General features: G+C 42.4%; 1 protein-coding gene across 2 annotated transcripts; it reads left to right on the top strand.

The window, feature by feature from the left end:
• The first annotated feature begins 52,350 nt into the window (after positions 1–52,350).
• Positions 52,351–111,029, top strand: IGF2 (insulin like growth factor 2). 2 transcript variants are annotated; one of them, XM_073604704.1, is made up of 4 exons: positions 52,351–52,566; positions 86,175–86,352; positions 103,606–103,772; positions 104,592–111,029. In XM_073604704.1, exons 1-4 carry the CDS (start codon positions 52,504–52,506, stop codon positions 104,820–104,822), a joined length of 639 nt encoding a protein of 212 aa, XP_073460805.1. In that variant the 5' UTR covers positions 52,351–52,503; the 3' UTR covers positions 104,823–111,029. The 2 variants fall into 2 exon arrangements, with proteins under 2 accessions (XP_073460805.1, XP_073460806.1); XM_073604705.1 differs by having other exon boundaries at positions 86,175–86,337.
• The last annotated feature ends 33,150 nt before the right edge of the window (positions 111,030–144,179 follow it).

A 144,179-nucleotide genomic window follows, 5' to 3' on the forward strand; every position in this document is an offset into this window, starting at 1 on the left:
AGGCATCTCCAGAATGGCAGCTTGGACTTGCCACCTCCAGAAGACAATGTGGAAGGACTCCCATTCATCTTCATTGCAGATGAAGCCTTTGCTCTGGGGGACCAACTTATGCGGCCATTCCCTATGAGGACCCTCACCCTGGACCAGAGGGTCTTTAATTACCGGCTGGCCAGAGCCAGAAGAGTGGTGGAAAACACGTTTGGAATCATGGCCAGCCGGTTCCGCCTCTTTCTTACACCCATACACATGGCGGAGTACAAACTGAATCATATTATCCTGGCATGCTGTGTTCTACACAACTTTTTATGGCAACATTCTGCCAACCATGCTGGCTCAGTTGGGCCTGAGGCCGGAATTCAAAATGAACCAACCCTGACGGCGCTTGAAAGTGGCCGTCCTGGCTTGCCTTCCCTGAGTGCCCGTGATGTCCGGCTAAGATACCTTGATTTCTTTGTGGGTAGGGGGGCTATCAATATGCCAGACAATGTGTGAAACCTTATCAAATAAAAAAAAAACGTTAAGCAAATCTTTGGTGACATTTACTGCTTGTGTTTGTTTTAGCTGACCCTGGACAGAAATGTGGTGAGTCCTGAAAATGGCGTTATTGTGTAACCTTATACAAAGCATTGTTGGGTGTTATTTACTAAAGGCAAAGACACTTTGCACTCCAAGTGCACTTGAAACTGCACTTGGAGTGCAAAGTGGATTTGCCCTTAGGAAATAACCCACATTGTCACTGAAAACACCAATTAGAGCACAACAAAAGTGTTGTAGCGTTGAAACAATAATCCATACATTCTTGATTAACAATCTTTTTAATACTTGCACAATCACATAAGCATTTAGAAAAGGTTTTTTTTAAAAAAACCAACACGTTTGTTGTATAACAATTTTTGGGGTCACATTAGAAAAAGTAGAAATGTCCATTTAAGATAAAACAGGCATGTTTAAAACCAACAAGAAAGACACAAATCTTGAACTAACAAAGTTCACATTTGGTATAACTTGAAGGCAATATCAGACATGAGTATTTAGGAACTGTGTTTGATATTGCTTTCAGATGGGGTGAAGTCACCCCCGGAAAAGCCAAATTTTGAAGATGCACACAAATACCTGAATGTCAACATGTGCTAGCTGCCATCATGGGGGATCAAGGGACGTGTTTTGGGGGAGCCACCCCTTCCTCACAGCTACTTTATTATTGAGGAAGGGGTTGCACCCCCAAAACGCGTCCATTGATCTCCCGTGATGGCAGATAGCACATGTTGACACACTGTGTGCATCCTCAAAATTTGGCTTTTCTCCAATTAGACAAAAAATGTTCAAATTGTAGCACGCCATAAAAGAAAGGGCTTTGGAGGGGTTTTAAACTCTCCCCAAAACATCAATGATGTTCTTATTTTTTGAAGAACATCATTGATGCTTTTCTTGATGTTTTCCAAGTCCCTATTACACCCCATGATCTCCCAATCAGGATCTGTGCACTTTCCGAGGTGAAATGCCCTGGATCCACAACATCACGATCACCTAAAAAGATAGAAACCAAAAAAAAAACATGTATTATAAATATGCAGGCATCCATCTCTTACCTGAGCCTGTGGTCGCAGACACTCACCTGTTGTGGTGCCAATTTCCACCACGTCTTCCTCCTCCTGATCTTCTTGTCTTTGGGGGATTTCCCCTTCTTCCAGAGGTGGGGGGTCTCTGGTCTCCTCGGATGAGGGGTGTCCTCCGAGTCTTTTCTCCCCTATGTAATAAAAAAATGGTATACTTAGCACACAGACATTTGATGGCAGAACTATAAATATGAAACATGGAAGTGGGGTACAATTGTCTGTTTTGGCAGAGTTCCAAGATGTAGAATTTTTAGTGGCCTTTGTCAAGCTTCAATACTTTACCTGTTTAGTACAAGCTTCACAGATGGAGACACCCCTATAGTATACACTGGAGCACCTGTGTGGGCCCCCTAATAAAAAGGGTGTTCTTGTGTCCCACACTAGTGCTCCAGCGTCCAGATGTCTAAACAGCTGCTGAGTGTCCTCTCCTTACACAGAATCTAGTTTGCATTTCATTCTAGTACCAAACCCATCTACACAACCAAATTATTTTCAGACAAGTAGGCCCTAAAAAATGTGGTCAAATGCATATGGCCAAAACAATGGCGTTTTATAGGCCGAAAGAAAAATGTTTGATACGAACGAATAATGTGCCCATGAGCATGAAAATTGACATTTTGAACTGGATAACAGTTTTAAGAAAAGCACATGGAGCAGCACGAATGTAAGAAACATAAAAAAAAATAGGAACACAGGACAACTACTTACTTTTTTGCAGCACTCTCCGGATCTTTCTGTACTGCTCGTGTTCTCGTAATTTCAGGTCCGACCACCGCTTCCTGAGCTGATCTTTCGATCGTCGTACCCCGAAATTCCCGTGCAGACTCTTGACCACTTTCGGCATGATCTTGGCCTTTCTGACATTGGGGTTGGGGTAAGGTCCATACTTCCCGTCATAGTCGGCCCTCTTCAGGATGTCGACCATCTCCAACATCTCCCCAAAGGACATATTTGATGCCTTAAATCTTCTCCTTCTGGATCCAGACGTTTCCGCCTCTGGGCTTTCCTCCCCCTCCTCCTCGTTGCTATAATTAGCACGCACCTGCTGTGTCTCCGCCATGTGCTCTTCCCCCACTGCGCCGAACGAAAAGGGGCGGGGCATAGACTAGAAAGAACGTCAGGGGCGGGCAGAGTTACACGCATGCGCAATGTGTATAAAGCATGACACGCGTGCGTAGTACGTACGATCTGTGAGCGGAGGAAGGAGTATCGGAGGCGCCGATCGTGATAACGAAGGTAAGATCTAAACTTGGGCCTATACTGCTTCTAGATAGAGGCCTATATAGTAACAAGATTAGGAGAGTTTTGCCTGACTTTAGGGTTTGTCTCGTGTTGTGTTTTGCAGATAAAATGGATGGCTTCAATCACCACAACTTACTCCCCCTGTTCATAGACAAGTACAGGGAGCTGCCCTGTCTGTGGCAGGTGAAACATCCACATTACATTAATAAACAAAAGAGGCAGGCAGCGCTGGAGAAACTGCTGAAGTTGGTGACGCTGGTGGTCCCCACAGCAACCATCCCCTATTTAACCACTTCAATACCAAGGACATCATATGACGTCCTGGGCTTTGAGCAGGTATATCTGAATGATGCCTGTAGTTACAGACATCATTCAGATATTGCCGGTTTCAGCCGGCGAATCTCTACACCATAGGAATGATCATAGCGGCCATTCCACCGCTTGATCGTTCCTATGGGAGGCGAGAGGGGAAGTCCCCCCCCTCCTGCCGCCCTCCGGTGCCTGCTCCGACTCACCGTTACGATCGGTGAGGCGGAGAGTAGATCCGCCGGCGCCGGATGTAGATCATAGAGATTTCCGGCGGACCAGATGGTCCCCGGAGTCTCTATGATAGTCGGAGGCCGGGCGCGATGTTATGACGTCACGCCCAGCCTCTCCATTCAAAAAAACGGCGCCGCTTCGGCTTGGAAGCGGCAATCGTTTTATTTTATTTTTTTAATTTCAGGCTTCCCAGCCTAGTGGTGAGATATGGGGTCTTATTGACCCCATATCTCACAATTAAGAGCACCTGACATGTCATATTGCTATTACAAGGGATGTTTACATTCCTTGTAATAGGAATAAAAGTGATCCATTTTTTTTTTTTTTCAAAAAAGTGTCAAATAAAAAAAATAAAATATAATTAACAATAAAAAAAAAAAAAAGTTTTTTAAAGCGCCGCTGTCCCAGAAGCGAACGCATACGTAAGTCCCGCCCACATATGAAAACGGTGTTCAAACCATACATGTGAGGTATCGCCGCGAACGTTGGAGCGAGAGCAATAATTCTGGCCCTAGACCTCCTCTGTAACTCAAAACATGTAACCAGTAAAAAAATTTCAAGCGTCGCCTATGCGGATTTTTAAGTACCGAACATTGGCGCCATTCCACGAGCGTGTGCAATTTTGAAGCGTGACATGTTAGGTATCTATTTACTCGGTGTAACTTCATCTTTCACAAAATGCAAAAACATTGGGCTAACTTTACTGTTTTGTTTTTTTTAAACACAAAACAGTTTTTTTCCCCAAAAAAACGCGTTCGAAAAATTCCTGCGCAAATACTGTGTGAGATAAAAAGTTGCAACAACCGCCATTGTATTCTCTAGGGTCTTTGCTAAAAAAACATATATAATGTTTGGGGGTTCTATGTAATTTTCTAGCAAAAAAATTATGATTTTTACATTACGTGTCAGAATTGGCCCGGTATTGAAGAGGTTAAAAAACAAAATTGGTGGCCTGAGGAGCACTTATCTTAGGGAGTGCAAGAAGGTCACAGATTCCCAGAGATCCAGAGCTGCAGCAGATGACATTTATGTCCCCAGGCTGTGGTACTATGAGAGACTGCGATTTCTGTCAGACCACACTGAAGTCAGGGAATCCCTCTCAACCCTTCCTTCCACTCTTCCTTCCACCCCAGCTGAGGCTTCCGATGTCCAACCTGGGACTTCCAGCCAGGAAGAAGTGGAGGAGCCCAGATGAAGCCAGGCATAGCATTGTTCTACAGATTTCTGGTCAATAAATAAATTATGTTTACTAGATGTTATTATTGATCACTAATTGCTGATTTAATAAAGTGTTTTACATATCAATAGACAGTAGTGGGCAAAAATAATTGGGACAAGAATGAAAAATGCTGGGCTCAGAAGGATAGTCTGTTATATTTGTTAACATTCAATTTGCAACAGTCATGAGATGAAAATTGTGTGTGATTTATGAATCAAAAACTCAAACTATGTACCTTTTTTATACACAGGAAGACCTCAGCCAGGACGAGGCTCTGGAATGTGGCACACAGGAGGAGGCTGTGGAATGTGGCAGCCAGGAGGAGGCGGGAGTTAGTGGCAGCCAGGAGGAGGCGGAGCTTAGTGGCAGCCAGGAGAAGCCTGGGACCAGTCGAAGCCTGACCGAATCGCAGGTCCCTCCTCTCCGCCTTCCATACAAAAGACCCAGGAAGGGGAGTCACGTTCAGGATTCAGCGCTCAGGCTCATTCAGGAGGCTTCTGCATCCCGCAGAGCCTTATCCACTCCTGAAGAGGCCTTTGCCTGCATGGCTGCCACCAAACTGAAGGGCATGCAGGAGGGTCAACACCTCATGTGTGAGAAACTTATTTATAAAGTCCTAACTAAGGGGGTGAGTGGCGAAATCACACCCAATACCAACGTGATTGAGTTGGACCATCCTCCTCCTCCTCCTGACAACTCCACCACCAGAGCCACAGCATGGAAGGAAGCGTGGAAGGAGGACCAGAGAGTGATGGCCCTGGGTTCAGTCTGGTCTGGCAAAAGATGAAGCCTCTTGTAGTACCACAGCCTGGGGACACAGATGTCATCTGCTGCTTTCCAGATCTCTGAGACTTCTGGACCAGACTGCACTCCCTTAGATATGGACTCCTCAGGCCACCAATTTTGCTTGAAAATAATTGATGTGTTCCCTGGGGGTCTAAGGCTACACCAATTTCAGCTGTTTCTCCAGTGTTGCCTCCCTCTTTGCTTGGTTGTGAGCCCTTAATAAAGGAATTTTTGGCTCAATTATACTCGCCTATGTGTGTTTTCCTTAAAAAAAAACAGTTTGTTGGTGAGGAGGCAGGTACATTTCAAAAATACAATGTGAAATTAACAAGGGACACCAACACCAAACAATCTCCTTGAGATTAAATAATACAAGATAATAATGGTGTTGTGGTAACTTGACACACAAAACACATGCAAAAATATTCTGGATTAAAAAGTAAAAAAAAATTAAAAAAAAAAACAAACAACAAAAAAATTGGTCATATGTGACAAATCAAAATATATTGAGGGAATCCCGATAAATAATAAAGAAATAAGTTTGTGAGAAGTCTGTGTGAATATGAGCAGCAAAACTACTTCATTCTTCTCACATTATAAAGAAGAAGAGAGTGCGCTGTCTTAAACCATTTTTTACATTGCAGCGTGATGAAAGTGCTGTATCCATTTCGAACGCTAATTTTACCAGACCGAGCCCTTCCGTCTTCTTCCAATTTCTTCTGAGCATGCGTGGCACTTTGTGCGTCAGAACTGGCCACACACGGTCGGAATTGATGTGATCGGATTTTGTTGTCGGAAAATTTTATAGCCTGCTCTCAAACTTTGTGTGTCGGAAATTCCGATGGAAAATGTCCGATGCAGCCCACACACGGTCGGAAATGTCCAACAACACGCTCTGATCGGACATTTTCCATTGGAAAATCCGACCGTGTGTACGGGGCATAAGACTGGTATGCCATTAATGTGCGTGTAACGGCAGGTGTCCCAATACTTTTGGTAATATAGTGTATGTATACAAGAACTCAGCCTATTGTCAGTGTCCATACATAAAAAGGAGGTGACCCAAAGGCAAATTATCTTGAGGGTAAAATGTATCCAAAGGGAGGTTTATTGCCTTTTAGATAGTTGGCATTAAAAAACACCTGTCCTCACTGAAAGATTTCCCCTCTATATCTATTCTTGTTACAACTCACTTTCAGTGAAAATGGTTACTAGGCCAATTTTCCCAACAGGGGCAAAGACAACAATAAAAAAAAAAAAAACCTAGGTGTGCAAAAAGCAGAATGTTAATAGTCCAAATTAAATTTTATTCAGAATCTTGTGTCATAAAAAGCCAATGTGTTTCAGTCGTTCGACTGGCTGCCTAACTGGCATCTGGAGCAATCATAATAATTATCCTTTGGAACCCCCTAATTTTATCAGTCCAGTACACGCTTTGTTTAACAGTACTAAACTCTGATGATGAGGACTATACAGTATGAACTCACAAAAGAAATTGTATTCTTAATAAAAAATAAATAAACCTGGACATCATACATTCTGCATTTAAACCATTCCACCTTGCTCACCTAGTCCCTATTCCCTAAGAGCCAACCTTCGACCACCACTCCTGGGAGACCTGCCTAAGATAATCATTACACTGGTTAAAACCTGATCTTCTACAGAAGAAAACAACATTCCTTACTCATTCTATCCCAAACTAATAAATAAATTATATATATATATATTTTGTGACAGAGTGAGACCCTGTCACTGTGAAAATGGAGGAGAATGTGACACAGGATTCGCATTAAGGGTTAATGTGAAGTTCCGGACTATCATTTCTGAGCAGAGAAAGCTGTGTTTTTGTTTTTCTCCAGATTCTGTAGTTCTGGATCAGAACTTTCATTCCTGTGTCCGGGCTTTACCAGGTGCCTGCAACCTGTCTGAGTACACAGGTGTTCAGGATTGTTAAATACTCAGGTCTACAGATAGCTCAGGTCTCCCATTTTGGAGACAGCTCCCAGTGTGGGAGACAGAATCTCTTACACAGGGGTCACAGGTGCCCCAGCCAGCAACCAGGAGGTCTCATCCATTGGTCAGAGGTGGCTCAGCCAGGGGCCAGGAGGACTCATTTCAGGGGTTAGAGAAACCCCTGCCAGGAGACAGGAGGTCTCATCCAGGGACCATAGCTGAGGTGCCCCAGTCAGGGGACAGAAGGTCTCACCGAGATCAACCAACCGAGCGTTGGGGGGCAGCGTTTGGTTTGTTTGCCGCCCAAACAAAAGTGATCTGGTAGTGCTGGACAACACAGTCGTAGGGACTGGCAAGAAGAGCAGTGGCGCTGCCAACCAGTGAGCTAGTTGGCTCAGTATTTTTGTTTATTCATATTGATGTGGAATAACACCTGTGTGAGCAACTGATGTCTATGTGAACTTTCCATTTTATTTAATAAAAGTGGGCTGCCACGCACTAAAATACAGTTTCGACTAGTGCAATTCATTGAAAAAGAACCTGGCACACGAGTATAATCTCTGCAATACTACAATATATATAATTTTAGGAAATCTCTGATGTTGAGGAGTTCCATCAGAAACAAGCACTGGTTAACTCTTACATTGCCCGAGATACTGGATCAATTCCATTGCTACAAAAAAAATATACAGTGCATGCCCACTCTGATATTGTAGAAATCATTACAGAACCCCATCTACTGGAAATAGACAGCGTTTGTTTTTTTGTTTTTTATAAATTCCTGAACATGTCATTTCAGAGTACTGACGTAGACATCACAGTGGAGTCTTGCACAGGCAATCCTTATTACAGACAAGATCCTGACAGGTGAAGATTACATAGCTCACCACCTTACATCATCTACATCACTGAACATGACACAAAGCTATCAGTTTAACATTGTTTTATGCTTGAAAAACAAGCAAATACTTCAATACATTTTCCTAATGCCTGCGCATCTTGAAAGATGATACATCTTATCTTTTTTTTTTTTTTTTTTTTTATATAGCAATGTCGAAGGCCACTATACACGCCTATATGGCAATAAGTGAACCTACCCACACATATGTTTATAGCTGGCAGTGAGACTATGAGCTTTATGGTCCTTTTTCTAGCCAAGGCAGTAAAATACCAGACAGGTAGCAACCCTAGAACTATGTATCTGTGCACCTTGGTTCCCAGATATGCCCACCTTCCTCAATTTAAGAAATGTTTTTTGTGTGCAAAAAGAAAAATGTCAATTATTGCACTGGCAACTCAGATGCACACTGTCTGCATCAGGATCTGTGCACCCGTCCCTGAATACCCGTCAAAATCGGAGCTTCAGGTGAGCTGCTTCATCTCAACTGACAAAAACAGGATGACTGCGTGCAACTCAGCACTGCTCAGAACAGATAAACAGCTTTCCATGCTGTATGGGCCAATGCACCCGTGTAAATGAGCCCTACATAACCTTTCTTCTGAACTCACTGCTGCTTTTCAGGAAATGTTTAACAACATTAACTCTGCAATTTCTTAACCTGAACTTTTGAACGAACAGATAAAACAAAACGATTCCCACATTGCTTTTCATAGAAATACAATCTACTCAGCATTTTTTACTTTTATTACTGTGCAGATTTTGTATTCCTACAGAGGTGAGGTTTGCACTTTAAATTTGTATTCCTAAGTGTCCAGTTTTTTTAATGCAAGTTTAAAAATATTGCATAATTACTTTAGTAAAAGCAATAAAAAAACAGATAATAAAAGCAGCCCATTACAGGCAGGAACTTGCAGTCCCTTAACAATAGCACACGTGGAGTGACACAGCATGTAACTTTGCCCTCTGCTTTGTGGTCACTGATCCCAGCACCACCTCTTCGGGCCCTGCCAGCCCACCTGGCTGCAGCTGCCTCTTTCCCCAGCCCTCCTGGCTGACTCTCACACCAGTCCACTAGTTTGACTCTTTACTAGCCCACCCGGATGACCCTCAGAAGATCTCTCAGGGGAAGGACTGAAGTCCACTGCTGTCTTCAAGGGAGACTGGCTACATGTGGCAGTCTACCCCCTTTGTTGGTCCCCACCAGTGTTGAACTACTCACTCTGTCCTCCCGTGCCTCCAGGAAAGAGTCCTTCATTGTGTCTTTGTCAGGATCTCCCCAGCACCCGAGCCCTGGCCCAAGGCAGATCACCCCCTTCCCCAGACTAGAGGGTACCCCTTATGGCCACTGATAGCCTCCTCAACACTGCATCTCCATCTTCCACCTGACTGCCCCTGCTGCCATGGCCCATGTCTATTTATGAGGTTGTCTCAGTCCCCTGCCAGCCCACTACTGGGGATTGGCTGAGTCCTCATAGATATGCATGGCAGCTCCTCCTAACCCCTGCCCTCTAATTCTAGAAGATTCTCCAACCTTCCAGACCAGGGGGAGGCACCAGAGGGCTGCCAGGACGAGTCACCCAGCCCTGACCTCTAAAAACCCTGACAATCTATCTATCTATCTATCTATCTATCTATCTATCTATCTATCTATCTATCTATCTATCTATCTTAGGCCAAGCATAGTCTAAAATAAGAAAGAATTAGCAAGTGCTCTTATACAAATAATTAATAGGGCAATAACATTACTTTGAGAGATATGGTTAACCACTTGATTACTGGGCACTTAAACCCCCCTCCTGTCCAGACCAATTTTCAGCTTTCAGTGCTGATGAACTTTGAATGACAATTGCGCGGTCATGCTACACTGTACCCAAATGAAATTTTTATAATTTTTTTCCCACAAATAAAGCTTTCTTTTGGTGGTATTTGATCACCTCTGCGGTTTTTATTTTTTGTTAATAAAAATTTAAAAAGACCAAATTTTTTAAAATGTGTTTTTTTTTATTTTTTTATATTTTGTTATAAAATTTTGCAAACAGATAATTTTTCTCCTTCATTGATGTACACTGATGACGCGGCACTGATGGGCACCGATAGGTGGCAGTGATGGGCACTGATGGGTGGCAGTTATAGACAGCACTGCTAGGTGGCACTGATTGGCACCACTGGTGGGCAATGATAGGTGGCACGTGTGGGCACTAATAGGTGGCATTCATGGGCATTGGTGGGCACTGGCAGGTGGCAATGGCAGGTGGCACTGGCAGGGGGTACTGGTGGGCACAGATGAGGCATAATTGCCTCTTCGGGACCAATGTCCCTTGCACATAAGCCGGTGATCGGCTTTTTTTTCTCCTCACGCTGTCAGCGTGGGGAGAAAAAAAGAAAAAAAGTATTACCGAGCTTTTGTTTACATCATGTGATCGGGACCGGCCCCTTATTCGGATCTGTGATCACCCGAGTCTCAATGACTCGGTGATCACAGGACACGCGGGGTGCGTGCAAAGGGGAGGCCGGAAATTCAGGTCCGCACTGTGGCCGTCATTCGGCTATAGCGCGGACATCAAGTGGTTAAATACCTGCAGTATTCTGAGTAACAGTAATTACAGAACTGAACTGCATTTACCTAGCGGTAACAATATATAAAGACAATCCTAAATTGCTATAACCCCCCCCCCCCCCCCATTTTGTCACACTGGCCAGTGACTGATGAAAAAAAAACAAACAAAAAAAAAAAAAAAAAAAAAACACATTGTCCGGCAAAGTTGGGACCCTTGAAGAAAGCACAACAGTTTCTAGCAGGCAACAGATTAACAAACAGTCATTGTAATCCAATGGAGCATGGGATTTTTCCATTGTTCCACAGCAGTTATTAGCTAAAGTCTGGGTTACACCCACATACTGTATAATATATATATATATATATATATATATATATATATATATATATATAGTGCGAGATTAGCTCGTGGGATCACCTTTTCTGGAAATTAAGGTCAGCGTGCAGTCAGTTTCTTTAAAATCTGGCGGGTTGCCAACTTTAATTAGAAGAGGTTTGCAAACAAACAAAACAATAGTAAAAAAACAATATTAAAGCAAAACAATAATAAAACAAATCCTTGCCGTCCGGCGTTAAACTATACAACAGACTTCCTCTCTATACGGTGTGGGGCTGGTCCCTGACACCCACAAAGCATGTGGTAAAGCAAACCTTCTTTTTAAGTTCAAACAGAGCTCTCTCTGAGATTCCCTTCTGATTCTCAGGCCAGGGCTATACTGTGCTCTCTTCCTGCTCATTTAAAGTCAACCTGAGCGTGGATTCAAGTGGACCACAACATCTGGACCGGAACCAAGCCTGCCACAGAGGCTGGAAAAACCCGGGCCGGATTTTCGGTTCAGTCTCTGACAACAGAACGCATGCGAGGTATAATATACCGATTATCCATTACCTCACCTCGCATACGGTCACAATATATATAATCAGTATATATTATATTTATGTCAAAAAGTTTGGGAATTTAACGTGCATCCTCACAGGGTGACACTGTGGACACACTAGTAACAATATGCCAATGTCCTGATATTGAATGGAAAAGATTTTTTGGAATTGCGAAAATGGACTTTATAGGCACACACATAAGGTAAAAAATATTCGAAATTTGAATTGGATAAAGTTAAAATTGTGATTGACAAAAATAAAAAGAAAACACATCATAATAATACATGACCCCAGGGACTCAAATAACACCTCCAAATATTATATTCTAATCCAATTCGATGTAATTAGAAATAACCAGTAGCAGCATCCAAAAGGAATAAGGTGCATGGAGTAGTTGAGTCACAATGTGAGGTCACAGAGATATTTTTTTCGCTCTACATATTATGCGCACAGTTGCGCTTCTTCAGGTACTTGCAGATCTAATGAACATGTAAAAAAACATCAAATAAGTATAGCATAATATCCAATACAAAAAACAAAAACAATATAAATAGAGAAATGGTCATTTCAATGGCATCTAGCAGGAAAGGAGCCCAAATCCAGTGACCACCGGGGGGGGCACGGAGCAAAAAGGGGACACAACCCCATATACAAAAAATAAATTACCGTATTTATTGGCGTATAACACGCACTTTTCCCCCCTGAAAATAGGGGAAAAATGGGGGGGGGGTGTGTTATACGCCGACAGCGTATCTCGGAGGGGAAGGAGGGAGATGAGTGCCGCTGGAAATCACTGAGCCGTCATCTCCACTCGGCTCAGTGCTCGGCTCAGCGCTCGGCTCGCACCAAGATGACATCTGTACACAAGGCAGCAGGAGCTGACGGCTTCTTGCTGGATTGCGGTGGAACAGCTGAGAGGCAAGTCACACCAAAATGCTTGCAACACTTAATGGGCATTCATAAGGAATTCATTGGGGTCAGTTAAGAGCAGAATAACAATAGAAGGCTGCAGATGGGCACAGATCAGGCTGCACTAAAGCTGCAGATGGGCACAGATTAGGCTGCATTGAGGTTGCAGATGGGCACTAATCAGGCTGCATTGATGCTCACTCACCATTATTTTGCTTAAAAGTGGTTTATTTAAAAAAAAAGTTTTTTTTTCCTGAAACGTGCCTCTTAAATTGGGGCGCGTGTTATACACTGGCGCGTGTTATACACCGATATATATGGTAACTTAAAAAAAAATAAAAAAAAATATGAGTATCAGATCGAATATTATAAAGTATATTACATAGAAATAGATACTTACAAAGTAAGGGAAAGGGGGGCGGAAGGAGCGCAAAGGCCCTCCCATGGCTACGGATGGGAAACATCATTCCAAAGGAATGACAGTGGTCAGGTGATGCCAGAACCGCCACGCATGTGCCAAGGGGAACCGCTGACACGGCAGCAAATGGCCAATAGCGCGGCGACAGGGGCGAGCCAGAAGGAGGGCCGATGAAGGACCAGCAGCCCTACCAGTCACCGCGCACCCAGCCAAGGAAACTACAGGGTGGGCAGTGCTGTGTGGCCACATGGGAGGGCAAAAAAGCCCCGGTTACAAGGACAGGTCCCTGGTCTCGCTCACATATTGTGATCTTACTGGCTCCAATATAATCACCCAAAGTCCCCTATTATTGTTATTGTCTATCTGTTTAACTGATAGGGGACCCCTTTTGATGCTGTTTTACTTGGTCTGTATCTATTGCCCCTATAGCAGTTAAGTTTCATTTATTTTTACTGTTTTGAATTATTCAAAAAATTATTTTCTGTAATTTCTTTCTAAAAAACCTACAAATCAAGGATCCCTATACCTTAGGTTAATACAATAAGCTTCAAATGGCTGTTAAGGTCATGGATTTCTGATATAAAAAAAGTTTTTTTATCTCTATATACTCATGTGAGATGTTTCTGTTACATCTCTAGTAATTTGTTAACATGTTTTACATGTTGTGGTTGTTCTCTCTGCTTTTTCTGGCTGGTCCATGCCTCTCCTTGTGACCCCGGAGTCACAAAGACAGCTCCTGGCTCCTCCCTGCATCCAGTGTCCACGTTGGAGAAGCTCTCTCCTACGGTGTACACCCGTGTGGGCGCACTCCCGAGTCCTGTATCTGTGTCCATTCACAGAATGCAGGACTCGGCCCCACCCCCGGTGCCGTATCATTGCATTTGATTGACAGCAGCGGGAGCCATTGGCTGTGCTGCTATCAATCTATCCAATCAGGACACGAGACACCAGCTAGAGCTGGTGTGCTCATTCACCTGGCCTATACATAGGGGTTCTCCTGACATTTCAGGCTTTCTCACTCTTCTGAGACTTACAGAATCCTCCTGTCCCTTGGACTCGCTAGTTGCCTCAGCTCTCTCATTGCTGCAGACTGTCCCATCTCTCCTAGTCCTATGGGTAAGGAATCTCTCCAAAATGGAGTCTTTTCTCCCGAGTGGATCAACTCTCCCCTTCCTGCTGGGGCACACACTTATCTTCTAACAAGGGCCCTGAGCTATGGCCAGCTCCTGGCTTATAATGAGTGCCACTGTCATGGACATACTACTTCCAGACCTGCAACAGGGCTCAGGCGCATCCCCACCAACAGGTTCCCAGTAACGAACAGGCGTGCGCCAATGCGCATGTGCCGATCGCGGAGATCGCACGCACAGTGACGCGACTTTGGCGCCCAGTGGCCTTTAAGAGGGGCTTCCACCATTCAGCTCTTGCTGTTTGATCTGCAGCTTCACCTGTGACCTGTTCCTGTAATCAGCATCCGATCACCTGACCTGGCTCTCTGACCACGCTGCTGTCTCCAATCCTGAACCTTGGCTTTCCCTGACTCTGATTCTGTTTACCTGCCTGCCTGATATCCTGTTACCAGAAACCAGCCTGAACTTGACTATTCCTTGCCTGCCGATTCTGTTGAACTGATCCACTGTGTATGACCTGGCTTGTCTGACCTTTCTTCTGCCTGCTGTGTGCACCCTGCTGACCTGCATCCAGCTTACCTGCATCCTGCTGACCTGCATCCAGCTTACCTGCATCCTGCTGACCTGCATCCAGCTCATCTGCACCCTGCTGACCTGCATCCAGCTCACCTGCACCCTGCTGACCTGCATTGAGCTTACCTGCATCCTGCTGACCTGCATCCAGCTTACCTGCATCCTGCTGACCTGCATCCAGCTTACCTGCACCCTGCTGACCTGCATCCAGCTCACCTGCACCCTGCTGACCTGCATCCAGCTTACCTGCATCCTGCTGACCTGCATCCAGCTTGCTTGCAGCCTGCTGACTTGTATCCAGCTTATCTGCACCCGGCACTCCAGCCAGTTCCAGTGTCTTCCAGTGGACATCATCTCCAGTTCCAGAGAATCCACCAGGCACTCATACCCCGCTGTGCTCCTACGGTCATTGTCCTCAACTCCAGTGATCTGGGAACCAGGGCTGTATGAGAGGTCTCCCTCTGCACGTCAGGCTCACATATGAGGTACGTGTCAGTATCAAACGGCCATGCCTGAGCCTGCAAGAGAGACCTCTGCTACTGATGAAATCTGCCAATTACTCTCCGTCCTCACTCAAGAGGTGAAATCCTTTCAGGACAGCTATGAACACCTGGTGAGACAAGTGCAGTCCCAGATGAGTATTACAAACCTTTCTTCCAGTGGGTTGTCATCAGAGGCTTCCCCCGCACTCCCTGTAATGATGTTATCTCCAGAACCCAGGGTCCCAATTCCGGAGAAGTTTTCTGGGGATCGAAGCAAGTTTTGGACTTTCCGTAATGCATGTGAGCTGTACTTTTCCTTACTACCCTTAACCTTTTCGCGGGAAAACACCAAGGTGGGGTTTGTTGTCTCACTTCTGCTGGGAGAACCACAAGCCTGGGCTCATCACCTGCTGTAAGAACACCATGTTTCTCTGGACTCTTTGTCATCCTTCTTCGACGCAATGTCACTCTTATATGATGACCCCCAACGAACTTCCACTGCCGAAGCTGCTCTTAGCACGCTCCAGCAGGGCCGCAGAGTGGTCGAAGATTATATAACGGACTTTAGACGCTGGAGCGCGGATACCCAGTGGAACCATGCAGCTTTACGGCACCAGTTTCGCCTAGGCTTGTCAGAAGGACTAAAGGATGAACTGGCTCGGGTCGGTGTACCAAATTCCCTGGAATCCTTGATGACCCTAACTATTCAGATAGACCGTCATCTTCGGGAACGCAGGATGGAGAGGGTGACCCAGCAGACTCAACCAACTTGGATGTTACCCCAAGTGCCTACGACCTCTCGTCCTGTTCCCCTTAGACCGGTCCCAGTTAATCCTGCACCAACCAAACTAATACCGGACTTTCATAAATCTGGGCATGTCGGACTAATGAGACCCGCATTGTCTGCCGAGGAACGTCTACGTCGGCAACAGCTCAACCTGTGTTTGTACTGCGGGGGACGGGGCCATTATGTACATTCGTGTCCTGCCAAGTACCGTAGATCTTCATCCATCCCACCACACAGTCACCCAGCTATCTCTACTCACCTGGCTATTCCCATCACCCTTCAGTTTTCTGGAAAGACTGTGTCTGTTACTGCAATAATAGACTCTGGTGCATGCAGTTGTTTTATTGATTTGAACTTTGCCAACCAACAACACATTCCACTCCAGCACAGGACTCAAGGACTTTCCGTTTTCTTGGCAGATGGATCCCGTATTAAATCTGGCCAGGTGACTCAAGAGACTCCCCCACTGCCTGTAATTACTGTCTCGAACCACAAGGAACTGCTTAAGTTTGATGCTATTGCTTCCCCTCTGTTCCCGATCATCTTGGGTCTACCGTGGCTTCAGGCCCACAACTCACAAATCGACTGGGGCTCCGGAGAAATCAGGTTTCGGTCCCTCTACTGTCAAGAACATTGTCTGCCCTTACCTTCCAAGATATCTGGCCCTTTGCTGTGCCTAGAAGCTGACTCAGAATTACGCTCAGCAGTACCTGAACAGTATCATGAGTTCTTAGACGTTTTTAGTAAACGAGGGGCAGAGACACTTCCTCCTCATCGTTCCTACGATTGCCCGATTGAGTTACTGCCCGGAGCTGAAATCCCCTTTGGGCGAATTTTCCCTCTGTCTGAGCGGGAGTTGGAGGTTTTAAAGGAATATGTTGACGAAAACCTTAAGAGGGGGTTCATCCGGCCATCCACCTCTCCGGCTGGGGCAGGGATTTTTTTGTGGAGAAGAAGGACCACTCATTGCGTCCTTGTGTGGATTACCGTGAGCTAAACAAGGTCACGGTCAAGAACCGGTATCCCTTGCCCCTGGTACCTGAGCTTTTTCAAAGATTAAGAACTGCTGTTGTGTTCACCAAACTCGATCTTCATGGGGCCTACAATTTGGTTCGCATTCGTGCAGGGGACGAGTGGAAAACGGCCTTCCGTACCAGGTTTGGCCATTACGAATATCTGGTGATGCCCTTCGGCCTGTGTAATGCCCCTGCTACCTTCCAGCACCTGATAAATGATATCTTCAGAGACTATCTGGACATTTTCGTCATAGCCTACTTAGACGATATCCTGATCTTTTCCTCATCCTTGGATCAGCACCGGAAACACGTCAAAATGGTACTCTGCCGACTCCGTCAGCATGGCTTATACGCCAAACCAGAAAAATGCGAATTCGAGCGGCAGAGTATCCAATTTCTGGGCCTGGTAATTTCCACAGAAGGGTTCAAGATGGACCCACAAAAGGTCACAGCTGTTCTGGACTGGCCTGCACCCTCAGATAAAAAGGGGGTGCAACGTTTTGTTGGCTTCGCCAATTTTTACAGAAGGTTCATCAAAGGATTTTCTGCAATTATCTCTCCGATCACCCAGCTAACAAGACAAAACGTCCGATTCCAGTGGAATCCCCAAGCTCAAGCTGCCTTTTCTACCCTAAAGGGACTCTTTACCTCTGCCCCCATCTTGAGCCATCCGGATCCCTCTCTTCCTTAGCTACTCGAGGTTGATGCCTCAGAAACAGTTGTGGGGGCAGTTATTTCTCAGCGCCAATGACTCAAGGATCTCATGCACCCCATAGCTTTCTTCTCTCGGAAGCTTTCGTCTGCAGAGAAGAATTACGATGTGGGGGGCCGTGAACTTTTGGCCATTAAAGCCGCACTCGAAGAATGGCGATACCTGCTAGAGGGAGCGGCACATCCCATACTTATCTACACGGATCATAAAAATCTGGAATATTTACGAACTGCCAAACGTTTGAAGCCGCATCAGGCACGATGGGCGTTATTCTTTTCCAGATTTTCATTTCACATCACCTACCGGCCAGGATCAAAGAACATCAAGCCTGACGCTCTCTCTCGGATGTACGATGACCCCAAGGAAACTTCAGTTCCGGACACCATCTTATCTGAGGGCAACTTTCTGCTTTTCCAGACCGACCTGATGTCCGGTCTAAAACAAGCCTCAGAGGGGGTGTCCGGTCCTCCAGGATCAATCTTGATACCCAGGGTTGGGATGCTTTGGAAGGACAGCAAAATTTTTGTGCCAGAAAGTTGCCGGACAGAAGTGCTGAGCCTGTGTCACGACCACCCGCTGGCCGGACATTTTGGGGTTCACAAGACTCGTGAACTAATCCAGCGCATGTTTTGGTGCCCAAGGCTTGAGCAAGATTGCAAGGACTATGTTAAGTCATGTGTCATCTGTACCCAAAGCAAGTCTGCCAGGACCAAGTCCTGGGGCCTCCTCAGACCACTACCAATTCCTGACAGACCCTGGAGCATGATTGCCATGGACTTTGTAGTGGAACTACCCCCTTCTGAAGGACATACAGCTATCTTTGTGGTGGTTGACCGTCTGTCTAAGATGGCCCACTTCATACCCCTAAAGAGTACGCCGTCTGCTTTGGAAACCGCCCGGGTGTTCATCAGGGAGATCGTAAGGCTGCACGGGGTACCAACCAACATTGTATCTGACAGGGGAGCCCAGTTCACCTCCCGCTTCTGGAGGTCACTATGCCAAATTCTGATAATTGAACTTTCCATGTCATCTGCTTTCCACCCCCAGACTAACGGACAAACTGAAAGGACGAACCAAACCCTGGAACAGTACATCCGTTGCTTTACCTCATTTGTCCAAGATGATTGGGTAGCACTTTTGCCTCTAGCGGAATTTGCTTTCAACAATGCCAGCCATTCAGCCACAGGTCAGTCACCGTTCTTTGCGAACTATGGGTTCCATCCTGTCTTCCTGCCTAACATTATTCCGGAATCTCCTGTTCCAACGGTACAAAGCACTGTTGAGTTCCTGGGTCGCAACAACAAGCTGTTGCAAGAAGCTATGGCCAAGGCGCAGGCAACCAACAAGAGGCTTTATGACAGGAAGAGAAGAGGTGAATTACGTCTCCAACTAGGTGATCAGGTGTGGTTATCTACCACCAACCTCAAGATGGCTTGCCCTTCAAAGAAGCTGGCACCCAGATTCATTGGCCCTTTCCCAGTTAAAAGGAAATTGAATGAGGTCTCCTATGAACTTACCCTGCCTGAGTCGCTCAAAGTGCACCCAGTGTTTCACGTGTCTCTGCTTAAACCCACAGTACCCGACCCTTTCAGGGACAGAGGATCGGGGCCACCCAGACCCGTTATTATTAATAAGGATGAGGAGTATGAGGTGGAGGCTGTCGTAGACTGCAGGAGGAGAGGTAACCAACTTCAATTTTTAACCAAATGGAAGGGTTATGGACCAGAGGAGAACTCATGGGAACCTAAGCAAAATGTGCATGCTCAAGAACTGATCCAGGCCTTCTTCTGCAGACATCCTCAGAAAAGAGCTCTTTTGGGCACCTGTAGGTTGCCCTTCAGGGGGGGGGGCAATGTCATGGACATACTACTTCCAGACCTGCAACAGGGCTCAGGCGCATCCCCACCAACAGGTTCCCAGTAATGAACAGGCGTGCGCCAATGCGCATGTGCCGATCGCGGAGATCGCACGCACAGTGACAAGGCTTTGGCGCCCAGTGGCCTTTAAGAGGGGCTTCCACCATTCAGCTCTTGCTATTTGATCTGCAGCTTCACCTGTGACCTGTTCCTGTAATCAGCATCCGGTCACCTGACCTGGCTCTCTGACCACGCTGCTGTCTCCAATCCTGAACCTTGGCTTTCCCTGACTCTGATTCTGTTTACTTGCCTGCCTGATCTCCTGTTACCAGAAACCAGCCTGAACTTGACTATTCCTTGCCTGCCGATTCTGTTGAACTGATCCACTGTGTATGACCCGGCTTGTCTGACCTTGCTTCTGCCTGCTGTGTGCACCCTGCTAACCTGCATCCAGCTTACCTGCATCCTGCTGACCTGCATCCAGCTTACCTGCATCCTGCTGACCTGCATCCAGCTTACCTGCACCCTGCTGACCTGCATCCAGCTCACCTGCACCCTGCTGACCTGCATCCAGCTTATCTGCATCCTGCTGACCTGCATCCAGCTTGCCTGCAGCCTGCTGACTTGTATCCAGCTTATCTGCACCCGGCACTCCAGCCAGTTCCAGTGTCTTCCAGTGGACATCATCTCCAGTTCCAGAGAATCCACCAGGCACTCATACCCCGCTGTGCTCCTACGGTCACTGTCCTCAACTCCAGTGATCTGGGAACCTGCACGTCAGGCTCACATACGAAGTACGTGTCAGCCATCTTCTTTCTTTGACCAATGGGTGGCTGCTGATGACACAACTGCTGAACATGTGAGCTAATGTTGCATTGTCCCAACAGCTGGCTCTGTTCTCAAGGGCTAGGATATACACTTCATAGTGCAACAGTGTATGCACTTGAACCGTATACAGTACACATAAATAATTACTTTGAGAAAGGGAGAGGATTTTTTTGGAATAAAAAACATTCAACATTTCTTCTGTCAAAAAGCTTTACTTCCTACAATTTTTTATAAGGACCAAAGAAGGGGATCCGAAAGTAGGGTCCACAGTATTCCATAGGTTTGCTTTAGCAACTGATCAATCCAAGGTAAGTTTTAATACAAAGACATTTCCTAGAACTTGTATATCTAAAACAAACATCATTGGGATCTTGTACAAACAACTCCTGTGTTATCAGAGAGGTTCTGCACATTGAAGACCAGATGCTACCTCATAGCTTTTTATAATGACCTGACGCTGACCCATAAGGGGTCCCATTCTTATGGAGATAGGGAGGAGGGAATTATAAGATGAGATTCCCTGCCAATAGAAGAAAAAATTCTAGACAGTCAGGACAGATTTCACTGTATCTGGACAGTAGGGATGAGCCGAACACCCCCCTGTTCGGTTCGTACCACAACATGCGAACAGGCAAAAAATTTGTTCGAACACGCGAACACCGTTAAAGTCTATGGGACACGAACATGAATAATAAAAAAAGTGCTAATTTTAAAGGCTTATATGCAAGTTATTGTCATAAAAAGTGTTTGGGGACCTGGGTCCTGCCCCAGGGGACATGGATCAATGCAAAAAAAAGTTTTAAAAAGGGACGTTTTTTCGGGAGCAGTGATTTTAATAATGCTTAAAGTGAAACAATAAAAGTGTAATATCCCTTTAAATTTTGTACCTGGGGGGTGTCTATAGTATGTCTGTAAAGGGGCGCATGTTTCCCGTGTTTAGAACAGTCTGACAGCAAAATGACATTTCAAAGGAAAAAAAGTCATTTAAAACTACTTGTGGCTATTAATGCATTGCCGGTCCGACAATACACATAGAAGTTCATTGATAAAAACGGCATGGGAATTCCCCACAGGGGAACCCCGAACCAAAATTTAAAAAAAATGATGTGGGGGTCCCCCTAAATTCCATACCAGGCCCTTCAGGTCTTGTATGGATATTAAGGGGAACCCCGCGCCAAAATTTAAAAAAAAATGGCGTGGGGTCCCCCCAAAAATCCATACCAGACCCTTATCGGAGCACGCAACCTGGCAGGCCGCAGGAAAAGAGGGGGGGCCAAAGAGAGCACCCCCCTCCTGAACCGTACCAGGCCACATGCCCTCAACATTGGGAGGGTGCTTTGGGGTAGCCCCCCAAAACACCTTGTCCCCATGTTGATGACATGGCCTGATGACAAGGGCCTCATCCCCACAACCCTGGCCGGTGGTTGTGGGGGTCTGCGGGAGGGGGGCTTATTGGAATCTGGAAGCCCCCTTTAACAAGGAGACCCCCAGATCCCGGCCCTCCCCCCTGTGTGAAATGGTAAGGGGGTACAAAAGTAAAAACTGTCAAAAATGTTAAAAATGACAAGAGACAGTTTTTGACAATTCCTTTATTTAAATGCTTCTTCTTTCTTCTATCTTCCTTCGGTTTCGTCCTCCATCTTCTTCTTCTTCTGGTTCTTCTGGTTCTTCCTCCAGTGTTCTCGTCCAGCATCTCCTCCGCGGCGTCGGCGTCTTCTTCCCTTCTTCTCCTTGGGCCTCTCCGCATCCATGATGGCATGGAGGGAGTCTCCCGCTCTTCTCTTCATCTTCTTCTCTTCATCTTCTTCTCTTCATCTTTTTGTCTTCATCTTCTTTTCGGGCCGCTCCGCATCCATGCTGGCATGGAGGGAGGCTCCCGCTGTGTAACGCTTCTCCTCTTCTGAAGGTTCTTAAATAACAGGGGGGGGGGGTCACCCGGTGACCCCGCCCCCCACTGACTCAGGGTGACTTGACGGGACTTCCCTGTGGCGTCACGGGGAATGCCACAGGGAAGTCCCGTCATGTCCCCATGCGCCAGAGGGGGCGGGACCACCTGGCTTCACTTCCTGGTTCCCTACTGCCCATGCGCAAGTCGCGCAGCTCAATCTGAATGGTCAATGCTGTCTCTGGGACCCATGTGTGTCCCAGCAGACAGCGCAGTGGGACAGGAAGAGGCATAGACTCCCGTGGGAGTCTATGCCCGGAAGTGGGTGCAAATACCTGTCTTAGACAGGTATCTGCACCCCCCTCCCCCCTGAAAGGTGCCAAATGTGACACCGGAGGGGGGGAGGGTTCTGAAAAGCGGAGGTTCAATTTTTGTGTGAACCTCCGCTTTAAAGTGAATAACTCAACACCAAGTTCACTATATGGACCACTTATGTATTTGTACATGTTGATCATATCCCCCTTAATCTCATCTTCTCAAGAGAGAATAAATTCAGTTCCTCTAATTCCAGATGAGGTCTTACTAATGATACTAATGAGGGGCAAAATGATATATCTCTCTCTGGAGTCCATATCTCTCTTAATACAAGAAAGGAAACTGTAGCTTGGCATTGCATGCTATTATTGAGCTCATGATATACCAAAACTCCCAGATCAGTGGCGGCCTGTGATTGTGCGCCCGGCCCCTTTCAGGACACCAGACGCATGGACTCCTATGGCGGGGTGGGAGGAGTGTTTTTTTTTAAGCACCTGATTAGAACTAGAGGCTCTAATAGGCTTCAAAGTAGGGTGGGCTCGGGGCTCAGAGAGTGCACCCCGATCCCACCCAATTGTGTGACGATAGCGAATGAATTTTCGCTATTTTCACACTAACGTTCCTCCCCGCCAATCAGTAGGCAGGTCAGTGAGACCTGTTTCCAGATTGGCCAAAGCGTCAGAAAGAGGAGGCACGAGCAGAGGAGTAAAGCGCTGGACTGGGGAAAGGAGGAAGGATACCTCCGTCTGCTGCCGCTGCTGCTCTGGTGGAGACACATGCAAGAGCACCTGAAGATGATAGCCCGGCGGTAATTGCCAGGCCACCTGCGTGGGGGGGTGCCATCAGAGCCCTGAGCCCAGGGGGGCTGCTGCTGTGTCAGAGCCACGAGACCCGCGGGGGGGTTGGTTCCATCAGAGCCACCGGCCAACGAGAGCCTGGGGGGCTGTTGTCAGGTCGGGGCCTCCAGACCCGTGGGGGGAGCTATCAGAGCCACAAGACCTGCAGGGGGTGTTGTTGCTGCTGTCAGAGGTGAGTCCTGTTCTACAAGTGGGGTGTTAAGCTATATACCCTGATCTGTATACCCGGAGCGGTATGCCTTGATCTGTGATGAGGTTGAGCTGTATACCCTTAGCAGTATACCCTGATCTGTATACCCTTAGCTTTATACCCTGAGCTGTATACCCTTAGCTGTATACCCTGAGCTGTATACCCTGATCTGTGATGCTGAGCTGTATGCCCTGATCTGTGAGGATGAGCTGTATATCCTGATCTGTAATGCTGAGCTGTATACCCTGAGCTGTAAACCCTGATCTGTGATGCTGAGCTGTATACCCTGGTCTGTATACCATGATCTGGGATGCTGAGATGTATACCCTGATCTGTGAGGCTGATCTGTATACCCTGATCTGTGATGCTGAGGTGTATACCCTGATCTGTATACCCTGATCTGTGATGCTGATTTGTAGACCCTGAGCTGTATACCCTGATCTGTGATGCTGAGCTGTATACCCTGATCTGTGAGACTGAGATATATTCACTGGTCTGTGGGGCTGAGCTATATACACTGTCCTATGGTGCTGGGACTGTATAATCTGTCCTCTGATGCTGGGGCTGTATACTCTGTCCTGTGATGCTGAGCTGTATACTCCTAACACTATGGGTGGAAGCAAGTGGAATACAGGGGACGAAGTGGGTGGATTCTATAAGGGGTGGGGCTTATGAGAAGTGGGATGGGTCGAAAAATGAAGGGCGGGGTCTGGCACCACCCAATCCTAAAACTTCACCAGTCGCCACTGCCCCAGATCCTTCTCCACCCTTGATTCCCCCAATTGTACTCTCTCTAGTATGTATGATGCATGCATATTCTTAGCCCCCAAGTGCATAACTTTACATTTATCAACATTAATCCTCATTTGCCATTTAGTTTCCCAATTAGACAGTGCATTGAGTTCTGCTTGGTGCTTGGTACTTTTAATCCCAGACCCTATATCATTTATAACGATATTAAAAAGTAAGGGTCCCAACACTGAACCTTGGGGTACACCACTGATAACCTTAGACCATTCAGAGTAAGAATCATTAACCACTACTCTCTGAATTCTGAATTCATGAGCCCTGTGTGGGGTATACCACATCCACAGCCACCCCTCTGTCCAAGGTTTTACTTACCTCCTCATAAAAAGAAATCAGGTTTGTTTGACAACTTCTGTCTTTCATGAATCCATGCTGTTTGTTGCTTAAAATATTTTTTTCCAGCAAAAACTCATCTATGTAGTTATTTTTTATTTCTTAAATACTTTATGCGTACCATCCTGAACATTTTGCATAAACAATTGTTTTAAAGGCTTGTAAAGATTCAAAGACATAATTAAATCAAATTGACCACAAACTTTTATAACTAACACCTAGCAACAGAAACCCTTTGAGACTTGTGCAAAAGGATTTGCACACTCCAACAACCTAAACCGAAGCATAACTGGTTTTAGTAGAGGAAGATTAGAACCCCTGTAAGGTTTTTGTTGCAGTCCTTTGCAGTCTGTGCCCCCATTGAGGAGATTCACCCTCCTTGTCTAATTTACTTTGTCGATCCACTTTGCGATTATAGCTATTTATTTATTTTTTCAGTAGGAGGGGTAACATGTAACATGTTACAAAAGGTGAATTTATCCTTTAAGCTTGAGGACCATTGTTGAAATCATGCTGATTGGCTAAAAGAAACCAAATACTTAGTCTACCTTTGCTGAGCTGTCTCTGACTTCATTCAATACTTTGGGTCACTGGCAACAATTTAGTTCAGTGTGATGTCAGGACTCCTGATCTGCATAACTGTTCTATCTTAGTAACTCATAATGTACTAACACCAATGGATCGGTATGACAACCAGACAACTAGCATTTTCACAAAGAGATAGTGGCAATGGCAGTCTTCATATTTCATTATATCAGTATAGGTTTTCTTTAAAGAGGAAATTTAGCTTGATTTTCTTTTTAATTACTTGCCTACTGGGCAAATTTACCCCCTTCCTGAACAGGCCAATTTGCAGCTTTCAGTGCTGTCATACTTTAAATGATAATTGCTTGGTCATGAAATGCTTTACCCAAATGCAATTTATCTTTTTTTTAAGAAAGATAGAGCTTTCTTTTGGTGGTATTTAATCACTACTGGGTTTTTAATTCTTTGCTAAAAAAAAATTAAAATTTTGAAAAAAAAAAAGTTTTTCTTATTTACAAAATTTTATAACAGAAAGTAATTTTACTCCTTCACTGATGTACGCTGATGAGGCTGCACTGACGGACGCTGATAGGCTGCACTGATGGAGCCTGATGAGGTGGCACTGATGGGCACTGATGAGAATGCACTGATGAGGTGGCACTGATGAGGAGGCACTAATATGCAGCACTGATGGGCACTGATACGTGGCATTGATGAGCACTGATAGGTGACACTGATGGGTACTGATAGGCAGCATTGATGGGCACTGATGAGCAGGCACTGATGGGCACTGAAAGGCAGCACTAACTGGCATCACTGCTGGGTAGGGATGAGCCCGATGTTCGAGTCGAACATAAGTTCAACTCGAACATTGGGTGTTCGCCTGTTTGCCGAATAGCGAACAACTTGGGGTGTTCGCGGAAAATACAAAAGCTGCGGAACACCCTTTAAAAGTCTATGGGCAAAATCAAAAGTGCAAATTTTAAAAGCTTATATGCATGGTATTGTCATAAAAAGTGTTTGGGAACCTGGGCCCTGCCCCAGGGGACATGTATCAATGCAAAAAAAAAGTTTTAAAAACAGCCGTTTTTTCAGGAGCAGTGATTTTAATAATGCTTAAAGTGAAACAATAAAAGTGAAATATTCCTTTAAATTTTGTACCTGGAGGGTGTCTATAGTATGCCTGTAAAGTGGCGCATGTTTCCCGTGTTTAGAACAGTCCCTGCACAAAATGCCATTTCTAAAGGAAAAAAAGTAATTTAAAAGTACTCGCGTCTGTAATGAATTGTCGGTCCCGGCAATACAGATAAAAGAAGTAATTGAAAAAAACAGCATGGGATCCCCCCAGTCCATTACCAGTCCCTCTGGGTCTGGTATGAATATTAAGGTCAACCCCAAACCCAAATTAAAAACAAAAAATTGCATGGGGGTCCCTCCAAATTCCATACCAGGCCCTTCTGGTCTGGTATGGATATTAAGGTGAACCCAGAGCCAAAATTTAAAAAAAAATGGCATGGGGGTCCCCCTCAAAATCCACACCAGACCCTTCAGGTCTGGTATGGTTTTTAAGGGGAACCCCGGGCCAAAATTTAAAAAAAAATGGCGTGGGGGTCCCCCCAAAAATCTATACCAGACCCTTATCTGAGCACGCAACCTGGCAGGCCGCAGGAAAAGAGGGGGAGACAAGAGAGCGCCCCCCCTCCTGAACTGTACCAGGCCACATGCCCTCAACATGGGGAGAGTGCTTTGGGGTAGCCCCCCTAAGCACCTTGTCCCCATGTTGATGGGGACAAGGGCCTCATCCCCACAACCCTTGCCCGGTGGTTGTGGGGGTCTGCGGGTGGGGGGCTTATCAGAATCTGGAAGCCCCCTTTAACAAGGGGACCCCCAGATCCTGGCCTCCCCCACTGTGTGAAATGGTAACGGGGTACAAATGTACCCCTACCATTTCACAAAAAAAGTGTTAAAATGGTAAAACTGACAAGACACGGCTTGGGAGAAGTCATTTATTAAAAAACAAAAAAATAAAAATGTCCCACGAACTCCATTCCATCGGCGGAGTGGGAGAAGAAGAAGAATGGACTTTGTGGGACATTTTTATGGTGAAGCCTGTTCTGAGTGGAACCTGTCCTGTTATCCTGTTAAACCGCTGTATGGTCTTGGCCACCCGTGCTGCAGCTCCGTTTCAGGGTCTTGGCAATCTTCCTATAGACTAGGCTATCTTTATGTAGAGTAAAAATTATTTTTTACAGATCCTCAGAGAGTTCTTTGCTATGAGGTGCCATGTTGACCTTCCAGTGACCAGTATGAGAGAGTAATAGCGATAACACCAAATTTAACACACCTGCTCACCATTCGCACCTGAGACCTTGTAACACTAACGAATCACATGACACTGGGGAGGAAAAATGGCTAATTGGGCCCAATTTGGACATTTTCACTTAGGGGTGTACTCACTTTTGTTGCCAGCATTTTAGACAATGGCTGTGTGTTGAGTTATTTTAAGGGGATAGCAAATTTACACTGTTATACAAGCTGTACACTCACTACTCTACATTGTAGCAAAGTGTCATTTCTTCAGTGTTGTCACATGAAAAGATATAATAAAATATTTACAAAAACGTAAGGGGTGTACTCACTTTTGTGAGATACTGTATATATTATTCTTCACTTCAATAAAAAAAAACTTTTTTTTATTCGTACCCACTCCCAAAGTGTCATTTCTTCAGTGTTGTCACGTGAAAAGTTATAATAAAATATTTACAGAAATGGTAGGGGTGCCCGAGGCGGTCAGCATCATTGCAGGAGCGATCTGTCCTGAGGGGGAGGCCACTGATTCATGGCCTCTCCCTCACGATCGCTCCTGACGAATGGAAAGCTTCCTCTGCTTCTGAAATATAAACAGAAGCAGAGGAAGTGATGTCATCTCTCCTCGTGGAGCCTTTTCGTTCCGGCTCCCGAGGAGAGAAGACATCAATGTGAGTTTGCACCAACAGCACACTAACACCAGTACACATAGGCACACAAATTACCCCCCCAATCACCCCCAATCACCCCCCCCGTCACAGTGACACCAATAGCAGTTTTGATTTTTTTACTGATCACTGCATTTGTGTCATTTTTTGACTGTTATAAGTGTTAGGGCAATTAGTGGTAGGCCCCTTTAGGTCTAGGGTACCTCCCTAACCCCCCTAATAAAGGTTTAACCCCTTGATCACCCCCCAGTTAACTCTTTCAGCCCCTGTCGCCAGTATCACTAATCGATCATTTTTCTGATCGCTGAATAAGTGTCACGGGTGACGCTAGTTTGCCTGTTAGTTATTTAGGTTCACTGTCAGCTTTTTATAGCATCAGGTACGCCCATATACTACCTAATAAAGGTTTTAACCCCCTGATTGCCTGCTAGTTAACCCTTTCACCCCCTGTCACCAGTGATTACCGTATAAGTGTCACGGTTGAGGCTAGGTAGCCAGTTAGTTATTTAGGTTCACCGTCAGCTTTTTATAACGTCAGGTACCCCCATATACCTAATAAAGGTTTTAACCCCCTGATTTCCCCCTAGTTAACCCTTTCACCAGTGATCACCGTATAACTGTTACGGGTGACGCTGGTTAGTTAGTTTTTTATACCCGCCGTTTATTACTCAATAAAGGTTTAACCCCCTCATCGCCTGGCAGGTGATACCAAATAGGTTTTAGTGTCAGTCAGGGTCTGCGTCCCCCCAGGCAGCGTCAGATTAGTGCCAGTACCGCTAACACCCACGCACGCAGCATACACCTCCCTTAGTGGTATAGTGTCTGAACGGATCAATATCTGATCTGATCAGATCTATACTAGTGTCCCCAGCAGTTTAAGGTTCTTAAAAATGCAGTGTTAGCGGGATCAGCCCAGATACCATCTAGCACCTGCGTTTTGCCCCTCCGCCGAGCCCAGCCCAGCCCAGCCCACCCAAGTGCAGTATCGATCGATCACTGTCACTTACAAAACACTAAACCCATAACTGCAGCGTTTGCAGAGTCAGGCCTGATCCCTGCGATCGCTAACAGTTCTTTTGGTAGCATTTGATACAGTTGCTGACAGCCTAGGAGCTTTTTTACCTGTGAGTCTCACTACTGTACCAGTAAATTTAGAGCCCAAAATGGCAAATCGAAGGTACAGTAGTGAAGAGTCCTACACGTTTCTGAGCATGACAGATAGTGAAGAGGAAGTCACTCATCTGTCAGATTCAGGGTCAGAATACGATCCTGTAGACCACAGCGGCTCCATGACAGATAGCTCTGACGACGGAGTTGTTGTCCCTGTCAAGGTCAGGCGTACCAGACCCCGATCTTTTTCTGCAGTTGTTGAGGTGCAAGAAATGCAGGGCTCTCGTATGGAGCAGAGAAGTACTAGTGCCGCTCATCCTTCTGGTGAACTGGCAAGCACCAGTGGCCTAGTACACCCTGGTCCTACATCCAGCACTGCAGTATCACGTGGTGACGGGGTGAGTCCCATAAGTGCAGTTCAAGCTGGTGAGGTGGCAAGTACAAGTAGCGCCACCAAGAAGACAAAGACAGGCCCGTCGTGCCCATAGTGTCCTTCCTGCAGAATTTGCCAATCCTAATTGGGAGCCCACCACTTCTGCAGCACCCGTACTTCCCCCATTCACTGACCAACCCGGAATTCAGGTGGAAACAGTTGATTTTACGACACTTGATTTTTATTCACTGTTTTTCACGGAAGATCTCTATAGATCTATTGTGGACCAAAGTAATTTGTATGCTGGTCAATTCATTGCCGCTAATCCCCAGTCCTCCCTTGCCAGAGATTGGAAACCAATTACGGTTTCAGAATTTAAGACCTTTCTGGGCCTATCCCTCGACATGGGCATAGTTAAAATGAGTATGTTGCGGTCATATTGGTCCACTGACCTAATTTACCATTTGCCCTTGTTCTCTGCCGCCAGGGAACAATACGAGTAGATCTTGCGGTTCATGCATTTCAACAACAATGAACTCTGTCCTCCTCGTGGAGACCCTGGATATGATCGACTCTACAGAATTCGGCCCCTCGTAAACCACTTCAACCAACGTTCTGCAGCCTTGTTTACTCCCCATCAAGTTGTCTGCGTTGATGAGTCCCTGATTACATTTTTTGGCTGCTTGTCTTTCAAACACTATCTTCCCAGCAAGCGTGCCAGATACGGGCTAAGATGTATAGAGCCGCCGAACTGCCCAGATTACATAGGGAGCACTGGCAAGATTGTGTGGGACTTGGTGTCACCCTTATTCGGAAAGGGGTACCATTTGTATGTGGACAATTATTACACGAGCGTGCTACTTTTTAGTCACTTGTTTGATCATCAGATTGGCGCATGTGGCACCGTGCGATCTAATCGCTGGGGCTTACCCCAGAGGCTTGTAGATTCCCGTCTTAGGCTAGGGGAGAGAGCCTGCTTGAAGTATAATAACTTGCTCGCTGTGAAGTGCAGGGATAATAAGAATGTTTTTGTTCTGTCCTCCCTTCATGCAGACACGACGGTCCAAATTCCTACGGCGACTGGTGTTGTGGAGACGAATATAACCAAAATATGGGAGGGGTGGACCTCAACGACCAGTTGTTGGCGCCGTACCTAGTTGCCCGTAAGGCCAGACGCTGGTATAAAAAAGTGTCTGTATACTTATTTCAATTGGCTTTGCTGAACGCTCATGTGCTATACAGAGCTTCAGGATGTACTGGATCCTTCCTTAAATTCCAGGAAGAGATCGTCAGAGCCCTTCCGTTTCCAGACGGTGCTCCACCTCATCTTCCCAATCCAAATGCAGTAAGCCGCTTGCATGAGAGGCATTTTCCGTATGTCCTCCTGAGTACCCCTTCCCAACGAGCCCCCCAAAGAAGATGTTGTGTCTGTAGCAAGCGCGGATATAGGCGTGACACCCGCTATTATTGTCCCTCCTGTCCTGACAATCCGGGTCTTTGCATTGGTGAATGTTTTGAAAGCTACCATACACTAGTTGAGTTTTAGCGTAGGGTACAGCACTGCACAGACTAGGCACACTTTCACAGGTTCTCCCAAGATGCCATTGCATTTTGAGAGACCCGAACCTGGAACCGAACCATTACAGTTACAAATAAAAATGTAAAAAACAAAAAAAACAAAAAAATATATAACATAAAAAAAACAAAAATAGTTGTCGTTTTATTGTTCTCTCACTTTCTACTCTCTCTCTATTGTTCTGCTCTTTTTTACTGTATTCTATTCTGCAATGTTTTATTGTTATTATGTTTTATCATGTTTGCTTTTCAGTTATGTAATTTTTTTATACTTTACTGTTTACTGTGTTTTATTGATAACCATTTTTTGTTTTCAGGTACGCCATTCAGCTGCAGCGTGGATTTATTTATCTCGACAGCAACAGTGTTTGCTCCCACAATACATAAAGCCGTGACTCCAGTGCTGTAGGAAGTGATTTGACCACCACAGTTAAAAAAAAAAAGAGCATATATCCCGAAGCATGGGGGCAGCAGGGGTGGAGGAGCGATTTGCTCCTAACTTTTGGGGCGGATGCCCCCATGCTTCGGCATATATTTTTTAGGCCAAAAATTCAAAATTCCGATCATCGTGTGTACACAAATCCGATGCACACGCATGCTCAGAATAAATTAAGAGATGAAAGCTATTGGCTATTGCCCTGTTTATAGTCCCGATGTAGGTGTTTTACGTCACCGCTTTCAGAACGATCGGATTTTCTTTGTGTGACCGTGTGTATGCAAGACAAGTTTGAGCCAACATCTGTCGGAAAAAATCCATGGATTTTGTTGTCGGAATGTCCGATCAATGTCCTACCATGTGTACAGGGCATTACTGTTATACTGTAATGTTACTTTGTTTTATTGTTAACCATCATTTGCTTAGCAGGTACGCCACTCAGTTGCAGCACAGATTTATTTATCTTGACAGCCACAGCGTTTGCTCCCACGATACATAAAGCCGTGACTCCAGAGCTGTAGGAGGTGATTTCACCACCACAGTTAAAAAAAAGAGCATATATTCCGAAGCAGGGGGCAGCAGGGGTGGAGGAGCGATTTGCTCCTAAATTTTGGGGCTGATGCCCCCATGCTTCGGCATATGTTTTTTAGGCCATTCAGCTGCAGCACTGATTTATTTATCTTGACAGCAACAGCGTTTGCTTCCATGATACATAAAGCCGTGAATCCAGCACTGTAGGAGGTGATTTCACCACCACAGTTAAAAACAAAAGGGTGCATGTATGCCCATCATTAGAAATGGGTGGATGAAGGGAGGTATTCTAATGGTGGGCATACCCACCGATCAATCTCTTTTTTCCATGCAGCCCACAGGCTGCATGAAAAAAAAGATTACAATATATGCCCAACAGGGACCAGCAACATACGGGTATGTTGCTGGACTTTGAGTGGTTATACCAGAATGATGCCTGCGGGTTTAGGTAACATCTTGGTATCATTCTTTTCAGCCAGCGGTCGCCTTTCATGTAAAAGCAATCCTAGCGGCTAATTAGCCTCTAGACTGCTTTTACAAGCAGTGGGAGGGAATGTCCCCCCCCTCCCACCGTCTTCCATGGTTTTTTCTGGCTCTCCTGTCCCAACAGGGAACCTGAGAATACAGCCGGGGGTTCCGCCAGCTGACCAAAGAGCTGATCAGAGACCAGAATGGCTGCAATCATCTCTTTGGCCTAAGAAACTGGAAGCTACGAGCATTTCATGACTTAGATTTCGCCGGATGTAAACCGATCTTGGTGTGGTCAGATGCTTTGAGGGCAGAGGAGAGATCTAGGGTCTAATAGACCCCAATTTTTTTCAAAAAAGAGTACCTGTCACTACCTATTGCTATCATAGGGGATATTTACATTCCCTGAGATAACAATAAAAATGATTAAAAAAAATGAAAGGAACAGTTTAAAAATAAAATAAAAAAAGCAAAATAAATAATTAAAAAAAACCCCCACCCCTGCCCCCCCCCTGCTCTCGCACAAAGGCAAACGTAAGCGTCGGTCTGGCATCATATGTAAACAGAAATTGCACCATGCAGGTGAGGTATCACAGCGAAGGTCAGATTGATGGCAGTAATTTTAGCAGTAGACATCCTCTGTAAATCTAAAGTGGTAACCTGTAAAGGCTTTTAAAGGCTTTTAAAAATGTATGTAATTTGTCGCTGCTGCACGTTTGTGCGCAATTTTAAAGCATGTCGTGTTTTGTATCCATGTACTCGGCCTAAAATCATCTTTTTTATTTCAGCAAACATTTGGGTAATATAGTGTGTTATAGTGCATTAAAATAAAAAAAAGGGTGTTTTTTCCAAAAAAAATGTTTGAAAAATCGCTGCGCAAATACTGTGTAAAAAAAAAACGAAACACTCACCATTTTAATCTGTAGGGCCTTTGCTTTAAAAAAAATATATAATGTTTGGGGGTTCAAAGTAATTTTCTTGCAAAAAAAAAAAAAATGTTTTCATGTAAACAAAAAGTGTCAGAAAGGGCTTTGGTTAGAAGAGTGGGTGATGTGTGACATAAGCTTCTAAATGTTGTGCATAAAATGCCAGGACGGTTCAAAACCCCCCCTAATGACCCCATTTTGGTAAGTAGACACCCCAAGCTATTTGCTGAGAGGCATGTGGAGTTCATGGAATAGTTTATATTTTGGCATAAGTTGCGGGAAAAAGAACAATTTTTTTTTGTTGCACAAAGTTGTCACTAAATGATATATTGCTCAAACATGCCATGGGTATATGTGAAAATACACCCCAAAATACATTCTGTTGCTTCTTCTGAGTATGGGGATACCACATGTGTGAAACTTTTTGGGAGCCTAGCTACATATGGGACCCCGAAAACCAATCACTGCCTTCAGGCTTTCTAAGGGTGTAAATTTTTTATTTCACTCCTCACTGCCTATCACAGTTTCGGAGGCCTTGGAATGCCCAAATGGCACAAACCTCCCCAAATGACCCTATTTTGGAAAGTAGACACCCCAAGCTATTTGCTGAGAGGTATGTTGAGTATTTTGCAGATCTCGCTTTTTGTCACAAAGTTTTGAAAATTGAAAAAAGAAAAAAAAATACATTTTTCTTTATTTTCTTCATTTTCAAAAACAAATGAGAGCTGCAAAATACTTACCATGCCTCTCAGCAAATAGCTTGGGGTGTCTACTTTCCAAAATGGGGTCATTTTGGGGGGGTTTGTGCCATCTTGTAATTTTATGGCCTTCAAAACTGTGATAGGTAGTGAGGAGTGTAATCAAAAATTTACGAAGAAATTAATAGAAACCTTCGCGCCAGTGGTGTCGATAGCAGATAATATATATGAATTACATATACTGGTGGTACATCTAGTAAGAAAACATTCCCAACAATAAAAAAATTGTGGAAATATATAAACAATCAGTGTAAGCTGCTCCCCAATTTTTGAATAATCAAAAAAATAGATAATCAAAAAAAGGAATGTAAGAAAGATAGGGGGCGCTAGATACCATAATATTCAAGTGCTCCAAAAAAATAGAATATTATGGTATCTAGCGCCCCCTATCTTTCTTACAATCAAAAATTTACGCCCTTAGAAATCCTGAAGCCGGTGATTGGTTTTTGGGGCCCCGTACGCGGCTAGGCTCCCAAAATGACCCACACATGTGGTATCCCCGTACTCAGGAGAAGCAGCTGAATGTATTTTGGGGTGTAATTCCACATATGCTCATGGCATGTTTGAGCAATATATCATTTAGTGACAACTTTGTGCAAAAAAAAAAAAAAAAGTTTGTCTTTTTCTCGCAACTTGTGGCAAAATATAATATATTCCATGGACTCAACGTGCCTCTAAGCAAATAGCTTGGGGTGTCTACTTTCCAAAATAGGGTAATTTGGGGGGGTTTGTGCCATCTTACCATTTTATGGCCTTCAAAACTGTGATAGGTAGTGAGGAGTGAAATCAAAAATTTACGCCCTTAGAAATCCTGAAGGCGGTGATTGGTTTTGGGGCCCCGTACGCGGCTAGGTTCCCAAAAAGTCCCACACATGTGGTATCCCCGCACTCAGGAGAAGCAGCAAAATGTATTTTGAGGTGTAATTCCACATATGCCCATGGCATGTGTGAGCAATATATCATTTAGTGACAACTTTGTGCAAAAAAAAAAAAAGTTTGTCTTTTTCCCGCAACTTGTGGCAAAATATAAAATATTCCATGGACTCAACATGCCTCTCAGCAAATAGCTTGGGGTGTCTACTTTCCAAAATAGGGCCATTTGGGGGGGTTTGTGCCATCTTGGCATTTTATGGCATTCAAAACTGTGATAGGTAGTGAGGAGTGAAATAAAAAATTTACGCCCTTAGAAATCCTGAAGGCGGTGATTGGTTTTGGGGCCCCGTACGCGGCTAGGCTCCCAAAAAGTCCCACACATGTGGTATCCCCGCACTCAGGAGAAGCAGCAGAATGTATTTTGGGGTGTAATTCCACATATGCCCATGGCATGTGTGAGCAATATATCATTTAGTGACAACTTTGTGCAAAAAAAAAAAAAGTTTGTCATTTTTCCGCAACTTGTGGCAAAATATAAAATATTCCATGGACTCAACATGCCTCTCAGCAAATAGCTTGGGGTGTCTACTTTCCATAACGGGGTCATTTGGGGGGGGGGTGCTATCTTTTCATTTTATGGCCTTCAAAACTGTTATAGGTAGTGAGGAGTGAAATCAAAAATTTACGCCCTTAGAAATCCTGAAGGCGGTGCTTGGTTTTCGGGGCCCTGTACGTGGCTAGGCTCTCAAAAAGTCCCACACATGTGGTATCCCCGTACTCAGGAGAAGCAGCTAAATGTATTTTAGGGTGCAATTCCACATATAACCATGGCATGTGTGGGCAATATATCATTTAGTGACAACTTTTTGTAAAAAAAAATTTTTTTTTTGTCATTATTCAATCACTTGGGACAAAAAAAAAATATTCAATGGGGTCAACATGCCTCTCAGCAATTTCCTCCTGCTGTAGACTGCTGAGAAGCAGAGACAAGGGGGATGCCGCAGCTGCAAGAGGGGTGTGGGGGCCTTTTAAATTTTCCTGGAGGGCCAGATTTAACCCGCAGGCCTTGTGTTTGACACATGTGCCATAAAGGATTTCCTTTTTCAATCACATGCCATGTGCCTTTGAACTTGCTAACTACAGAAGTTTGGCAACTCCAGGAGAGGCAATTCCCTAGCACAGCCCCCTCCTTCCTTTTCTGGGAGTGTCTAAATTACTGTCTGAGCTGACTCAGCTCTTCTGCCCCTCCTTTCTTCTACCCCCCTACATAACCTTTTATGCAACTGTGGGGGGAGGAGTGAAGGAGGAATAGTATAGAGCAGTCGATCGTGGGCAGGTGATGGGTAGATTGCGTCCATTCCTTGCTGACCCCTAGAACCTGGACAGGAGTTGCAGTGACATTTACTGGAACCAATCCCCTTTCCCTCCTGCAGCAGCTGCAAGCCTGCTTCTCCTTCTTTCCCTTCTGCCAGCATTCAGCTGCTGCAGGAGGAAAGGGGATCGGTTCCAGTAAATGCCACCCCTGCCACTTCTCCTGTCCAGGTTCCTCTTCCTTTTGCTGCCTGGGCCCCCTGTGTACTCCCCTGCCCCCCCTCCCCAAAATTGTTTCACCTTCCCTTCTCTCCCGCCATCTGTTGCAGGGGATGTTTCAGGATGGAGAGTGGGGAGAGAGGCTGGTTAATATGTAATTTACTGGCCCCCTCTTTTTTTGAATGAATACAGTGAGCGATCGGTACTAATCACTCACTGTGTTCATTCCTAACTGAAGCATAGTAAACTGTACTTACTATGCTTCACATTGTGAATAAACATGAAGCTCATACTGACACTGTCCACTGCTCTACTGCCTGACACTGCCACTTTTAGGTAGGATACCTTTATTTTTTTACAGTGACATTTGTTTTATTATATTTTTCTAAATTTTCCTTACTATTTAGTTCAGCCTTGCTAGCTAATTTCTTTTTTTTTTAAAGGACCTGAACTTTTGTGATCTTTGATCTCTTTCATGTTGTTCAGGTAGATCTCCACCTCTCAAAGGTTGCCTACCCCTGGTATAGAGTGTCAATTAAGTGACAGCAATGAGTCTGCTGGGGCTGCTGACATCACATTCAAGATGGCAGCAGTCTTAGGGCTTTATGTTGTCTTCACAGGTAAAAACCATGCATACAATACATTAACCACTTGCCGACCAGCCGCCGCAGTTGTACTGCGGCAGAATGGCTCGGCTGGGCAAAACGACGTTATGTAAAGTCGCTTCGCTCTGTGGCCACTAGGGGGACCCCCTGCTCGCCCACGGAGCGGATGCGAGTGCCCGGCGGTCGCGATCACTGCCGGACTCCCATGATCGCTCGGGCACATAGAGAATCGGCATCTGTGTGTGTAAACACACAGTTTCGGGTTCTCTGAGGGGAGAAGTGACAGATGTTATGTTCATACAAAGTATGAACAGCAATCTATCTCTTCCCCTACACAGTCCTCTCCCCCCTTCAGTTAGTTTGCTCCGGTCAGGTAGGGGGTAAAATCTTCCGGGGCTGAAGCAGTTAAAATAGTACAAGATGGGGGCCGTGGCCTGGCTGCACGGGAAGATGGATGCTTAGGAGACTAGCTCCTGCTACTTCAGAGCCTCTCCGCTCCAGGGAAGCGTTCGACCGCACTGCCGGACACCGAAAGATGGGGACAGCCTCACGGACATCCTCCGCTTCCCGCTCCCGCTCCCGCTCACCAAGAGGACATCAACAGAGCGGTGTGAGCCAGAGCATCCCTGAACTGTTCCGCTCTCAGAGAACGAACATGGATGGCGTCCCGCCACACTCCCTCACAGATCTCAACACCGCCACTGCCTGGAGCGACTTCTAGCCTCCTCACCTCGGATTCCGTAGCCCACAGCGCGCTCACACAGCAACACCCGAGCCTCCTAGATCTCAGAGCGGTGGCGGCAGACATCAAAGATACTCTGTCAGCGGCCATAGCCGACCTGCGCATTGATATCCGCGCCATTGCTGACAGAGTTCAAGATGTGGAAAATACTACAGCCCAGCACCACACAGTCCTCCGCAGAGTGACTCACAAGATGGATGCCCACACAACTCAATTGAGAGACCTACAGAGGCATGTGGAAGATTTGGACAATAGAGGCAGAAGACACAACCTCCGTGTCAGAGGAATGCCTGAATCTGTTGAAAATGACCAGCTTCCTGCTGCCATTACAGCCCTATTCAACAACATATTGGACAGGCCAGCACAGACCAACATAGATATGGAGCGCATCCACCGAGCACTCAGACCCAAAGGTAGAGAATCTGACCCCCCCAGAGATGTAGTGTGCTGCCTGGTGGATTACAAATTGAAAGAAGACATACTCCGCAAAGCAAGAAATAGGATCCAACTCACACATGGTGGTTCAGAGATACACATATACCAAGATCTTTCTGGCATTACCTTGCAGAACAACAGAGATTTGAAACCACTCCTAGACACACTTCGCACCAAAGCCATACCATACAGATGGAAGTTCCCCTTTGGTCTTTCCGCTACCTATCACGGCCGCACAGCACTACTAAGAGTACCCGAAGACCTGCCATCTTTTTGCAACGCCATGGGCATCCCTATGATGGAAGTCCCAAATTGGTACGCCGAATTCCGCCTCCCTCCACCCAGGAGAGATCAACGCCACGAAGAACCCATGGAACCGCAAGAAGTCAGATATCGCAGACGCAGGTCAGCATCGGGCAACAGATTGCACACATCATCCAGAGGAAACCGCAACGACACCAGCCCGTCTGATTCTCCGCGATCAAGAAGAGCCAGACGTGATGTTGGCCCGACTCACGACTGCTCTCCATCTACCTGAACAGAGACTCACCACAATCGCTGAAAAGTTACAAGGTGTTTTTGTTTCCCTTTTTCGTTTTTTCTCTTCTTTCTTTTAGTACCGTTTAAGCACATGCATTCTTAGGATGGACAGTTCCCATCGTTCACATCTGCGACCTCTAAATCTGAATAGGTAAGAAACATTCTCTCACTCTGGAGAACTCAAATTTCTTACCACTTAAAAGTCTCTGCACATTTTACATCTGCTAACTGAGACAGTGAATCTCACATTACAAGGCTATTTTACCTTAAAAATTGAATGACTTATTTGCTCCAACGCCTTCATCCCGATCAATCTAACAGGTTTTACATTGGGATTGTTTCTTGTTTTGCCCAAACTAATCAATCTGCTTTTAGACACTAAACATGGTATGTTACTCATGATCTCTACATACAACAAATTTGAATTTAAATGACCTAATGTTATTAACGCATTGCCATACATAATAAGACAGGAGTGTATATGGAGGGTATGCTAATATGAGCTGGCCGGGGCTTCCTCACTGCCAATCACCCTTCTAACTTGCCCCTAATGTCTTTCCATGTTTAAGAAACCCCCTGACAGAAGCCCGCTTATCTCAGACTAGTGCGCCTTATCTGGCACATCACCTATCTACCATCCCTCCCATTCTATCTATAATTCGCCTACTTGGGGACGATAATGGCGGTGGAGGAGACCGAGGCTAGCTCATTTTGTTTCTTCAGTTTGACCTTGTTTCACACACACTGACTAACAGGGCATGCTTCATAATTTACTCAACAGATGAAGACATGTCATAAGAACTATAGGGAATTATAGCATAACTCTCCCATGATCGACTTTGACCCCATACACACCGAAAAACAAGGAGCATTTATATACCTCATTCTATCGTAAACACCCCTTAGCCCCATACATAACATAGAGATGCCCCAGATCTAGGGGTTCCTGCTTATGGTCACATTTAGGACGAGAGTCAGAAACCTCAAGACATCCATATGTTCAGGTTACGTTCTTAGAATACAGAGGTCCGCTATCGGCTACATACCAGTCTATGTTTGTTTTACTGTTTTACCAGTTGCTGATTTTGTTTCTGCAAGACTTCAATGTATGAACTCCATTATACCAGACCTACCTGAATGGTCCGGCCTTACATATATACACGTATAGCAACCAACAATATTGAGCACCTATGTTGGATCATTACTCCCTGACCTAAACGATCTGCCCGACTTACCAAATCTGAAATATATCCATCTACATCATTCACATATCCGGCACCAAAGATGAAAGCGTAAGGAAAACCAAAACAGAAGAGACAAAAACGCAAATAACGCTTCCCAACCGCATACATTCACCCGTCCCTGGCATAAAAAGTAGCTGTTTACCACAATCTTACTTTACTTTACATCTTTCCCGTGTAGACTTTCTCAACCCTCACACAGCAGTTTGGACCGGAAAGGGCCTCTCTTAGATATGTTCTCTTTGTCCTCACTCTGTACCTTACCGAACCTACTAATACAGGTACTGGATATCCCAGATCCCAGACCTGCTCGGTTTATGGTTTAGGAGTATCAGCCTCCTATTCTATCCCCTTTCCCATATCCCCCCCACACCTACCCCCTCCCCCACACTTTATCACGCAACAACTACACCTCTTCCACATACACACTGTGTAAACACCCGTTAGCGATATGCCACCTCCTAGAAAAGGTGATACCCCCCAGGTCAAGCTATACTCCTTAAACATAAGAGGACTTAATACCCCCGAAAAAAGACTTCTACTTCTACTATTACGAAAAGCCAAAGCAGATGTGGTTTTTCTCCAAGAAACACACTTCAGATCGGACGCTATTCCGAAACGTTTTCATTCATCTTACCCAACGGTATACCATGCCACCAATAAAGAAGCCAAATCCAAGGGAGTTTCCATCCTAATTTCCAAAAATTGTCCCATACAGATACACGACACAATGATTGACAGCAACGCACGATACATTTTTCTGAAGGGCAAATTGCACAACAAGCCTATCACATTGGCCAATCTCTACGCTCCCAATAAACAGCATGTCCCCTTTTTTCGCGACACCCTACAAAACCTCACCACGTTTTCCAAGGGTCTGCTGGTTGTTGGGGACGACTTCAACTTAGCCCTCAACCCCTCCATGGACACATCTTCAGGTGCATCCTCTATTACCTATCGTGCACTCCGTGCAATAAAAACACAACTAGCCAACCTAGCTCTACATGACGCGTGGCGCACATTGCACCCAAATACTGTCTCAACGTGACTTATGCCGCGTACACACGGTCGGACTTTTCGTCTACAAAAGTCCAACGGACGCTGACGGACTAAAGCTGGCTGGTAATCCGATCGTGTGTGGGCTTCTCCGGACTTTCAACGGACTTTTTTAGCCTCAAATCCGACGGACTTTAGATTTGAAGCATGCTTCAAATCTTTACGTCGTAAGTACGACGGACCCCGAAGTCCGCTCGTCTGTATGCTAGTCCGACGGACAAAAACCCATGCTAGGGCAGCTATTGGCTACTGGCTATGAACTTCCTTATTTTAGTCCGGTGTACGTCATCACGTACGAATCCGTCGGACTTTTGTGTGGTCGTGTGTAGGCAAGTCCGTTCGTTAGAAAGTCTGCTGCAAGTCCGCCGAAAGTCCGCCGGAAGTCCGCCGGAAGTCTGTCGGACAGGCTGTCGGACTTTTGTAGACGAAAAGTCCGACCGTGTGTACGCGGCATTAGACTCACTTCTGACTGCTACAATTGATCCAATGGTAATATCGGACCATCATCCCATCTCCATCACCACTGCATTCCTAGCTTCCTGCACGAGACATTCGAACTGGCGATTAGATAACTCTATCCTCACAGATCTTGCACACCAGAAGAGACTTAACGATTGCTTGTCGCATTACTTTCAAGAAAACGCATCCTCCGACACCAACCTGGTGACCCTATGGGCGGCTCATAAGTGCGTCATTAGGGGTGAATTAATTTCAATAACCGCGCAACAGCGCAAAGCCAGACAAATACTTCTAAACAAACTATCGGACAGAGTTCAATCTCTAGAGGGGAAGCACAAGCAATCGTTAGCAGATCAAAACCTCCAAGAATTATTGAAAGCCAGGGAAGATCTCCTAGAGGAAATAGGGAAATCAACCAGACGTAAATTTGCCTTATCGCAAAAATTTTTTTATGAATTCGGGAACAAATCTGGTAAAATGCTCGCCAGAGCCCTCCAATCCAAAAAAGCAAATTCGACTATCCACAGTATCTTAGACCCACAAGGGAACAAAATAGAATCTTCAATCGGTATAGCAAACCAGTTTCAACAATTTTATTCCAAATTATATAATTTAAAGACTCAACCAACGATTGACCCACATGATGACAGGAAAAAACTGATAGATGACTTCCTATCACAATTTGGCCCACACCCCATCACCACTGAAGAAGCCAACGAGTTAGACAAACCTTTCACAAGGGAAGAAACCATTGAAGCCCTTAAACAACTGACACCAGGCAAAAGCCCTGGCCCAGATGGTCTACCTGTCAGTTACTATAAAACCTTCACAGAGACACTCATACCACAGTTCCTAAGCACTTTCAACTCACTATATACCCAACCTGACAAATGTAGGGACCTTCTCGAAGCCCACATTGTGATGATACCGAAACCGGGTAAAGACGCTACCATAGTTTCCAACTACAGACCTATTTCGCTTATAAATGTAGATATGAAACTCTACGCAAAAATTTTGGCAAATCGTATACTTCCCCTACTCCCCTCGATGATTTCCCTAGCTCAAGTGGGATTCATCCCCGGTCGAGAAGCCAGGGATAATACCCTGAAAGCTTTTAATATTCACCACTGGCTGTCGTCCTCCAACACCCCGTTTTTCTTCCTTTCCCTGGACGTGGAGAAGGCATTCGACAGGGTGGCCTGGGACTACATGACGGAAGTCTTACGCAAACTGGGGTTTAAAGAACGTATGCTTAAATACATTCTAGCCCTCTATTCATCCCCAACTGCAAAAATCAGGGTTAACGGTATTCTGTCGGATGCCTTCTCCGTGTCGAACGGAACCAGACAGGGATGTCCGTTATCCCCCCTCATATTTATACTCACAATGGAACCAATACTCCGCAGGATTAAGTCAAACCAGGACATCAAAGGAGTCAAAATAGCCAACAAACAATACAAAATTGCAGCGTACGCCGATGACATTCTCTTATTCTTAACAGACCCCATCACCACACTTCCCAATCTATTAAAAGACTTCTCCCTTTTCAAGAAAATGTCCAACCTCCAAATAAAGTTCTCCAAATCTAAAGCCCTTAACATATCCCTACCGGGTCCCACAGTGACCCTTTGTAAAGCCAACTTTCCGTTTGGTTGGGATGCTCAAGCCATAACCTACTTAGGGATTCAGCTTCCATGTAACCTAATTGACCTCTATCCTAAAAACTATGCTCCTATTCTGGAAACAATAAGGAAAGACATCCAAGACTGGAACAGAGGCACTTTTTCATGGTTCGGAAGAGCAGCAATTATAAAAATGAACATCCTCCCCAGACTCCTCTATTTACTACAAACAATCCCGATTAAATTACCGCAGACATTCTTTGATACATATAAAAGGCTTTGCCTACAATTTATTTGGGCCGACAAACATTCACGTATAAACTGGAGAAAATTGGTGATCCCAAAACTGAAAGGAGGAATCGGCCTCCCTGACATACAAAAATATTATTGGTCGTGCCACTTAGCTAGAATCATAGACTGGCACTGACACTCCAGGACTAAAGCATGGATAGACATCGAGGGGAAGTTCTCCTCCCTGCCTATTCATCACCTGCCATGGATAAGCCCACACAAAACACCACAAGAAAACAAATCACATCCCCTGACAGGCTTTTCGCACAGTCTATAAAAAAATGAACATTGCCTCCTCACCCGGTCCTCTGACCCCACTTAACTGGAACCCGGACTTTCCCCCGGGCATCATAAACCTTGACACTGATGATGGATCTACGCCGAGGTCCATAAGAGCAGAATCCTTCTTTGATAAAGGAAAATTGTTATCCTTCCAACACATCCTCACCCGACTTCCTGACACGGACATACCCTTCTTCAAATATCTCCAAATTCGTCATTTTTTACAGAGCTCGAATCCACAATCCAAATGGTATAGAGACCATACACCGTTCGAAGCCCTATGCACAAGTCACAGCCCTCAGAGGCACGTCATCTCAGCCATGTACTCTCTAATGTTCCCCGACACACCGTCCATGGAAGATGAGACACGCCAAAAATGGGAGAGAGAATTATCCACAGACCTTACACAAGAAGACTGGCATAACATATATACCCACATTCATAAAGGATCTATAAATGTAACCGCACAAGAGAATGGGTACAAAATATACTCCAGATGGTATAGAACCCCAGACAGAATTCACATATTCCACCCCCAGACATCTCCACTTTGCTGGAGATGCAACACCACTCACGGCTCTCTACTACACATCTGGTGGGAGTGTCCCCTAATCCAACCATACTGGACAGAAGTTCACCGACTTACATCGCAGATCACAACCTATACCCCAGACTTCATGCCGGCCCAATATCTCTTACACCATACGTCTATACCACAATCAACCTATAAAAAATCTCTTACCCTACACCTCATAAATGCAGCGAAACTCTGCATTCCCACGCACTGGCGGACTACTTCCCCTCCCAACACTTCTGAATGGCTCCGTAAAATAGGGAAAATAGCTGAGATGGAAGATTTAATACATCAAGCTCGGGATACACTGACTAAATTTTATAAAACATGGGCTTGCTGGTTACATTTTAAAGAAACGACAGAATATAACAGCATTATGTTGAAAGCTTCATAGCTTGGCCTGGGGGTCGAGACGGTACATATTACCTCACATACAAACCCCACACTTGATCCTGAATTCCCCACCTCTTCTTTCCTTTCCTAACACCCTCTTTATTTTAGTCTTTGCATCCCCACACACATTCACTATCCCCATAGACAGATTTTAGTAAAAGGATATCACATCGACTATTCATAGCAACAATAGGACTTACCACTAAGATGACCATAATAGAGAGACCGGCTAGTTAAAGGCATGCTCCTAAGGTATTTCCAACCTCACCCACGCACAGTTAGTTCCCGTCGGGGGTGCGTGTGGCATAGGTTTAACACCCGGTCCCTAGGGAAAACTACGGACCTTATGCCTTAGTTTCAGTCCTAAACATTGTTTCACAGATGTACGTATCCTAGAGAATTATATATGTAGCATTTTGGTTCATGTTCCTGTTTTTGTTGATAATGATGTATTACAAGTATATATGCCGTATAGTTCAATGTCGTATTATTTGTAACCTGCTATTTCTTCAATAAAAATATTTAAACAAAAAAAAAAAAAAAATGCAGTGTAGCGCACTGAAAAAATGCAGTGAATTCTAAAATACAATAAAGGCAGTCATATCTTAGACTGTAAGTTCTAACAAAAAAAAAAATAGTATAAGACCCATAGCATGTTTTAGCTTAACACATTATGCAATTTAAAAGAAACATTCTACAGAACACTTTTTGTTCAAACTCTTACCACAGCACTTACAACCTTAAAGCGGAGTTCCACCCAAAAATTTAACTTCCGCTTTAAGGGAGGTGACCCCCCTGATATGCCACATTTGGCATGTCATTTTTTTGGGGACGGAGCCGGTACCCTCTTTTCAGAGGGTCCCAGCTCCCATTTCCTCCCAGCGCACCGTGGCACCGGAAGGAAGATCACCTACCCCCCTCCCTCTCGTCACAGGTCCATGCACAGTGGGTGCCCGGATGTGAAGCCACAGCCGGGTGCCCACACTTACAATGCCAGTGCCACAGAGAGGAGGGGGGGAGGAGCGGGGCTTCGCTCCCCCGCATCGCTGGACCCTGGGACAGGTAAGTGTCCAGTTATTAAAAGTCAGCAGCTGCAGTATTTGTAGCCGCTGACTTTTAATTTTTTTTTTTTTTTTTTTTAGCAGAACTCCACTTTAATGCTGCTGGTTTCTGATCCCTCAGTGCTGCTTCTCTGAACTTCCAGGAAAGAGATAACACTAGGATTGGACACTAGGCTTAAAAAAAAAATGACAGTTCCCCTGGCAGAAAAATACGCTCATCTAGAGTTTTTTATTGTACACAGTTTAGGTGAGTTTAGCATTTTTTTCTGCCAGAAAGCTCCAGTCAAAAATACAAACCGGAAGGTTTTTTTTTTCCCTGCCTCTAAATGCGAAGCCTAAAATATGTCCTAATGTGCATGGACACATAGGATAACATTGTGTTTCTTCTACAGGCAAAATGCAAAACTCCTGTGGAAGCAGCGATTTTTAGGCCAGTTTGCACAAACCCTTAAAAGATAAAGAAACTAAGCTAACATTAACTTTTTAAAAGTAAACATTCTCTACTCTTCTAGTAAATCAGTCGGTATCTTGTTCTTTAACCCCTTCCCGACCAGCCGCCGCAGTTGTCCTGCGGCACGTTGGCTCCCCTGGGTGAACCAACGTAACTGTATGTCGGTTCGCCTTTTGACCACTAGGGGAAAGTAAAGCAGGGAAAGGAAATCTATCACAACCCTTAGTGAAAGCAGAACACATAGTATAAACAAACACTGGCTAGGCACACAATTAACCCTTCAATCGCCCTAGATGTTTAACCCCTTCCCAGCCAGTGTCATTAGTACAGTGACAGTGCATATTTTTTGCATTGATCACTGTATTAGTATCACTGAATCCCACAAAGTGTCAAAAAGTGTGTTAGCTTCAGCTTGTTTGGCGCAATATCGCAAGTCGCTGATCACCACCATTACTAGTATAAAATAAATAAATAAATAAAAATTCCAGTAAATATCCCGTCGTTTGTAGACTCTATAACTTTTGCGCAAACCAATCAATATACGCCTATAGGGATTTTTTTTCTACCAAAAATATATAGCAGAATACATATTGGTCTCAATTTATGAAGAAATTAGATTTTTTTTTAAAAAGTGATTGGATATGTTTTATAGCAGAAAGTAAAACTTTTTTTTTTCAAAAGTGTCGATCTTTTTTTGTTTATAGCGCAAAAAAAATAAAATAATGCACAGGTGATCAAATACCACCATAACAAAGCTCTATTTGTGAGAAAAATAAATAAATTTAATTTGTGTACAGCGTTGCATGACCGCGCAATTGTCAGTTAAAGTAGCGCAGTGCCATATCAAGGTCAAGTGGTTAAAAACACGTACTCGAATAAAAAATGTTTTTGTCCAACCAGAGTTTAGTGTCACTTTAAGCCTTTCAAACTGTTTCCTAAAAGTAACATAGGTAATATAATTTATAGGTCTTAGAGTGCTTGTCCAACAGGGTTATTCTATTAGCATGTAGTTGTTAAACAGCTTTGGGCAATTCATTCAGCTTTAGGGAAAGATACTAGAAGGTGTTTTATAAAGGACAGTTGGGCTAGGCTGCGTATATTTTATTTTCAAATGTACTAATATCTGATAACATTTTTAAGTAAGGCCACCAACATGCTATACGGCTTTCCTGTTTAGTAAATTATTCTTTGGGATAATTTTCAATTATTTCTTTCATTTGATGATCATTTAAATTTAAAAAGAAAAAGTCTTCTTGTACAAACATACCTGCCAAAAGCTTCCAGCCTTGGAGTCTAGTACGTGTATATCATTCCTCTTTATGATGGCTGATCTTGTAAACTAAGTCAGAAATGCATTATTGATGAACTGTAGGATAAATTATTTGCCGCTTATAAAATTTGCAATGCTAATATGCAGAAATATGCAAAGAAAATATATACTGAGTTCAAAGTGAGCATCTATATAATGGATTCAACATAATGTTGTCTACAATGAGGAATATCAGATACTGTCATATTTCCGGTATTATGTTCAGTAGTAGTAACAGAATAAAGGAAATGTGAAAATAAATCCATTTCCCTTATCTTAGATAACATAAATTGTTTTAAATAATATTGTTGCTTTACTAAATGACCCTGTTAGCACAACTTCTGTGCTTAATGTGCTATTTGTTTTATTTATATATTTATACTGGATTCAGGACTTTTGTTTGTAAATTTACAAAGGTTAGGTTTTAATAATGTCTAATATTCATTATTGAACATTTTCCAAAATCTATCTTTCTATCATCTTATCTATCTATCTATCTATCTATCTATCTATCTATCTATCTATCTATCTATCTATCTATCTATCTATCTATCTATTTATCTTTCCCTCTACTTTTCTTTCTTTCTTTCTTTCTTTCTTTCTTTCTTTCTTTCTTTCTTTCTTTCTTTCTTTCTTTCTTTCTTTCTTTCTTTCTTTCTTTCTCTCTTTTATTCTTGTTTTTTTTTTTATTTCTTTCTATTTTCTCTTTCCCTCTATTTCTCTTTAATTTTTTCTTTCTTTCTTTCTTTCTTTCTTTCTTTCTTTCTTTCTTTCTTTCTTTCTTTCTTTCTTTCTTTCTTTCTTTCTTTCCCTCTATTTTTCTTGTATTCTTTCTTTCTTTCCCTCTATTTATTTTTATTCTTTCTTCCTTTCCCTCTATTTCACTTTTATTCATTATTTTTCTTTCTTTCTTCATTTGTTATATACATGTATAAATATACATATCGATCTCTCTCTGATTTTGCTGTGGTAAATTTGTGATCTGATTCCCAGGATTTGAGTCTTCTTTACACTATGTCTATTAAATATGGGAAGTGGATTCCTATCTACTGGTTACCTTTTAGTACATTTAGCACAATGTTCATGTGATATCCCAAAAGTTCTGGAATGAATTTATAGTGAACTCTATATTTATTTATTAACTCATCAGCCATGAGCCCGAAAATCAGAGAACAACCACCGAGTGTGACCATGTGTGTTCAGGAGAGCGGAAAGGTGCCTGTGCAGGAGACACAAAAATGTCAACATAATTTTACTGGCCAGGCAAAGAGAAATAATAGTGTGGATTCAACGCTAATAAATCAGGCCCTTTATACACAGTGGGGTTTATTTATTAAAGCTGGAGAGTGCAAAATCAGGATCACTTCTGCAGAGAAACCAATCAGCTTCCAGGTTTTATTGCCAAAGCTTAATTGAACAAGCTGAGGTTAGAAGCTGATTGGTTTCTATGCAGAAGTGAGTCTGATGTTGCACTATCCAGCTTTAGTAAATAAACCCAAGTATGTCAGTCTATCTATCTATCTATTTATGAAAAGGGAATGCAGCCAAGGTAGATGAGTTTTATATACGATTTCATTTACCACAAGCTTAAACCACATCCTGCAAACTTTATCAAGTGTTAACGATCAATGGTAAAAGCTTATGGCATTAGATGTAAGCAATAAATGATAAATCAGCATTCCTCTCTGTGTGCTGCGGTCATCATCTATGGATGCAAAGGAAGTCATCTACTTCATTCACTAGATAGAGGAGTAAAAGGTATGCTGCAACAACCTGCCTTTCTAGATAGATATATAGATAATATAAGATAGAAATAATACAACACAAGTAGAAATAATAGAAAGAAAGCGGGATATATAAAATAAATAGACAAGATAGATACATAAAATAAATAGACAAGATAGATAAGATAGATAGATGGATAGATAGATAGATAGATAGATAGATAGATAGATAGATAGATAGATAGATAGATAGATAGATAGATAGATAGATAGATAGATAGATAGATAGATAGATAGATAGATAGATAGATAGATAGATAGATAGATAGATAGAAATAATAGAGCTAAAGATAGAAATAACAGAAAGCAGGATAGATCAAATAACTAGACAAGATGGAGACAGATAGAGTATAGGAAAAATGAATAGAAATAGATAGAAAGGTTGTAGAAAAATATACACAAAATAGATATATAGATGAAAGTAGATACATAGATAGTCAGATAACAGGAAGAAATATAGATAGACAGAGCTGGATACAAAGATAGATAGAGAAAGGGAGCTATAGATAGAGGGAGAAAGATAGGTTAGTGCATACCCCAAATTTATTATCAGAAAGAGCAGCATAATGTAGTATACTATATGTATTATGTATGTAGTATATGGTATATAGTATACTGTATGTACGGTATGTATGTAGTATGTAAGTAGTATACTGTATGTAGTATGTATGTAGTATATAGTGTGTAGTATGTATGTAACCCAAAAAGAAAATGCAGCGCTTACATATACAGTTGAAAAATAATGATAATATATGCGTGACCAAATATAACACAATATGAGTGTGAAAACACAAGTGGGATATAAGAACAAAAAATGAATGAATAAATAATGTCCACCAATGTGAAAAAAGTGTACAAAACAGGAGGGGATGGGTTGAATCAAAAAGTCCTGGTATCGATAGACACTGTCAGTGAGTTGAGATCGCAGAGGCATCAGTGGGAACGGGAGGCATCAATGAAAACATGACAGAAAGGAGATCTTGCAAGAGGAACCACCACCAATTGTGTAAACGGCTTACCTGAAACAGTGGACTTAAAGGGGTATATACCTCTTAAGTCATGCAGGCTTGTGGTGATATTCACCATTAAAAATGGAAACAATCACAGATCCAGGTCACCACGATCACATTTCTGGGACTAAATGGCACTGGTCATTGCCAAGTTCAGAGTAAAACATACGGATGAAGTTCACATGGAGGGAAGGAGGACCAAAGGATATCTATGTACTCACACGATGAAACCAAAAATTAAAGAAAGGTTCCACATAGTGTGATATCTTTTAAAACAATAATTTGAATAAAAAGAGGGTAAACAGAAACATTCACATTTCAAATGTAGATAAAAGAGTTCTTACAGAGACATGGATTAGCGCAATGATGTTCCATACCTCCCAACAAATTCAGATGGGAATGAGGGGCACCTATTAGCAAAGGTATGTAGGCACAGGACACGCCTCCTGCCACACCCCATTAAAGGAGATATAACCAAAGAAAAGGTTAATTAAACCACAGGGGCTTTTTTTACCACTACTATTCCTTTATATTGGCCTTTAAAATTGACAAATGCCGCAATTTAGAATTTGAATGAAATGTTTAGCACTGGGAAACACTTTTTGAAAGATAAAAAGTGCATTTTATATACAACTATATAGATCAGAGCAAAATGAGGGACAAATGAGGAGGAAAGAGGGACAAAGGGACATTGCTCCAAATCAGGGACAGTCCCTCGAAATCAGGGACAGTTAGTAGCTATGGATGTTGCTAGGACTTGACCCAGAGTAGCATAATGTAGTATACTATATGTAGTATGTATGTAGTATACAGTATGTAGTATGTATGTAGTATACTGCATGTAGTATAAAGTATGTAGTATACAGTATGTATGTAGCATACTGTATGTGGTGTACTGTATGTAGTATGTATGTAGTATACAGTATATATGTAGCATACTGTATGTGGTGTACTGTATGTAGTATGTATGTAGTATACAGTATGTATGTAGCATACTGTATGTGGTGTACTGTATGTAGTATGTATGTAGTATACAGTATATATGTAGCATACTGTATGTGGTGTACTGTATGTAGTATGTATGTAGTATACAGTATATATGTAGCATACTGTATGTGGTGTACTGTATGTAGTATGTATGTAGTATACAGTATATATGTAGCATACTGTATGTGGTGTACTGTATGTAGTATGTATGTAGTATGGGTATTACACATTTATTGATTCTTTCTAAATAAACATGTGAATTTCTATCGATAGAGGTAAGAGTGATAAGAGTAGATCTATGCACAGTGTATAGAGACTTTTCTAGCTAATCATCCCGGGTGACCCCCTATCAGAGTGGGGTGAGGTTCCCGGTGCTGGTGTCGGGATAAGCTGGGTGCAGAGTGGAGCCGGCGGTGTACTCTCCCAGCACAGCCCAGTGTCAGGAGAAAACATATGAATGAAGCGCCAACATTGGCTGTCAGGCTTCTTGTCAGGTTCGCTTTTGATGAAACAACTTTCACTTATTTTTTTTTTCTTTTGGGAGGGGGGGGGGGGAGGGGGGGAAGGGGGGTGGGATGCAGCAGAAGTATGCCGCCCACTGGAAGAGAAGAGGGGGGGTCGGGTGTATAAAAGAAAGGGCAGCCTGCCTTCTAAGCCTGTCTCCCTAGGATTGGAGCAGCTATAAGAATACCGGAGCTCGGGAGAGAGAGGCCACTTCTATCATCACCAGCAGCAGTCCGTCCTCATCCATCCATCACCAGGAACACTCAGAACACTCTCACATTGGAACATGGAGCAACTAAGGTGTCACAGCAGCTGCAGCAGGCCGGCCCCGCCGTGCAGGAGGACACAGGTGAGTGAGCCCGACACTGGAGGAAAGTTCCTCTGCTCTGCATACATATTCATCCCATCCCTATGGCAGATCATGGACCCTCAGTACAAGGAAGTGTCAATCCTACAGTCATCTGCTAGGAGAGAGGAGATCCCCCCCATCCCAGCATTGGAGATGTGACGTCACCGACAGCAGCCTGACATCACTGATCACAAGTGATCAGAAAAGATGAAACAATAAAAATACTTTATACTGATTACAGAAAGAAGTGCACAATCATTGCAACACTTTCTTTCTACTAATATATATATATACATCTTTAAAGTACACAGACCTGTTAGCATTGGTAATGTGACGTCACCGACACCCTAACCTAGGCTGATCGGGGGGGTTGTGATCAGAAATGATCATACCTAATGAAACTATGAGAATTCCGTAATATTGATCCCAGACCGAACCGTTCAACCAATGCAAGACGTTTTTTTTCTTGTGTAGTTGATATTTTTAAAGTGCACAGCCCTGGTTAACATTGCTGCTGTGATGTCAGCGAGAGCATGACATCAGGGGATCTGTGATCAGATATGATCAAAGAATACAATAAATATGTATACTGATAGAAGTTTGCATGCAATGCAAGACTTTCCTTGAGTAGTTGATGTTTTTAAAGCGCACAGACCTGTTAGCATCGGTGACGTGACGTCACCGGCAGTCTCCCTCTAATGACATAGGCTGATCTGTACTTATAAATAATACATTAATAAACGTGCTGTATACTGATTATGGGGCTGGTTGTAGAGAGATATGTACATGTCTTGCAACCTTATTTCGTGCAGTATATATATATATATATATATATATATATATATATATATATATATATTTTAAGGACACAGACCTGTTAGCATTGGTGACGTCACCCACGGCTTTACAGTAGTGACGTCACCTGGCTGACTAGGGCACCTGATTATAAATTATGAAGGAATATTAGAGAGAGCTGTGCATGCAATCTTTTTTTTTGTGTGTAGTTGTTAATTTCAAAGTATACGGATCTGTTCGCATTAAAGCTGTGACGTCACCGACAGCACCACACTAGTGTCACCTAGGTGCATATGCTGATATGGGGATCTGTGATCAGGGTGAAAGACTAACTAGAACACTCTAATTTTTTTTGTTTTTATTGTAATGCTCACAGATCTGTTTTTGAATCTATGTTTGATGTAGATCTATGCCTATATAATGAACTTTGCATTACATAGTAGTTACAGTGACATCATCGCTGCAACTTGTCCCAGTTAGAAGACTCATCTGAGTGTGTTTTCCTCTCTGGGGTTAAGGTTATTAAATATTTTTGTCCATGCAATGTAACACTGTAACTTTATTATGTCATTACAATGTTTCAAATACACAGAGCTGCAGGCAAGTGTTTCTACAATACACACATACAGATGCCTGCCCATAGAATTAATTTTGCATCACAGAGCTATTCCGATGATGTCATGCTGTAATTAGAAGAGTCATCTGTGTATGTTTTCCTTCCTTGAGTTAACCCTCTCCTGGCTGACTGTGACACCATTGAGTTCAGCAGTGCTGGATCATAGGCAAAGGCAATAGTTAGAGTTGCAGTGATGGCAGTGAGTTTCTCGGGGGGACGCTGATTGTGGCTCCTGGTAAATTAGCGGTGCCATTAAATAGGACCTGGTTGCGGAGAGCGATGCTTTGCAGCGCAGGTGCTGCTCTCTGTAGTCTTGGAATGAGGAAAGAGATTGGGAATGGGCAGAAAATAAGACAGATCAGCAATAATGTGTACCCAGGCTCTAGCATCGTTCTACACATTGTCCACTGGGGGGCGACAGAGCCGCGGGCATTTAACGAAATCTGACTTTTTGCTCTGAAGCAAAACTTACAAAATGTAAATGTAGTGAATGTTCAAATGTGTTCAGCAGATTCTGACTCTGCATATTGAAACCGTGATTGATGCCTTTAAGGAGTGTGTTAAATGTTGCTGCCAAACCGAGAATTGTACAGACTTTTTTCTTTTTTTGCATTGTATTAATGTTCGTAAAATATTGCATTGCATAAATCACTTTCTTAAAGGGATACTATTAATGTGATGCCACCATTGCTGAAATCATACAAGGCTGCTGCAGAATGTTGATGTGCATCTGGTTACTTAAAGTAGAAGTGGAGGGAATTCCTTTATTTGTGGGGAGGGTTAGGGTCTCTGCCAGGTTTTACTGCTGTCAGTATTCTCTGTTTTCCTTGGTTTCACCTGGGACAGGAAGTTGGTGGAAATGCATAGCTCCCAACTGTCCCTGATTTGGAACCAAGTCCCTCTGTCCCTCTTTCCTCCTCATTTGTCCCTCATTTTGGTTTGACCTATATAGTTGTACAGTAAAACCTTGATTTGAGAGTACCTTGGTTTGAGAGCATTTTGCAAGACAAGCAGGATTTTTTTAATACATTTTGACTTGAAATGATGTCTTGATATGCAAGTAGCATCATGTCACAACTGAGTATAAAAAAAGAAGAGAGGCGCCTCTAGGTGTAGCAATATGGTTACATTTAATGAAGGTACAACATTTAGCAACTCACATGGTTGATGATTAAAACAGGCACATCTATAAGTATGTAGGCATCCGGGCAAAGCTGTCCACATAGGCCATCCTCCACATTGCCACATCCCTTCCACGCTGTGCTCCATGAGCGGTTCAAGCCTTGCTTTCAGATTGCTCTACTGCAGAGTAGTCTTCCTGGTCACCATTGCAGACTGACAACGGTGAGAGGCAGCGGTGCGGAGGATGGTCTATTTGGATTACAAGTATATTTCCGGAACAAATTATGCTCGCAATTCAAGGTTTTCACTGTATATAAAAAGCACTATGTATCTTTCAAAAAGTGTTTCCAAGTGCTAAACCTTTAGAGCCCTTGCACACTGGGGCGGGGGGCGGCGTCGGTGGTAAAACGCCGCTATTATTAGCGGCATTTTACCGTCGGTATGCGGCCACTAGCGGGGCGGTTTTACCCCCCGCTAGCGGCCAAGAAAGGGTTAAATACCACCGCAAAGCGCCTCTGCAGAGGCGCTTTGCCGGCGGTATAGCCGCGCCGTCCCATTGATTTCAATGGGCAGGAGCGGTAAGGGAGCGGTACACACACCGCTCCTTCACCGCTCCGAAGATGCTGCTGGCAGGACTTTTTTTACCGTCCTGCCAGCGCATCGCTCCAGTGTGCAAGCCCTCGGGGCTTTCACACTGGAATGAAAGCAGCGGCACTTTCGGGGCGGTTTGCAGGCGCTATTATTAGCGCAATAGCGCCTGCAAACCGCCCCAGTGTGCAAGGGCTCTTATTCCAATTTCTAAATGGTTGCATTTGTAAATTTCAAAAGCCAATATAAAGGAATAGTAGCGGTAAAAAAAAGCACTTGTGGGTTTACCTAATCATGTTTTTCGTATAATTCTCCTTTAAGGGGGCCTGGCAAGGGGTGTGTCTCTCAATCCCACCTTAAAAAGTTGGGAGGTATGGAAATGTACCAAAAAAGACAAACAATAAAACACTTTAATTAGGCCCCTTTTGCACTGAGGCGCTTCTAAACTGCCAGTAAAACACTGAGCGTTTTTGAAGAGCTTTTCAGGTGCTTTTGAAGAGTTTTTCAGGCGCTTTTGAAGATCTTTCCATTTATTCCAATGAAGAGGGGTGTTTTTTTCACCTCTGCCCAGTGCACTGCCCCAGTGTGAAAACGTTCATTGATTTTAATGGCAATAGGTTTTCGTGAGCTTTTCAGGCACTTTTTTAAGCATGAAAGCACCTCAGTGTGAAAGGGGTCTTAGATTTGGTAAGGATTAGACTCTGCTTTTTACCGTTAACTGTGTTCTTGTTTGGAAGGTTTCCCCTCATTTCCTGTTTGGGTGATGGCAACTAACTTTTAAGAGGCTGTCCAAGCCCCATCTGCATTGAACCGCGCATTACAAAGCATCTTGTGCCAGTGTATGTGTACATTATGGGAGCAGTTCCTATAAGGTTCAGTGATTCCTATGTGAAGCAGGTGGGGGCACTCTTGCAGTGATGAGTGCAGACCATTGCAAATGCAGCTCATACGCTGTACTAAACACCCATCAACAGCCCTACCAGAGACACAAAAAGCAATACAAACCTGATAGAAGCTCCCTGCTTTATATAAAACCTAAAGCGTTTCTCTCCCCACCCAAACTTTTTGTTAGCTGGTTAGCTGAGGAATGTTAAAGATTGCTGGCAGGGGACAGGTTTTTCAACTCAGCTGTAGCTGCTTTCTAAAGAAGCATAGTATAATAAGACTTTGCACACTTTTTATTTTGACGTACTTGGAATGTATTTAGCTGATATGAACTGAATTTCAATTGGTCCCTGTTAGTTTTTTAATGCTGTCTTTGCTCCCGCTGGAGAGATTCACCTTATTCATACTGGTGACAATTGTCTCCAGTACAGAAAGTGATGGGAAATCCAACATTTGTTGAGTTGTCACTGGACAGAAGGAAAGGAGAAAGCTTCCAATAGGCGCATTTGTTCTGGTGACAATTAAGACCCCATTTACACATTATTGTGTGCGTTTTTTTGCACATTTTACGTGCGTCATGTATAGGGCGGCCCAATCCTACCAAAGAAGCTCCCAAACCTTTTCAGGCATAGAGCTTTGTGTGTTTTTTTACCACGCATTTTGGCATGTTTGTTGCATATCACGGCAAAATGCGCATCTGCTGACTGCTTTTGGGGTGCCATTAAGAATTAATGGCACTGCAAGTGCGACACGTATTTTTCATGCGTTTCTAAGTGTTTCTGCATGTTTTCTCGGAATGAGCAGGTGTAAATGGGGCCTTAGAGTGGATTTCTTTGGGAATGAAAGTGAAGGAACATCCTCTCAATCGGATATAAAATAGACCGGGGGTAGAACCTGGGGCCCTCCAACTGCTGTGGAACTACATTTCCCATGAGGCATTGCAAGGCTTGGCAGTTACTCCCAGAGGCATGATGGGACTTGTAGTTCTGCAACAGCTGGAGGGCCCCAGGTTGCCTACCCCTGCAATAGTAAAACAAAACAAGAAAAAAAAATGGCGGGCGCCTTATACTACCTGCAAAAAAAAAAAAAAAATGGCAAACGCCTTATCCCACCTACTCTATCCAAAACTAAAGTAAAAAGTTTTGGTTTTATAAAATGTTTAAAATAAAGTTTAGGCCACACTTCTACTTCAAACAACAAATTTACAATGGGCGCATAAGTGACCCACACTTTGTAAGGCAGTATTTTTCAAGGGGCAGGTAGGAAATTGGTGGCACCCCACCTCTTCCCCTGTAAATGAACCGCCGTGCTCTCCGCCTGCCTCCCTGAGGCTGTGTGTACCGTGAACTGCAGCTGATCTGAGAGCCTGTGTGTGTGAGAGAGAGAGAGAGTGGATTGAGGGCCCCTTGGCTAATTCATTTCTAGGAAAACGCTTGTTTTCTCTGCCCTTTGAAGTGCTGCTTTGTATAAGGATTGTGAGCCCTTGTGACGTGTCTGCACAGAGCATGCTTGTTACACTGTGAGTGTCACAGATAAAACATGCACGCAGATTCTGCTAACTGCTGACTCAAGATTCCTAGTAGGGAGCTCTTCCCACACAGACACCAAACACATGGCACAGATCTGTCTACGGGTTATTCCCTGCAGCCGATTAACCCCCGGCCTGCCAGACGCTTTCTAGCAGCAAGAGTTTTTTTTTTCTCTCTGAGCTTTCTGGGAAATGTTTGGGAATTCAATCCAGAGAGGTCTCTTTTTTCAACCCATCATCTTCTGTTTTGCTTCAGTTTGTAGGTGGTCTTTGAGGGGCTGTACGTACAGTTTGACTAGGGGAAGAATAATGACATTTGGAGGATAATTTATGGAAGGGGATAAAGGAGGGAGGAGGAGGTCGGATGTGTGTATGCAATCTAAATGTGGGGCTAGTTTTTTTTTTTTTTTAAGTGCGGGATAGACATGCATGCACCTATGGGATGAGCATGCCTGACTATACAGTCTATTCTAACTAGGCCACATAATGCATGTGATGTATAACCACCGTAAACATACGGGCATGCATGAGAACTTTTCACTGATGTATATCCTAAACTTATATTTAAAGTTTTTTTTTTTTAGTGTATAGAACCCTTCATATCAGGATTGTAAGCTCTTACTAGAAGGTCCCTCTTAACCTCTTCTATCTTTTTACATAGTAACTGTACAGTCTTCCTTTAGATTGCACAGTGCTGTGAAAACTGTTGGCGCTATATAAATCCTGTATAATAATAATAATATCAGTTATAGTCATATTAAGAATCTGATGGTTACACCTTTAATAATAATCTATCTTTAATTAACTTTTTTGTTAAAGCAGAGTTCCGCCCAAAAGTGGCAGATGCTATCTGCCTCCTCCCTCCTCTGGTTCCACATTTTGCACCTTTCGGGGGGGGGCGGGTACCTGTTTTTGACAGGTACCTGTCCCCACTTCTGAGAGAGCTTGCCATGGCGAGATCACTCGGAAATTGGTCCCCCTCTTCCTCCCCCGCCAACGGGCCATTCATAAAGCACAGCGTACTTCGCACATGTGCAGTAGGGAACTAGCGGAGAAGCCTAAAGTTTCCAGTTTCCCTTACAACGAATGGAGGCGGCAGCACCCAAGAGCCAATGGAAACATTGGCTGGGGTGCTGATATTGCTGGATCCCAGGACAGGTAAGTGTCCTAATAATAAAAGTTAGCAGCTACAATATGTGTAGCTGCTGACTTTTAATTTTTTGCTGGGGGGGGGCGGAACTCCGCTTTAAATAACAAATATGTTATACTTACCTGCTCTGTGCCACGGTTTTGTACAGAGCAGCACCGATCCTCCTCTTCTCATGTCTCTCTCCTGGCCCCTCCCTACTGTCGAGTGCCCCCAGAGCAAGCAGCTTGCAATGGGGTAACCCAAGCAGGTGAGCTCCCAAAGTGCTGCTCTCCGTGTCCATTCAGACACAGAGCCACGACTTGGCCCCACCCCTCTCTCTCCTCATTGGCTGTCTGGCTGTGATCGACAGCAGAGGGAGCCAATAAGGACGGAGAGTCCCTAAAGAGCTGATGATCTCGTGCACATCACTGGATCGAGAGGGAGCTCAGGTAAGTAAAAGGGGGGCTGGGGGGGACTGCTGCACACAGAAGGTTTTTTTTACCTTCATGCATAGAATGCATGAAGGTAAAAAACACCTTCAGCCTTTAGAACCACTTTAAATCAAAGACAGGTTTAAAGGGCTGGAATAACATGCAAGCTGGCCATAGACACTAGAGGGCGATTGAATATGGTAGCAATGCATTCCAATACACAAACGGTTGCTGCCAGTGACCGTTCATGATTAGTCTATGCATTAGTCTAGCGCAATATTGCTAATATGCGCAGCACCCATGTGGACTATATGTAAAGTCTACTAGCTCACTGAATTGCAGTGTGGATCAAGTACCAAGATAAACTGTATAAGAAAACCAGGGAAAGAACCTGAAAGAAGAGGTACTTAACAAGATCAAAGTAGTATGACTTATACATACCCCCCAACTTTTCTGAGATGAGTAGAAGGGACAGCTCTTAGCACAAAATACATAGGCAAAGGTCGCACTCCTGCCATACCCCCAGCTACGTGGAACACAAAGATTGCACAACATATCAATGGTTTAAGCCACTAGTGCTGATTTTCAAGATAATTGATATCATGCTGCTGGATCTGCCAAGTGACGTTAGACCTGAACTATGCAAGCACCATCAGACGGGAAGTCAATTAGCCACAGGTCAAGTGTTCTACGGAGCGGCTGATTTAGAGGCTGATTGAAGGTTACCTAAACCAGGGGTAGGCAACCTTGGCCCTCCAGCTGTGGTAAAACTACAAATCCCATCATGCCTCTGCCTCTAGGAGTCATGCCTGTGATTGTTAGGGTCCTGCAATGTCTCATGGGACTTGTAGTTTCAAAACAGCTGGAGGGCTGAAGTTGCCTACCCCTGGTTTAGTGCATTGACCAGAAATAGGGACAGCTGAGGAGGAACAAGGCAAATAATTTAGTTCCAAAAGAGGGACAGTCCCTCCCTATGAGGGACAGTTGGGATATACTGTATGTCTAGATAGATTCAGGGGAGGCATGCTACAACACCTTTGCTGCCAGCTCATTGGGTAAAAAACAATACTTATTGGATATGATTTTCTAACTTGTCCAATCCCTATTTCCCCCCAATACTCTTTGCCCCCCAGTGCCTGTGGGTACCCTGCTAACACAAAGTCAATGACAGAAAACAGAAGACAGTCTAAGCTGGAAGTATTACAGAGAAAATTATATGGAATGCAGAGGCATCATAAAACCTCCAATAGCAGATTCTGCAAACGACTTCTAATTAGGCCTTGTTGTTAAATGGCCCCTCATAAACAATGTAGAAGCAATATATTTCTTGAGTCTTTTTTTATTTTTAACTACCAGAATCATACTTAAGCCATAATCCATAATTTCTGCTGTGATAGAGTTACCTTCGCAAAAAGTGGTCACAATATAGTATGGAAAGATGGCAATCAGTTAGACACCAAACCCCCGTATACTAGAGGGTCCAAAAGACCTCCTAAGCGAGATGTACATAATATCCATGTCATGTTTGGTCTTTAAAGAATTTTAATTTCACCTTCTTAAATGGTAGGTTGTTTTTATCCATGTCATGTTTGGTCTTTAAAGAATTTTAATTTCACCTTCTTAAATGGTAGGTTGTTTTTGGGATTGTAAAATTTTGTCAGGTGGAAATAAAGATGCATTTAGAATAGTTGGCAGTATGGGTGTATCTGATGAGCATAATAAAACATTCTGTAACACTGTTACATTCCCGTATGAGCGTGGCAGCAAATGTTACATGCATTTCTAAAAGTATAGAAGTGTAACTTGTGGTGGTGGCTAGTTTGCGTATTTAAAGGGTTAACTGCTCCGATAACCTGACTCTGTTGACAATCATTCTCAATCTGCTGGTGGTTAGATTTTTTTCACCAAGGTTGTGGCTGTTTTCTAAAGAAAATGAACTGTGAGACCTTTGCATAAATTTTGTTTTGATGGGTTTTTTGTTTTTTGGGTTTTAAGCCTCATTTGGGTTTTAAGCCTAGAAGCTCAGTCAGGGCTTGATTTAATATTAGGCACAGTAAGAAGCATAGGCGAAGAGGAGGCTTTATTCCTTTTATCTTTAGGGTTTTGAGACACACATTTTTTTCTCCAACATCATTAAAAATACTGGCATCTATTAAAGATTATTTGCCCAGTCCCAATACTCTAAACTGGGTAAGGAACAATAACACAAGAAAATGCCCTGTGCAAAAGAGGTGGCCCTAGAAAGTGGATACTCATTTGGGCTCCAAAGGTTGTGTACCTATTGGCTTCTTCCTTGGGCTCAGTACAGATGGAGGATCAGTGAAGTGTACATCTGAGCTATGCTAAAACAAACACTGCGGTCTTAAAATATATTTAAGCCCTATAACACAAATGTAATACTATGCAGCTTATCTGTTTTTAGATTAGGGTAGCTGCATTAGTTTTCTTTTTTCAGGCTTTTTTATTTTAACCTGAGGATACTGTTCTAGAGTGACAACTCTTACCTGCTACATGGTGTCTATATAGGAGCAGTGTTGTCTCCCTCAGACAGGACTACAGAGAACCTTCCATCTCATAGGTTGGAGGTGATTTGCAGTCCCCAAATTTCATTTATACACTGATATGATAGCATATGACATCCAGCTGGATAAGCCGCCCCGGGGACGTGCAGCGCAGCAATCTGTGGTGCTGTGTGTCACTCTGACACACCGCATCTCTGATTGTAATAAAGAGCCTATGATGTAGGCTCTTAACCATGTGATCAGCTGTGACCAATAACAGCTGATCACAGCGGTAACCAGGACATGTCGGTAAATGGCTTTCCACTGTTTGTGCTGACAGGAAGAGCCGATCGGCGGCTCTCCTGACAGAGGGGGGTTTCTGCGCTAATAATCAGTGCATTGATTATTAGCGCAGCCTCCATCAGAGGTGCCCACCAAAATGCCAATCAGTGCCCACCAAAGGCCAATTAATGCCCATCAAAGTGCCAATCAGTGCCCATCAAAATGCCAAAATGTGCCCATCAGTAGCGTATGTTGGTGCCCTTCACAGTAATCAGTAATGACTATCAGTTCCTCCTCATCAGTGCTGCCTATCAGTGCCATCTATTAGTGCCCATTAGTGCCACCCATCAGTGCTGCCTGTCAGTGCCACCTATCAGTGCCCACCAGTGCTGCATATCATTGTAGCCTATCAGTGCCCACCAGTGCTGCATATCAGTGCTGCCTATCAGCGCTGCATATAAGTGGCTCCTCATCAGTACCCATCAGTGCTGCCTATTGGTGCCCATCAGTGCTGCATATAAGTGCCTCCTCATCGGTGCCACCTCATCAGTGCCGCCTCATCGTGCCTGTCAGTGAAGGATAAAACACAATTTTATAACAGAAACAAAGGAAACATATTTTTTTCAAAAATTTCGGTCTTTTCTAGTTTGGCAAAAAATAAAAAACCCAGTGGTGATCAAATACCACCAAAAGAAAGCGCTATTTGTGGGAAGAAAATGATAAAAAAAAATGATAAAAATTTAGTTTGGGTACAGAGCTGAGGCTTTCAATCACATGCTGTGTGCTGGAGATCCCTCCCAGTCACCTTTTTTCTCTTGGTGTCAGGAAAACTTGTCAAAAGTGACTGATAGCAGAGGAACAAAGCAGCAGACAGAAATGACACTTAAGCCCCATACACACTATCAGATTTTCTGCTGATTTTTTCCTCCGGATTTACCAAAACCATGTAGTGCAAGGGCCTGCCTGATTGCATACACATTGAAACTCCTAAGGTTTGACCTCATATTATATGGTTTTGGTAAATCTGAAGGAAAAAATCAGCATAAAATCTGATAGTGTGTATGGGGCTTTAGTGCTTTTAATTGAGACAAGTACACACGATAGAGGGGTGTGCTTTGTTTATATTTCATGTCTGAGGTTTACAACCACTTTAACCACCTCCCACCCATGCTATAGCTGTGTCCTTTGGACACAGCTGTTCACAGATCGGTGTAAAGAGCCAACCAGAGGGGCTCTTTACCATGTGACCATCTGTGTCCAATCATAGCTGATCACAGTTTAAACAGGATTTGTCGGTTATTGGCAGTCTTCTTTATTATAAATGATAAATATTAATTTGCTTTGAAACCCTGTTTCATGAGACTATTCCTTTTTTTTAAATATAACATTGTTTCAATATTAAATAAAAAAACCTCCAAACATATATCAAATACATTTGGAAAATAAGTTTTGCCAACTTAAAAAAATTGAGTAAATTCCAACTTTAAACTATGGTTCCAGACAAGTGGTGTAGTGGTGTAGTGGTTTAGTGGTTTAATGGTTTAATGGTTGGCACAGTGGTGTAGTGGTTAGCACTTTTGCCTTGTAGCAAAGGGGTTGCTGGTTCAAATCCCGACCACTACATTATCTGCATTGTGTTTGCATGTTCTCCCTGTGACTGTATGGGTTTCCTCCCACACTCAAAAGACATGCTGGTAGAGTAATTGGTTCCTGTCTAAATTGGCCCCAGTATGTGTATGTATGAATGTGAGTTAGGGATCTTAGCTTGTATGTTCCTTGAGTGCAGGGACTGATGTGAATGTATGTAAAGTGCTGTGTAAATTGACAGTGCTATATACGTACCCAAAATAAATCAATAAGTTACTGTATGTATTCTTATGCCGCGTACACACGAGCGGAATTTCCGTCAGAAAGAGTCCGATGGGAGCTTTTCAGCGTATATTCCAACCGTGTGTATGCCCCATTGGACTTTTTCTGTTGAAAATTCAGACAGAAAACATGTTCTATATTTTTCCCACGGAACAAATTACTATCGGAAAAAACGATCGTCTGTATGCTGTTCCGACACACCAAAAACGACGCATGCTCTGAAGCAAGTACGAGACGGAAGCTATTGGCTACTGGCTATTGAACTTCCGTTTTCTAGTCCCGTCGTACGTGTTGTATGTCACCGCGTTCTGGACGGTCGGAATTTGGTGTGACCGTATGTTTGCAAGACAGCTTGAGCAGAATTCCGTCGGAATTCTGTCCGAAAAACCTTTGGAGTTTATTCCGACGGCAAAACCGGTCGTGTGTACAGGGCATTAACTTAAACCTATGGTCTAGAAACGGAAAAAAATTAAGTAGGCTTTGAACCTAAGGTCTACTCTAGAAACTGGAAAAATTGAGTTGGCTTTACAGTCTATAAATTGGAAAATTTGACTTGGCTTTACTTAAAACTATAGTTCCAGACAAGTTAAGGAATGTATTCCTAACTTAAAACACTATAGTCTATAAACTGAAAAAAACTGAGTTGACTTTAGTTAAAACAAGACATGAAACGTCTAATGAGTAGGACAGGAATAAGTTCAGTTGACAGTACTTAAAAAAGCTGATGCTAATAGTTGCCTCAATTTTTTTGAGTAGACCCAGCACAATATTTTTTACAGTGTAGGGTTTACAAACATTGTAAGTCATATTGGTGGTGCTGTCCTCATTAGATTCAATGCTTTGTAAAACATGGGAAAAGGTGCACCAAGATTCACAAAGTCATTAGATGGGCATCTGCATTAAACACACATGTACATTATTTAGCTTAATCTTTTATAACCTGTTGTGTTCTGTTCTGCTTTATAGTACCATTCTGTGCTTCTCCCTGCTGTCCTTAAAGGTTCAATGACACAGAATAGCTTTCTTAAATTCTGCGCCAGTCAAGAAAGTATGGAGTGACTCCAGTACCTATATTCCACCACAGTCCTGAAAGTACTAGATACATTGCTCTGTAAGCATCTGCTTAGCACTGGGCTCAAAATAACACACAGTTCCCCTAGTTCAAATTAGAATTTACAACATGCATTTGGATGTGTTTGCAGAACACTGCGAGCAAAGTAATTTAACTTTCCTGGGTTATTATCTTGGCATCTGCGTTGTAATGTTATGTATAGTGTATGCATAGTTACTAGCTTACACATACTTCTAGGCTGAAATATAATACTCAGGGCCAGTTATGTTCACTTTACCACCTCCAGCGCTGTGTATCAAATGGAATGTGTAGGAATTTAGTTTCACAAACTTCCCCAAGACAGAATAACAGTCCTGTCTGCTTAGACCAGGCCAGTTGTTGACCCGACCAGTTGTAGCGGTGCAAATATTTTGCTTATTGAAGCATTGTACATTTGAAAGCACTGCTATTGCAGTGGCATAGGGCATTTTGTGTCTCACTGATGTCAATAAATTATTATTCAGTGAAATGTAGTCCTAAAGATGGGTAATCTTTAAGAGGGTTTGATGATATTCTTTAGCTACGAATTAAAGTGTATCTAGAATATCTATAGAACACCCTTGCTTTAATCACATAAGACTGCCGCAGAGTGCTTTTGGCTACTTAAAATAGAAGTCTAGCCAAGGATTTTTTTTTTTTAGTTTTGGATAGAGTGGAGAAGGATTAGAGGCTCTTACAGATTTTTATTGCAGTCTGTGTCTCTGCTAGTGGGGAGTCACTCTTTCTGTTTGCCCCAGTGACCATTGTCACAGGGACAGAGTTATGGGAACCTCACAATTTTTGGGTTGTCACTGAGACAGGAAGTGAAGGGTAAATTTCCAACCTTACCCTCTTAGATACCTGTTCCCCTGGTAGATGTCTAGGAGATTTTCTATCATTTTGCAGAGATTTATTTTTGCTTCCTGTTGTGTCTTCGGGACAGAAAGTAAGGAATTCTTCTCAATGGGACAGCAAAAACAATGATGAAGGTGTTACCAATTTCCCACTCTATCAAAAAAAAAAAAAAAGTTTTGACAATAGATACACCTTAACCACTTCCCATCCTGCCCATTATCATATGATGTCCGCAGGAGGGATCTCCCATCATGGTCCTGGGCTTCCTGGCCGTCTGGGAGGTGCGCGCACGCCCCCGCCGCATCACTCGGGAGCCGATGCACGTATCCAGTGGCCACGATGTCCGCCGGGCACCCACGATTGCCCGTTAACAGAGCAGGACCGTGGATCTGTGTGTGTAAAAATAAATATCTCTATGTGAGGGGAATTCCCATCTCAAACAGTTGTCCCCAGAATACAGTAGATTTCCCTATTGTAAGCTTTGCCTGTACCTCTTGCTAAGGGTCTAACTTTAGCCCACTCTATATAAAAATAAAAGATTTTGCTTAGAGATACACTTTTAAAGAGTTTTGCTCCCCCTCAAAAAACAAAAATAGAAGTCAGCAGCTACAAATACCCAAAACCAGGTACCTGCTCCCACCCGAAAGGTACCAATGGAGGGGTAGAGGATGCAGACAAGCGGAGCTCTGCTTTAAGTTCAGAACAGTTTGCCCACCTGTAAATTTCACTTGTTTCTGGTCAAATAAAGACAGTCCAGTAATCTCATTACATAAACATGGACAAGCTGCAGTGTCCGTTTGACATATGATACGGCTGTTCTGGCTGGCAAAATGTATGTATTTATTTACTACAGACTATAGTACCAACATTTTAACTGCTTCAGCCCCGGAAGATTTTACCCCCTTCATGACCAGAGCACTTTTTGCAATTCGGCACTGCGTCGCTTTAACTGACAATTGCGTGGTCATGCAACGTTGTAGCCAAACAAAATTGACGTCCTTTTTTTCCCACAAATAGAGCTTTCTTTTGGTGGTATTTGATCACCTCTGCGGTTTTTATTTTTTGCGCTATAAACAAAAAAATTTTGAAAAAAACACAATTTTTTTTACTTTTTGCTATAATAAATATCCCCCAAAATATATAAAAAACAAATTTTTTACTCAATTTAGGCTGATATGTATTCTTCTACGTATTTTTGGTAAAGAAAAAAAAAATCGCAAGAAGCGTGTATTGATTGGTTTGCGCAAAAGTTATAGCGTCTACAAAATAGGGGATAGTTTTATGGCATTTTTATGATTTTTTTTTTTTTTATTGGTAATGGGCGATCTGCGATTTTTATCGTGACTGCGACATTATGGCGGACACATCGGACACTTTTGACACTATTTTGGGACCATTGTCATTTATACAGCGATCAGTGCTATAAAAATGTACTGATTACTGTGTAAATGACACTGGCATTAAGTGTGTCCTAGGGAGTGATTCTAACTGTTGGGGGGATGGGCTACCACTCACATGACAGTGATCACTGCTCCAGATGACAGGGAGCAGTGATTTCTGTCATGTCACAAGGCAGAATGGGGAAATGCCTTGTTTACATAGGCATCTCCCTGTTCTGCGGCTCCGTGACACGATCGCTGGGAGACCAGCGAACATCGAGTCACACTGTACGTGGCTGGCGCGCTCACCCGCTAGCCCTACCAATTAAAGGGGACATACAGGTACGCCTATTTGCCCACCACTGCCATTGTGCCGACGTATATCAGTGTGTAGCGGTCGGCAAGTGGTTAAGCAGTGATTTACATATTGTGATTCAGATCATTCTCTGCCCTCAAAGGGCTTACAAGTTAAGGTCCCTATCTCACATGCATACTTACACAAGCCAATATACCTTTGGAATGTGATAGGAAACCAAAGTACACAGAGGAAACCAACACAAGCACAGGGAGGGCATGCAAACTCTATGCAGGTGGTATACTATTTGGGATTCGAACCAAGCACCTTGATTCTGCAAAATGAAAGAGATATGGTTTGGTGGTTGGATTTGAGTCAACTTTTGCATATATTACAAAGTGTATATTAAAAGAGTTGAGCAGATCTAGTTTTCCTGATGGATTATAGGCCAACAAAAAAACGTATTTTACCTTTATTGGTTTTGAATACTCTTCTGGGGGTCAAGGTTGTTAGTAAATCATCCCTATGATGTATACACTTGGTAATTTTATAACTCTAAATCAGGCTTGTCAAGGAATTTTGTTGTTTGTACCCCTAGCTTTCCAGAGACCTCACAGGGATATTAAATTATTACATCATATGTTTAATGAGATCCGGCAGTGGAAGTGTATTTGGATAACACTCACCTCAAATTACAGTTTAAATAACAAAATGCAAGGCAGTGCCAGCAATAAGTTAGAACAAAGTCTGGACACTATATGGCCAGAGGTATACCATTCAGTATTTTTTTGTGGATTACATTTTTGTTAGAGTAAATGAATACATCAGATCACACAGCAAAATACCCCACAAATACAAAGCTATAATTGATTACGAGGCAGTTGATCGATACAGCATTAGTTCTCTCTGTACTCTCTTAGTCTTTTCCAGCATCTCTTTGGCTTAGAGGACCTGGGAGTCCACCCTAGTGTAGTTTAAAGTGAACACAGGTTTTCTGGCATGTTGTAAACTTAACTTGCTGTAGTAAATCACGTCCTGGGTCTGAGTTAACTATACGTGGGCAGAATGTCCTGCTCTTCTGGGTTCATATTGCAGACTGCTTTATGTCTTTTTGTGTGGCCGGGCCTACAGCTGGCAAGCGGAACATGTTACAAGCTTCAGAACTTGGTTATATCCCTTTGTTTGCATAGATATCCACAGAGAGCCGTAATCGATATATGTCACAGAAGGTGAAATTCATTGAGTAATTACAGGCAGTTCTGTCTTCTAGAACAGCACATACCACCTTTTAAACTGAGTTAGCCTGTTCTGTTCCGGCAGGAGAACCTCACAGGGATTAGCCTAGTAACACATTAGGCACAAAACATATCAGAGATAGCACATAGCCTTTTACATTAGAGTAAAGACTTAAAAAGCACATTATTATTCTGACTCTATTTCTGTTTGTGCTGTCTGGTGTATCATTTGTATTCAGCAAAGCTGTCATTCTCCAGTCAAGCTGCCTACTGTTATTCCTTATGAGAATACATTGACGTAAGAACATAGATAATATGTCCGTCTGGCTCCCTGGTGCCCAACCCATGGCCCATTAGTCGCATGCATCCTTTTGGAGCTCATTGTGCAGCCTCGAGACCTTAGCAACCTGCCCAGGTGTTTCCTCAGACCTGATAAGAATGTGCTATTGATTTGCTTTGCTCTTATTCTTGTTTTTGTTGTTTGAGCTTTTGTAATGGATTCTGATGATGTAAATATCAAATGTGGTGACCGTGATTTTAAAGGTTGATGTAGGGGATGCAAACATGGCAGCATGGCAGTAAGGGGTTGGGTTTAATGGCAGTCATCTTTCGTTGTCGCATGTAACATGTCCTTAGGTTCTGTCCATCTCTTGTAGCATGTTCCTGGTCTCCAGCCATACTTGAATCACATCTGCAGTCTCTGACCATCTCCTGTTTCTTGTCAGCAGACTATGACTATTTTGTGTAATAAGTTTTCCACATGACAGTTTTTGTAGTGTTACATACTCCAAATATTATGTGCAACTCTTTGGGGGGGCTGCAGTTAGGCCGCCTATATCTAGAAAGTTGGCCATCACTGGTCCAGCCACCCCGACAGCCATGGGCTGCCCAATTCTAAAACAAAGTAAAACATTACCCCTATAAGTTGCAATTTAGAATTGTCCTTGATGACTGAGTGGGTTAATATTTAGTGAGCAATTCTTAAATGAATAATTCCAGATTGGTTTTACTTGTGTGTTACTTGGGAAGGTACAGTGTGTCCTTTTACTTTTGGGGGGAACGGACAGAGAAACATCAAGCACTATAGTGGAGAATGAAAGGGGAGGCAGACCGTAAATGCACGTTTGGAAACAAAACACCCCTTCATCATATTAGTGTCCCTATGGACAGAATATTAAGGCAAAACAAGTGAAAGCAGCCAGAATAGAGAGCTAAGTGGTGGCACCTGGCCAGCTGTAAAAGTCTGTTGTTTGCTTGTTTCATTCTGTTTTTCTTCCTCTTTCTCTCCCAGTTGCCTTCTCTCCGAGGTGATTGTTTGGAGAAGGAGAGAGAGAGAGAGAGCAGAGTTGGAAAGGCTTCTGCATTGTTGAGCAACAGGGAATAGGGGGCATGTGAGGGAACTTTTAACATGGAGAAGTAGCAGCAAGTGAGCAGATGTTGCTGATTCCCTCTAGTCCACTGCTCTACACCTTTAAAATACCCAATTAACTGTGTATTGGAAACAAAAAGCAGATGGGATGATTTGATCCAGAAAAAGTTTTGGGTTGTAGAGCCAGGACTGCTAAGAGGTAGAATCAGAAGAAACAAAGATGATGTGCATTGACTTTTCAGCTAACAACAGTCAGGCCTAGCTGTAGGTAGTGGGGAGAGATTGTTTTATCTTCTACTTAAAGGAGCACTAAGCCTAAAGCTGACCAAGGATGCTGCAATCTGGTTGTACAACCTACTTTAGATCTGCCAAAGACTATGTTGTGTAAGGGCCTGTCTGCTGGCATGATACAAACTGAACAGATTGGTAAAATAGACCTTCAATTTTTATAGCTGTTGATAAAGCTAATAAAATTGTACAAAAATTGTATACAATTCTTGTTATACTCACTGTGGAACCTAAGGGGTTAATCTTCCGCATTGTGTAAAAAGGCTGTTTGATCCTATCTTCTCTGATCCTCCCCTTCTTACAATGTCCCCAACCCATCTCCTGATATGGCAGAGCCTTTGGGGTCGCTCTGCACATGCTCAGTTTGGTGTGTGTTGCTAGAGAGTTTTTTTTTTCTTGGGAGGGTGCATGTGATCAGCACAGGGCCAATCAGCACTGTCCAGACAGAGGGTCAGGGATCCTGCAGCCATATAGGACAGTCAGAGGAGAATGAAAACTCCTCCTACAAGCTTTAACCAGACACTGATAGACGTCACAAGACTGCTATATACTGCTGATAGGAAAAGGTATTTAGCATTTTATATTTACTAAAATAATTGCATTTCCATGTTGTATGTACTGTGGGAGACCAGATATAATGAGTGCAGGGTCCTGGGTTTAGTAACACTTTAAGCCTTTCTCAATCTTTTTTCATCAGAGGTACCCTTGAAATTATTTTCAAGTTTCAGGGAACTTCAGCTAAAATTATTATATCTAAATTTCATTGTATAATAACAAGACCAGTAAATTGTAGAAAAAAGTTGCCATCGTACATTGATGGTCAGTATAAAATGTTCCCTTTATGTTGTTCAGTGTAGATACTACACAGGAGATCAGTCCACCAATGCTCCCTTGTCAATGAACCTCTAGCAACCTCTAGAAGATACCCTTGGGTTCTATGGAACCTTAGTTGAGAAAGGATTCTTTAAATGTATGCAAGAAAGCTAGCATACTGTATTCTATTCAGACATAGCTGTATGGTACCAGCCAACACCAGTCCTTTTTTTTTTGGTTATCTTATGGAGTGGGAGACCCTTTTTCTTGTAGATATGGAATGGAGAAGTAAAATAAAAATCAGATTAAAACCCATTTTTAAAGTTTGGTGATGCACTGAACAGGAACTATAAATGGTCCACAGCACAGATTCATGAAGCAGATACACCCACACACAAGAAGGTCTCTGAAATTTGGCTGAAATTGCTTTGTAATGTTGATAAAACCTATTTCACTTAAACAAGTTTATGTTATGTGTTTAAAGGTATATGCAAAGTTGATGTAGATGTTCAAACATTCCTTTACTATGTTGTATATTGTAGGGGAACATGCTCAACTGATAGTGGCAGTGGTAAACAATGCACAAGACAGAGACACCCAGGAACAGTCCAAGCAGGTTTGTCCTGCACTTTTATATAGCAAGGCAGCAAATAAACACATTATCAATGCAAGGGGGCTTTGTACAGCAAGTCAATAGCATCAAACAAGCAAAACACCTGCTCACCTGAGCCGTTAACTAAATTTAAGTCAGTTCTTCACCAACAGGGTGCACCTTAATGGGTTCCCCAACACAAACAAGCAGCACTTGTACTTTTATTCGTTTTTTCAGCACTCAGACTTTTCCCTAAAAAAATGGTCCTTCGGCAGGGAGAGCAAGAGAGAGAGCCTGGAGCATCAGTAATCTTGCATACATAAAGGCCCATGGACAGCTGAGACTAAACATAAGGACTGGCTACTAGATAAGATGTGGACCGAGGATTGTAGACTCTATCCCAAATCTCTATCTACAAATTCTCTGAGCTCCAGGACCCAGCCCAGAAACTATTAAGGTTGAAAAAGTTTGTTTTCTGTATGTATGTATGTGAGAAACCTAGGTGACACATATACACCATCCATAATCCCATACACAATCCATACACAAAGGGAACTCAGTACAATAAATGTGTTTATAGAGTAAAAGTCTTTTGATGGTTGATTCAAAATATGACAGGTGAGTTGACAAGCCAAATGGTATTACAGGGAAACATTACAAGGAATAGGCACTTAGACACTGTCCAGAGACAACTGTTTAGGGCCTGCGATGGCTTTTATGTTCTTACCTATTAATTGTATTAATGCTTTATGTGTCAGTAGGTAACATTTACACTGTTGAAATGACGTAGAGTTATTCAAACATTTGAGGGAATATCATTTGATTTTTCACTACCACCCTATGTACACAACTCAAATCCCTATCATTCTTGTAAAGGCCATGTCTTGTATGATGTCATCATTAGCTTTACAGTATTGTGATATAAAATGTAGAAGGCGTAGTCTTACCATACCATTTCAACGTAACCTTCCAAACCTCAATTTACCTGTACTAAGTCTCAACCTAACCCAAAATAGTAACCGTATTCTAGAAACATGTATACAGTCTTGGCAATAAATATTATAATAATGTGGTGACAATATTGCTGTGATAGCAGTGATGTTAAAAGAATGAAATTATAGTTAGAATAGTAGTGATATTAAAGCAATGATGTAACAACAATTTTTGCAAAACCGATCTATGGTACATATCTATAATTCACCAAATTATTGGTGCATAAGAAGAGAAAATGTGTGCATCCAAAAAAAAGTGACTTAGAATGGGCCCAACCATAACTGTTCCCTCTTTTTTTTATTATCAGGTGTACGCTCATACTGTAACCTGTGAAAGTGGCACTTCTCATTCCTCATACCTCTTTACTTGCTGTATAGAATGTAGTAGGGTTAGAACAGTCCTACAGTCTAGTAGGTTTTAAGTTAAAACTTGAACCATTTTTATAGCAGGCAAAGGGTTGTTTTACATTAGTGAGGAGAAAGCTATAGAGAAAGCCATAGTATGGCAAGAGTGTGGCATAGTTGTACTAAAGATATCACCTGTCAGTTCACTTTATGTAAAGGGAGCCACTGTCGAAGAGCATCAGTTAGGACACATAGATCTGAAAATGGTTCAGTTCCCAGACAATGTTATCATGTGTTGCGTTCTGATGAGTTATGGAGATGTCCAGGTTTACATTTTAGTCTTTAGTTCAGTTTTGCCTCTGTAGACACTGTATTATCATTATTATTTGATGGTAGCTTGTTGTCTACAATCCTGCTTTAATGGCAGAATTGAGCCTACCTTAGTCTAACGCATTCTGGGAACCAGGAAAATAGCAATCTCTCAGCTCAGTGCATTTTAAGAACACTCCTTTTATTATATTTAAAGCTACATTATATGATTAAAATATTAGGGGAGACACCACTAACAGAGGGCTGTGTAATTAAGATGTTTTGACGTCAATGGCTTTACTCTTGCCATCATAACATGCATGAGTTAGAATGTTTTTTTTTCTACCTCTTCAAGACTAATTATCATTAATCTGTGAATGACTCAGTACTATAATCTTAATGACTGCGTCAGTAGGTAAGTTGTGATTTCATCTTCATTTCTGGCTACGTGAGGCAATGAAGTTTGCTCTTCACTCTTCCCCTGTCAGAGAAATCCTTTGTTCAATTTTAGTTCTATACTACAAAAATAGCTCCAAAGCTTGTGCTGCTGGGCAAAATTGTTTTTGTTTTGTTTATTAATAGAGATTGAAAAAAATGATTGGAGCTGTATGTATAATTTACTTCCCTTGGTACAATACTTACACTTTACTCTGGCATTGAGCTTTACATGGCAAGAGTGTGCACAGAAATGTTATTTAGTCCCATTCCAGCATAGTCAGCAAAATACAGTAAGTCACTGAGAACTCAGACTGCCTTTGTTCCCCCCCTATATAATCCAATAAACTCTACTTAGGAATCTACATGTTGCCATTTCTGTTTGAATATTGATACAGAGGTCCTGTGTGGACCCAAAATGTTGGTAGTTGACATGTTGCCTCTTAGGTAAAGCGAGTTGCAACTCTGAATTTACCCTTGAAGTGGGAGAAAAGTCAGAATGGGGCACTAGGCAAGACTTTGCTGTCCCCATCCAGTTAATTGCAGAGAAGCCACCCTGTCTGCACTGCCTGTATTGGCATGACCCGCCACATAAGACATCAACTGCCTACAAGTGCATCCTCCACTGAGAACTGACAGGCAGATGCACAGTTTTGGCCTTGTGATAGCTCCCTGGTTTGTTGCAGAAACTCAAAGTTTGTGGCTGGACCACCTGCACATCCACTGGGTTCCAAGGTTTTACCTAGTTTGCCTTGTGCATGATTTAGCTCTACTTGGGAATGCAGGCAGTTTTATTGGATTAGGACATCGGCCTATTTGCATTTCTACAGCCTTCCAAGTTCCAGAAATAGAGACAAAATTGATACTAGACTATACTAAAGTAAAAGGGATAGATCTAGTGATTCACATAAACTTGCAAGGTTGACAGAGGTGACCCTACGTATTCGTGGAATGCTCAGGAGACTTCCTGTCCTGAGCCTGGGCTGTATTTACCAAATAATAATCGCAGGGCATTTTCTGGCCCAGCAGGGTAAAGGGAGGGGGACGTACTGGACATTTGTGGCTCAATCAGTAAGATAATTGTAAAGGGGGAAGGGGATGTTGAAAGGAGTGTAAAGACTCTTTATAGTTTTGAAAATGTGAGTCCGTCTCTTCTTTCTCTTGTTTGGTGGGCTGTAAAGTGGAAAAGTAGTAATGTGTGTATAAAAAAAAAGAAACACATCTGCATCCAGCAGCACATTTTACCAATAGAGTTTACCAAATAATCACATGCTAAAAGGCCAAAACCTCATCACTACTATGGAAAAGCAGACTAGTATAGACGAATTAACTTGCAAAACAGATGTGCTTGCTTTTATTGCATAGTTTGTTTACTTGATTAGTATTTAACCTGCACAGTTTACAGGTGTTCCTTGTATTACGCAAGGTTTTTGCTGATCGCTGGTTTCAAAGCTTTGATAATTACATACAGTCAGTGGTTTTCGAAAACTGACCCATATGCCAGTGAAGAATTAAGATGAATAATTATATTAAACTGCTTAACACACACTTTGTTAAATCAAAGGAATATCAAATCATTTCTTTACGTCATTTACATGCGTCTAAAAAATAAACAAGCCAGAACCAATGAACTTGTAAAACAGAGGCAAAAAAGTTCTTCTATTGCTGCAAGTCCAAAGGAATGTATACAGATGTCAACTTTATGACTTGCTCTATGAAGATGACATGTGCCTTATGTTGACCATCCATGCTTCAATTCTATTGTTTGGTTGATGTGCGATTTAATTAAAAGTTTGAATCAACAATTGCATGTGCATAACTGTGGTCATGAATCCTATCATATTTTGATTGATCAAATTACGAGTTTGCATGGTGAAAAAAGAGATATAGTCAAAAACTTACAATTGCATCGTCCAAATAGCGAACAAAATCCACTTTCCTGTGTGTGATGTATCAGTCAAATGGGTTGCTGACTATAGATCCAATATTCCTATATCCGGAAGTGATTGTTCGGAAAATAAATTAATCATGTATCGAAGCATGTATGGTCACCACTTAAGTGACTTTGCTTATTTAAGCAAACTCCCTTAAAAGTTCATCCCTGATCCACTTATGTTTACCAACTCTCCACTGATCCACTGAAGCACTCACTCACTGGGGCTTTTGGTTAGGAGGGAGCAAATGAGCCCCTCACAAGATGTAGTGCTAGGGCCTAGGCAACCAATTGCCAAGCCTGAACTCTGACAATAAAGCCCCACACACACTATCAGATTTTCTGCTGATTTTTTCCTTCAGATTTACCAAAACCATATAATATGAGGTCAAACCTTAGGAGTGTCAATGTGTATGCAATCAGGCAGGCCCTTACACTACATGGTTTTGGTAAATCTGAAGACAAAAATCAGCAGAAAATCTGATAGTGTGTATAGGGCTTTAAGAGCATGCTATCTACCCTGTGTAGGCTCTGATACCAACCAATGTGGATTTGACTCTTGGCTTTAATAGAGGAACTGAGAGGCAAATAAGCACAAAAAGGGTGAGTATAAGCAGGCCTGGAGGTGGGCATTCATTAGACTCTGACAGAGCCTCTTCAACCATAAAAATGGTGCCCTGGTACACTGGCATCTCAGGTTTATAGTGCCAACTTAGATGTGGCATGTTTTAGACACATAACAATCAGTAGAGCTAATCTTTGCTACAGAAATCATATCTGTGGTGCTCTTAGGCCCACATGAATGTCTCAGAATGCCAGAAATTCAGAATGTATATAAATCCAAATACGCTAGTAATAAAATAAAGTAATAAATAAAATATAAAATAATTCATAAAATATAGTAATAAAAATAATATAAATCTAAATACGCTATATGCTAATAAGGCAGGCCAGAGATGATGATTTTTTTTCTTTCATTCAGTTGGCTGGTTGAAAAAAAAATGATTTGATTCGATGTTGATGGGGGAATTTCCTCTCCAGTTGTATTCTGACAGTGGGAAGACTTCCCCGCCATCAGAATACAATAATCAGTGTTGCTGGCTATAACTGGCGGCACTGATCGAGTGGAAAAAACCCAACAGGCTGTTTGTACAGAAGCTGATTGAGAGATCGAATTCTGTACAACTAGCCTATCGATAGATGCATTGAAACTTTGCTGGTCCCTGCAGATTTCAATACATCTATGGCTGACTTAAAATTGTATAATAAGTTTCCCATTTGCTTCTTAAATGTAGTTGTGCATTTTTTTACTTATGTGAGTAAATGTATGATAATAATCTATAATAATAAATACCTATTGATACGTCCGGTTTCTGCTCTCTCTGAGACCCTTTTTAAATTGGGTGGCAACCAGCACCCAATGCTGCAGGAGTGGACCATGGTCACCCTTTGCTTTCATCTCAAAGTAATCAGTTTTCATAGTTGATTAACACCTGCTGTGACCTTTTAGCATGTAGACAAAGGACATACCATGCCATGCCCACTTTACTTGAACCATAAATAATGAATACACAAAAATAATTGGTTAAACCCGCAAATATAATAATTTAGAGCATACATGAAATTTTTAGTGTTGTATAACAGTTTTGGTAGTTAAATTGGCAGTGCATTTTTCAGTTGGGTACTTTACATTTAGCAACTGAGCTGGGGCCTCCTATAACCAGAGCTTCCACTTTCCTGGACAGCTCGGCCTGTTACAAAAAGAGGAAAAATAAAGGATTTACTGGCAGGATGAACAGGTAATAAAGGGGGGACTTGGAAAAACGAACTATGCTATTTTAATGTTATTGGCAGACTGCAAATAATAGATGTATTTTTTTTTCATTTTGAGTATAGTTACACTTTAACAGAAAATTCTACTGACGGAGCATGGAGGCTGTGTTGCATTCTTCTGAAAATACTAGTTCCCTGGGTGTAATGATCCAAAGTTTTCAGTACAGATCTGTAAATACTATGCATTTATCAAGTTTTAACGTGAGTTCTCTGCATACCCCGTCAGTGTCTCAAAAAATACTAAAGCACAGACAGCCAAACAGTTAGCATTTTCAGATCTAAGAAAACCTGTACTGGGAAAGATATGCAGGCTGCCATTTGCTGACCCCACTTCTGAAAATGTTACCTACTTGGCTGTTTTTAGCCTCACAAATGTCTGTTTTGAGGGGGGTTTCTTGGAATGAGCAAATAAACTGCAAGGAAGTGTGAGATGAATCCCTAAACTTCAATGTATGTTTTTCAGGCAAGTGATCTTATTTTTATTACTGAATCAGTTTTTTTAAGCAGGCACACAAGAAATTAATTATCCAGATCTCCACACTGACATTCATTCATGTTAATTCAGGATAGTATGAACTATAGATTATGGTTGCAGGTAATTGTTTGCAGTTGCAGAGATCTAAAAGTCCTTTCATTTCACCGGATAGGAACCCTCCGGAGCTCCACTCTGGACACTGTGCCTTTTCTCTTCTACATTCTAATACAGTTTAAAGCCAGCCAATTACAGAATTTGTAGAAATAACAACGTGCATGAGGAAAGTTACCCCGCACCTCTTCAAGTTTGACAGGATCTGATTATTGTAATTATCTGAAGCACAAATATGAATCATGTGAGGTTAGGGAAGAGAACTTTTTAAAGCTACTTTGTTCTGAAATTCTCTCGTTATGTTCTAGGACTAAACTTCAGGTTCCTCAAAGGGAAAGCCACAGAGGTTAGCTGAAGTATTGAATGGTATCCCAGAGTGAACCCTGGAGCTTTGTGACCTTAGTGGATTAATTGCTGGCCTAGCTAGCTTTGTTATTCAACATGACCACCTACTACTGCAATACTGAGAATGAGAAGCTACGCTAAAGTTCAGTAAACCCTCCATGCTGTCCAAGAAACATTTCTAAAAGTCAGTAAATCCACTGTATTTAATCTATTGCAGCTTGAGTGAACTTGCTTTTTTTCTCTGCTTCATCAAGGCTGTAGCCTCTTCTAACTAAAGCTAGCCATTTGGTTGGCCATCTATGCTCAACAGAAGTTAATTGTTTGATCACCTTCTGTCAAAGGGACATGCTGCAAAACGTTTCTTGATCAGTGGCTGCAGCCACTGATCCCTGTGTTCTGACAGCGGCAGGTGCTACTCTCAGAATACAATATCCTGGCAGGGGGGATCTGTTTTTGGGCTAAACAAAACAAATTTAACAATGTATTGACAGCTTTAGGCTATCCATACAAGTACAGATTTCTTTATGATCCCCTGCTGGCTATTGTATTCACACAACCAGCACCCATGGCAGTTTGTATATCTGAACAGTGACTGCACCTGATGCAGTCACTGTTTGGCTGACAGTTTTATACATGGCTTCTTCAACTTTTCAATCAAAGTTTGTCAGACTGGATGTTGCCAAAGGGGCCATCCATGTCCACAATTAGAGCTGTGCATTGCAGACTTGACTCAGGCTGTCAAGGCTTGTAATAGTCTCTAGAACCTTGTTTACAAGCTCATAATCAGAAATATTCAGAAAACGAGGACTTTAACCTTCCTTTGCATCCAGGTACAGATTTCCAGGAAGACAGTTTAAACACATTTCTATTCAAAAAGTCAGATTTCTATTTGCTGTCTGTATCCCATAAGGAGATTATCCTTCATTTTATGTCCTGTAGACCTGTAGACCTGTAGACATGTAGACACAACAAGAAGTGAGACAAAGTTTTGCCAAAGCAAGGGAAATTTCCTCTAATGCCCTGTACACACGATAGGATTTTCCAATGGAAAATGTGTGATAGTACCTTGTTGTCGGAATTTCCGACACACAAAGTTTGAGAGCTTGCTATAAAATTTTCCGACAACAAAATCTGTTGTTGGAAATTCCGATCGTGTGTACACAAATCCGACGCACAAAGTGCCACGCATGCTCAGAATAAATTAAGAGACCAAAGCTATTGGCTACTGCCCCGTTTATAGTCCCGACGTACGTGTTTTACGTCACCGCATTCAGAACAATCGGATTTTCTGACAACTTTGTGTGACCGTGTGTATGCAAGACAAGTTTGAGCCAACATCTGCCGGAAAAAATCCATGGATTTTGTTGTCGGAATGTCCGATCAATGTCTGACCGTGTGTACAGGGCATTAGACAGTACTCACTGGAACCCACCTGAAGATTTTTTTTTTTCCTGTCTGCCAACTCAAAATTTTGGATTCTCTCTCAGTAAGTAGGCTGAGCCCAATGAGTGAGTTTAAGTTACACACTATTAAAGCAGAACTAAACTCATTGATTTAACGGTTTAAAAGAACAGCTACATTCCTGGAATGCCAGAAACGCTATTTGTCACATTTGCTTGTGCTCTCAACCAAACTGTCAAACCATCAAATGGCTGGTGTCATAACTGATCACAGGTGCAGCACCATGGCAATTGCAGATCAAACAGAGGCTAAGATGGCACCTTCCTTGGCTATAAAGAGTAGGAGGGTTTAGTCTTGCGTTAAGTTTGTGGGAAATGTACATTTAAAAGAAAAGAATCCTACTTTTTGAGATCATTTTTTTTTTTTAATTCAATGTATAAACAAAATACACAAGGGCTTGTACATATAGCCGTTTGCTTTTGAGGTTATTATGTGGCTTATTCTTTTAATAAAATACCCTGCAGCATTGTTAGAACTGAATACATGAGTCATTGATCATGATGACTACATTGGTCAATTACACAGCCACAGGGACCTTGCAGGGTAACATATGGCAGTTTAGATGGAGTCTGCTCTTTTCTTTGCTCTGGATTGTCTTGAATAATAACTATGACAGCATCAGTGTTCTGTTGGAGATCAACTCTGCAAATGATAACATAAAGCATGCCGAGTGATCACTGAATGGACTGAATGTGACAAATCATATTGGCTTTACCTGCTCATACTAAATGTGGATGGCCCCAAAGGTGCAGTTCTAACTTTTGGACCAAAACATGTCCCCCATTGTTCCATACCCGTACCTCTTTGTGCTCAAGTGTTTCACATTTTCAAATAGTATAACAGAAAAATAGAGATTTTTCACCATAGCAGCTTCTTCTGCATTTGCCTTGGAAATTTAAGGTCATGTCACCTTAGCAACTTTATATGTGGCAGTTAAAAAACAAATTTGCTTGTTTTCTCTGAGCTGAGTACAATCTGAGTTTAGGCTGATAAATATTGCTGGCTTGCCATGGTCATCATCAGCTATATTTAGGTAACATGAGTTGCTCCTAAAGCTGTAGCCAACTACAAAAAACAGAATCACTTAGAGACTAAGCTAAAAATCGCTTGGAATGTATGTGACATAGACGTCTTGATAACTAACCTATCCTTTGTTCCTAGCAAGAAATATGCAAAGTGGAAGGACTGCTGTAGTAGATGAAATTAAATTCTGCTACAAAATGGCCAATGTGATATGGGTCTATCTGTTCAAGTTTTTTTAGAACATTTTGTTCTTATTAAGGTCCATCATTGCAGATGTCTAAAAAATGCCCTAAAAGTCTTGTTTTCTAAAATACTGATGGACTTTCTGTTTTTCCTTTCCACTTAAAAGAATTAAACAATGAAGAGTTTTAGCAAGGAATTATATTTTTCACAGATTTTGGGTCTAAGGGTGTCCTTATATCTTGTTTTAGAAAGCTGGAAAGGTTTTCCCCACTGGCTTCTTTTAACTTTTAGGATGCCTTGACCCTACACCTGCCTTGGTATCTCCATCTCCCTGCTGCTTTCTCCATAATAGAACAGAAAAGAGGCTCTCTTGTCATAGTATTGAAAGGTGGGTGGATCTGGGAATCTATGTGCAGAAAGGTCTGTACTGTAGTTGTAGCTCCAGAGATAGTCTAAGAACAGTATAGGTAAGGGTCAGTAAGGTATGCGTGTCTGAATAATGTGGGTGGGCTGTGATTGTAATTTTTTTTTATTTTTGCTTTTTTTTGTTTTTGTTTTTTAATAATAAACATGTCATACTTACCAGCTCTGTGCAATGGTTTTGCAAAGAGCAGCTCCGATCCTCCTCTTCTTGGGTCCTTCGCCAGTGCTCTTGGCTCCTCCTCTTCTCTCTGTGGCATCATAGGAAGCCACTTACTATGGGGGCACTTATGCAGGCTGGATCCTGAGCTAGGCTGTGTGTGTCTTTTCGACACACACAGTGCAGCTCAGCCACTCCCCCCATCCCGCTGCATCCTCACAGGACTTAACTGACAGCAGCATAAGCCAATGGCTCCCACTGCTTCCTCCATATCCAATGAGGAGAGAGAGAGTAGCAATGTCGCTCTTGGACACAGAGCTGGATCGAGATCAGGCTCAGGTAAGTATTTGGGGGGATAGGGGGGCTGAAGGGAGCTGACAATAGTTTTTTCTTAAAAGCCTTAAGCTTTTATAGCCACTTTAACTTTAGTGAAAAACACAGTATGTTTGGAATTACTAAACTTGAATGTACTATTTAACTATCCCATTTGCAAACACGTAGCTCTAGATGTCATTTACTCAGTTTAAGCCAAATTTAAATCAGTTTATTTACATTTTTACTGGGTCACATATATTATTGTGAAATTCTCTATAGATTTAGCTTTGCATCACAGATATTGATTTAAGGAAGTAATTTCAGGCCTCCTAACCTACTGGGACCCAGTCCTGTTTATTTAAACCTGAAGTCACTCACTTCTGCTGAGAACTGTATAATTCTTCTAAGTGCTTAAAGGTATAGTTTGTATTTAAAAAAATGCATGTTAGCAGACGTTGCCAAGTGAAAGACATCTGTATGCTGCTCACGCAGGTTTCAGCGCTGATAATTTATTTTTATTGTTCTAGGATTTATAATTGTGTTTTTTGTTATTGTTATGCTGCATTTTTTGTGCTCCTGTCTTTTGTGCAGGGGTAAGGACTCTACTGTACGTCATGGGGGTTTGTTTTGAATTATTTTAACTGTTACAATCAGAAAGCACTGGGGGGGGGGGACATGTATGAGAAGTCACTAAAAATAGAAGTGTCTGTGTTGCCCATAGCAACCATTCAGATTCTCCTGTTTATTTCCAAATAGTCACTAGGATTTTAGGTAAAATTAAATATTATTGTTATAGACACTATAGACTGCTCTTCAAGAAGGTACAATGCACTTAAAGAGCCTGAATTATTAAAGGATGGGGTGAGGTAGCATAGTTACCAACTATCCCTCTTCCTGCTTGATAGCACCATCATTTCGCATCCTGTCTTGTGCTCCCTCCATGTCCCACTGGGCATGGGAGCAGAACAACTTGGCGTGGTAGATGTGATGTGCACTGCCATTTTTCTTATGATAGTTACAGTACAACCAGGCGGATGACACAACCTACAAATAGGGAATAGAGTGGTGTCTTTTCTTCACCCCCAGCTTGCTAAATAGATAGCAGGAGACTGATAAAGTCATCCTTCTGCTCACTTAACTCTCTTCTCCTATTAGCATGTTCCTAATCAATACATTTTCATGCAGCACACCTGACTGGCTCCCAGTCATGCTCCTCACTTTCTCAGTCTGAGTACTGCTGTATAGGACATTATAAGAGGCTAATACAATTCTTGCACTTAGTTGCATTAAAAATCATTTAAATCATTTATTAATGAATACAGAACCCCATTCATTTACATCTTTTATATCTTCCTGGAGATCACCTTTAAATATTGTGTCCAATTAAAATGAGCACGAAGCCCAGTGATGCATTTTTATTCATTTTTTGATCTTTAGCACCCAATAATGTCTGACGGTGCCAACTAAAGGTTTACACAAGCATCGGGTGTCTTTCTTTATCTAGCACCAATGTGTACATAGCCTACAATCAGTGTGAAGGTTGCACATGAACTGCAATAAATCAGAACAGTCAGCTGAAGGCTGACAATTCAAATTTATGAGAACAATGTAAATGTTTGCCCAAGTACTTGGAAAGGTTTGTATCCTCCTAGGGTATTTATAGAAAAAATGGCAAGTTGGAGAAGGTAGCTAAATTTATCTGGCCGAGCACTGCTAGGGTTCAGAAGTTTGTGGATTAAGTGTGTAAAGCTTGTGTAATAAATAACGGAACAATATAACATCCATACTTTGCAGGGCACTTTTCTGTTTCCTGTTTCTGCATGACTATCATGGCAGTTCATTTATGGCTATCTGTATCTTCTTAAAACATTTACAAAATTACCAGGATAAAAAAGACCCAGACCTACAAGACATTTCCTTTGTGTAAAGTAAACAGATGGGAGGATTAACAGCATTGTTTCCAGTGAAGTCACTGCCTTTGTATTAAGGCTTGCTGTGTTAATATATTAGTGGTAGAGTTCAGGGTAAATTTTTTCCAAGTAAGGGGTGCATCAGTCATTTGAATGATAAGAGTCTTTCTTGTGCTATGTGTATACAGTGTGTGAACTGGGCTTGGGCTTTACAGGCCTTACATGGTGTAGCTAAATAAAGATGGAAATGAACACCCATTCCATTCTTGCTGTTACTTGCTCAAGTCAACATATCCTCTCCCATTCAAGGATAGCACATATCTTCCAACTTTCTGAGAGGGACAGCTTTCAGTGTATGGGCAAAAGGATATATCCCTGCAATGCCCCCAGTTACATAGCCCACCTGTCCCTGATTTCGGGGGACTGTCCCTGATTTGGAACAAAGTCCCTTTGTCCTTCTTCCCTCTTCATTTGTCCCTCATTTTGTTCTGATACATACAGTTGTATAAAAAATGCACAATTTATGCCTATATACTTTTCTTAATAGATGTCCCTCAGTCCCCCGTTGGGTGGTATGCAGTTACAATAATAATAATAATAATAATAATAATAATAATAATAACAATAATAATAATAAATATTGCTTACTTTTTTGGGGGTTGTTTCTTTGGACCAGGATTATACATATGACACTATAGGCAGCTTATATTGCTTTGACTAGATGGCAATGTGGAGACAAAGGACAGACTGGAGGGATAGACTGAGATACATACAATGCACAACCCAAGCCTTGAAATCTTTAACCCCTTGTTAGATAGAGAGTCATGCACATATATGATAAAACTGATAGTGGAATCTGCCAGTCCAGTACAGATAGATTTAGTTATAGCAAACACAACTCCACAGCCCCCTTATAAACATTACATAAAAAGCAAGAACTATGTGGGATTTTTCAGTCCCAGCGTTTTCAGAGAAAAAGTATATAAAAGGGCGAGCAGCAATTTTTAAATATTTTTAAAAAATTCATATATCTATGGGAACATTTACCAATAAGTAAATCGGTGTTATTTCAATTCGGTTGCAAAAGTGGAATGACATTTTAAGGGTGTGAAAGGGCAGGAACATGAATGTTCTGGTTCTTGAATGGAACTTCAAACCTACTCAGGAAAGGAAAACTTTTCAACTAAGAATGATAATTATATTTGACACAAAAGATAAGAGACTACATGTGGACCTCAGTTTTCTAAATCACTATCCAACAGTTTTACAAACATCCTCACCTCTGTGATTGTTACTCTCCCTGCCTTATTTTGCTAACTACCCAAGTTTAATTACATTTGCTGTGTATGTTTGTGCCTTTCTTTTTTTCCCTGAGAGATTGTCTTACTTAACATTCTGCTAAAACTTTGGGTACGGGGTGCAGCCTGAAAGCTTGTCCCGAAAAGTTGGATGTTAGTGCAGATAAAAAAAAAGTATTATGAGCAGTACTCAATTGTTCTTTCTCAATAGTGAAAATGTAAGGTTTCACCAGCAGGGGGGCCTGTAGATTAAATCTAGAATCAGAACCAGCATTAGCACAGTGGCATACATACTGTTATGTTATTTGTTCTTTACAGTGGGCTGAATTTTAGTGTACTGTAAAAATAATATTTGGGAAATTCCGTTGTTAATTTTTTTCAGTTTTTTACACTTCCAGGTGCCAGGAGTGCCAGTCCCCCGACATGCCCTTCTACTCCTCTACACCTTCATAGCATACACAGCAGAGTCATCAATAGTTTCATGCCAGGGTGAAACCCTCTGTGGTGGAGAACTGGTAGACACATTGCAATTTGTGTGTGGAGACCGAGGCTTCTACTTCGGTAAGTCAGCCTACAGTAAGTACCCATCCATTCATCAATCTTCATCATTCATTGTCATCATTTTTCATGTCATTCTTCACCATTGCATGTATCGTGTTTATTCACAAATTAAAGGCTATGCAAGCTTTAATAATGACCTTTTGGTCTGTTAAATATATACCATTGAAAGTGTATTGTTATATCTGAAAAGTGCAAAAAAATACATGTTGATCAGATCATAAATCTAGTGAGCCAATAACTTCCTGTGTTCAGTTATTATCAGTTACTAGTTAACTCTAAGGACTACAGAACCCCACCAATCTATGATGGGTGGAGTCCTGTAGTCCTGTCCTGTTTCTGTTGTCCTGATATTCTATATAGGTGTATAGGTATAGGTGTATAGGTGAGTAAATGTTGTCACCCTAGGACAGGAAGTGTAATACTGATAGGATTGCAGAGTGAGAATTGGGAAAAAAGCCTAAAAAAGGGAAAATGAATGCAGCCACCACATCTAAGGACTGGTAAGCCATAATATATAAAAAAAAAAATTGGGTTCAGATAGGCTTTAACAAAACTCTGCATGATTACCATGAAACAAATACTAACGGATATGAAATGTCACAGAAAACAGCTGGTGGTGTAGTGTTTCTAGGGTTGGCACCCTGCTAAGAAACAAACAGAAGAATCTACAGAGAAGATCACAAACAGGCCGGGACATATCGGAGAAGGGTTTGCTGTAGTTGTGTCCAGTTTAACCCTCTGTTTCAGACATAGTTTCAACATCTTAATTTATCACTCTAGGAATTTAACCCACCCTGCGCTGGAATTCTTCAGCGCCAGTGTCAGCTGTCCATGAAAACCACGTTAATGTTTAGCAGTGTTTAAATAAATATCATAGCTGGAGTTGTTATGCTAAGAGTTTCACATATGACTCTTATGACAGTATGTCACAATGACATTGAATCATGATTGATTAGCCTGTTGTGTTACCCTCGGTGTCAGATTATATCTGACTTGGCCCTGTTTATCAAAGCAATATTCAATTAAAATTAAATCCCAGTCTGCTCCAGACGCCTGTGCTAGGACTGTGCTTACAAAGTCAGAGCCTCGTGCTAAAGTCAATCTGTCAGCCATATTAAACTTTTTTAAAGCCCAACTGGGGGAAAAAAAAAATGTTTTCCCATGCAGTGGGGTTGAACCCACACTGCATTGGTCAACTTCTTGTTTTGTCTAGGGGTGAGGAGAAAGCTTATACTCACTGGATTCTTTGTTTCACCGGAAAATGGCACTCCCCTATGGTCAAGCAGTGGACTGTTCCCAGTCTATAAAGTCTGCTCTGGGCTTGATGACGTCAGGAACAATTCAAGACCATTGGAGCATGGGGGGTTCCAGACTGGTCTTGTGCTGAAAGGATCGAAGAATTAGGTAAGCATATCCCCTTTCTCTTCTCTACTAGACAAAAAGGAGCAGTTACCCCATGCACTGCACTTTTTTTGCCCGCATTGGCTTTAAAGCAAAAACCCTACCAAAATTGTTTTTTTTTTTTTTACTAACGCCTAAACTTTTCAGAGCAAAGCCCCACCAAATACTAATCTTGTCCTTTGGTGGCACACTTATTGATCAATGTGGAACTCTCATTGAATGGGGGTATGAGGCTTAGTTTTAGAAGGGGTGAGGCTTAAGCCTAGTACACACGGGCCAAATGTCAGGCGGCATAAGCCGGTTCAATAGAAACTGGCCGACATTCGGCCCATGTGTACTGGAGTGGGTCAGAGTGGGTCAGACAGAAGCCGGCCTGTCGAAGGGGCATGACCGAAAAATAGGTCTGCTGATCGGCTCAGCCAATGGCTGAGTGTATTGACCGGAGTGTTCCGTCGGGGGGGGACAAAAAAAACTAGGCTTTAGCCCCAAATGTTGGCAAAGTCAACACTTTAATGGTTTGGTTGATAAATTTGGAGCAGGGCACAATGGGGTTTTTTTTTTATAGACAAATAGACTTCATTTTGCATTTTACAAAATTTTCCTTAGCTTTTAGAGAATGAGGTTAAAATTCACTTTGCAAAAATAAAAATTAAAATCCCAGTCCCATGCATGTAAAATTAAAAAAAAAATTCTATTTTTGCTTGCATATGATTGAATGATGGAAGTCAGCAGAATTCCACCTCATTTTCTAAGCTTAGGGAAATTTTTCTTGCAAAGTGAACAGTCCATTTACTTTAAGTGAACCAACACTTGTAAATTAACATTGTCTTGTGGCCCATCAACTACTCCGTTCTGTTTTCAGCACTGGGAGACCATGCAGAATTCTAAAGCCTCATACACACAATCAAATTTTCGGGAATTGTGTGATGACAGACTGTTTCGCCTAAAATCTGACCATTAGTATGCTCCATCAGACAATTGTTGGGCAACTTTCCGCCAACAAATGGATGGCGGTTTAGTAAATTTTCAGCGGACAACGGTCTGTTGTCAGATTTTCCGATTGTGTGTACACAAGTCCATCACACAAACGTCCAAAGTACAAACACGCATGGTGCCCAAAGGGTGGCGCTCAAGAGCTGGAATTCCATGTAGTATGTCACTACGTTCGTGTTTGTTGGCCGACAATCGTGTACCGTTTGTATGCAAAACAAGTTCCTGGCACTCGCCCTTCAGACATAAGTCTGATGCTTTGTCTGCGGAAAATCCAATTGTGTGTATGAGGCTTTAATGTTGGATGGTTGATCCTGGTGTTGGGGGAAGCGTTGGTGAATAAGGCCCCTTTCACATGATCAGGTCTGCCTGTCAGCTTTTTGGACCCTCCATCACCCCTATGGACCGGCGAGTGTAAACGGAATTGTGTCCAATTACTCCCGCCTATCTCCAAATACATTTGCTGTCTGATACTGTGTCTTTTATGGAGAAACAATACATTTTGAAGATTTTGAAGAGCAAGTAAGGAGTTGCGGGACTATCTCTTTTCGGGATAAGTCCCCCTCCCTTTGGACAGACCAGTGCGGAGGCAGCCAGGTGTAAATAGACAACGGCCATCCGCAGAGCAGGATCTGTCTCTGTCCACTTAGCATAAACTGAGCAACATGAACCTGTCATCTCCCCGTTCTGCTCTGATCAGCAGGGGATCAGTGGACAGATCCTCTGCTGACCTAATCGGAGTCCGCCCCGTGCGAAAGGGGCCTAAGAGGTGCATTAGGATCCCCTTCACACCACATGTATTGGGCTGCTCTGGGCATCCTTGCCAAATGTAGTCCCAATATATAGACAAGGCCTTCCAGTTCAGTAGGACATGCTGTACTTTTTTTAGAGTGTTGCATCACAATACACAACATTGCATTCTGCTGCCATGAATAAAGACAAATGAAATGATCTTTTGTAACATTTCATTAAAATTGATCAGTATTCTGTGGTTGCTGGAGTGAACCAGCCCTTAATGTGGATGGACCACCAACAGCTATGGAATGTTGAGGGGCTATCAACAGCTATGAATTTCCAATTTAGTCTTATAGTCCTATTTGCACCATAGAGGGTCAAAGACCATGTATTCTGTTCTTTGAATAGTTCACAAATGATTTGCTGTCCAAATTAAAAAGATAAAAATGTTTTGAAAGAATAGTAAAATGGTTTTACTGCCCTATAAAGGGCAGTAAAAAAATAGAGTAGAGTAGAATAAAATGGTGATCGTTGCAACGTTTTATGGTACACGGTATTTGCGCAGCAATTTTTCAAAGGCTTTTTTTTGGGAAAAAAACATGGATAAAAAAACAAAAAAAAACATAACCCGATTTTTTTGTATAGTGTGAAAGATGATATTACTCCAAGTAAATAGATACCTAACATGTCACGCTTTAAAATTGAGCACACTCGTGGAATGGCGCCAAACTTCAGTACTTAAAAATCTCCATAGGCGACACATTACATTTTTTTCCAGATTAAATGTTTAGAGTTACAGAGGAGATCTAGTGCTAGAATTTTTGCTCTCGCTCTAACAATCGCGGCATATGTAACCTGTGTGTATCTGGCTCTGACACTAGCCAGTGCCTCACCAGCCACATCCCTGGTCACAACACACTGCGTCCAAAAGACTAGAAGGATCTTCAATAAAGTTATAAACAAATAAAAAAAGTGAACAGTGTGATGCGCTGTATTAATGCATTGCGCCACTCTGCCCCCCCCCCCCCCCAGCCCTTCGCAATGCACATCAGTGCACAAGTGTTTTAGCAAGCAGTCTGGTCTCAACAAGCCATAACTGTCTGGCATTCTACTTGTACACGTTGCAAAGCCAGCCATCAGTGGTGGGAGTAGAAGCAGTTCTTGTTTGCACAGTAGGATTGCCAGCTGTACACTATTAGCAGAGACACCCTTTGTTTTCAGGAGATAATATTGTTCTGTTCCCCCAATGTCCCTAACCTGCAATCCTCAGCTAATAAAAAACATCAGTCATGGTGAAATCCAGTTATTTCTTTCTTTTATCTTTAAGACTGATGTCAGATGGGAGCGTGGGTCTTGCAACTTAAAGTAGATGTAAATGCTGAATGGCATTTCATTTGTTAAAGTTCTGTGTATCATTAAACAAGCAATTTAAAAAAAAAAAAAAAAAAAATATATATATATATATATATATATATATATATATATATATATATATATATATATATATATATATATTTATCCTATGTTGAATATCAGCACTGCTGATCTACTGCAAACACTTTTTCAGACACTTTCTATCTACATGCATGCACTCTAGCTATGACTGCCTGGCATTATTTAGGATTGGCTTCCTGATGGTGACCATGGTTGGGCCCCCTTTAGTCTCCAGACAGGGTGACAACACAAAACAAAATAATTGAGAGACATGGACAGGGTTGTCAGCCCATAACAGTTCTTGAGCAAGGTACTTCATGGCAGTATCTCCAGGGATTATTTCATGAAAGCTATAGATTTAGGGCTTGTTTACACCAATTACAGTCAAATGCATTTTAAAACTCAGTATGAACACATATGCAAAAGAAGAGTGTATTTCAATTATCCTAGTTTACACCATTGCAGTGCTTTTTTATGTGCATTTAAAACAAAAAGTACAAAATGCTGCATTTTTTTTGCATATAAACACACCACAAACACATGTAAATGCAACTCAGAAAAAAAAATGTTAATAATGCCTGAAAAACACATCGCAAACGCACTGCAAATGTATGACTTTTACACTACATTAACCTCTTGCTGCTCACATAACACACACATATATGTGGCAGCAAAAAGGGTGGTCACACATTGCACATATGCATCCATGGGTGGCAGAGCTTTCTGTGCTTAGAGTGTGCTCACTGCAAACTCTCAGCACAATGACCAAGCTGGGAGCTCCTGGTCCATACTAATGATCAGGAGTTGGCAGGACCAGCTCCTGATCGTGTGACCATTCTAACAGTCAATCACAGTGGTTACAAGATTGTCTGATCCTTCCTGCCTTCCAGGAGTATGGACCCAATAAAGGCACAATGGGGCTGGACAGGAAAGTGTTAACATATTAAATCTTCCATGAGATTATAGTAATTGGGTTTACATCTGTTGCAATCGGAAACTGCAGCTGGGGGCCAGATGTGGCCCTTTGCTTGTCTTTATCTGGCCCTTGAGGCACTATTCCATCCACTGACACCAATAATGGGGCACTATTCCTCCCACTGACACCAATGATGGGGCAATATTCCTCACACAGACGGCAATGATGGGCTGTTATTCCTCCCACAGATACCAACAATGGGTCCTTATTATTCCCACAGATGCCAACAACTGGGCGCTATTCCCTCCACTTAAATCAATGATTGAGCATTTTCTACTCCCACGGGCCACAGTCTGGCCCCCCTAAATTCTGAAAGACAGTAAACTGCCCTTTGCTTACGAAGTTTGGAGACTCCTGCACTAGAATATTGTTAGCTGATGCCCTGCTTTCACCTAACTTTGTCCCTTATTGTAAAATGGGATTGCTGGCATCTCTGCTGCACGGCAGTGTGACTGACACATAATAAATATATTAGAATCATTTCCGTTCTTGAGACACTAGTGTGCCAGAGAATTTAGGGTCTGCATCAACAGGCTTTGGTCTTCTGTCGATGGCAACAGTTTGAGATGCTTCTGAAACCATTCAGAATCCACTAACAGGTGCATTTGACCTGCAGTTGATGTCCTGACATGCATTTGACGTGCTTCAAGTGGGTTCTGCATTCTCATAGACATGTATGGGAAAGCAAAACCTGCTTGAAGCAGACAAAAGCCTGTGGACACAGGCCCTAAATGGTAACTATGGAGGAGTGGTGAGGTCATGCACAAATCTGGCATGGGTGATGGGGGGTGAATACCCCTAGCCACTACCCTAAAATATACAGTGTAGATGGGTACTGCTGTAGTCTCTAGATGTGGGTACGTGGCTAACCTAAAGTGGCACTAAACCCTCCTACTAGTAAGGCCTCTTTCACAGGGGGCAGAATCCGACAAGCGGATCCGCCTGGTCAGTGGGGCATCTCTCCGCTGAACCCTGCTGAGCAGGCAGATGACAAGGCTGTGTCCGCTGCGCTATGCACAGCCCGCTGCTCTATATGGGGAGGTCGGATGGAAACAGATTGCTTCATCCGATTGTCATCCCATCTGCCGGATGGATGGGGAACGTATCCCCATCCATCTGTTTTTAGTGGGCCGGATCGGGTGGCAGCGGACATATGTCCACTGACATCCACAGCCCCATAGAGAATAATGGGTGGTCAGATCAGGTCCACCTGAAAAACAGACAGGTGGACCTGATTGGTCTCCTGCTGTGAAAGGGGCCTTACAGCCGAGGAAGTTGCCATCATAGTCTCTGTTTGTTCTGCAATTGCTATGGTGCTGCACAGGTGATCAATTACGACACTAGCTATTTGATGCCTTCGAACGCAACTTTTTTTTTTTGGAAATTGTTAAATCTACAGGGTTTATTTCTGCTTTAAACTTTCATTTCTGATGTCATCATTTAAAGTGTGGCGTATTTAATCCTCTAGGGGTGACAGCTGTCTCTAGTAGAAAACATGAAGAAAGAGGCGAGCTTTCATCCCCACGAACAGCTGATAAGAGTTTGTTCTCTGGAGCTTGTGCTGACTGTGCACATTCCTGCCCTGTGTATCCTTCCCGGTAAAGTTGGCAGGGAAGAAAAGGAAGACCCAGGCAGGAGGCAGAATGGGGGGACATCGGTTCAGTGAGTTAGGTCCCACAAAGACCCTCTTTGTTGCTTCCTGCATTCCTCCGGGAGAGTAGCCGAGGGGGGGAGGGGGATTGTTTACTTCAAATTCCCCTTTAACTCAGTTTGATTGATTTGGTAAAAGAGCAGGGTGGGTGTTTGAGGTAAGAGAGGGACAAGGGAAGGATGATGAAAGGAAATTGGCAGCATATTTACTGCACACATGTCCTGAGAGAGAAAGACCAAATGCAGGAAACCTACATGGCCCGACAGGCCGGTCATGTCTTCCTGGTTAATGGGCTGTGCTTTCACCCAGAAGAATAAGGTGCTGTTTGTAGCCACAACTTGTACAGTGGGGTTGGTCAGTGAATGTTGTCCATAGCAACCAGATTTTTCCTTTCACTGCTGCATACTGCAACTGAAGTATGAAAGGGAGAATATTATTGCTTGTGACTGGCAGTTTTTTTAATCCTTTTATGCTCCATGTACACTGGCTTAAAAAACGCTGCTTCTACAGGAGTTTTGTGTTCTGCCTGTAGAAGCAGCTGAATGTTATCCTATGTGTCCAGGCACATTAGGACGATTAGAGGCATATTTTGAGCTCAACGTTTCGAGGCAGAAAAAAAACCCTTCTAGTTTGCGTTTCTGATTGGAGCTCACTGGCAGAAAAAACGTAAAACTCTCCTAAACCCATCTAAACTTTGTACAAAAAATTCTCTATATGAGCTTTTTTTTACTGCCAAGAGAACAGACATTTTTTTAAACCCAGTGTGCATGGAGCCTTAGAGGTTTATTGCATGCCAGGCTTCATTATCTTCAGATCTCAAATGAAAACTTTCAGTATTATCACACAGCCAGAGGAATGACACTGGAATGAACTGACACTGAAATATGTTTGAGGATGCAAATGTGAATTTCATTGTTTTCAATGCATGTTGATAAATAAGTCTGACAGTACGTATAGCTACACTCTAGGTATGTACTTTATTGCATACTTATATTGGCCCAGCTTGGCACAATGTAAGTAGGCATAACTCATAAATGGCCACTGGGAAAGCTGACAATCCCTGTAGTGGCCAGGATATGTTTCAAATCCTGTACCAAGCAGCTGCCCCTCTGCACACTGATCACACGGGGTTGCTTGCTTGGCACTGTTACCATTCGTAGAGTGTCTTGTATATTTTTCAGTGAATACAAGCCATTCTTTAAATGGTTGAGGAAGAGTGGATTTCACAATCTTCAGCTCATCCAATCAGAGAATGCCTTGCATTCATTAAAAAAAGGAGTTCTTTAAATGGCAGTGGTATTGAGAAAGCCGCCCTTGTGGTCAGTGTGCAGCAGGGAAGCAGCTTGCAAAGAACCCTGAAGATCGGAGCTATCTCTGTAGTGGTGCCAACCACCACAGTAATTATCAGCTTCCCCAGGGAGCATCAGGTTTGAGATACGCATACTTATATTGTGCCAACCTGGACCAGAGTAACTATGCCATTTAGATAATTTATCATGGACAGACTGCTCAAAGCAACAAAACAAACACATAAAATCTGAACACCAAGCAAATGTAGAGTTATTCACATCACTCTGAAGTTTGTTTCATGGTTTTACCTGACAAATAAGAAATATGGCTTGCAGTTGGGCCTGTATGGTGCATCCATCATTTACTCCACTAAATAAAGGATTGGGTTTGTGGAAAGGATAGTTCACATGTGCTCATGTTATTGGAGGCAAATTCACATATAATATACTTTCATTGCTTTTAAGGCCATTTTCCCTCTTGCCAACTCCCCTTGTACAGAGCCCTGATGAAGGGGGGCCCCTGAACTAGGGTTGCCACCCCATCCCTTTAAAACTGAACACGTATTAATTACACAGGTTCTGTGGCTGATTAAGGTGGTAATTAAACTCACTTGGTGTCTTATCTGCATTAAATTAGCCTCAGAACCTGTGTAATTCATATGTGTTCAGGTTTAAAGGGATGAGGTGGCAATTCTACCCTAAACTGGGTTAATTTTTATTTGTGCTCAGCACAGTCAAAAAGGCAATACATTATTCTGGTATTTCCATATGATTACTGCTCTATCCCTCTCCAACCACCAGCAATAGGAACCTGATTGAGTTTCTAAATCATACTTCCTCTATTCAAAAAAATGTTTGGATTGGTTTGAAGTTCATGGTAACTCACTCACTGTGCTCTTATAATTTTAAGTAGTCAACAGCAACTGAACATGATGAAAAACATTTCTCCATTTGCATTAGGCCTCATGCACAATGGACATTTAGCCCTGAATTCCCAAAACACAGACTTCTTGTGTTCTGGGCCCAGTGTGCATGGGCCTTTATCAGGTTATATTACATGCAGTAAATAAAGAGCATTGCAGGCAGCTGACCTGAGAAATTAATAATCCTGTCACAGAAAATCTCCTTAGGGCGGCCATACTTGGACCGATATTTGATTCAGCAGGGACCAGCCGAATTTCAATCCATATATGGACAGGCTGGTTGTACACAAGTCGATCTATCAATGGACTTTTGTACAACCAGCCAGTTGGGTTTTTCACAAATGATCAGTGCCTCCGGCTATAGCTGGAAACACTGATCATTGTATTCTGATGGCAGGAAGGCTCCCCACTGTCAGAATACAATACCACAGCGAGAGGGCTTTCCCCATCCAATCAATGTGTGGATGGGAGAATCGAGGCATTTTTTTTCTTTCAACCAAATTGCATAATGTATAGGCTGCCTTGGGGTGGACAAATTACAAGCCATTACATTATTTACGCTAGATGAGGCTGTAACAGCTGCACTGCTGCTAAGATTTTTGGTCATGACAGCGGTACATTAAAAACAGATCTATGGGGGTTCAGATTCTTTTTTTTTTCTAAGAACTTTCTAACTATCTGCCAGTCCTCAATTAAGAAAAAAATAGTTGCTGAAAAGGTCCACTTTAATTCTAGCTCTTGTGTTCGAGACTGCTTTGTAGAATAGCCAGTCTTAATCATTGGGAGTTATTGTTTTTGTTTGTGGAGGCAGAATCTTTCCACAAAAATGTTTCTCCTTTTCTTTTTCATTTTGAACTAAGCTGCTAAAGCCTTTGCCATCAGAGTTGCCAAAAACAGCTTTAGAAAGTACACCCATTTTTTTTTCTGCTTCAGTATTTTACAGTCAAGTGAAATTTTTATTGCTAACAGGAGTTTTTCTGTGTTTCCTGATTGCTGTTTGATGGTTATCGTATGCTGAAACAAAGGCAGAGCTGGCAGCCTGTAGCATTAAATGGACGTATGTTTGTTGGAGCTCTCCTAAGAAACTTTAACATTTATTCTTAGAAGTTCATTTTACCATTTACTTCATGTGAAAAAAGATGCAGTTTAAAGTGGTATTAAATGCTAGGCTTTTTTTCATACTGCATTATCTGCATTAATATTATTATTATTATTATTAATAATAATAATAATAATAATAATAATAATAGAGGCAAAACAATGCCCCAGTACATTTCTATGTCCCCCATCCCAAAACAATTACCCATAGCCCCTTGTCACTCCTGTCAGGTCCAGAACATTTTGAGCTTCTTTCCTGATGTCCCAGGTTGTAGAATACCCCCTCATCCCCCAAGCGCTTACCTGCGGCCCTTGTCACTGCTGCTAGGTCCAGGACAATTTGAGCTGCATCCCTGATCTCCCAGGTTGCAGAGGGGGGCGGGGATACTAAAGGCAGTGGGGCTATAGGACTTGCTTCTGTCAGTCAAATTGTTCGGAGAAGGAAGGAGCATGCAGGGGCCTGGCTTGCTGGGCATTGTGTGTGTTTATAGACCAGTGATGGTGAACCTTGGCACCCCAGATGTTCTGGAACTACATTTCCCATGATGCTCATGCACTCTGCAGTGTAGTTGAGCATCATGGGATATGTAGTTCAAAACATCTGGGGTGCCAAGGTTCGGCATTACTGCTATAGACGCTGATAGATTGGGGTGATTAGATTCAAGCGGTAGGTGCATTTCAATGAGTTGCGCAAGTCCAAAACTGTATTTTTAAGGGCATGGTAGCCCACTTTTATTTAAAATAACAGAAAGATTCACAAAAGACATCAACAGCCCACGCAGGGGGTTTCAACAGCCTCCTGGCTATCTCTTGCCACATGGCTGCATCAAGCCTCAAGCCTAGGCCTTAGGTCTGCTCCCCAGACAATACAAAGAGTTCCTTAAAGTCAAGCTCTCTCATTGCTTACTCACGATCAGCTCCTTGCTGCTTTGTCACAGACTAAATATGTCTGCTGCAGACATGCATGCTCTGGCTGCCCCATGCAGCCTGACTCCTGGAGAGGATTGGAGTCCTCCTGACTCCATACACAGACCTCCTGTCTGTTGGGTGGAGCCCTAAACTCTGACCCCGGGTCTGTTATGAAGCCAGCCCACACCTGAACCATCAATGTGCCTGCCTCTCCAAAAATCTGGCATAAACCAGCAATCTTCTGAGTAGCACTGGGTCCCACTACTACAAGGCACACAGCACCGGTCAGGAGCATACAAGCATGAATGTCTCTTTAGTTAGCTAAAGGACACACCAGCAAACTGGCAGGAGGGGTCAGCGGTTTGGGGAGCAAAAGGAGGAGAATAAGACCTTTAAAAAAAAAAAAAAAATCATCATCTAATGCAAGTGTGGACCTCCTCTTCTAATAATAAAAAAATGGGTTTAATATCATAATATCACAGAAGGGTATGTACACCCTAACAGCTACCTTCTATTATTTACTTCATTTTGGTCTATTAAAGAGACTCCGTCATTGACCATTCATTTCAATGACAATCTTCCCATAAGAATATGTTGTGCATTCAACATATTTTCACCATGATATTTACCTGAAGGCTGCTGGGTGCTGTCATCTTGAATGTCCAGCAGATTTATAGCTTTTACATAAGTGACACCCTATTGTATTTCCCTTTGATCCTACCCTGTCAGCTACATAGAAGGTTGTCTACAGATGGAGGAGCTGGGCCAGCAGATAATAACACTCCCAGAAGATGGAGAAGGCTGGGATGTGCAAGGAGGGAGGGGGTTGTGCTAAGGAATTGGCACTTTCTGGAATGTCAATTGCCTAACAAGTTCACAAATCAATAAAATATTTTATGGGAAAGAAAAATGCTTTTACCTGCAATGTTTTCGTTGTACACAGGGTCTCTATAAATATACGGTTTAATGCAATTTAATGCAAAAAAAGAGCTACATATACCTGATGATCCCACCAGCAGCCTTGACAGCTGATGCTTTCTGCATGTGCTGCATTCTTATCAGTTACATTATTCCTGGCATTCCTTCAATGCATATGTGTGAATGGGCCCTTAAGATGAAGTTAGGCCATTTCGCTGGCTTAAGGAATGAACCTGATGGTAATTAACTGACATCTTTAATCAGCGAAAAGAACATTTCATGCAAGAACATGAAATGCCAGTTTAAAGGGGTTGTAAAGGTTCCTTTTTTTTTTTAAATAACAAACATGTCATACTTACCTCCTCTGTGCAAGGGTTTTGCACAGAGCGGCCTCGATCTGGCTCATCCTCTTCTCGAATGCCCTCACAGAGAACTGCATTCCATGGGGGCACTCGTGCAGGCATGTTCCCGAGTCCTGCTGCTGTGTCCATTGATGCAGACAGCAGGACTCGGCCCCGCCCCCTGGTTCCCATTCCACTGGAGCCAATGGCTCCTGCTGCTATCAATCTATCCAATCAGGACCCGAGACAGCAGCTGGAGCTTGTCCCCATCGCTGGAACGATCAAGTTCAGATAAGTAAAAGGGGGGTTCTGGGGGGCTGCTATACTGCAGAAGGTTTTTCACCTTAATCCAGGGGTAGGCAATCTCAGCCCTCCATCTGTGGTGAAACTACAAATCCCATCATGCCTCTACTTCTAGGTGTCATGCCTGTGATTGTCAGGGTCTTGCATTGTCTCATGGGTCTTGTAGCTTCACCACAACTGGAGGGCAGAGGTTGCCTACTCCTGCCTTAATGCATTAAGGTGAAAAAACTCAATGGTTTACAACCCCTTTAAGGGAACGTATGCAGACAAACATCCATAGAACACGTGAGAATCTTCAAAAACCAGACTACATTTGAAAGAACTAACAGGCCGGCCTGTTCAAAACAATGCTTTTACTTTCTCAAGTTAATTATATACTTTCCTAGACTCTGCTTTGGCAGTTTGTAATTATAGAGAAAATGATTTGAAATAAATATATGCATAATTAACACTGTGAAATTCCTAAGAAATTTAAATATAGTCACGGCAATAAAACAACATGTATAAATAGATCTCTTGATCAAACATCACATAAAAGCAATTTTATCCACTTGGTCATGGGCCACATCATACAGCAAAACCCCAGTTGGTGTCACAGATACCGCAGCTTTAGCGCAGCCACTTAGGAAAAAAAGAGATTGTTTTCAGTAACGGATAAGTAGTGAATGAGTAGGCCACCACAACAAGCTAGCGGTGCTTTATATATATACACATAAGATTCAATTTTTAGCATATCACGAAGTGTTTATCAAGTTACAGTTGGCCTTGTTTATGGAGATGTCTGAGGGAAGAACTGTCGCAGACTGCTTATGTTGCCACATAGCAACCAAGATTCATCACTGCAAAGGAAAATGACAGAGAACAAGAGTAATATAGGAACATAAATGGGAAGTCTTTCTTGCTCTGGGCAACCCCTCTCTCACCTTCACATTTTCCTAGGCATGAACATGATAACCTGGCCAAGCCATTGGTTTGCATTTGCTTGTGCACTGGTACATGTACTTGGTTGACATCTAGGCACAATCTGGCTATAATCTCACATCTATGGGAACCTTTAGTCCTAGTTAATACAAGACAACCATGGGTAAATGGCTTTATATTTTAAAGTGTATCTAAACGCAAAAACAAAAATGTAATACTGACAAGCCCTTAGATGCGGTGGCTGCATTTTTTTTTCAACATTATTTTCCTTTATTTTGGGTAAATGGCTTTATATTTTAAAGTGTATCTAAACGCAAAAACAAAAATGTAATACTGACAAGCCCTTAGATGCGGTGGCTGCATTTTTTTTTTTCAAGATTATTTTCCTTTATTTTTTACCTAATGAGCCTACCCTAAACACACTTCCTGTCCTAGAGAGGTTGATTTAGTAAAACTAGTGCAAAATCTGGTGCAGCTGTGTATGGTAACCAATCCGCTTCTAACTTCAGCTTGTTCAATTAAGCTTTGATAATAAAACCTGAAAGCTGGTTGGTTTCTATGCAGAGCTGCACCAGTTTTTGCACTCACTCACACTTTTGCAGTTTTAGTAAATCAACCCCAATGTGTCAGATGGCACAAGTAACATTGTCAGTAAATGTACCTCGAATTATTGCACTAGAACAACAATAAAAGTTTCAACTGACAGTATTTGTATTTCTAATTTGACATTTTAAAATATTATTATAGAATAAAAATAATATAAATCTGATACATGATAAATATGGACAACGGAACAACGCTTACTCGCTGTAGGGACAACACTTACTCAGTGTACTGTATCTATGCACAAGAAGCGTTGCCACCCTAGGATAAAAAGTTTGCTCGGAATATAATATTAGGAGGGTGTAGTCTGCTTTATTGGGCAGGGCTGATTACTTTTCGAGATATCAGTACAACACAGAAAGATATAAGCTAACTTATAACAGTTTTTCTTCTGTACGTGTGGTGTTTAAAGAGATAAACTATGAAGAAATATGACTGTATTGTAGAGAAGCACCAAAAATGTTTGTTATTAAATTTAGACCAAACATGCATTTTAAGAATGCATCTGGCCTACAACCCAGTTTTGGGTATATGTTTTACACTGTGGTATATAGTAACCTTACTGGTTATATTCTCCTGTTTATCCTGATAGGTTTGCCTGTCCCATATAAACTGTGGTATCCAGCATTCCTTGGAGATTAAAGTATATTCCCTGGCCAAATGAAAGATTAAAACCACCATAATGTTCTAGGTTTTCTCTGTGACCTTCTAGGTTGGCATGGCTGGAAAAATGTTAGGTTCCTACCAGGGAACCCAGATATATGACAATTAAGCCATCTTTAGAGAGAAATCTAACAGAGAAAATTTTGATACGTTAGTCATGAAAATTACATATGCTTTTAATGACCGAGTGGTTATAACGTTAAATACAGAAAAATCTGCAAACTATCTCTCCAGAATGTTACACTTTGAATCCCTCAAACATATATGGATCACAAAAGGGTTAACACAGTACAGCAGAATTGATGGAAAAGAGCTGAGTGAGCTTAGTGTGACCCCCCCAATCCAAGAGTGAAATCCAAGAACGTTGTTTACATGGCTTACTCTGCTGGTATTTGAGCTGTGGGACATGAATATTTATCTGAAATCTTCAGCCTCAGAGTAGGGGGATAGGTGTCCCTAGGAGTTAAAACTTAATCAGTTTCTCTATAAAGATATAGAGTTAAGCTGATATGTTTTCATTTTTCAGTCTGATATAATGTATAGATGTCATATTACATAATTACAGTTGGCAACCCTCCAAACTGTTTTGGATGCTTTTAAAAACATTGTAGATGGGGTATTTTAGTGTATTTCCAACATAGCTTCAACAGTTGTGTGTAGGAGCAGGATAGGATAGGATCTTGTGTTCAGATGATGTTCCTTGTTATGTGAAGAACGCTGTACTAACATACTGCTTGCAAAGTCTTTTACAAAACAAAAGTTGCACCAACAACAGGGTTTCCTCTGGGTAGGACATGCTGGTAGGGCAGAGACTGATGTGAATGTATAATGTATATGTAAAGTGTTGCGTAAATTAACAGCGCTATATAAGTACCTGTAATAAATAAATAAATAAATTAACATGCTGTAGTTTGCTTTTAGGAAAAGACTAACAAGCATTTTTAATGGTGCTTCTGTCAATGAAATGAAATACTTTTGACAGATGCCGATGCTGCTTTAGAAGGGATCTGTGGAATGGTTCCAAATCCAATCCTATTTGTTATTAACAGTACTACAAAATAAGGAAACACTGCACTAAAGTTTACACAAAAATGCAGAGCAGCCCAAAAAAAAATGCATTAATGTACATCCAAGAAATTTTTTTTAGCTTTGGGTTAGACCCTCTGTTGAGATTTTTTGCTGACTGAGTCCTGCTGCTGGGATTGAATCTCTCTATTTGTTCCGGTAGGGATTTTCTTAACCTTGAAGACATTTCCTCTCACTTCCTTCTATTTCAACAAAACAGGAACCAAAAGAAATTCTCCCCAATGGGACACGGACCCCCAAAAAAACCTTACAGTGTTTAAAATTATCCCCTATCCTATTGAGTATGTAAAACTCAGATAAAACAGTGAGCCAAACTGAGAGAGCTAAATCCTCAAGGGGACCACATTATGGCCACACCTACTTAATTCCTGAAAAAGATTATGGCAATTTAGAAGTTAACGTTATAGTAAAAATGGGGTATAATACATATAATATTTATATTAAGGAAATATATAATATTTCCTCAAGCACTTTACTACAAAATGGCTTATCAACTGGAGAACAGCTGGTGGCATGCTCTTTTTTATTTATTTTTTTATCCTTAAACGAAAGTAGGCTGCAGAGAAGGAGTGAGAGTGCCACATGTGGCCCATAAAACGCCAGCGTGATGTGTCTGCTTTATATATTTTAGGAAATCAGTTAAAAGAAAGGCACAAAACTCTTTTATCGGTTTTTACTCCTGCTAGAAAATGTTTTTATAAAACTACCCCTTTTAGATTATAGAAGCCTCACACAAAGTACCTAACATTATAAATTGACCACCTGATCTCATACTCAATGTTGGCTTCCATTTGTGTCAATCACTTCTCATCATAAACCAGTGTCTTTCTATGGCCTCCACCTTCTCTCCAGTTTGTCTGTGCTACATTGTATTACTATCAGCAATAAGTAAGGCTGCAGAATATAAAATAAGCGATGAACCATTAATAAAATACACATCCCTGGAATCATGATTTCTGTTAACACAATTGGAGTGTTGTCATATTAAGTTTTCATGTTAAAATAGATTACATTTTTTTATTGACAGAAAAGACTACGGGCCGCTCCAATCGCAGAGCTAGCAGAGGAATTGTAGAAGAATGCTGCTTTCGGAGTTGTGACCTAGATTTATTAGAGACATACTGTGCAAAGCCAGTCAAGAATGAAAGAGACCTTTCCACCGCACCTGCCACTGCATTGCCATCTCTGAATAAGGTGAGTGGGAATGTGTTATGCTGAGGAGTTCCGGTAACGTAAATCTGTTTAAGCAATCTGCTGACTTGGTTCTAAAATATCTGTATCCAAAGAAAAGGTGACGAGGATGAGGGCACCAGGACATCAGCCAATGTTTCACTAAATTACCCTTGAAATGTTGCAGATCATCAGACAAACTGTTGCATTAACACCTTAAAGTACAACTAAAGACTTCTTTGTATTAAAATTCTAATAGCAGTAACTTTTTCATAAAACCAATCTACAAGCTGTTTTTTTTTTTTTTTTGTTTATGGTAAGACAGGTTGAGAATAGGGCAAAGGTCAGTATTCTCATCACACTGTTATACCAATTGAACCAGTTGCCAAAGGCATTAGCAATGTTTTACAAATGGTCAATTTTTACATTTCCCAATCTAGTGTTTAAAATGCACAAACACACATACAGTCTATATATTTAAAATTGTGCTCTGAGTCTAGTGCTAGGTGCTTAACTTTAATATATATGCAATAAAGCATTGTAAACTAATTGGCATCCAGCATCCAATAGGCCTTGCTTGCCTTCAGCATGTTTGCTATTAAAATATGCATCAAGTTATGCATAAAAGTTTTATTGGTCATAGATCTAGAGGTGTGTTGACTTTGGATTCTTCAGCCCCCACCTGGCTTGCTGATTGGTTGAAACGTTTTCTATTGGAATTTTGTTAATCCTGTTTGAAGCCAGTTATTAATTTCGCATTAGTAAATGAAAAAAATGTTTGTTGAAATATCCATTACTTGTGTAACATTATTAATCATGATTATTGTTTTTTTCCTCTTGTAGGAAATATACCATAAGCATTCTCATATCAAGCACTCTAAATATGACATTTGGCAAAGAAAGCCCACTCAGAGTCACCGCTTAAGGAGAGGGGTCCCTGCCATTGTTCGGGCAAGGCAGTATCGGCGGTGGGTGAGGCAAATAGAAGAAACCCAGGAGCTTTTATCACATAGGCCATTAACAACCTCACCGATTACACCACCTCGCTCCATTCAGCAAGACTCCCATAATTGAGCTGGGAATCATTACTAAGCAGGTTTCCGCTGCCTTCAATTTCTGTTTCTATGTTCTGTTTGTTTTTCTTCTGTCTTCTCTGAACTGGAGAGAGACCAAGCCAAGCAACAGAGTTGAAGTCTGAAAAGCTCAATGTGACACCTCACAGAAGAGTAAAACGAGCAAACTGAGACACCAAAGCTGGAACAAAAACAACAACATTGCCTTTTGGTGGGAAAAATTTCTGTGGATTTTTGCGTCCTTTTCTGTGTTTTTTTTTAACAGCTTTTCAAACTGCAGCACGTATGTGCGTAGGTGAAAAAGTATGCAAAGACACAACTGTGTTTGTCTGTGTGTATGCACACAAATATGCATCATCCTGGCACATTGGGCCTAGCTGTGCCGTTAAGGAAAAACAAAAATGTTTTACCAGTGGAACTATTTAGAAATCCATCCACTTCTACTTTAAGGATGGAAAGGGGGCAAATGAGAGCGGAAAAGAAAAAAGAATTTCCTGCTGTTTCTTACATCTGGTTTAACATCTTGACACTACTTAATGTCTTCTTTGTTTTCCTGTAGCATTTCAATGTCAATGTCCAAAATTATTTTGCACCTTTTTTATGCCTATAAAAAAAAAATTGTAGGGCATGTAAGGTTTTGTTTAGGGTTTCTTTTTCTCTTATTCCTTTGTGTCACTGAGGCTTCTGCAGCCTTATTATTGCAATGCGTTGCCATCTTTGGCATCAAAGGGGTTGAGTACTAGAATTCCAAATGTATTTGCACCTTTTAATCATTGAGAACTAAGAGAAAAGAAGGGGGGAAGTAGGCAGACACCTTTTTTAAGTTTGAGTGGGAGCTCTGTCTGCTTTGCACATATGCCACAGATTACAATGATTTTTATATATGTATAATATATATTATATTACTTTTTTGTGAAAAGGAAAAAAGTCAAGCACTATTTTTTATGGAACTTTCTTTTTTGTATAGCGCTGAAAGAAGGGGATGCGTTAATGTAAATATGATGTCCTTTGGTGCTAATGTCACTTAGATGGGAAGAGCTGGAGTGAGATTGTAATGTAGCCTAGGATTCCTATAAACTTGCATTCCAACAATTGAATCCTATGAGGCTTCCTTTGAATGAATCCTCAGTATAGTATTAATGTAAGAGATGAGAACATATTGAACTTGAAAAAAATAATGCTTTTCGTTTTAGGAAAAGTATACCTGTTTTTTCCCTCCTCTGAATTATATAGAGGATATAATCTAACATTAAAACCATTCATATGCATTCAGATGAACACAAATTTGGCTGCACCATTACTGATTTGCCATACCTAGGGGAAAAGGGAATTCATTGTATCATTCTAGATTACCATACTCATTGACAACTGGTTTTAGGTTTGTCTCCCAACTGCTTTTTTAGGGTCATAAAAACAGCATAGTTTGTTAAATGTAAGCAATGTGTGCTAAACTATAGTCAACATTTGGGCAAATTTTGGACAGATCCTGGGCCTAACTTAACATATCCTGTTTTTTGCATCTTGAAAGGTTGGGAAGTCTGGTTTTACCACTTGTTCAACACTGTAGATTCTATACCTTATGGTCTGCCACCTCAGCAAATTTCAATTGCCATATGGACTTAAAAGCATATGTCATTAAATGCAGCACTGAATATTTTTTAAAAACTAACTTCTCTAATGAAAACTGATGCTTCTCTTTTTTATGTTTCACTCGTAAAAAATCAAAAGCAACCAATTTAGCTTAAATACAATAACACAAATAAAACATGTTCATTTTAAAGGACCAATAAATGTAAAAGAGGTTACTATGCAGGTGCAACTATTTTTTTACTAGCATTAAAGCAACTCACCAGGACTCCATGGTATAAATGGGCCCTTGATTTCTTCATTATCTTGTGAGACTTTGACCTGGACCCCTTCGACTTGTCTGGCTGAATGCATGCTGAAGGCTCATGATTCACAAGATGAATTTAAGTGAATTTAACAGACATACGTTATCTGTGATTTGCATTTCCATATTGCAGTTAATCTCTTCTAAGCCTACTTTAGTCTGCAATCAGCTACCCATAAATCGTTTATGTGAAGTACCCAAACTTCTTTTAAACTTTAGGCCCTTTATTTTTGAATTGACAAAAACAACTTACTTTTATATAACATTCAAGCCATTCTTGTTTTTTAATATAAAAGATCCAAAACATTTATTCTATAACTTAAAATCCATATAGCCTTTTCTCTAAATATCTTTTCCTTCTTACTTTTTCCCCAACATAAAAAGAATTCATTAGGAGGTAATATATTCTGCAAGATTACAGTGAATATTGTTCTCTGTGGTTCTATAGAATATGCAATACATTCTTCTTCTAAAATGATTGAGCACTTATGCATTAAATATAGATTCAAACATAATATTTAGTTATCATTTTTATGCATTGCATTGCATTGCATCAACAATGACATTTCATCATTGCGTTTGCAGCAGCTAGTGCAAATTCTACCTATATAATATTGGGGATGTCACAGCTGTGACGATACCGTGAACATTTTTAGTATGTGGTAGTATGCGACCAGTAAATTGATAGAACATTTTTTCTTGACGTAGCCATAGCCCATTTGCCAATAATCATTTAATCACTAAAAGTTTAGGTAAATGATGTCTTGCATAGCTGCTTAGACAATATATATGAGAATGACCTGTATTGGTTCAGTAATAAGCCATTCTTGCATTCTGGGAAAATGGAAAACTGCTATATTTGAACTTGATTAGTTGGATCATAGCGGCTACCTCAACTATATTTAGGGGTAAGCCACACCTTAATTTTGTTGCAGAAATTTCTGCAAGAGTGAAGGCCATTCTTTTAGAAAACATGACGCCATTAAGAGTGGCCCAGTTTTGAGTTGCCATTTTATCAGTTAGCTTTATCCTTTCTGATCAAAAGGGGTTCAGGACTCTATGCAAATTCCTTCTTTGTATCAACTAATTCCAGCCTAAAATGCAGCTGATAGTATGCCTTTCCTCCTTAGTGCTTTCTGAATAGAATCTTCCGTTGCTTGTTAGCTAAGTAGCTAGGTCAACCAACCACATGACCAAAGGAAAAAGAGGGCTTCTGTCAGCTGTAGTAAGGGTGTCAGAGGAGGCAGTTCATCTGTTTAAAAAGAATAGAATATGTAGCTGTTAGAAAAAGCTGGTAGGGCAATCCCTTTAAGTATGAAATCAAAGGATAGTTGCCAAAGACTGTCCATCTCTGACTTAATGAAAATGTAAATGTTTTAATGTAAATTTGCCTTTCAAATTCCTTTTTTTTTAATTTGAGTTACTTGCAGCTGTTTTACTAGGTTTTATTACTTGGTTGATTTGAGGTTTAAGACTAGAGCTTCACAAAGAAATCCATTTTGTAGCTTTTTTTGTTTCATTTTTCACCCTTAACATACTGAGCACTAAATCACTTTCCTTCCATGTATTCACAGCTAGCTATCATAAGGAATAATTAAAATTACAAATAATAATTTTAAAATAAAATGATATAAGGTTATAAAGGTACTATGGTGTACCTTTAAAGTATGAATTTCTCGGTAGTGGCCATTGCTAAATAATTAATTGAGTCTCATAAAATATATTATTGTGATTTCTGTATGTAGTTTAATTAATTAAAGGGTAGATAGCCTTCAACAGACTGTATGTGTCAAACATGTCAAACAAGATGGTTTTGAGTGAACTCATATAGTTGCAAAAAGTTTTTACCAAATGCATTCATTTTTGTGTATGCACTACCTAAATTTCAAATGCATTGAAACTATTGTTTACTGCCACCTTGCCTTAAAGAGGACTTTCATTAAATTCTATAAATTCTATATGAATCAGTAGGGTACATGTCAGCATGACCAAATCATGTAAAACAAAAGAGCTTTTTCCTGCCACAAATAAAAAAAATGCAGTTTCTTGGCTCTCTACTTAGACAGCCTAGACCATGGATCACATGGTTGCTGACTACCAGTCATTACTGCAGAGTCCTGTTTTGCAAAATTAGTGAGATAAATTAATCTAATGGTCACCTCTATGAACAGATAATTTAAACTATACATCAAAAAAAGTGTGTTTTTTTTTCAAAACACATATTAGTAAGATTCTTTACATGAAGTTAACATATTTCAAATGTACAGGGGTTGGACAAAATTATGGAAACAAGTATGATAACAGAATGAAATTGTTAACTCATATGGTGCTGGACCACCTTTGCCATGCAAGACACCCAGAATTCTCCTGGGATCTGACAAGTATAAGTCTTGGATGGTGGATAATGGAATCTTATACCACTCTTCATGCAAAAATCCAGGTCACAATCCTGCACAATTGTCTTTTGTCTCTTTCGGTCAGTTGACCATGTCAACTGTGCTTATGCTATCAGACGTTTTCCCAGAAACTGTATATGCTGTCATAACCTTTGGTACTGTACCTCGTGACTCTGCAAATAAATTGGCAACTTTAGTCACAGAGGCACCAGCTAAGCAGGCACCAACAATTTGTCCTCTTTGAAGCTCTGACATGACTCTGTATTACTAGCATAATGCTAGACCCAGTGCACGCAGTGAATGACAAAAGTGAGTTTTCCACCTGTTTGCTAAGTGTTTCATCTCACAGTGGAAGCAAAAGAATGCTATATCACTTCCGCTTGCAACGCAATACTTGTTGTCATTTTCACACATTCAATTCATGTAGTGTTTCCATATTTTTGTCCAACCCCTGTAGATTCAAACATTCAAAATAAAGTATAGTTCTCCTTTAAAGACAGATTTCCTTTGACACTGTGAATACAGTCACCCCAGATGGAGGTGAATGTGCCAGCCTTATGCAGGCTCATATGACCCATGCTCACTTTCAAACAGCTAATCAAGTTAGCAGGATTTTTAAAAATTATTTATACTATCTTAGCCCCTATAAGCTGACATTGGCATAACGATCACACATTTAATAGAGTATTCCAATCAGGTTGAAGTAACCTCTAAACATAATTCAGCTGCAATGCTACCATCTATGAGGGTGATTTATAAACAGTTCTGCATCCTGTTCTCTGCACCTAAAGTGTATGTCAAATCTCACTAAATTTATCTTATTTGCTCCCTTTTTGGCCTGTAAATATACCATTAACGGTATTTTGTTATATTTGTCCTATATGTGCAAAAAATACATTCTGATCCTTCCAAAAATCCAGTGATCTGGTAATTTCCTGTAATAAGCTGCCTGTACTGCACTGAGATCTCAGGCAGTGTTATCAGCCCTGCCCAGTCCACTTCTGTTGAACACCTCCTTAGGGAACATCTCCACTCCTCCCCATGTTATGCAGATGAGGTGGTGGGGGTTGTTCTGTGTTCAAAGTCAGAAGCAAGCAGTCCAAGGTAACAAAGCTGCTCCTTCATAGATACAGTACAGTGAGTGGGCATTGTCAGCTTAGGACAGGAAATACGTTATTGACAGAATCACCAGGTAGAAATTAAAAGTAAAAGTCTGAAAAATATAAAACTAATGCAATCACAACATCTAAGGCCTATTAAGCTGCAAAATAAAATATGTTTGTTCTTGGATCTGGATATACTTTAAGTGGGTTTTAAAAGTGAAAAAAAAGTTTCACTAGGCTGCTGCACCATAAGGATTAATTACTGAATGACAGAGTGATTGAACATAGTCACCTAATGACTATATGCTTTAAACTTTTAACTTGTTATTCTGTTACATATTCTCCATTTAAATTACACCTTTGAATAACTTTCACTTAAATATCTTATAACAAAAGCCTCTCTCTGTAACTTGTTTTGTGCAAGTTTGAGCAAATCCAGATTAGTAATAATAAAAATTCTGTAGGTTAGTGGCTTTTATAAAATTTTGATGCCAAGCAACAATTAAATAAGCAGCTAAACTGGGTGGCACTACTCCTTTATTGGTTGTCTTTGTTTTTCTGTCTGTTCTTTAAAATAATAAAAAAAAAAAAAAAACTACAACGGGAAGACTACTTGAATTGTACAATATTTCATATCACAGGGGAGAAATAGGGCTAGGTGTGGGGGGGTCTGGGAGGGTTCCAGAAAGTCGAGCAGGATGTGTAATTAGGCATTTTTACTTTGTAATCTTTTTTATGATATTAATATTATTTCCTTGCAATGTTGAGCCATGATACATTTTGTAAAAAAATAAACTTAAAAAAAAAAAAAAAAAAAAGAAAGACGCAGAATTAAAACCTTTCATCACAATATGTTGGACATAAAGAACAAATATAAACTGAACATTATTTATTGGTGTTACAAAATTAGAGGGAGGGATCTTAAAAGATCGATGTTCAAGTGTCAAATCATATGGGAAAGAGAAAGCAACATTTAATGACTTCTTTTTGTACTTTTAGAACTTTGTAAATGCTTTTTACCAAAAAAAAAAAAAGAAAATAAGCAAAAAAATATAAATAAGTAAACAAAAAAAGAGCAAGAAACACATTTATAAAACAGTTACCCGGCTGCCTTTCACAAACCATATTTCACATATACAACTGGTATGTTTCAGTATTATAAAAAGAGGAAAAATTTGGAAAAAAATGAATTAAACATAAAATACATGGGTAGCAGGTCTGAGCCATTTCATTTAAGAACTCTGTTATGTCTATGAAGTATGTGTAACCAGCAATGCAAATGATGTCTATACTTCAGGTCTGATATTTGATATTGAGTACATATGCATTCACTGTTGGAGGGACTGCCACTGTCACTACAATATGTGGCTATGTCTTATTGCAGGGATTGTTAGAATATATTTTATTGTTTTTATCAACATGGTTGTCCTGCTTACGTTTCATGCTTTGGCAGATGTTTTCTTAGCAGATCATGTATTCAGGAAGCTGAATGGAAAACACCAACCTCATAATTCAGCCGTCACATCATTTATAGAGCATCTGCCTTTGTTATGTACTATTATCCATTCATTAAGTTTCAGAACAGTTAATGGACATTCATATAATTCATGCACAGCATAAACAGCATCTGTGTCCGTTTTTTTTTTATACTGCAACTTTCATGTTAGCATTTCCTTAGATTCCAATCAATCTTACAGGACTTTTTTTTCCCACTATATTGTATCATACACTTTCTGCCTTATTGGAAAAATTAAAACAGTTATTGATGCAAACATTGGATGAGGACTTATATGTTACAGAGCCAAAGTGAAGTGCAATTTATATCTGTTATCTACAGAACTGGAACTACCATGATCAAATGGATGGATTTAGTTGCCTCGGCACTACATGAAGGAAATGTTTTTCTGTGCACTGTCACTGGACTGTTGGCTTTTCATGTTATTAAGTGATGGATTTTTTAATGGCAATGCTATGGTACTTTGGTCATAGCTTGTCCAAACTGTATGTGCACTCAGCATTATATGCAACTTACCAACCACCCAGATTCTGCACCCATTGTACTTTTTTTTGTAATAATATCATATCAATAAAGCAAAATCTACCATATCACAAGGAAAAAACGTGTCTGTTTTTTTTCTTGATCTTCAATTATGGAGTTTTCTTTAGTTTTGGATAAAGTGGGGAAGGAAATAAAAGTTCTGTTTTATTTGATGTTGACACTTAAAGTGTCACAAAGACAGGAGGTGACAGACAATTTATACCATTGGGGAAAGAAACAGCAATAGGAGCTTGACAAAGGTTCTCAACAACTCTCCACTCTACTACTTCCATTGAAAGACTTCCAACAGCAACACAATTTGCAATGAGAAGTATAGACTTGGCCATTATTCCCCAAGACTTATGCCTGGATAGTTTATGATTTTGCTGGCCTTATCTGCCCCATGTAACCTTTTCCCGTAAAGTCACAACATAACCATTTTGTGGGGTAATGTCCTGAGAAGAGACACTCTGAAGCCCAGGAAATATGCTAAAGGTTAAAAAGTCAGAGCAGAAAACATTCTACAAGCTGAGAAACAGGGGATCAATTCTGGTAGGAGCCATCCAACACCATGAGCAAATCTCATTACCTATAGGCATTTTAGGGTGGCGGTAACAGTTAAAGCAGGGAAGATGGGTCTGTTTATCATAAATAAATACATGAAAACCTGAAATTTGCAGGAACCGACATCCTTATATTTCAGTTAAAAGAGAAGTATGGAATTTTATTTTTTTTAATCATACTTACCTAGGTTGATTCAGCATTGGTCCCCTGCCAGCTCTAACACTTTGAACCGAGCGATTAAACACTGCCGATCGCTCGGTTCTCATAGCTCCCTAAACAGAGTCAACAGCTCTCTTTTCTGCCCCCCTCACTGGATCTCTGGGATTTGGAGGGGGGGAGCAGCCGGCTCAGGCTCTTAGCGGCTCGCTGAAAGGCTGAGCTGGGTGCTGGTCAAGGCATGTGGGCAGATCCCGACCATTTGGTCACAACCCTTCCTGGACCGGCTCAATGATGTCAGCCTGTCTGCTGAAAACGGGTCACAGGAGTGCAAAACTATCTGCACTCCTGTTATCCGTAGGAGAGATACAGCCAAACAAGCTTTTGCTGTACCTCTCCTTTAAGGATGGGCTCAATGGGACTGGCTAAACCTCAGGGAAAAGTTGACAACCCCTTGAAAGTGTTTGCTGAATGCAAAGGTGTGCTGAGCCTTGCAGCAAGGACAGATTAAGGTAGAATTGGGCCATAGCAAAGTAAGCCCTTTTGTCACACATACCTTTAATGTAAATTGATAAGGATTACAATAGACACAAGGAATGTTCCTCATTTGTAATGTCTGTACTGACAAGGAATGTCCCATCAGACACCAACAGCTTATATGTGCAACATCCCTTGTGACAGACATGTGCACAGCTCTGATCAATAGCATTATCCCTCTGGTTTACTGCAGGAGCATGAACTTTGGATCTAGCCTACATCCATCTGGGGAAATCCATCAGTTCCTAGGCTCCTATCTAGGGTGTGCTGTGCATTACCTGGTTCTACATTGCAAACAAATAGCTCTCCCCAATCACCATTACATGAAAATTCTACAGTTAGTTGATTAAGAGGTTTAGAAACATAACCTTTGGGGATGGATTTGTCTGTATGTAAAATTTTAAGTCCATTTTAGAATAAAGATATGAGTGAAGACTTTAATAATTTATCAGCTTACTTCTTGGTATACATTAAAGCAATGAGATCTGTTCTGTACCAAGCTCACAGCTCACTGCATGGTGCCAACTCTTAGATCTACACTCTGCACACATAGCTTGACCCCTCCCCCCCACTTACCCCCTTCCAGTGTCCATTGCACCAGATATCCTCTCCAGCACACATGGATCAATCTCCTGTATCCATCCAGTATGGTATTCACTTGAGTCCACAGAATTCATTAACCGTTATCTATCTCACCAGTGAAATACGCAATCCAGCACTCTTCTTTTTTCCAAAGAAGCCAATCAGATCTTTACGCCATAACATATAGTGGGAAGCAATCCATCAACAGAAGGTTTTTATGAACAAGATGTCACAGGCTTAAAAGCATGTAGGGAACATGGAAGATCAATCAAACAACAGAAGCACATAGCTAAAGTATTATTCAAGATAGATTCATGAAAAATAATAGTTTTGCAGTCACTTATGCCTGCAGGAATTCGGTATGTAACAATGGTCCTATAGCAGAAAATATTCAGGAGCTAACAAGAACTCTGGGCAATGGCGAGGTTCCAGGTTGATCACAAAGGTCTGACCCAGACAGGTAGTAGAGGATTGGTGTCTTTAAAAGCAATGAATTCCCCTCCACTCCTTGACAGTGTATGGTGCAAGCACTGTTGTAAACCTGCCTACTTAGTTGCTGGCGCTTCGTCACACCTAGCATGTCATCTTACAGTTATTAATTATTTGTGCACACTTGGTGCTAAACAAAACTATTAAAAAAACTGCAAAAAACATATTTAAAAATAGATATGAAAATCTTTTGGGAACAGCATATGAAACAAAGTAAATAGTAAATAAAAACTATTTAGAATTTAGAAGAATTAGCGGCTAAGTGATTAGCACTTCCAGCTGGCAGCACTAGGAATGTCAGTTTGAATCCTAACCAGGAAGTTTGCATGTTCTCACTGTGCCTGGGTGGGTTTTCTTTGGGTACCCTGGTTTCCCTTCACACTCCAAAGACATGCTGGTAGGTTAACTAGCTTCTGTTCAAGCTGGCCCTAGTATGTGTATGTATGAGACCCCTTTCACACTGGGGCATTTTTCAGGTGCTTTAGCGTTAAAAAAAGTGCCTGTAAAGTGCCTGAAAGAAGCCTCATCTGCAATCCCAATGTGAAAGCCCGAGTGCTTTCACACTGAGACCCCTTTCACACTGGGGCTTTTTTCAGGCGCTTTAGCGTTAAAAAAAGCGCCTGTAAAGCGCCTGAAAGAAGCCTCATTTGCAATCCCAAGTGTGAAAGCCCGAGTGCTTTCACACTGGGGCGCTGCGCTGGCAGGGCATCAAGAAAAGTTCTGCAAGCAGCTTCTTTGCAGCACTTTCATGTTTTTGCCACCGAGCTCTTTCACACTGCCAGCGCAGAAAAACGCCTGAAAAACGCCCCAGGGTGAAAAGGGTCTTAAGCGGCGCTTTACCAGCGGTTTTCGGGTGCTGGCAGTGCGAAAGGCCTTGGGCTTTCACATTGGGATTGCAGATGAGGTTTCTTTCAGGAGCTTTACAGGCGCTTTTTTTTTAACGCTAAAGCGCCTGAAAAACGCCCCAGTGTGAAAGGGGTCTCAGTGTGAAAAACGCCCCAGTGTGAAAGGGGTCTTAGCTCCATGTGGGCAGAGACGGATATGAATGTACAATATACAGTATATTCAAACCACTATAAATTGACAGTGCTATATAATGATAATATGGTCAGTAGGAGGAAGAATGCTTCTTACATTGGTGGTCAGTGGGAAAAATGCCCTATACATTAGTGGTTAGTAGGAGGAAGAATGACCCCTTGCATTTGTGTTCAGTAGGAGGAAGAATGCCCCCCTCAGGTGTCACGCCCCTTCAGCCTTTGTCTTAGAATAACAGGAAGGTGAAGCCACCATCAATCAAGATGTAATATCCCGCCCCCATTGTGTTTAGCTAGTTAGTGGGCATGGAGAAGGAGGGAGGGAGTGAGCTGTCACTTACCAGAGTGTATACACCCGCATGTGTGACTCTGTAGTCGCATGAACTGCTCAGATGTGAAAGGCCTCTTGCACACCGCAGCTTGAAAAAGCTCTCTACAGCTTTTTTTTTTTTTTTACTGAGCTAAAATACAGGCCATTAATTGTAATGAGCCTATGTACACAGGCGCGTAAAACAAGCGTTGTGTATTCTTCAGTAAAAAAAATAGAAAACAGCTTTTTTGGTCAGTAATTTAAGTCTCATGTGCGCAAATGTGTGCAAATACGCGTGAATGCGTACAGATCCCCATTTACATATTGTGCAGAATGAGAACGCGTGAATAAGTTAAACGCGTAAAATTACACAAACGCATACATATACAAAAAATGGCCTGAAAATGTAGATGCTCAAACAGGAGTATCGTCTGCATGAGGCCAAAGGGAGGAAATGCGCAGGGTAGAAAATACACTGAAAACTGAACTGCACTAGCTGCCAACACCGCTCTGCAAAGTCTCCAACTGCTTTTTTAATGATGTGGGTTTAATGACACTTTAAGAAAAAAATTAAAATGTTGCTATTTTTTTAATGCAGCACCAATAAAAGTAATAGAAAAACATAATGAACATGAAAAAAGGATTGTATATTAATGGTTAAAAAATTGAAATACAAAGAATCAGCAGAAAAATAATAGCTATGGAAGGAGAGAAGGTATTTAATTAGGGCTGATTAGGTTAACTAAAGGTGGTTAAAGCGGGGGTCCACCTATCTATCGGTTTTTTTTTTTTGAGTTCATTCACAAACTTTTCTTCTCAGCATTACATACTCACATATTGTGTGTAATATGTCCGCCTGTGTCAGATTTCGTCGGAAAGAATAACTTATATTATTCACTGCAGGCGGTTTCCATCTTCATTGTGGGCATTTGAAGCCCACAAGCATTTATTTCCTGGATGCGGTGAATGCTGTGCTCCCAGCATTCACAGCTCGTTCCCGCACATGCTCAGTGGCATCCTGGGAAGCCTGAGACTAGCTCCCAGGAGGCTGTGCGGAGTCTGGGAGAGGCTAGAAACACGCCTACTCCCACGGGAGGAGAACCAGGAAGTGGAAAGAAGAATAGAAAAATAAAAGGTAATTACGGCGATTTAAATTTTTTTAAACGGCATGTCAGCATCTAGGCAAGGAAGAGAATACATACAGATATTGTTCAAAATTTGGGTGGAACCCCGCTTTAAAGAGTTCACACCTTTGAATATGAAAAAAACAGTATTATTCTTGTTACATTGTATTTCTCAATGTTTGGCATGCTGTTTAGAAGGTTCAGTTTACACGGCAGTGTCTACAGCCACTACTGGGTAAATGGAGTAAGTCCTAACTTTAATTTTAACAGCTGATATTTACTGTAATTGCAGCTTCACAGAGGATAAGAAGCAAAGTGGACAACTATGCTCTATCTTATACAGTGCCTTATCCTTTTTATATAAGATGAAATAGTCTATACCTCTTTATAACATGCAGAGACTTGTCTCTCTATTAGACACTTTATCTTATACCTCTCCATTTAATAGAGTTCCAGGTTCTTTTTTGTAGCCTTTAGTACTTGGAAACTTGCCTAATTATTTACCTTATTTGTGGCACATAATGCCTTTAGTCAGGTTCACCCCGATGCATTGCGGTTTGGGCGCAGCATATGCGTATTTTACACACAGTTTTAGGTGCGCTCCCTTTGACTTCTATTAGACCATGCGTTTTAAATGAAAGCACATCAAAGTCCTGCATGCTGCATCTTTGATGCACTTTCAGAAAACATACGGTCTAATATAAATCGATGGGAGTGCACCTAAAACTACGTATAAAATATTATACAATTGTGCTGCGGCCAAAACACAGTGCACAGATGTGAACCCATCCTTACACATCTCTTTTACATTCATTGCTTAATGCCTCCCTGTATGTCCTCCACTGAGTCAGGACCCCTGCTTATTGGAGAAGTGTACCTCTGACTCAGCAGTAAGGATAAGTGAATGCATCCTGATTCGGCTCGTGGGTTATTAGTCAAACCCAGCAAGAAGTCCAAAATTGTAAACTTAAAGCCAAAACCCAGTGAAGTCTAGGGGACAAATCTTGATGCTATATTCTGGCCATTTTCAAGGCTAATAGACAGGACCAGATCTAGCCTGATCTGATCTGGGGGTGCAGCAGAAAAAGTCAGATGGCATAACGTCAACATTGTGTGTGAATCACAGATGGTCTGACATGGATGTGACAAACCAGTATTTCCTTGTTCACTTGGCGCACTTCTATACCACAAGTCATGACCCAGAAGTAACGTGAGATTGGTAGTGCAGAGGCAATGTAGGCATGAACAGGGAACACTAGCATGTATTAAGCTGTCATGAAATTAGGATGAATAAACAGAACATGTGCCTCCCTATATCAGGAGTCCCTTTTTACATCAAGCTCCCTATCAGGGTCTCCCTTTACTTCATTGTCCCCATTAGAGTGCCCCCTTACATAAGCTGTCCTCATCAGAGTGCCCATGGATCAGTAAATGCACTCTCAGAGACTTGGGGGGCACAGCTAAAATCTGAAGAGGGGGAGGGGCACAGCCCACCCCAGCAATAGCATCAAATAAAGACAACGTGTTTCAGGAGAAAGGCTTCCCCCTTCCTCAGGGCTAATATGCAATAGAACATTAAAAAGTGAAATGAGCCATAAATAGCCCATATAAACAGTATAGTGATGTATGTCAATAAAATCTATATAACAATCTATTATATAATATCCATATACAGCAGAACAAATTTGGATGTGCAATGTTTTTTTTTTACTCCTAGCTTCGCTTAAATACAACAGCAGCAAACCAATCTGGCTAATTTAATTATGAAAATTGCTTTTTTAGGCAGTTTAGTTGCAACACCTATTTTTTTTATCCAACATTTGTAGGCCTAAATTAAACAATGAAAGCAGCAGCCACAAGAAATCTAAAAGCCATGGGAAAGTTTATGCTAAAAAGAAAAATACACTAAAGCCCTCAAGCTCTTACAAATAAAAAGTTACATAGTATAGTTTGGGAGCTTCTTTTTTGGCACCACATTGTCTTAAAAGTTTAATGTCAAAACAGATTGCACAAAACACTTCAGAACACAACTCCCCATTCTCTGAAACCCATCTGTATCCCCATATGCATTTTTAAACATATCTGCTACCAACAGAACTATTGTGGTCTGCAGCCTCTGCCTGCTGTTTATCAGCAACTTGAGTACCATATGCACAAGGAATCACATAACTCATCACCACAGAACTCACTGGAAGCAACATCTCAATGAGACAAGTTGGGAGGAAAAGACATGCACCCCTGCTCCTCAAGGGCGCAGAGCAGCCACTTTCTTTAAATGTGCTGCTATGGGGCCTGTTTTCTCCTTCTCAAGGGAGCAAAGCAGCCACTTCCTCATGGAGAGTTTATCGTCTGTCTCCTTAAGGGCACATTGCAGCCACTTTCTTTTAGAGTGCAGCTATTGCGCCCTTTTCCTGTTCCTCCAGGGCACCTAGCAGCCATTTTTTTTAAATTATCTAAATTCTTAGCACTCCAACCCCTCCCATATAATCTAGTGAAAAGTCCCCTGTCCTTTTACTCTTCTCTCTCCTCAAGGGTTCATAGCAGCCATTTGTTTTGGGCCTGTTAATATGCCTTTTTCCTCCCCTTCTCCTCAAGTGCAAGTAACAGTCATTTTATATGGAAAGTTTGTTGTGCTGCAACCCTTCCAATATAATCATATAATCTAGCTGTAGTGCCCTCTAGTGTGCAACTAGTGTAGGTAAATGTATTTCGTATGACTCATGGTAGTTGTGTGAGTCTGTAATTAGGTTGGGTTACTGGAGATCAGGCTGGATGGATCTACAGGGCAGGACTCTGGGACCTCCCCCAAGATCTAGAAGGCTGGAGAAGCTTCTGGGAGTTAGTGGGAGGAGGTCCTTATCTGCATACTTGAGTCATGGCCATTTCCCAGACAGAAGGCCTGGCAGGGTGGCTAGAGCAGCCCCTATATATGGGGGAGCCTGAACAGCAGGGGAGTCGAGGGGAAGATGGAGTGCTGAGGAGGCAGTCGATGGCCTTTGAGGGGACTTCCAGGTCTAGGGGGGCTCTGCCTCCAGGCTGGGGCTCAGGCTGGCTTAGAAGAATCCTTTTAGTGTGCCGTTTGAGTAGGAAACTTGCTTAAAAATAGCAGGAAGCAACAGAAGACAGAGTGAGTACACCAGCACACCCAGGGATTCACAAAGAGAGAGACTGCCACATGTAGCAAGCTTTCAAAGGACAATGCTGTGCTTAACCCTGTTATCCCTTGTCCTGGGAAATCTTCAGAGCAGCCGGGTTGGCTAGTAGACAAGCAGCCAGGAGGGTGGTAGCACCTACAGGCGTTGGAGCTGGGAGCAGTTCTATAAGAGGAGAGGAGATACTCCTGCATGCAGTTTTGCAATATTTTGTGCTATTTTCCAAAGGGGGATAAGAGCTCCTGATCCAATAGACTAGCAAGGAGGGCAGTCCAGGATCTTTTTTCTGTACATAGGAAGGAAGTTGTCCTCATCTGTTGTTCTTCAAGTCAAGTTGGGCACCCCATAATCCCTATACCCTATCCAAGTTCTTTTCCCCAATAAAGCAACAAAAACAAGGCCATGGACTGATTTCTTGTGTCTGGATGTGAGTTGGAAATGTGTGTTGCCTGGCTGTGCAGAAATAGGGGGAACCAGTAACCAGCAACTCCTGCAGGGGTAGCGCTACATAGCATAACGTTTCTGGCCCTTTCCCTTTTATCTCAAGGACACATTGCAACCATTTTTTGAGCCTGTTAATACGTCCTTTTGCTACTCCTTCTCAAGGGTGCACAGCATCCATTTATTGAGCCTGCTAATGCACCCTTTTCCTCTTCTTTCTCCTCAAGGGCACATAGTGGCCACTTGTTAAACTGCTCTAAGTGGGCCCCTTTCCTCCTCCTATATCTCTTCCAATATTGCTATACCTTTTATTCCCTTACTATCTTTTACTCCTCCTCCTCAAGGGGCAAAACAACTACAGGCCTTCGTAGTGATGCTTATGTGCCCTTTTCCTCCTCTTTTTCGACTGATCCACAGACCTCTGCAGTACTGCTGCTATAGCGGAAGAAACATTTTCCTCAAATAACCCTTAGTTCAGGTTTGCATGCCTGCTTTTCAAAACGCCCAGTTTATGCGAGTTTGTGACCTGTGCTACATACTAAAAAAGTGTCAGATAGTCAGCCGTCATTATTTTGTGCAGACGGCCATTTGCCAGCTACCATTACTTTGACCTCTACCAGCCTATGGAATGCCATGAGGCAGCAGGAGGCAGAAGATGAATTAGAGGAGGAGAGTTCGGGTGCTGGTAGTGAGGAGTTTCACCCAATTGGGCTTAGCCGTAGAGAGCTCTAAGACCAAATGGGTAAAACACATTAGAGGGGCAGGACTACCAGTTGCACTGTCTTTTCTAAATAAAGACTTTTGAAGGACAAAATTTCACTGCTGTGCAGCCTCTATATTTTGAATAATGTCAGTAGTCTAGTCAGTTTCTAGTCAGCTGCCATCTGCACAGGTCTGTCTGAGGGACGCAACCTTGTACACCAACCAGGAAGTCCATCACCCCTTGTGAGGTGCTCTGATGAAGAACTGGGGTGGGCCTAGACTCTTTGGGGTTGATTTACTAAAGGCAAACAGACTGTGCACTTTGCAGAATGCAGTTGCACTCTACAGGTGCAGTTGCTCCAAAGCTTAGAAAATGAGGTGAAGCTTCACTTTGCAAATAAAGGAAGATACAGGAAAGGAAAATAAAAAAAAACTGCATTTTTGCTTGCATGTGATTAGATGATGGAAGTCAACAGCGTTTCTGCTCATTTACTAAGCTCTGGAGCAACTGATCTTGCAGAGTCCAAATTTGTCTATGGGGTTTATTTACTAAAGATGGAGAGTGCAAAATTAGGCTCACTTCTGCAGAGAAACCAATCAGCTTCCGGGTTATATTGCCAGGGCTTCATTGAACAGACTGAGGTTAGAAACTAATTGGCTACCATGCACAGCTGCACCAGATTGTGAGCGCTACAGTTTTAGTAAATCTCCCCCTATGTGTCTTTAGTAAATCAACCCCTTTGTCTCAGCACCTTTAGAAACTTACACCTTCTCCAATGTGCAGATAGCACTGATGGTCCACTATCCATTTTTTCCGTGACAGTATTATTTTACTCTTTCATGTTGCTGCTTTCTAGCAGTTTCCAACACAGCTGAACTTTTAGTCCTTTAATTGTCTTCTTGATTGCCATTAAATCTTCCACATTTGAACCTTTATTTTAAAATGTTGTTTTACTCTGGTTCTATAAAATCAAAGTCTAGAAATAAATAGTATAAATACAGTATCTGTATAAACTCCTAGGGATTAGATATATTTTCTTTTTTGGCAGCGAATAGAGCAAAGCATCTCAACACGTGGAAGGTAAGGGGTTACCAGGACACCTTAGAAATGCCTAATATTATAACTATGCCAAGTTGTGCCAGTAACTGCCACATTCTCCACCATGTACAATGGCACAAAGCCTACATTGTTACTCTGCAGCCCCCTGGATACGATCTAATAGTCCATTCTTTCCTCTTTCCTGAGCTCTGGCACCCATTCCGTGGCACTTGGCAGTAAGAACTGTCTAATTATATAACCCCAGTTGGCCTCATTGGTAAGCAGATATGCCCAGCGTTGTTTAAATACCATGTATTTAAGGTAAACACTGAGCTGATCTCAAATGACACCTAGGCTTGAAAACACATTCTTCTGAAAAATAACAATGTCCTAGAGACAAACATGCATAGGATCCCACCACACCGAGAAATGTAACATTTGTTAGCAAACTTTTTCAATGCAGTAACATTTGTTGATCTAACCAAATCACTAAACTGTATTGGAAGAGGTAAAAATCAATTGCTGAAATAGTTGTGTAAGCTGGTTTATCTAGTCCAAGTATGTTCTGTTTAAAAAAATAGCAATGTGAGTATTAGGGATGAGGTTTGGGTTCCTCATTATCATGGGTCTGAGACACCAAGGAGAAGTATTCTAAAAAAACTGACAGGCAGACCTGATCAGAAAGCTTGTGTGAAAGGGGCCTATGTCCCCAATATCTACAAAACCCATAAATAAACAGACCAAACCCCCAATATGTACTGCTTCCACATACAGTTTGGTCCATATATATTTGGACACAGGCATAATTTTAGTTTTTTTCAGGTATTTACCAGATTGTATTCAAACTATAGTTATATATAATTGATATGGGCTGAATGTGCACACTCTCAGGTTTAATTTGAGGGTATGTACATCCAAATCAGAGTAAGAATTTAGGAATTACAGCTCTTATGAATAGCCACCCCACCCCCTTTTTTCAAGGGACCAAAAGTAATTGGACAATTGAATCAAAGCTGTTTCATGGCCAGATGTGGAATACTCCTTTGTTTATTTCTTCATCAATTAAGCAGGCAAAAAGTCTGGAGTTGATTCTAAGTGTGGTATTTGCATTTGGAAGCTATTGCTGTGAACCTACATCATGCATTCAAAGGAGCTGCCCATGCAAGTGTAACAGGCCATTGTAAGGCTTCAAAAATGAAACAAATTCATCAGATGGCAGCAACATTAGGCATCGCCAAATCAACAGTTTGGTACATTCCGAGGAAAGAAGAACGCACTGGTGATCTCAGCAACATAAAAAGGCCTGGACATCCACGGAAGACAACAGTGGTGGATGATCGCAGGATCCTCTCTATGGTAAAGAAAAACCCATTCACAACTTCCAGACAAGTGAAGGACACTCTCCAGGAGGTGGGCGTATCATTGTCAAAGTCTACAATCATGAGAAGACTTCACGAGAGCAAATACAGAGGGTTCACCACAAGGTGCAAACCATTCATAAACCTGAAGAATAGAAAAGGCAGATTAGACTTTCCCAAAAAACATCTAAAAAACCAAGACCAGTTCTGGAAAAGCATTCTTTGGACGGATAAAACTAAGATTATTCTGTACCAGAATGATGGGAAGAAAAAAGTGTGGAGAAGGCTTGGAACAGCTCATTATCCAAAGCACACAATGTCATCTATAAAACATGGTGGAGACAGTGTGATGGCATGGGCATGCATGGCTTCCAGTGGCACTGGGTCATTGGTGTTTATTGATGATGTGACAGAAGATAGAAGCAGCCGGATCAGTTCTGTGTTTAGAGATATACTGTCAGCCCAGATTCAGACATATGCAGCAAAGTTGATTGGATGGTGCTTCACAGTACAGATGGACAATGATGCAAAACACACTGCAAAAGTAACCCAGGAGCTTTTGAAGGAAAATAAGTGGAATATTTGAGTCAATCACCTGATCTCAACCCCATGCATTAATTTGCTGAAGGCAAAACTAAAGGCAGAAAGACCCACAAACAAAGAACAGAAGACAGCTGCAGTTAAATCCTGGCAAAGCTTCAGAAAGGACTCTTTGGTAATGCTCCATTCACAGCTCAAATGGCAGACTATCTTTGAATGCAAACTGTTTACTACCAGAGTGTGAAGCCACACACATGGAGAATGTAGGCTGGGAACCCACAGACTCCCCAAATGTGGTCAAAGAACTCAAAGCCCAATTCCACCATCCAGCTCTTCACACAGTAAGAATACCTTGAAAAGGCTGAGGACTTACAGGGGAAGAACTGGATGTGCCAGTCAAACAGTAATTGTCACGTACCTGGTGGTGGAGCCCAGAATGCAAGGAGTAGCCTCTCGTGCGCCTCTGGTTCGAGAGCCCCTGATAGAGAAGACAGGGACTCAGGAGCGCAGGGGGCCACAAGTGCTTGGTAAGTGGCAGGTGTAGAGTTGATCCGGACCTCTGATGAAGCAGCAGGAGGACTGACAGGAACACTGGATCCACTGGCAGGAACTCAGGAACAACAGGCAACAGGGAGGTGTTCTGTAGTACAACTGAAGCACTGGAACAACTGGTAGAAGAACCGGAACTCTTGGCAGGAACACTGGAACTGTTGACTGGATAGAGAAGCACTGTAGCTGGCAGGAACCCACGAACAAGCAGGCAGCAGGGAGGTGTTCTGTAGTACAACTGAAGCACTAGCAAGGTCAGACAGGCTGGGTCAAACACAGGCAAGCAGAGCAGGTACAAAACGGAATCAGGAGAGTAGTCAGGGCACGGACCGGGTCGGCAACAGACAGGCAGGTAATAACTGAAGGATGAGGCAGGAGAATCGTCAGACAAGCCGAGGTCGGAGACAGGCAGCAAACAGGAGAAGTCAGGAACAAGCCGGGTAACAGGAATCAGGTAAACAGGTATACTGGAAGCTTAGGGTCACAGGAAACGCTGTAGACCGGACAGCAAGGAAGCATGCTGACAGGTACCCTTAAATAGGCCTAATGGCGCCAAAGGCTGTCACACTGCACGTCTGCGCGCCGCCGCGTGCACACGTGCACGCCCGAGTACCGATCGTACGTGCCCGTTCATCTCATCGTGTACCCGCGTACACCCGCTCGTATTAGCGCGCACCCGCATGCCTCCGTTCGCGTCAACACGCCTCCGAACGCGTCCTCTTGCTCTACTGACAGTAGCTCTGTTAACCGATCTTCCGCCGACGGCTGAACTAGCAGAACGTCTTTCATGACATTGCCCCCCCCAAGGGGCAGCCTCCGGATGCCCAACTGTGCCATCTTACTTGGATGAGATCTTTTAAAGGCAAGAATCAACCTCCTAGCATGGATGTTGGACTCCGGCTCCCAGGAGTTTTCCTCAGGCCCATACCCCTTCCATTTTACCAAGAACTGGACTTGATTACGTCTCTTCTTACAATCCAGAATGGACTCAACCTCATATTCGGTTTCTCCGTCAATGATCACGGGCTCAGGGGGATTGACCATCCGGTTGACAAATGGATCAGGAACTGCAGGTTTGAGTAGGGCAACATGAAAGACCGGATGAATCCGGAATGATTCTGGTAGCTTTAGTTCGTAGGCCACATTATAAATTTTTCTTGTCACTGGAAAAGGACCCACGAACTTGGGACCCAATTTTTTGGAAGGACAAGCCAATCTTAAATTCAAAGTGGATAACCAAACCAAATCTCCAGGTTTAAGATCAAGCTCCCCCCTTCTCTTCTTGTCAAACACCTCTTTGTTATAGTCCTGGGTCCTTGCCATAGTCTCTTGCAGAAGCTTATTATTTGATTCAAAGAAGTTTAGGTTTTCTTGCACAGCTGGTACTGGACACTCCGGAATGTTAGTGGACAAGAACAGAGGATGGAACCCATAATTTGCAAAAAATGGTGTTTGTTTTGTAGCGGAATGAACAGAGTTGTTGTATGCAAATTCGGCAAGGGGAAGAAGCGGAGCCCAATTATCCTGAGAAAACGAAGAAAAACAGCGCAGATACTGCTCCAGCGTCTGATTCGTTCTCTCTGTCTGGCCATTTGTTTGGAGGTGATAGGCAGAAGAGAAGGCAAGATCAATTTTCAGGGATTCACAAAGAGCTCTCCAGAACCTAGAGGTGAATTGTACCCCCCGATCAGAAGTAATATTGGCAGGGATGCCATGAAGCCTCACCACCTCCTTAATGAATGTCCTGGCAGTTTCAGCAGCAGTAGGGGTACCTTTCATTGGTAGGAAATGTGCCATCTTGGATAGTCTATCCACTATTACGAAGATCGTAGTGTAGCTTTCAGAAGGTGGCAACTTGACAATAAAATCCATGGAGATCATCCTCCATGGCTTCTCCGGGACAGATAGTGGTTTTAACAAGCCCCAGGCTTTAGATTTGCTGCCTTTATTTTGGATACAGGTGACACATGCTTCCACGTAGTCCTTGCAGTCCTTTCTTAATGATGGCCACCAGAACGTGCGCTGAAGAAGTTCAGATGTTTTATGTACTCCGAAATGGCCGGCTAACATATGGTCATGGCAAGAACTAAGAGCTGCCGTTCGCGCCTCCTGAGGTACGAAGATCCTATCCTTAAACCACAGAAGATCATCTCTGGCCTGTAGGGTTGTATCAGGTGGAGTGGAAACGTTCCTGGAGGCTTGCTTGATCTGTGACAGTAGATCCCCTTGGAGTAACAGAAAGTTCCCTGAGGACAAGATGGTATCTGGCGGAGAAGGTGCTTCTGAATCACTGTACATCCGTGACAGAGCGTCAGGCTTGATATTCTTTGACCCGGGACGGTAGGTAATATGGAAAGAAAATCTAGTAAAGAACAGTGCCCATCTGGCCTGTCGTGGTTTCAACCTCTTGGCAGTCTTTAAATATTCTAGATTCTTGTGATCTGTATAAACAAGAATCGGGTGGGCTGCTCCCTCTAACAGGTATCGCCATTCCTCCAGCGCAGCTTTGATCGCTAACAATTCTCGATCACCCACGTCATAGTTCCTTTCTGCTTCCGATAATTTACGGGAAAAAAAAGCGGCTGGGTGCAGAAGAGCCCTAGGCCCCTGTCTTTGGGAGAGTACTGCGCCGACCGCTATCTCCGAGGCGTCCACCTCCAGGATGTATCTGTACCTGGGGGAATGGGAAAAAAACATATTTAACGATGAGGATCTCTCTATGTACCTGTGCCACGTCCTTGTGTGGCACAGGTACATAGATGACATCTTCATCGTATGGGATGGCACCCAGTCTCTACAGAACGAGTGTCTACAAGCATTAAACGAAAACCTTTTTAATCTCAAATTCACCATGACCTCAGACAAGAACACCATCACGTTTTTGGACGTTGAAATTTCAATTGATGAATCCAATGTATTATCTTCCAAACTATTTAGGAAACCGACTGCTGGAAACACAGTACTCCACTCCTCCAGCTTTCACCCCAAACCCTTAATTAACTCAATTCCCTACGGGGAATATCTGAGAATCAAACGAAACTGCTCAAATCAATTAGATTTCAAACATGAGGCCAATAAATTAAAGTGTCGATTACTACAGCGCGGATATAGTCATAAATGCCTGAAAAGAGCATTCAGACGTGCCAACCAAAAAGACAGACGCCAACTACTAATTCCCAAACAAAAATCCATTATTGATGCCCCAACTAGAATAATTACAACATATACAAACGATCATAATAAAATCAGACAGATCTGCCAGAAATACTGGCATTTATTGACTTTAGACCCGACTATAGGTCCATTAGTGCCCCCTAGACCTCCAATCACATACAGACGTTCCACCTCTGTGGGAGACTTACTAGTCAAAAGTGAGTTTAAAGGACAGGAAAGAGGTGATCCCTGCAAAGCAGTAGGCATGTTCCAATGTGGGTCATGTGCCTACTGCAAGTACATGGACATACGTAAGAATATACTCCTACCAAACGGGAAGCGTTTTGTTCCAAAACATTTTGCAAATTGCCAAACAACAGGAGTGGTATACATGCTAACATGCCATTGCGGTTGTTTTTATGTGGGGAAAACGCTACAAAAATTATGGCAACGCATCTATCGCCACCTTAGAGCGATGCAAGCTGCTGATCCTGACCTCCCCCTGGGCAGGCATGTGACCCAAGTTCATGGAGGTATATGCCCCAAAGTTTCGGTACTAATTCTGGATCGCCTGCATCCGAGTTCTCGTGGGGGAGACCTTAACAAGATTCTCCTACAACGGGAACTCCGCTGGATATCCAACCTCGATGCGACAATGCCACCAGGCTTAAACAAAGCTTTTAATTTAAAACCCTTTCTTCCTGGTTTCTCTACAGGAGGCTATGACAAAGAACTATAGGATTAATACTTACCACATTAAGTCACCTGGTCCTATTTTTTTCCTCTTACCAGGCGATCTAGTATTCCTCACTATCCCCCATCCTTCATATATACTCATCAACCTCTGTCTTACCGGTTTTACTAGTGTGTGGTATCTGGCAGATATTCTTTGGTTCATGTTTTACAACAATTCCCTGCATAGGCGTGCGCAGGGGGTGTGCCAGGTGTGCCTGGGCACACCCTAATCCCTATGTACGGTACCCATACAGCCTACTGCCTGGGTTACCCCACCCCGCAGTGCTGCCAGCTTCCCTACTCTCCCCACTGCGGGGTGCTGTGGGGGATGTTTCAGGATGGAGACCAGGGATGGGGCTGGTAAGTATATCACTTGCCAGCCCTTTCCTTCCTTAAAGGAACACAGTAAACACACTCACTGTGCCCATTCTTAACAGAAGCATAGTAAACTGTTTGCTATGCTTCAGTTTGTGACTGAACGGGAAGTCCCTCAGCACAGAGCACTTCTGATTCATTCACTGCCCTGTGCAGCTGAGGCTGCAGAGTAAGGCACGTGTGTTTGAGCTTTGGGGTGCACACCCTAATATAATAGGCTGCGCACACCTATGATTCCCTGCTTGTCATTCTAACCCATTCTTATCACACTCTTCTCCATCACGCTCCCTACCAGTCTGAATTTTGGGTTTAAATAAATGTCAATTTTGGACACAGGCAAGGGTCCACCCTATTAAAGGGAGGAACATTAAACAAATGTATTCACTTTAATTGTCATCCTACTTGTCTGTCTTCAATATACATTTGTACTTGAATACCAAGAATTTGTACTTATATATGTTTATGCTTTATTTCCAGGGATGTATTACAATGTAAAGATGGAACTCCCATGTCCAGCTAATCCATGAGAGATCAATTGAATTTTTTTCAAAGTACTTACGCTAATTATACACAATTATTGAACCCAGGATCCCGGCTTGGGCCCGGGTCCCCACTGGGATGGCTCGTCGGTGCTCCCCGACACGGAAAGGCCTCTGTCTCTCTTTTTTCTCAGGGAGACGGAGGCATTCTCTTAGCAGTGCTGATGCGCATGCGCACGACGATCGGTCTCGCACCTGCGCATATGGTAGTTTTCCATCCTGACCCCGCCAGCTTGCTGTCTTTCCGTGTCGGCGGCCTTTGTCAGCGGATGATGTCACCGCGCCTTTTGACACGCTGGCATCCTCCGCTGCTTAGGCTGAGGAATCACAGTGGGCGGCCCACACATCACTCACACAGACAGCTGATGATCACCTGGTGTGGTATGCTTTTGCTCACCTACAAATCAGCTGTTTCATTTGCATTTGAGCTTACCCCGCCTCTGAAGTTAATGATTGGCCCGTTAACTCCACACCCTGTCCCACACAGGGTACTTATTACCACTCATACACACACTTTCCTCTGCTACACAGCCAGGAGGATCTTGCTTTCCCTGTTAAGTGTATGCCTATGCTGAGAAACACCAGAAATTAGGTATGTAATTACAACCTCATTTACTATACATATTGATTATTCCTTTTACACACCCCTACACCCCAAGGCATGAACTTGGAGAGCCAAGCGCCCTGCATTTTGCTTTACATACTCATTGCTTGTAAATAGCAAAATATACCTCTGATTTCCTCTTTTTTAATTCCAATTTCATAGATGTGTGCTTGGACCGCCTAACATTAGTGGCTCTTGTGAGCCCTGGCCGGCCGCCTCTGTGGGGATCCATGCCAAGTCTGGAATGTGCGCAGCACCCCAGATTTTTGTTTTCCTCTCCTGGGTTTCAACCATACAGCTACACTAAGAGCCCATTCACACAGGGGCAACTTTGGATCCGACTTCAAGTCGCCCCAAGTCGCCCCTAGTCGCCTCAAGTCGCGCTACACGAAAAAATCAATGTAAGTGAATGGATCTGTCTTAATGCACACTACTGCAGTCGCTCCGACTTCAGAAAAGGTTCCTGTACTACTTCAATCCGACTTGAAGGCAACTTGTACCCATTGATTTCAATGGAAGTTGCCTCCAAGTCTGATCACTGTTCATACTGAGGCAACTTTACAGGAAGCAGAAAAGAAACAGAAAGTAATTTCCTCCACTAAACAGCCAGCCCCCTCCTTCTCACACACAGCTGATAAGCTCTGATTGGCCACTTGTAAAGTTCCCTGTCCTGGAGGCGACTTCAGGTTGTGTTGTAAGTTGCCCCAAGTCGTGCTGTGATTCATACTCAAGTCGTGTCCAAGTTGCCTCCCAAAGTCGTGCTGGAAGTCGTGTTGCCGCTGTGTGAATGGGCTCTTACTGCTGGCTTTCCACTCAATCAACCTCAATCCTCTGGACTGAAGGAGGTGGGAGTCCATCTCTTGATGCCTGTGTGTGCAATTTTTATGCTGAAGAGACAAGTTTTCTAGTGAGTACACCAAAATGTTCATGCCTGTTCAGACCGAGATTTTGTTTTTATCCTCATGCTTTGCTTAAAGTTTAACAGTCTCTTATACTTGGTAACACAATTGTTTTATACTCCATGCTGGTGCTAATCATACTTATACTCTGTGATACATACCTACATATACATATATATCCTTGTTTTTCTTTTCCTTAGAAATTTATCTAAACTGCTACTTTGAAACTCCCGAAGAAGGAAATATACAGTATAGAAGGAATTGAGCCTTTCTATGTTCCGAAACATGTAGAGTATCACGTGTTGCTGTACTTTCACCCCAGCGAAGAAATTCTTGAATTTCCTGGGTTGTTGCATGACAGCACCTTAGCAGTTTGATTATGTTTGATTACTGTCTTTTCTACCTCTTTTTTTGTTTTGCTTTTATGTTATAGAATATTTTGTACACTTTGTAACCAATAAAAATCGTTGTTATTAATTTTAACAAAATTGTATATCTGATTCTCTGCACCAGCCACTTGGTTTCCCGGTGATACACTGTCCATATTATCCCTCTGGGGCACACCCTCCTTTTTTGGTTTTCCACCTCCAGGATGTAGGGCAACGTGGAATCAGGATGTTTTAAAACTGAGGCCGAGACAAACAGATCCTTCAGTGTAGTAAAGGCCATCTGAGCTTCCGTAGACCAGTGGAACTTGAGGCCCTGTTGGGTTAATCTTGTAATGGGAGAAATGATGGTGGAGAATCCCTTGATGAATTTTCTATAAAAATTCGCAAATCCCACGAAACGTTGAATCCCTCTTTTGTCAGTAGGAGCGGGCCAGTCCAAAATGGCGGAGACCTTCTGAGGGTCCATTTTGATGCCTTCCACTGAGATAATAAGACCAAGGAACTGAATACTCTCCTGCTCGAAGACACATTTCTCAGGCTTGGCGTAAAGGCCGTGCAGGCGAAGTCGGGTCAAAACGTTTCTGACATGTTCACGGTGTTCAACTAGGGAGGAAGAGAAGATTAGAATGTCATCTAGATAAATAACAACAAACAGGTCAAGGTAGTCTCTGAAAATGTCATTTACAAAATGCTGAAATGTAGCAGGATCATTACAAAGTCCGAAAGGCATGACTAAATATTCGAAGTGCCCAAACCGGGTACGGAAAGCAGTCTTCCATTCGTCTCCCTTGCGAATGCGGACAAGATTGTAGGCACCACGAAGATCTAACTTAGAAAACACTACTGCAGACCCCAGCCTCTGAAAAAGTTCTGGCACTAATGGTAAGGGATAACGGTTCTTGATCGTGATTTTATTGAGTGCCCGATAATCCACACAAGGGCGCAATGAATGGTCTTTCTTTTCCACAAAAAAGATTCCTGCTCCTGCCGGGGACGTGGAGGGTTGGATGAAACCTTTCTTTAGATTGTCGTCAATGTAAGTCTTTAATACTCCTAGTTCTAACTGTGACAAAGGAAATATTCCCCCAAAAGGAATCTCTGCCCCTGGGAGAAGCTCAATCGGACAGTCATATGGCCGGTGAGGAGGAAGGGTCTCGGCCCCTTTTTGACTGAAAACGTCCAGAAAGCTATGGTAGACTTCGGGTACAACTTGACGGGTCTCGGCATCAGTTTCCAGGCACAACAGGGCAGAGGGAGCTTGAGTAACTTCTGGTAGACAGTGTTGGTGGCAATAAGAGGAGGGAAACTCAATTTTCCCTGAGGCCCAGTCAACTTGTGGGTTATGGGCCTTGAGCCATGGCATGCCCAATATGATGGGGAATAGAGGAGATTCAATGACATCCAGGCAAAGTAGCTCTTGATGAGTGCCAGCAATGGTAGTGAGCATAGGTACTGTTTCCTGGGTTACTGGTCCTGATCTGAGAGTAGAACCATCGGCCAGATATACGGAAAGTCCTTTCGCCCTGGGCCGGATGGGAATGTGATGTCTGGAAGCGAAGGACAAGTCTATAAAGCCACTGCAGGCCCCGGAATCAATGATAGCGCTGGTTGGTATATTCCCTCCTGGAAGCTGTAAAAGAAGCGGAACAGCCAGGTGAGACATATTATTCAGTGCAGCTGGGGTAAGAGCAGGAGAGACAGAGAGGCACTTACGAAGCTTGGCCGGGCATGTTCGTACAAAGTGTCCGGGTTCCCCACAATATAGGCACAGGTTACCAGCCCGACGGCGTTGACGCTCTTCAGGAGTGAGGGATGGCCGTAAGAGTCCCAGCTGCATTGGTTCCGGTGTATCTGAGGTCATGGTAGTAGAAGCTGGAGGAGCAGAGTGGGGAGAACTAGGCACCCGGGGCAGCATCCAGACAGGGCTAGCAGAACCAGAAGATTGCTCCGTACGTCGTTCTCTCAAGCGTCTGTCTATTTGGATGGAAAGGTCTATGAGGTCCTCTAAAGTCTCAGGAATGCCCACTCGGGCTAGTTCATCCTTCAAGGATTCTGAAAGGCCCATACGGAACTGATACCGTAGGGCGGCATTGTTCCAGTTTGTGTCGGAACTCCAGCGTCTGAATTCTGACACATAGTCTTCAACAGGTCTGCGGCCTTGCTGTAGGGAGTGCAGGGCTGTCTCTGCCGTGGCGGTCAGCTGTGGGTCTTCATATAGTGCTGACATAGCCCGAAAGAAGGTATCCAGGGTATCAAGTGAGGTATCTTTCTTTTCTAATAAGCGATGGGCCCAGGACTGGGGCTCGCTGGTCAGCAGCGAGATCACGAACCCCACCTTGGTGGCTTCCAGGGAGAAAGTCCTTGGTTGAAGGGCAAAAAAGAGCTCACACGAGTTGCGGAAGGACCTGAATTTGCTCCGGTTACCCGAAAATCTTTCAGGCGTGGGGACCCTGGGTTCAGGCGGCAACATGACCACTGATGGTGAAGCAGAAGTCCCGGATACTGGAGGTGTAGAAGCTGCTAGGGCCTGGACTCGGCCTTCCAGCTGGGTGTAGCCTTCTTGTAGGCTTTTTACTGCCTGGGTAAGTCCAGCAAGATGGCGGCAGAGTTCATCCATGGGAGAGGCTCCCTGCGTGGGCTCAGACATGGCTGTCCGGTACTGTCACGTACCTGGTGGTGGAGCCCAGAATGCAAGGAGTAGCCTCTCGTGCGCCTCTGGTTCGAGAGCCCCTGATAGAGAAGACAGGGACTCAGGAGCGCAGGGGGCCACAAGTGCTTGGTAAGTGGCAGGTGTAGAGTTGATCCGGACCTCTGGTGAAGCAGCAGGAGGACTGACAGGAACACTGGATCCACTGGCAGGAACTCAGGAACAACAGGCAACAGGGAGGTGTTCTGTAGTACAACTGAAGCACTGGAACAACTGGTAGAAGAACCGGAACTCTTGGCAGGAACACTGGAACTGTTGACTGGATAGAGAAGCACTGTAGCTGGCAGGAACCCACGAACAAGCAGGCAGCAGGGAGGTGTTCTGTAGTACAACTGAAGCACTAGCAAGGTCAGACAGGCCGGGTCAAACACAGGCAAGCAGAGCAAGTACAAAACGGAATCAGGAGAGTAGTCAGGGCACGGACCGGGTCGGCAACGGACAGGCAGGTAATAACTGAAGGATGAGGCAGGAGAATCGTCAGACAAGCCGAGGTCGAGGCAGCAAACAGGAGAAGTCAGGAACAAACCGGGTAACAGGAATCAGGTAAACAGGTATACTGGAAGCTTAGGGTCACAGGAAACGCTGTAGACCGGACAGCAAGGAAGCATGCTGACAGGTACCCTTAAATAGGCCTAATGGCGCCAAAGGCTGTCACACTGCACGTCTGCGCGCTGCCGCGTGCACGCCCGAGTACCGATCGTACGTTCGTCTCATCGTGTACCCGCGTACACCCGCTCGTATTAGCGCGCACCCGCATGCGTCCGTTCGCGTCAACGCGCCTCCGAACGCGTCTTCTTGCTCTACTGACAGTAGCTCTGTTAACCGATCTTCCGCCGACGGCTGAACTAGCAGAACGTCTTTCATGACAGTAATTCATAGGTCTTGCCCTATTACCATAAAAAAAAACTCAACCAGTGGACCTCTCCTTCTGCTAGATACTTTAAGCACAGCAAAGACTTTTCACTTCCAAGACCTTAAACTAGCAGGTGTCAGACCCTAAACTTTAATTTGTTATACTTACCTCTTGGACTGAAGCTCTAAAAAGAAAGTTTCCCATCTCTCGTCCATTCTGTTGAGAATAACAAGAGATTAAAAAAAAACATTAAATAATCAAGTAAATTAGGGGCAAAACTCAAGCATAAACTTTGATGGATCACACTGGCAGCTTATCTCTGTGGTATCCAGCAATTTGATATGGTGGCCATTGCATCCATAACAGCAACTTTTGTTAATTCTTAGCTACAGATCTGATAACAGCTCTCTTTGCATTGGTGGGGAGTAAAAAATGACCATTTTATTACGTTGCTGGTCCTTGCAGAAATATCCCTTTAAGTGCATTGTTGGTTATTGAAATGTACTCTCTGTTATATAATGCAAAGACACCTGCTATGCTTTGGTGAACAGTGCAACAATAGGAATATTTTACACTAGTTGCTAGTGCAAACAGGCATACATTGATGGTCATGCAAATATAGGAAAATGCCATGGCTTTAGTGACCACTAATGGGGAAAAATTCTTCAGCATCAATGGTCAGTAGAAGGAAAAAATGGTTTATGTCAGTGGTAATGGAAAGAACAACACTTCAGTGTCAATGGTCAGTTGGAGTGTTTGGTGGTCAGTAAGAGGAAGAACCCTCTGGCATAAGTGGTCAGTAGAAGGAAAAAATGTCCTGATGTTGGTATCAGATGGAGGAAACCATATAGGGGGCTTTGAAGTATGCCAGGGGCTCTGGATGGGGCTGGGAGCTATTTTGCAAATGCAGCCTACAACAGTGTTTAAATACTGTTTTTTGGGGTCTGCACAATATTACATTTTTTTCAGTGAAAAATATAAACTTTACAAAAAAATTTTTAGCTTAAAAGTGACGTGTCATTTTGTAAATATGTAGTATCAATATTCTCATCGCACACTTTACTAGATAAGGCTTTGGGAGTTAAAGGTGCTGCAGCGACAAACATCACAGATCAAATGCACATATTCGCCAGCACACAACGGATCATCAAATACGTTCAAATCTTTATTTGGACACATCACAGGTGTGGCTCTGAAATGTTGCACCACATCTTCTGTGATATGATCATTCTTCACTAAAAATTTGGACGTATTTGATGATCCGTGGTTTGCTGGCGAATATGTGCATTTGATTTTGCAAAGATGGTCTAATTCAAGTGCTGAATTGTGGTCTGCTGTGCTTGTAAAAAATTCCATACTTTTATTCTTTGAAATATGATGCAATTTAACGTCAATTTTGGGGGGCTAAAAAATGACATGCTGTATGCCTTTTTTTAAATGCAGCCTACTTCAACTGCTGCAATGTGGCCTATAGTGCTTACAATATTCCTTACTTTTCCTTAAAAGTAAAAAAAACACTTTAATGTGGATTTTGGGGCCAATAAAACTATATGCTGTGTGTAATTTTTTTAAATGTGGCCCACTAGACCTGCTGCAATGCTGTCTATGAAGACTGTGCACTACGTCTCCTTTTTTTCTGTGAAATATATATACTTAAATGTGGCAAATCAGAAAAGAGGTATGTAGAAAATCAATGCAAACTTGATTGTAAACGATCACCTTGTAAAACAACCCATTCAGTTTAGAATAGAAATGAAGGGCACCCCCCCAGTTCAGTTCACAGCTTCACAGCAGAACATGCGAACAGGCAAAAAAATTGTGTAAACAGCATTAAAGTCTATGGGACACGAACGTGAAAAATTTAAAAGTGCTCATTTTAAAGGCTTATATGCAAGTTATTGCCATAAAAAGTGTTTGGGGACCAGGGTCCTGCCCCAGGGGATATGTATCAATGCAAAAAAAGAGTTTTAAAAACAGCCGTTTTTTCGGGAGCAGTGATTTCAATAATGCTTAAAGTGAAATAATAAAAATGAAACATTCCTTTATATATCATGCCTTAGCCTGCCTGTAAAGTAACGCACCTCTCCCATGTTTATAATAGTACCACAGCAAAATGACATTTCTAAAGGAAAAAAATGTCATTTAAAACTGCTCGCAGCTGTAATGTATTGTTGGATCCTGGCAATATAGATAAAAATCATTTAAAAAAACAGCGTGGGTCCCCCCCCCCAGTCCATTACCAGGCCCTGGTATGAATATTAAGGGCAACCCTGCACCAAAAATACCAAAACATAATGGCGTGGATGTCCCCCCCAAAATCCATACCAGGCCCTTCAGGTCTGGTATGGATAATAACTGCTTCAGCCCCGGAAGATTTTACCCCCTTCCTGACCAGAGCACTTTTTGCAATACGGCACTGCATCGCTTTAACTGACAATTGCGCGGTCGTGTGATGTGGCTCCCAAACAAAATTGACGTCCTTTTTTCCCCACAAATAGAGCTTTCTTTTGGTGGTATTTGATCACCTCTGTAATTTTTTTATTTTTTGCGCTATAAACAAAATAAGAGCGACAATTTTGAAAAAAAAACGCATTATTTTTTACATTTTGCTATAATAAATATCCCCCAAAAATATATAAAACAACATTTTTTTTCCTCAGTTTAGGCCGATCCGTATTCTTCTACATATTTTTGGTAAAAAAAAATCGCAATAAGTGTTTATTGATTGGTTTGCGCAAAAGTTATAGCATTTACAAAATAGGGGATAGTTTTATGGCGTTTTTATTAATAATTTTTTTTTTACTAGTAATGGCGGCGAGCAGCGATTTTTATCATGACTGCGACATTATGGCGGACACATCGGACATTTTTGACACATTTTTGGGACCATTGTCATTTATACAGCAATTGGTGCTATAAAAATGCACTGATTCCTGTGTAAATGGCACTGACAGTGAAGGGGTTAACCACTAAGCGGCGTGGAGGGGTTAAGTCAGTACTAGGGAGTGATTCTAACTGTAGGGGGGATGGGCTAACTGTGATACGTCACTGATCTCTGCTCCCGATGACAGGGAGCAGAGATCAGTGACACTGTCACTAGGCAGAACAGGGAGATGCTGTTTACATCAGTATCTCCCCGTTCATCATCTCCGTGAGGCGATCGCGGGTATCCCCACGGCGATCGAGTCTGCGGGACCCGCGTCCCAACTCACGGAGCTCCCAGGCGGCCGCACGCGATGGCATGGCGGGAAATTCAAAGGGACGTACCTGTATGCCTATTTGCCCAGCCGTGCCATTCTGCCGATGTACATCAGCGTGCGCCGGTCGGGAAGTGGTTAAAGGGACCCCAGCACCAAAATTAAAAAAAAATGTTGTGGGGGGTCCCACAGGCACCATATATTCTGAACAGCAGTATATATATACTATACAGCCTGCCCTATATACTCTGCAGAAAAATTGGGCCTTAGGTGTTGGTGGTGCCACAACACTGTAACCCCTCACAAATCCTCTTGTTGGGCACAAGAACAGGCCCTGCTGTGAAATATTATATCAAAAATTGTAATGACATGCCCCTGTTAAACAGGGTTAGAAATATTGGTCCTTTGGTTTTGGTGGTGCCAGAACACTGTAAGCCCTCACAGTTACTCTTGTTGGGTGCAGGGACAGGCCCTGCTGTGAAATATTATATCAAAAATTGTAATTACATGCCCCTGTTAAACAGGGGCAGAAAAATTGGGCCTTGGGTGGTGGTGGTGGTGCCACAACACTGTAACCCCTCACAGTTACTCTTGTTGAGCGCAGAAATGGGCCCTGCTGTGAAATATTATATCAAAAATTGTAATTACATGCCCCTGCTAAACAGGGTTAGAATAATTGGGCCTTTGGTTTTGGTGGTTCCAGAACACTGTAAGCCCTCACAGTTACTCTTATTGGGTGCAAGAATGGGCCCTGCTGTGAAATATTGTACCAAAAATTTAAATGACATCCCCTGTTAAACGGGGCAGAAAAATTGGGCTTTGGGTGGTGGTGCCACAACACTGTAACCCCTCACAGGTACTCTTGTTGGGCACAGGAACGGGCCTTGTTGTGAAATATTATATCAAAAATTTTAATTACATGCCCCTGTCAAACAAGGGTAGAAAGATTGGGCCTTGGGTGGTGGTGGTGGTGCCCTAAACCAAAAATATTGTTGGAAGCTAGCATCATCAAGATTGAGGAGGAATAGGATATTCAACATAGGCAGTCCTCAAGGGATCCCAGATCCATCGCAAATTCAATCAGTTAAATCAGCATCAGGTGCTTGATAGCTTCTGATCCAAAACTGATTACTTTTTATGAATGTGAGCCTATCAACAGGGTCTATGGACAGGCGCACTATTTGATCTATTACAAACCCTCCAGCAGCACTGAATGTGCATTCAGAAAGAACGCTGGATGCAGGACAGGCCAGTAGTTCGATTGCATATTGAGCAAGTTCTGGCCAGTAGTCCATCCTCAAGACCCAGTAACCCAGTGGATGCTCTATTGGAAAGGTCTCCAAGTCTGCTCTTGCCCCTAGATATTCCTGCACCATATAATGCAGAAGCTGGCGATGGTTTCTTGAACCGATCAGACCTTGGTACTGAGGAATGAAAAGTAGTTTAAAGGCATCGGTCAGCTGGCCACCTTCTCCACCGCTCTTCCTTTGACTGAATGAAGCCTCAGCAAACACGTTGTCCAGCACCAGTAAAAGGTAACCTCCCAGGGTCTGGAAATGCGTTATACAAACCTTTATTCAGTTGTAAAATAAACATGCAGCAAAGTGCATTGGGAGGATGCCCCCTTGGACTTTAAAATGGCAGAAAGAAATAATAGAAGGTAAATAAGTAAAAAAAGGCACATGTGTGCCAACTTTATTAGTATACAAAAATAGAAAAATTATAAAGTATAGACACAATTTGCTTATAAAGTATAAACAATACACCAATGAATCAACGTCAGTAGGACATACAAATATATACCACCCAAAGCTAGTCATCCAAAATACTGCTCAAATTAAATTGAGTTCAGTTTAAGATTTGTAGCATACATTCCGACATGTTTCGGAAAATCGCATTGGAACATATTTTTTCCTTCATCAGGGAAGGCTGACAGTTGGGTATATTATTTTCTTGTCTGTAACACCAATATATACGTGTATAATAATATTTATATAGTAATTTGGCAAAGACATCAGAATCATATCTTGAACTTATTCAAGCCATATTGTGGAGTAACAAGACCAAAAAGTACTTACATATATTTGATTCATTGAAGATTTAAAGAGATAAAAACAGCAGGGAAGGATACATGCTGGCTGCATAAGTCCACATACACATGACATAGATGGTAATTTGTGTATCCACAGGCCGGTTGCCGGGACGGATTCACAAGGGACGCCGAATTATTCCAACAGCGATCGGAGTTGGCACTGTGGGGACAATTATGACAAGGAGACGTTTGAAACAAGCCTCCTTTTGTCAGAGTATGGTAAAAGGAGTAAAAAAGGTATTGGTAGACACATGGACAAAAGGCATGTCCAAACAATGTCTATTATAGCGGGAGTAATTACCTCAGATTAGAGCTGAATGCACTGCTGACATCAGGGTGGCGGCTAGTGAACTGACACAGACCAGGCGAGTGTCAGCATTTAAATACCAAGTCTGATTGGCTCAGCTGATTGCGGAAATCAGAGCATCTCTCTGACGGGGGCGTGCTGCATAGCCACGCCCCATAGGGCGCGATGATGTCACGTGTCGCCGCGTCACTGGCGGGGGGAATGCTTCCTGGAAATGACAGCAGGGACGTAGACAAGCTCCTCCTAGCACAATCGGACCAGGGCGGAAGTGAAAAACAGTTCGTCATCCACCCATCCAGCGCCAGTGGAGCTTACCCGCCGGGTGTCTGTGTGCAAGCAGAGCGGCATGGGAACCGGGCTTGGAGCCACCAAGTGGACAAAGAAGATTATAGCAGCCAGCAGGGGAAGGACAAAAGAGAAATGGTAAAAAGTATATATATAAAAAATTATTATAATACATACATATAACATATTAAGGCATCAGGTCTTAAGAGCAGGGAGAACCCATGGAGGCAAATACTAGGTTGCAAACAAACATGGTCATGGTCCTAGAAGGGCATACAAGAATGGAAATAGAAAGTTATATACAGAGGGGACATAGTAATAGCAGTATATTAATATAGCCAAGGAAGCAGATGTAAAGAAGGGATATCCCTGGCACTCAGATTTGTCATTGTATATCTAATTATGTTGGCAAAACAGTACCCGATCAAAGAGGACAAGGCTATGTTGAAATATGTAAAAAATTGATGGTGCAAGGAGAGGAGGAGAAAAGCATTGAAGGGAGAGTGGGATTTTGAGATATTTGTTTTGAATATCTATTTTATATCTGAAACCTTAAAGATTTAGTTCACAAACCCCAGAGGTGAATCCTGGAAGGAACGATCTGAAGTTAAAGGCCTCGTTTAATCCCGGTGGCGAGGTGGCCTGTAGATTAAATATCCACCTTAGTTCACATTGAAGGAGGCATTTGTTAAAGTCGCCTCCTCTCGAATTGAAGTGGATACAGTCAAGTCCCAAGAAATAGATCTTGGGAATTGAGTCTGGATGTACCGAAGCCATGTGACGGCCGATAGGTACATCAGGATCACGTTTACGGATTGTAGAGATGTGTTGGTATATTCTTTTCCAGAACTCATTGATTGTCTTCCTGACATAGTAACACCCACATTGACATGTGAGTAAGTATACTATGCCAGGAGTCTTGCAGTTGATATAGTGCTTAGGACGGAAATTATGTCCATTTGGTAGGTCTATATCCTTATGCCTGTCCATATACTGGCAATATGGACATAACGTTTTACATGAATCGCCTCTGTAAGATTTGTATTTACTTGTAACCACCTTATCACCCACAGAGGGAGCTCTCCTATATGTAAGAGCAGGTATATCAGATACAAATGGAGACAGTAAGGAATCCATAGTTAGTAAGTGCCAGTATTTATTCAAGATTCGTTTCAGTTGTTTGTGTTGTGTTGAGTACGTGGTGATAATTCTAGTTGTATCACCAGTGGAAGGTCGTTTTTGCACATTGAGTGGCAGGACAGCATTGTGTTTTTTTTGTATGCCTTTTTGTGGCAAGTACTAGAGTATCCTCTTTCGAGGAGTCTTTCTCTTAACTTATCAGGCTAATTTTTAAACATGGTATCATCTGAACAGTTTCTACGTACTCTAAGGTACTGACTGTAGGGTATAGATGCTAGCAGGGGTTTGGTAAGGAAACTAGTCACATGTAATAGCAAGTTCCCTGCTCTTTCAAACCTTTCTTCAAGGCCTCCTGAAGATGTTTCATACTCTGCTCCCTCTGTGAAGGCAGGAGGAGTTCTGCAACTTTACCCTTGTATTGGGGATCAAGAAGGGTTGCCAGCCAGTAATGATCCCTCTCCTTGATACCACAAATCCTAGGGTCCTTTTGCAGGCTTTGCAGAATCTGGGAAGCCATGCAGCATAAGTTTGTAGAGGCATTTGATTCTGAGTCCTCTGGGTCACTAAGGATCACATTATCCGTAACTACTTCCTCCCAGCCACATATAACTCCTTGGGTTTCTGGGGACTGAAAACCATCCCTTGAAGACTGCTGCTGAGTGTTATCCTCTACATCCATGCTGACACAATCCTCCTCCTCTTCCTCCTGTGTGTTTGGCGGGCCCGCAGGAATGCTATCTGGATAAAGGGGGCCTTGAGAGGAAAGGAAGTCCTCCTCTTCCTCCCGATGTTCTACCTCAAGTGCCCTGGCCATGATTCCACAAATCATGTGCTCCAGCAGGGAGACTAGAAGGACAGTGCCAGCGATGCATGAATTTTCGCTGCTCGCTATCCCTGTGGCCTCCTCACATGGTGACAGGACAGTGCATGCATCCTTGATCAGTAACCACTGGCGTGGGGAAAAGAAGCCAAGCTCCCCTGACCCTGTCCTGGTGCCATATTCACACAGGTACTCATTGATGGCCCTCTGCTGTGTGTGCAGCTGCTGCAGCATTGCCAACGTTGAGATCCATCTGGGGGGCATGTCACAAATGAGGCAGTTGGTGGGCAGGTTGCATTCCCTTTGAATGTCAGCCAGCCAAGCAATGGCATTTGATGACCGGCAGAAATGAACACAGACTTTTCTGACCTGCCTCAGGAGATCTTGTAGGCCTGGATACCTGGTCAAGAACCGCTGCACCACCAAATTCAGGACATGTGCCAAACATGGAACATGGGTCAAGTGTCCCTGTCGGAGTAGGGAAAGAAGGTTGGTGCCATTGTCGCCTACAACCATTCCTGGCTGAAGCTGGAGTGGCGTCAACCTCATCTGAGCCTGCCCCCGCAGATGACAGAATCTCTGCCTCAGTGTGGCTTCTGTCACCTAGGCAGACTAGCTCAAGCACTGCATAGCATCTTTTAACCTGACTGTTTGCGTAGCCCCTTGAATGCTTATGGAGCACTGCTGGTTCAGAGGACGAATCTGCGGATGGGGCCATAGAGGAAGAAGAAGAGGAGGGGGTGGAGGAGAGAGCTGTGGCAGAATCATCACTAGCATTTTGGAGGCATGGTGGCGGAACAAGCTCCAACAACACTGAACCCTGTCCTGCATCCGTCCCAGCTGCCAGCAGAGTTACCCAGTGCGCCGTGAAGGAAGGGTAACATCCCTACCCATGCTTGCTGGACCATGAGTCAGCGGTAATATGAACCTTACTGCTGACCGCCCTGTCCAATGAGGCCAAAACATTGCCTTCCACATGCCGGTAGAGAGCCGGAATGGACTTCCTTGAAAAAGAAATGGTGTTTTGGAACCTGCCACTGAGGTACAGCACATTCCACAAATTGACGAAAGGGGGCAGAGTCTACCAGCTGAAGCAGCAGTTGCAGTGCTAGCAATTTGGCCAGGCTAGCATTTAGACGCTGAGCATGTGGATGGCTGGGACTGAATTTCTTTTTACAGTTCAGCAACTGGGGTAGGGAAATTTGCCTGCTAAAATCAGTTGGTGGTATACTGCTAGCAGATTGGCTGCAAGTACTTG

Source organism: Aquarana catesbeiana, linkage group LG11, assembly GCF_042186555.1.
Source record: "Aquarana catesbeiana isolate 2022-GZ linkage group LG11, ASM4218655v1, whole genome shotgun sequence".
Lineage (NCBI taxonomy): Eukaryota > Metazoa > Chordata > Amphibia > Anura > Ranidae > Aquarana > Aquarana catesbeiana.

Coding starts and splice junctions, on each gene's coding strand:
- IGF2 (XM_073604704.1), top strand. CDS start 52,504: ATGGAGCAACTAAGGTGTCACAGCAGCTGCAGCAGGCCGGCCCCGCCG. Junction 52,567..86,174: donor CGCCGTGCAGGAGGACACAG/GTGAGTGAGCCC, acceptor TTACACTTCCAG/GTGCCAGGAGTGCCAGTCCC. Junction 86,353..103,605: donor CTTCGGTAAGTCAGCCTACA/GTAAGTACCCAT, acceptor TTTTATTGACAG/AAAAGACTACGGGCCGCTCC.